General features: G+C 32.7%; 8 protein-coding genes across 10 annotated transcripts; 4 read left to right on the top strand and 4 right to left on the bottom strand.

The window, feature by feature from the left end:
* Positions 1-3,632: 3,632 nt before the first annotated feature.
* Positions 3,633-5,889, bottom strand: LOC132728967 (uncharacterized). Of its 2 annotated transcripts, XM_060714696.1 has the most exons (4): positions 5,801-5,889; positions 5,485-5,655; positions 4,958-5,076; positions 3,633-4,442 (listed from the first exon to the last, which is right to left on the bottom strand). In XM_060714696.1, the coding sequence occupies exons 3-4, from the start codon at positions 5,040-5,042 to the stop codon at positions 3,841-3,843; spliced, it is 687 nt and encodes a 228-aa protein (XP_060570679.1). In that variant the 5' UTR covers positions 5,043-5,076; positions 5,485-5,655; positions 5,801-5,889; the 3' UTR covers positions 3,633-3,840. The 2 variants fall into 2 exon arrangements, with proteins under 2 accessions (XP_060570679.1, XP_060570678.1); XM_060714695.1 differs by lacking the exon at positions 5,801-5,889 and having other exon boundaries at positions 5,485-5,778.
* A 14,346-nt stretch (positions 5,890-20,235) lies between these two features.
* Positions 20,236-23,973, bottom strand: LOC132728966 (uncharacterized). Of its 2 annotated transcripts, none has more exons than XM_060714693.1 (4): positions 23,602-23,973; positions 22,335-22,505; positions 21,794-21,913; positions 20,236-21,088 (listed from the first exon to the last, which is right to left on the bottom strand). In XM_060714693.1, exons 1-4 carry the CDS (start codon positions 23,663-23,665, stop codon positions 20,487-20,489), a joined length of 957 nt encoding a protein of 318 aa, XP_060570676.1. In that variant the 5' UTR covers positions 23,666-23,973; the 3' UTR covers positions 20,236-20,486. The 2 variants fall into 2 exon arrangements, with proteins under 2 accessions (XP_060570676.1, XP_060570677.1); XM_060714694.1 differs by lacking the exon at positions 23,602-23,973 and adding an exon at positions 22,633-22,723.
* A 4,450-nt stretch (positions 23,974-28,423) lies between these two features.
* LOC132728970 (heat shock 70 kDa protein 12B-like) lies at positions 28,424-32,841 on the top strand. Its single transcript, XM_060714698.1, has 5 exons — positions 28,424-28,569; positions 28,756-29,087; positions 29,550-29,768; positions 30,507-30,639; positions 31,698-32,841. Exons 2-5 carry the CDS (start codon positions 28,758-28,760, stop codon positions 32,747-32,749), a joined length of 1,734 nt encoding a protein of 577 aa, XP_060570681.1. The 5' UTR covers positions 28,424-28,569; positions 28,756-28,757; the 3' UTR covers positions 32,750-32,841.
* A 2,098-nt stretch (positions 32,842-34,939) lies between these two features.
* LOC132728968 (uncharacterized) lies at positions 34,940-38,355 on the top strand. The gene is made up of 4 exons (XM_060714697.1): positions 34,940-35,099; positions 37,024-37,140; positions 37,562-37,663; positions 38,182-38,355. Exons 1-4 carry the CDS (start codon positions 35,049-35,051, stop codon positions 38,305-38,307), a joined length of 396 nt encoding a protein of 131 aa, XP_060570680.1. The 5' UTR covers positions 34,940-35,048; the 3' UTR covers positions 38,308-38,355.
* Positions 38,356-40,523: 2,168 nt separating this feature from the next.
* Positions 40,524-42,595, top strand: LOC132728975 (uncharacterized). Its single transcript, XM_060714705.1, has 4 exons — positions 40,524-40,681; positions 41,222-41,323; positions 41,580-41,693; positions 42,437-42,595. The coding sequence occupies exons 1-4, from the start codon at positions 40,634-40,636 to the stop codon at positions 42,551-42,553; spliced, it is 381 nt and encodes a 126-aa protein (XP_060570688.1). The 5' UTR covers positions 40,524-40,633; the 3' UTR covers positions 42,554-42,595.
* A 1,581-nt stretch (positions 42,596-44,176) lies between these two features.
* LOC132728976 (microcephalin-like) lies at positions 44,177-78,916 on the bottom strand. Its single transcript, XM_060714706.1, has 14 exons — positions 78,763-78,916; positions 77,790-78,208; positions 65,874-65,967; positions 64,386-64,590; positions 63,357-63,450; positions 62,886-63,059; positions 56,998-57,097; positions 50,919-51,017; positions 48,474-49,827; positions 47,885-48,047; positions 47,256-47,333; positions 46,267-46,410; positions 45,240-45,327; positions 44,177-44,789 (listed from the first exon to the last, which is right to left on the bottom strand). Exons 1-14 carry the CDS (start codon positions 78,914-78,916, stop codon positions 44,707-44,709), a joined length of 3,249 nt encoding a protein of 1,082 aa, XP_060570689.1. The 3' UTR covers positions 44,177-44,706.
* A 311-nt stretch (positions 78,917-79,227) lies between these two features.
* Positions 79,228-81,283, bottom strand: LOC132728965 (uncharacterized). The gene is made up of 2 exons (XM_060714692.1): positions 79,920-81,283; positions 79,228-79,518 (listed from the first exon to the last, which is right to left on the bottom strand). The coding sequence occupies exons 1-2, from the start codon at positions 79,932-79,934 to the stop codon at positions 79,228-79,230; spliced, it is 306 nt and encodes a 101-aa protein (XP_060570675.1). The 5' UTR covers positions 79,935-81,283.
* Positions 81,284-83,305: 2,022 nt separating this feature from the next.
* LOC132728973 (ribosome biogenesis protein NOP53-like) lies at positions 83,306-104,080 on the top strand. The gene is made up of 14 exons (XM_060714703.1): positions 83,306-83,490; positions 90,213-90,283; positions 90,655-90,742; positions 92,189-92,352; positions 93,274-93,344; positions 94,688-94,783; positions 95,638-95,748; positions 96,484-96,648; positions 98,516-98,571; positions 100,244-100,363; positions 101,167-101,233; positions 101,942-102,024; positions 102,912-102,983; positions 104,011-104,080. Exons 1-13 carry the CDS (start codon positions 83,360-83,362, stop codon positions 102,976-102,978), a joined length of 1,290 nt encoding a protein of 429 aa, XP_060570686.1. The 5' UTR covers positions 83,306-83,359; the 3' UTR covers positions 102,979-102,983; positions 104,011-104,080.
* The last annotated feature ends 2,062 nt before the right edge of the window (positions 104,081-106,142 follow it).

The raw sequence follows: 106,142 nt of genomic DNA, 5'->3' as shown, positions 1-106,142 counted from the left end.
GATTTTCTGCTTTAATAACTGAGTTTATCGTCATAATTGATACAAACATTATTTCCCCGTGCTGCTTGTGTTCAACTTTGCTCATGCATGGTTGATTGTAATACGAAATAATGGTGACATAAATATTTTACCCGGAACAATATGTGAACATTTCAGGCAAACTAAGACTTTCAAAAAGTAACCAATTAACATGTAGTTAATTGTACACATACGATATGCATTTTACTAATATAAACGTACCATACGGACTCAAAATAATTACCGTCATACATTAATTTGATTTAAGCAACATCATTAAATTGGGTAATTCTGGAAAAACATTTTAATATATAAATTTTAGTATAAATGTTATTCATTGTTTTCAGTGTGGTATCAGACAGTGTCATTGCTCTCGAATTGTTCCCTATTTTACTATTTACCGTTTTCTCTACATTGCAAGGACATATTTGTTTCACGTTTGCACACTTAAAAAAGAATCTTACTAACATCATACTTGCCACCATCACCCAATCCTCTCAACAAAGAGAAATATAATAACTTATAACAGTTTCAACCGTGCCCACCAACATATTGATAGTTTATAATAATTTCTAACATGATGTAATGGGCGGATGTCTCTGTAGTAATTTAATGGTTAAATCTTTGATTAATGTCATGAGAGAAAAGACCACGTGCTTAATAAACGAAATATGGAAACAATTTCAAGCAAATTTAACAAAAGATACATTTCATGTTTCTACAATTTATCTAAAATGGTCGTGCACAGTTCGATTCATTTTTAAAACTATTTATAAATTAACACATCTGCAAGTGAGTTAAACATGACACTACACTTCAAAAATCACGAAACTGGTAAGTCTGTAAGTCTGTTTTCTCAATAACGCACATGATAAAAATAATAGCGTTAAAAATGAGCGAGAGGTTACCTGTGACATAAACATTCAAACGGAGGGAGGTAGCCCGTACCGCTGCAAAACCGAAAGTAGGGTGTTTTTATGTATTTTACATTCATTTTTGACTAATTACTGCAGTTTGTCAAAAGATGATAAATAAATGAACACATGTAACATGCATGGTGTGTATATAATCAAATAACTCGTTCATTTCAGCCCGAAAAATATGTCGAGGCGTTAGGCATGACATGTCGATTTTATGAAGCTTATTTTGAAGTTGCAGTAATTGAAAAATTGGCACATGACAAAACAACACATAAATAAAACATTCGAGTGTTCCGTGGTACACTACTATACCACATGACATACTTCTTTTTATCAGTAGAAGGAAAATAAGTTGTATAAGTATCCATCGCTGGTTTGTTTTCAGCAAAGAATGGCATGGGCATGTGCGAAGAGGGTACCGTTTCAGTAGATTTCTCAAAGAGGGTACCGATATATATATACACCGTGTAACTGGAGTGCAGGTATTAGTTACCCGTACTCCAGAGCATGCGGATGTACCTTTTGATTTTAGCAGTTGTGTGTATGAGAATAAGTTTTATTTCATTGATTATCTTTGTTCGTAACCGATGCCCCATTGGAGCCTCTGTGAAAAAAATACTCAACCGATATATTGCAGGTGCGAAAAAAAACTCAACTGTAATATGTCAATTGATTTTTTTCTTAATAAAAAAACTGCACTGCTATATATCAATACAGTTTTCAAATGCTCATTGAAGTGAACCGAGTATAATGGGTGAGTAAGAACAAGGAAAAAATTCGAAACCATGCAAAAATGATTGATAATGCAATTGATTGTTAACTCTAATGTTCTAATAATTTGTTTCCTGAACCACTTACTATGTTGGCTGATTTGAAACGCTTTTGTGCGTCGTGTTGTCGCTAGCGACATCACGACAAAGCACCAAACGGCTTGTCGTCCTGTCGATAACGATGCAAGCCCATTCAAACGTCTTGTCGTCCTGTCGCTAACGATGCAAGCCCATACGGCGCGTTGTCGTGCGGCGTGTTGTCGCGATGTCACATTGTCGCTCGGCTCAAATCGAAGGATTCGCGACATCGCGCCGCACTACAAGGCGCCGTTTGCCGTGCTTCGCTAGCGACAGAACAACAGTGCGACAACGGGCCGTTTTGCGCGTTTCGTCAGCAACAAGACGACAAGATGAAAAGGCGATATCAATATAGGTTGAGTTGTCGCTATCGACAACACAACGCGCAATGTGTACCAAATCAGCCACCATAACTTACTTGATGTATACTTGATCTCCTTTCTGTATCATGTTTCTGGTATTTGTTATTTTTTTCGAAAATGGGATACGCTATTTTCACGGGGGGGGGGGGGCTGTTACAAAAGGGATGGAGTTCTGATAACAGTCACGGGTTATTTTCATTATTAAAAAGTGCATTTAAGGTGCTAAATAAAATTTTAATGATTAAGCTTACGTTACATCTTGTATTATATGTCACTAATTCATAGACATTTTTCATCGCCTCTTGCATGAGTAAACTTCCAATTCTTTTTGCCAATTCGCAGGTATTGAGCTGTTTATTTCTTGCCTTCATCCTTGCCATACATAATTACTGAATTATAATGCAAAAATGCAAATATAAAGACCCGGTTGACAAATTTAAACCGGATTTTTCAAATGTCCTGGAGTTCTTTGATAACTCTGAAGATGTCCTAGAGTTCTTATGATAACTTGTTACTGCCAGTGTGTTTCTTGCGCTACATCATGGCACATTTAAGGGTTTTTATTATTCAATAAGGTTGTAAATCATTATGAAATGTAGTACGCTCATAAAGATCGCACAAATTGTATGTAAGTGAACAATTTGTGCCCGTGGGGCGGATATCAAAAGTCTCCAAAGATGGTTATATTTTTATCCTTGAAGATCGTTCAGCACGACATTATTGTTTTTGGTACTTTAAGTTTTTTTCAATTGGGCGTTTTTTCCTAGTCGGGTGGTTCCAGTATTCCTCACTTGAATACTGTTGAATCACCCTTGTGATATGTTGCCTGCTTTTTAACGTTGTCTTTTGACAGCTTATGTGTGATATGCAAGCTTCATAACATCTGATCCCCTGAGAAATACCATTTTATTCTTGGTATAAGCATTTTTAACTTGGGGACCACATGCCACTTTTCATGGAATGGCACTAACGTGTCACATTGATGGTTCCACGATAACCGCAATATGAACACATCTGCGAATATTTCAAAATTCAAAATTTTAACACTTCATGTTAAGTGTTGAATTCTGCTTAAGCCGGTGTTAGGGGCTTGGACAGTAACTTGAAATTTCCAGTACCGCCCAGGCTCAATCAAACCGATGCTGCAACATTTTTAATTTAGCCGTGTTAGACTTTCTTTAGGGATTCTGTTTTTCTATTTTTTTTAGGGAGGGGGGAGATTATTCAACCGTGTCCATGTGTGTAAATGGTATTGGGGGAAAACGCACGAATGTGCTTGTGTTCATTAGACCTAGCCTTTCCCTTGAATATTTAAAATAATCGTATGCATTTCGATTCATATGTCTTATCATAATTAATGTTTTTTTTTGCAATCCGCAAAACCACCAGAAAATATGACAGTTTAATTATCAATGGATCATTATCAAAAAAAGTCTTGATTCATGAGAAAATATACACTAAATAATTGAAAAGTTCTCAATGCATTCTCTTTGGCTCAAACTAGCTATACTATTGAACACATTTAGATGCAAATAAATGTAATGATATAATAGATATGAAAAATATTTTGTCCATTCAAGATTATATATAAAATTTTATCGTTACATTTGCAACTGTGTCTATCACCTTAAATGTTTAACAACCATGGTTATATGAAGGTAAAAGTCAATCGGAAAGCTATTGATGTATTATTTAGTTTTCCAGCTCTCGTAACGAGTTTATGCACGAATCTATCATTTCATCAATGTCCTGTTCATTGGGACATCTATTCTGTAGCTTGGCAACAGATTCTCGTATTTTCTTTGATTCGCCATGAGCTTCGTTTTTGTGAAGCTCTATCGAATTCGAAACTAGGAAACCTATGTCAATGGGAAGAAAGACGGCACTTACGACCCCACCAGCAATATGAAGCCCCTTAGCTGTGTTTCCAAGTGTACGGAATACGGGAACAACAGTTGATGTTACATCAGATGCAATGTCGACGGCTCTGCCAAGTCTAATTGCGTTCAAAACAGTATTCGCAACCATTTGCCAGCCAAATCCTGAAAGGGTTTGTGTTGCGCCCAGCAATAGATTGCCCCAAAATGAGCACCAGAGCGGAAAGTTAATGTCAATATTCCCGGCTCTTTCTAGCTGGGCTGATACCATATTGCATTTCATAAGTATTTTGTTAAAAGCTGTATCGCACTTATCAAGTTCAGCTTTTGCCATTTTTCTAGTTCTGCTTGATTTTACAGCGTCAGCTATAGAAGCACCACCGGTAACTATCCCACCTGCGCCTCCAATAATTCCACCTGAAAAAGTAAAGAATTATTCAAACAAAAACACTTGTAGTAATCGATAACTGAATTTCAGCTAACTCGAGTCAGTTACATAAAGATTTGATGATAATGTATCCTAAAGACAAAACATTTTGCTACACGCAGAGAAGATATGCTACACTCTATGGGTAAACAGGGTATGAATATATTAGACATATTCAGTGACAATATTTCATAGATTTTAATAGATTGCTTGTATTTTATCTAAAGATGAGCATATTTAATCTTAAAAGAATAAATGAAAAATTGTTTAACACTGAAAATGATATGCATTCGATAACATGAAATTTATTATTAATTTCTGGTGAAAACAAATGAAAATATATTTCGTTAAGGCTATTACACAGACACCAAGAGGCGCTCCGGAAGTAACATTATTTCCTTTTTACAGCATTTAAATTTTGTTCGGATCTACTGTTTTTGTTGCGTTGTTGTTTTTGTATTTTGCAATAAGACGTGTGTATCTAAGTTTTACTGAAACTGATAACCTGCTATACATAGGCCAAGAGACGCTCCAAATGTAACAAAGGAAAGTCCAAAGCCTACAACAGCTAACACTCCCCTACCACACATCCTGACTGTCCAGATACTTTAGAAATCTTTATATCTGGAAATATATCGTAGGTGACATTATATGCACTTTGTTATTTTGTAAATATGTGAGTTGTAAACAATTATTTCACATATTTTTAAAACTAAACTAAGATCACCTTAGATAAAAAATAGTCTAGTAAAATAAAGATACTAAGCGACAAATGATAATACCATTAACAAGGAGAACATTAATTGAAGAGAATTGAAAATGCAACGTTTCTTATATCCCTGGGAACAGCCTACTGTGTCTTCAACACTAAAAGTCATGATCCCGAAGAAACAGAAACATTTTTTTCAATTCTTTGTCTTTAATATCTTTTTGATGATCAATAAAGTTCTATATCAGTATCGAGGATATTATGCTTACCACTGTACTACAGAAGCCATTTAAATTATACAGAAATAAATTGAAGATATTTACCTCTGTATGCAGCATCTAGTTCGTCAGCATATCCCAAAAGAGGTGTTGTAAACCGTAACATGGTAGTATGAAAAAACTCTTTCAGTTCAACACGCAATTCCTCCAGATCTCGAATACAATTTCTATTTGCTGCCATAGCTGTAAATTCTCTTATCAGTGACGTTGGATCAGCTTATATAAAAAAAATAAATCTAACATCATTTTAATACCATACAATATTTATTTTCAAATCACATTTTTATGTTTTAAATATTTATATAGATTAGTTCTTAACTGTTTATGTATCAAAAATAACAAACACCCCGATATAACTTACAGACAGGCGTCTTGATGAGAAATAAATGGAATTTGAAACTTAATTGCATTTATATAGTATATTTTCTACATAAAATTTCCATGGTAACTATTTTTAGATTGGTTTTCCATAATTACATCATCTGCACAGTTGTGCTTCAGTGCATGTCGCGACAAATACATTTTCTAACCCGTTTATTTTGGTTATTCATTGATGTTTATGCATTCATTTCTTTAAATTTGAGCGGTAGACTAAATGAATTTGATACATACACTAGGTTAATATTTACGATGTTTAAAATTTAAATGCTTACGAGAAAATTTTCATATAGTGCATTAGTGCAACTCCTTGAGTGTAACTCAAAATTGATTAGCGCACAACCGTCCGTTTAGTTATAGATAGAGTATTTTATTGTAAATTGCGCGACCCGGATTCGATTCCCCGACCGTGTAGATTCCGTTGTGATTGATCCGGCAATCCTTTCTCATTAGATCTGTACCTCACGTCTGGCATGTACAGAAATTTTCAACTCCTTGCCAAGTTACGGCATTAAGTACTGGTAAACCGTTTAACAGTCTTTCCAGGAACGATCCGGTGGCTAAATTGTGCTCTTTGTGGCTTACTTCCGTGATCCTGGGGCTAAACTACCAGCACCACCACTACTATTTGTTACATTGTCAACTGGTTTTTAAAAAGTAAAATACTTTCAGTATCGAGCTTAACGCTGATGTAATTGTATTAGATATCATTGAAATCAAATGAAATTTCCCATGGATATATTAGGAAAAAATACTTAAATATCACATGTAATCTTTTGTTAGATTTCACATAATTATCAAAACATGTACATTGTAGTTGGTGATTATAGAAATTGAAAAGGTTTGAGTTTTGTTCTGATTAGTTTAATTGTTTCAATACACGATATCGTGCAGTCAAGCGCAACATGAACTAATACATTGACCTGAGACTCATTAAATTTCGGAAGCCTTTTCGTTAGCTTCCGTAATTTATCACGATTAACTAATAGATTTTTAATGATAGGAAAGTTCTCGATACTTTATCTGATACTTACGCCCCGATGGCTTTGTGGTAGCAATCACAAAGTTACAAGTTCTATTCCTCTCCAAACTTTTGTTTTCAAACTTCTTAAATTATTTTTTGAATTACATCAGGGGCGTACCTCGGCTTATTACGCCAAGTGCGGGTTTTTGGCCGAAGGATCGCCAGAGACTTATATATCAAATAAAGCTATGTGGTATAACTTAGGATTTACGGGATATTTAAGCTAATTGTACTACTATTGTCTTTATCTATAGTTATGAAAATAACATCAAGTGTAAGAGAGATAGCACGAAGTCTAACAAATAGTTCAAAAGTTATTTGCTTTTAGAAAAACAAAACATAGCAAGGTGTCTCTCTTGTAAAAAAGATGGGTTTTATTTCCTTTTGTAACAAGTTTAGTTTTTTCTTTGTTATTTTTCTTTTGTTTCACTATAACTGAACGTGAGATATTATCAAGGAAAATATGCTTTGAATGATCTGTATGACTTTAATACAAACACAACAGCTTAAATGTTTAGTGTAACGAAAAGTTATCGTATTCACAGGTAAAATGTAGTATCGCACGATCATTTAGCTTCCTTAAAATATTTTTAATGCGTATTATGTTAATGTTGTAGACTTTAACATTTTTGTTCTCAACTCTAGTCTTTCAATTTCCATTCGAAATATTAAAGTTATTTCATTACGAAGTTTAATGCCTCACGCACATAAAGCATGTTGGTATAAACCGACACGCCAATTTGTTATCTAAAGTTAAAATTAAAGAATTAAGACATGATGTGTCTTACATGGTTATACATTGTTCTCAATGTATATTTGTCTATTATGGAAGCCCTGGAGGGACATTTTAAATTAAAACTTAATATTTAAAATTTAATTCTTAATATTCAAAATTTAATTTTTAATATTTGATACTTAAATCTTATCATTAAAAATGAACGCGGGAAACCATTCCGTTGAAAGATTGACGCCACAAGTAGCGGCAGCGAGAATACGAGTAGCGAAGGAAGTAAAGTAAGTTGGACTTTAATTACACGAAAAACTGTTTTGAATCACACTAGGACACGCATACGCACTTAATTTCATGGTGAGGACTTGCTTGGGCGCGTTTATTTATTTATTATTTATTTATTGTAAAAGACAATCCGACCCAGATTGTAGGGGTTAAAGGTCAGAATTTTGCTGAGGGGAATATAAAATAACTTGGTACAATTGTTCACCGCCATGACAAAGTGTGTCACACGTATACATAAGACCCATGCTCAAAGGTCAAGGTCACATTAAGCTGTTTTTTTATCCATTTTTGATGCAGTTCACAGTGTCTGCCTGCTATAAAATAAGCATTACAATCAAGCAGGCTGGACATGCTGCCCTTAGAGATTTAGGTACTGTAAATCTTAAATGAAAAGCCTTGATTTTAAGATGAGTGTTTTAGGGCCACCATCATCCTACTGGTATGATCTTTGATTTGCATTGGAAATTTACATTACCAGTCTTAATGGTTGTAGTAGTTTGCTTTTACATGCCTGCAGTTTGCAAAAACCTTGCCACAGGTATGGTAAACAAAACTTTAGATGTAGATAAAGGGGCACTCCTTACATCTAGCTGATTATAGTTTAGATACATAAAGTTTGTGCTCAATGAAAGTAAAATGATAAATAAATAAAAACTACGTCAAAGACGAATCTATGCTGAAAGAAATCTCATTTTACCACAATTTATCAATTTAGAGGCGTTCTGAAATCAAGTGCATCAACCCATTAATTGTACAGCAACAACTGTACATAGATTACTGACTGGTTTACAGTACTGCGACATATTTTAACAGCTGTTTCATATCGATAATGATTGGGAATGATTTGCTGAAACTTTTAATTTAAGTTATAATATTTTCAAAGATTCTGTTATTTATGTTTTGGAGGTTATTTAGTTTGACATCAGTTATAGGGTATGTCCCTCTGCCAAAATTGTATGAAATTGGTTGTTAATAAAAGCTCTACTTTATTGTAGGCAACAGCTGTGAAGAAAGGCATAGGACAAAGCAGTGCATATAAAATAAAAATGGGATGGCAGAACTACCGAGATGGAAAATACAGAATTGATACTGAAGCAAAAGGTGGATAAGCAAGAGTGATGTATTACACATTTGGGGAAAGTCTGGCAGTAGAAAGACTAAGAAATCAAGCGCTTATTTCCTGGACGGAGATAGTAGCCTGGACAGTGTGGAGGACTACGACTTCTCATTGGCTTAAGCATCAGGAAAAGTGATTGACAGTTATACTGATGTATACCAAAATCCATTCAGTTTCACAGAGTATTTAAGAGCTAACAGTTTGTTTGCGTCACAGTGCCATATATACCTGAGATAAATAAGAAGGAGAACTGAAGTTACATGATAAATGGATTTCCTGTAGAAAAGGGCGACAGAACTATTTACATAAAGCACTGCAAAATTAAGCACTCATTATATTCTGAAGAACAATCTGAAGTATTTGCCTGTAATTAAAGAGTAAAAGTTGTTACACTGGCTTTGCTGCCTTATTTTTAAAGTGGACTGTAATTATACTTTTTAACAAACAACTATAGCCTATCTATACGCAATCAGTAAGGGAAACAATAGTATCATCTACACATTTCTTACTGTCATTTGTCTTAAAGTAGTAGTGCGTAACTGAATGGTTTGTCTGCTGACTGCACTGTAAAATCAGTGAAAATGCTTAATGCTCAGGGGAAATTAATGGATGGAAACAGTCAATTTGCGTTACTTTGGCAACAGTAGCATAAGGGATGATACCAATTTGAAAGATGTCAAAGTACAGTACTCCCATTTTCTATTTCTATCACGGAACCTGTGACCAGATATCAATTTCTTGTAAAAAAATGTCGAAAATGATGGGGTTTCTTGTCATTGTTAATTTCAGCCATTTTAGCTCACAGGAGTTAAGATAATTTACAATAAATGCAAAATAAACAAAATATATATGGTCTTAAAGCTTGTCACATACTTAATAAGTGGATCAAACAGTAGTTATACAAAAGTTTGTTTGCCAGTTCATTTTCAAACAACATTTTAGGTGCATAACTATTTGCATTGAAAACTGTTCAGAAATGAATAGAGCTCTGTGTTTAATTCAGTAAAGACAAAATCTGATATATCTTGATTCCTTTTTAGCTCAGCTCAAAGGTGAGCTGCTGTTGCCCGCTGTTTGTCGTCTGTCGGTGTGTTTCTCAACATTTCCCTTGTGAACACAATACAGGTCTTCATCAAAATTGTTCATTGATGTTCTAGGTCAATTTTTAATCTCGGTTAACTGGGGTCATAAACTAGGTCACTAGTTCAAATCAAAGAAAAACATAGAGAACACTTTGGATGCTGTATTTTTAACTTGAACAACTTAAAAGTTTATGAGATAATCTTTAGGTCGAGTTTGAATCTGGGTCAAATGGGGTAAAAATATGTCAAATCAAAGAAAAACATTTCGAACACCACAGATCTTTTTTCAGTTGGAACAACTTGTAACTTTATCATAGGTCATATATGTAGATCAAAGTTGAAACTTGGGCATTTGCGGTTAAAAAGTCCTAAAATTTGACCCATTCTGGAGAACATTTGGCAATTTCTTAGTACTGCCTACAAAGAGCTCATTAGGTTTATCTACTAATTTCCTACATACGGTTTACTAAGATTTCTAGTAATGTTTACTCTAAGTCAGATTTGTCATGCAATCATCAATGTAGAATCAGAATGTTTGAAGAGAGGTCTCGTGTTTAAGTTCTTTTATGATATAGAAATAGTATCCGTCCGTCCTTCCGTCCGTCCGCCCGTCCTTCCGTCCGACATTTTTCTTCCGGAGCATATCTCAAAAAGTATTTGAGGTATTAACTTGAAACTTCATAAGTGGATAGACCTCATTGAGGAGGAGTGCAGTGCACAAGAATGATAACTCTACCCTGCATAATTTTTTAGTTATTGCCCTTTGTTATTTTTCAAAATTAATTTTTGTCCAGAGCATAACTCAAAAGCCTTTGAGATACCAAGATGAAACTTCATAGGTGCATAGATCTCACTCAGGAGGTTTGAAGTGCACAAGAATAATATCTCTACCTTTCATAATTTTTCAGTTATTGCCCTTTGTAATTTTTCATACTTAATTTTTCACCTGAGTGGAGCATAACTCAAAAGCGTTTGAGATGTCAACATGAAATGTCATAGGTGGACAGATCTTATAGAGGAGGAATGCTGTGGGCAAGAATGATAATTCTTCCCTATATAATCTTTGAGTAACTGCCCTTTGTTCTTTTTCATACTATTTTGTCCGGAGCTTATCTCAAAAAGTATTTGAGGTATCAACTTGAAACTTCATAGGTGGATAGACCTCATTGAGGAGAAGTGCAGTGCACAAGAATGATAACTCTACCCTGCATAAATTTTTAGTTATTGCCCTTTGTTATTTTTCAAAATTAATGTTTGTCCAGAGCATAACTCAAAAGCCTTTGAGATATCAAGATGAAACTTCATAGGTACATAGATCTCACTCAGGAGGTTTGAAGTGCACAAGAATAATAACTCTACCTTTCATAATTTTTCAGTTATTGCCCTTTGTAATTTTTCATACTTAATTTTTCACCTGAGTGGAGCATAACTCAAAAGCGTTTGAGATGTCAACATGAAATGTCATAGGTGGACAGATCTTATTGAGAAGGAATGCTGTGGGCAAGAATGATAATTCTTCCCTATATAATCTTTGAGTAACTGCCCTTTGTTCTTTTTCATACTATTTTGTCCGGAGCTTATCTCAAAAAGTATTTGAGGTATCAACTTGAAACTTCATAGGTGGATGGATCTCATTGAGGAGGAGTGAAGTGCAAAAAAATGATAACCTACCCTGTATTATTTTTCAGTTATTGCCCTTTGTTATTTTCAGCCATCAGTATTCACATAGGTTTCATATCTGTAATCACTTCAGCCATTAGTTTTCATTACCAAAAGACCTCTTAAAATTGAATTATTCTGCTCTACTACATACTTCCAATGAGCAAACCCATTCGGCGGGGGATGGCCATGTTGACATGGCTCTTGTTTCCGTTTGATTTATGATCGACCTGCTCTTACAATAAGTAACGCGTACTCGAGATCCACCTAGGAATTTTAGCTAGCAGTTAAACATAAAAAGCACATACTTCGGAAAACCATGAACATCAATGTTTATTCATTAAAAAGTGTATGTATTATTGTCTAATGTTCAATCATCTGGATTTGTTTCATATTCAATATCCTACAAATCAACATTAACACCATAATCAGTAGAACCTGATAGTACTAGTACATTAAACAATGTTTTATTTCTGGTCTTCCAGTACAAGTGTCTACATGTTTCTGTGGTCACACATTGTGTAAATTCCAGTGAATACAATGCGATAATGTCCCACTTGAAGAACACCCGTTACATAAAATCGCAAGCATTCTTCATGAATAGGGTTTGACGTATCAATTCGTCCACGAGCTCTCAAATCCTTCAACGTATTCATCCACCTTGGTACTATAAGCCGTCTCCGCTAAACTGCAATTCTTTTTCTACTGTACTTGTGCGATTTCTTGTTGAGTATACATGACACGGTGACGCCCTTAATTAATTGATTATTACAACGAAGTATCCTCTTTAACGGTCGAAGACCAAGACGTATGTTGTGCCGACAAAGGAGAAGTAAAACAATTTCTGCCTACTTGAAGTCAGCATGAAAGTACTGCGAAATCACTTCTAACCTGGTGCTTCCGTTTCCAGATGGCGAGAGGGATGACACAACTGTTGACATCGGAGTCATTTTCAATAAAATGATAAGGCAAGCATCAACGGGGTCTCTATGTTTACGACCTTAAATCAAATAGAAATAAATTAAATATAGCGTTATAAAAACAAAGGACTGGGACTGTAAGCATGTAATTGTGTTATCCAGCACCAACAACAAAACATTATCGTTAGACAAACCTAACCCCCTGACTAGCAGGCATATTTCTGACAGTTTTAACGCGTCAACCAGAACAAAATGTAATGATAAACTTTCTCAACCGCTGCTTTTGAACCATGTAATCAATAAAATGTAAAGCGGTACCGTATCTGGCGTCTTTGACAAAACTAACATATCTTAATCGTTTCAACTGTTAGCATGAAAAATATATCAATCGAGATATAATAGTTCACGGAATGTTTAAAGTATATATAAAAAATGGCAATTACCTGTAAGCAGCTACATTGAATTTGCCAATTTTTCTTCGTGTAACAACCTTTTGCAAGAGACCGTTGAATTCAAATACCCGCGTCTTATGTATTCTGTTCTTAGTTTTTTTAAGTATTAAGAAATAATTTTTAAATATTAAGAATTAAATTTTAAATATTAAGAATTAAATAATAAGTTTCAATATTAATTTCAAATGTCCCTCCAGTGCTTCCGTACATTTGTAAAGATGATATGAAAACTGCATTGATATAAAACATTGTAGTTTTTTAATATATAGAAAATGAGATTTTAGACATTGAAAATAAAAGTGCATTTTTTAAAAGTTTTTTTTATTTGCTGATTTGTGTTTATTATGATGACCTTTTAACTTATAAATGACATAGCCCTTTGATTGATTGTTATACTGATCTTCCATATCCTGTAAATTTATTTTTTTTGTATTGGGGATATCCCATCTGATCCATGTTCTATTACACACGTGACACAAGCTCTAATGTAACTTATATATATTATAGAACCATATTTAAATCTAGATTGAAACTATCTATTTTAAGAATAAAATTTCCGATACTATTCTCATAAAATGGGATTCCAAACGTTACAGATTCAGATGTATGTGTTTAGTAGCCTTGAAATAGTCACGCAATCAACAAATAGACTCGTCCGACTTGAGGGGGTGCACTATCAGTATGTTATTACAGAAAACGAAAAAATAATTCATACGCGCAAAATGACATTTATTTTATAGCTCAGATACAATGTGTGATGAGTAATGATATATTTGCCATTGTTTTCTAAACTTTGCTTTCTTTATACCCTCGCAGTTGTAAGGGGGGTTGTGTATACTGGAATCAGCTTGTCCGTCCGGCCGTCTGACCGTCCGTCGGTTTTTCCTTGTCCACCCAATAACTTAATAATCTTTCGGCGCACAGTCTTCATATTTGGTATTCAGATTGGCCATGACTAGTAGATGAGCCCTATTGAGTTTTAGGTCAATAGGTCAAATGTCTAGATCATAGGGGATTTTACTACAATAAGCTAGTCTGCTCAAATGCTTAAGAATGCCTGTCCATTTTGAAATTTCCACATTTGAAGCATATAATTATGTTCTCATATATTCACCATAAAACACCCCAGGCAAAGCTGCATTAATGGGGGTATTCAAGTCATGCAGTGGCAGTTTCAGTTTTGAGGTCAGTAGGTCAAGGTAAAGGTCACTTTGATATTTGACACTTGAAACATGTAGAATACACAACTTAAGCCTACGTCACATTATACTCCGATTAGGTTTACGATGGGGTACCGATGTCTGAAGGGGCTGAAATTGCCAATTTTTGTAAGGTCTCCGGCCGGTGATCCTCCGGTGTCAAGTGACCGGTGGGACACTGTACAGGTAATCGGAGAATTTTAGTGCAGAGTTATTTTCTTCCGGCATCCGGTACATCGCCAGCTCACCGTAGCAGACACGGTAAAATACCCTCCGATACCCGGCCGAACACCTTTTGTTATCGGTTACATACCGGTTAAAATGTTCACCTCCTGGGCGCCAAATATTCCTTCAGTTTCCGAGCGGTATATGAGCGGTCACCGAAGGCGTCTCGACAGGTTACTGACCTGGGCCCGGATGGACGCAGTACGTTGCATGTATGGTCCTAAGGTTTCCGTAAGGATAGCGTTAGGGTTATTAAACAGACCTTACGGCAGGTAAAGCCTTGGACAGTGAATTAGGCGACCCATGTTCAATTCTTGGACAACGGTGAAGGTCACTTTCGTTGTACAGAAGTTATCAATACCATGCCAAAGTGAAAGAGATTATTACTGTTTAACTACTTTACAGACTGTTCTGGAACGATACGGTGGATGAACTGTGCTCTGGTATGTATATTAAAGTTTGCTTACTGCCATGTCATCGGGGTAATTCATAAATACCACCATCATTCCCTCATAAGCCAGTGTACAGAGCTGTATCGGTTAAATCGGGATGACCAACTGAAATTACTAGGAATCTTTCGGACGAGACTTTAAATGTTGAATTCTGCTTAAGCCGGTGCTAGGGGGCGTGGACGGTAGTTTGCACTGTACCGTCTATGAACAGACTCAATCAAACCGAGCCTGCAACATTTTCAATTTTGCCGTGTTGGGCTTTCTTTAGAGATTTTGTTTTTCTCTATTTTAAAGCTTAATCACTTGGATAGGTAAAGAAGAAGGAGAAGATTGTTTGGTGTACTGCTTCGATCCTTGACGGTGGTCATCCTGTGTTGATGGACAGTGTCGTGGTTGCGTTCATTGAACGCCTGTATCTTGCGCTGTCCTCCAAAATCTTAAATCACTAATACTCTTCCGGAGGACTCGCCTATACGGGCAACCGATGGCGAGTATTAAGAAACTCAATTACACACACATATTCTCTCAGTTTTCATACACGTCCGAGGTTTAGTTTCATTTACAATCTTTTATAAAAACTTTGATTTCAAAGTGTAATATACCACCAAAAAACAGAAAGCCAAGAAGGGATGGTTGAGAAATCAGAGAGAAAGAAGGCAATGAAAAATGCCAACAAAAGTGGGGGTGTGAATAACAGCCGGAACATGGGATAGCATGCCATACGAATACCGTCCGACAGCCGACCGGATATCGCACGTATACTTCATCGTCACCGTACGATTGTTGAAAACAGGCCAGATAGCGGAAGGCAATTGGACATTTATCGTACGGTAGTCTGCCGGTTACCTTTAGAATATCGACCGGTGTCCAGAAAGAAGATGCCAAGGGTTTTCACAGGGTGACCGGGCGAGTACCCTTCGGAAACCGTGCGAATACCTAATGGACCACAGAGGGAGAATGACCGCCCACTTCTTCCCAGACATGATTGAAATGCTTCTCTCCGATCTCGATTTATCAACGGTGTCCCATCGATCCCTCTATACCGGCCGGTCCCCGCTTGTAATGTGACGTAGGCATTATCAATGTACTGGCTTATTACCCACAGATTTGGCAAGGAGGTTGTCCTTAAGCTCTAAATGACCTCTGTTGTTTCTGACAAAGCGGTATGCCGGGGGTATTCATGCTATGGCACTGACAGTTCTAGTTTATTCAATGACCACAATTATACTTTTTTGTCGTCTGCTGTTTGCAAAAGTATCCTGATATCAAAATGGCACTGTCTATAGAACAAAATGGTGAGCTCCATATAATTCTGAATGCTTTGGATTTCACGATGAAGTTTAATATCGTCACGTTTCAGTGAGTTTCAACAAACATAGTTCTTTCGTTGTATGAAAAGGAAGAATTTTAAGATGTACAAACATGCGAAATAATTATGTACAGTGTTATTAAATTAGTGTTTGAAAATGTATTTCTTCTAATCCGCTATTTAATGAGCTCCCTTGGCTAATCATAATTATGTAAAATATGCTGTACAGTTAACTACTTAATTAACTTCATGCATGTGTAGAAAGGCGTGTCTTTTCAAGTTTTCTTGTTAAATTCTGCTTGACCCGGTGCTTGGGTGCGTAGACAGTAGCTTGCACGTTCCTCTAATGTCCATGAACAGGCTCAATCAAACTTTCAATTTAGCACTTTTGGTGTTCTTTAGTGATTCCGTTTTTCTTTATGTTTTTTATATTTATTTTGAAATGGTAATAAATATCCTTGATACATTTTATCCGCTAAAGTGTTCAAAAATAAATAAAATTTTCACAAAGCTTCAAATATTTCAGTTAAACATATTGTCATATGTTTGTTTTTCTTTTAGCATGTTGAAACGAAATTAGCTTTTAAAATATGTGTTACAATGAGACGATTACAAGCCTTTTTTAGTTCATACAAGATTCGGATGCCTGATAAATGTTAAAGTAAGTTAAGTACCCATTAATGTGTTCATGCATGTTTTAAATGAATACTCATGTCATGTACGTGTTGTATTCAATGTTATCATTCGACTTATACCATGCGTTATATAACTTTATTATCAATTATATTGAACAGTACTTTTTATGTATATAATTAATAGGACAATTATACAAATATAACAGGAAAATGTGTAATTATTACAAAAAAGTTTCACAGTATATTCAGTATATTTTGAATTTTGATGAAAAGATTGTATTATTAATAAATGGAAATTTCGTCAGATATACACTGTATATTCCCTCGAAGGTAATTTTAAATTGCCCTTCTCCGCTCACTGCGGATGATCACGTGACCAAAATCGTACAATGGGCTCATAAAATGGCGGCTTAAACGCTCGGTAAAAGCAGTGAAATTGAGGTAAGCATATAGTTAACGTTAAATTTTTATGTAAAACTTGGCCGCACAAAAACCACGTACTGTTCTGCTATTGGTTACTTTGTAGCTCTCTCTGTTTAGGCCTGAAAGTCGAAAAAAGTTGTTTTGGGTGATGAATACAATGGCCGAACAGGTACTAAAATGCGTTGTTTTCAGTAAAAGATACACATTTTGAGCACAATTAGCAATGACATCTTGTGCAGAATTGCAAGTTTGCCCGTCATGAACAATTTCCATCCTTTGTAAAGTTGCGTAATGAAGTTTTGCATCTTTTTAAAAAACGAGTACAATGGTCGAACCAAATTTATGAGTACAATGGCCGAACGAGTTTATTGCCTGTCCTATTTTGTCATTTTTTTCATTGAATTATGCTTGCTTCTCGCTTCCAGTCTTTGAAATCATACAAATATGATATTTGAAAGTAAAAAGTAGAAAGAATTTTTAAATTTAATTAATTCAGTTTGCTTGCTATACATTCTCATCTTAATAGTATTCTGCTTTGATAACACACGTGTACATCAGCGTAAAAGTATTTACAATACAAAAATAAAATACAAACATGTACATTATATATCATTTATTTCACCAGCAAGATATATGTTTCAATTACATACATAAAATGTCATACTATTTTGACAATTATTTTGGAAATAAAGGCAGTTGTTTTTTGTTTGTTTTTTGTTTTTTGTATTACAGACGCAGTTGAAATGAAAAGCATGTTTACGTATATCTATGGAATATATACATGTTTTGTATATTTTAAAATTTTAATATTGTGCTTGCATTATCGTTAAATACTTCATCGCCATATTAAGTAATTCAATATCTTTATAGGAATCGGAAATTCTGATGTGTTTATTTGCCGGCATTAAGCAGATAATTGAACGATTTGTTCCACAACTGCCATTGAAGGTAAAAAAGCGAGAAGCATTATGATTAAAATATTTAAAACTGTATTGTTCCCCGACCTAGAATTCGCAAGAGCATTAAATTGTTGAGCAAACATTGTGTATGGGTGACTTTTTTTAATTAAAATGTCCCATTGTTTTGCATTAAATGTATGCAATAAATTAATCGCACTATATGGAAGCTATTTTTACAAAACATGCCAAACATAAAATAACACGAACCAACAACAATCATTTGTATGGTCTCGTACTTATTTAACTCATGTGCATTTTAGAAATATATATTTTTATCAAAAGAACATCTGTTTTGCGAATTAGTTCTGAATAACACTTTGATATTTAAACATGGACACAGAAAGTCAACTCTGGGGAATTCCCAACAGAAAATCACTTGCTACTATTTTAAAAATAAAAATTTCCGGTTTGACATGTATGTTTTGAAAATTGGAATATGAATAACAAAATGGAATTCCAAGAGCCAACAGTTTGATACTCTATGATACAGAATAAAATTATCTCTGTGAAGTCTTAACTCAAAATTCTGCTTTTCTCAGAGAAAACGCACAATGCTGGTAACAAAAGTGCATTAAATTATATATAAATGATATAGTAAGTAATAATGAAAATGTCTGCACTGGACATTATTGTGTTATTTACCTCTTTAATAATTCATCAAACCCCGCTATGTCCATTTTTTAAAAACATGTGCTCCTTCGAAAAAAAATAAAATTTAGGCACTAACGCGAGCACATGTTTTTGAGTATGGACCTTCACCCGATTGTTTCTGCCAAAATGCTATGTATTCCGGAAAAGTTATTCAAGGTAGGGAAAAGAGACAATATCACGTAATAAACGGCACACATCAAGTACGTAGTATTTTTCCATGACTCGTTGTACAAAAGTAACTTCCTGCACTAACGTGCTCTACCGCGCGCGTTTATTACACACACCACAAAATGACGTTTTGATAAAGCTTAAAAATACTTTAGAAAATGTCACTGTAAGGATATAGAATTTCTCAATCTAGAGTGTTTGGCGACTTAACTAAAGATCTTCCAATAGCATCAAAGACAAATGGAACAGTAAACATATCAAAAGCAATCATCAGTTGTTTTATATACATGTGTACATGTGTATATATAAAATGAAAGTTGTGTACTAGTATTTTATTTCGATCCATGCATTTATTGATTATACAAATTCTTTACTCTAATGTTTAATGAACCTCTGTGTCCTGAACCACTTAATATTGAAGTATACTTGATCTTTGAATATATATTTTTCACAGATCTATATTCTGTATTCTAAGCCTCTGATATTTTATATGTATTTCGAAAACAAGATACGTTTTAACTTTTGAATAAGTAGTATACATGTATGTGTTTATACATGTAAATGGTTTGTAGATCTAGTTTCGTTTTCAGTTCCAGCGTATACAGTATTAAATGCAATGGTAAACAAATAGGATGTTATAACAATAATGGGTTCAAGAAAAGGGAAAATTAAAAAAGTAAGTCCATTATAGAAGTGGTAAGTTTAAAATCTAAACTGAAATTCTTAAAAACATAGTGTAAACTGTTAATTAATCTCACTACTTGATTTAGTGAACATTTTGATTTTTATAAAACATTTACATATAAAAACTCGTCACTGTAACTGATGCATTAAATAGTGTCCATGTCCTATATTTGGAAAGTCGTAAAATGGTACTGGGGGCAAAAGAGTAAGAATGTGCTTGCTTCATTAGACCTAACCTCGGACAATTTTAAAGATTATCGTATGCATTTCGATTCATATGAATTTCACAGACTTCACATAACGATAATGAACATTTCTTTGCTTCCCTGTAATGCGAAGAACCACCAGACAATATATCAATTTCATTATAAATGGGTCATTATCACAGACGTTTTGGTTCATGAGAAAATGTACATTAAATAATTAAAAAGTCTTCCACGCATCTTATATTTTTTCAAAACTGCAACTTTTATTGAACACATTTAAGATAAAAATAAATGTAAGATACAATTAATATGTAAAATAAATTGTTCATCTAAGGTTATAAAATTCTATCGTTACATTTTACAAATGCGCCTTTAACTTTAAATATTTATCAAACATGGTTATATCAAGGCAAAGGTCACTATATCAAATATTAAGGTAAAAATCACTATATCAAAACAAAAGCCACTTGGAAGTTTTTGTAATACAATTTAGTTTTCCAGCTGTCGTAATGAGTTTATACACGAATCTATCATTTCATCAATGTCCTGTTCACTAGGACATCTATTCTGTAGCTTGGCAACAGCTTCTCGTATTTTCTTTGACTCGTCATGAGATTCGTCTTTGTGAAGCTCTATCGAATTGTAAACTAGAAAACCTATATCAATGGGAAGAAAGACGGCACTTACGACTCCACCAGCAATATGAAGCCCCTTAGCTGCGTTTCCAAGTGTACGGAATACAGGAACGACAGCTGATGTTACATCAGATGCAATGTCGACGGCTCTGCCAAGTCTAATTGCGTTCAAAACAGTACTCGCAACCATTTGCCAGCCAAATCCTGAAAGGGTTCGTCCTGTGCCCAGCATTAAATTGCCCCAAAATGAGCACCAGACCGGAAAGTTTATGTCAATATTTCCAACATTCTCGAGCTGGGTTGATACCCTATTGCATTTCATCAGTATTTCGTTAAAAGCTGTATTGCACTTATCAAGTTCAGCTTTTGCCTTTGTTCTAGCTTTGCTTGATTTTACAGCGTCAGCTATAGAAGCACCACCGGTTACTATCCCACCTGCGCCTCCAATAATTCCACCTGAAAAAGAAAAAAAATCTTCAAACAAAAAAAATCACTTGTAGTAATCGATAACTGAATTTCAGCTAACTCGAGTCAGTTATATCAAAATATGACATGAACATATGATATAATGTATCATAAAGACAAATCGTGTTAAGATGTTTATCTATTTGAAGAAGACAGATTTATCAATTTGAAATGTATCTAAAGCGCACAGCGGTTGAAAAAAGCCTGATAGTACCTTTACTCATAAAACAAACACTTAAGGCATTATGTGTTTATTTGTTTAAAGGTTAACCCGTTCATATTTAAAGATATATTTTAATTAACTTTGATATTTGAAAATACTGATGAATGCCAAACTGTCACTCAATGTGAAATAATCATCGTTTTGCTCCACACAGACACTATAGGTAAACAGGGTATGAATATATTAGACATATTCAGTGCGACATGCATTCGATAACATGAAATTTACTATTAATTTCTGGTGAAAACAAAATACATTTCGTTAAAACTTTTACACAGACACCAAGAGGCGCTCCTAAAGTAACATTATTTCCTTTTTACAGCATTGAAATATAGTTCAGTTACACTGTGTTTGTTGCGTTGTTTTTTATTTATTTTATTTTTTTTGTTGTGTGTGTGTGTTTTTTTTTTTTTTTTTTTTTTTTTTTTTTTGCAATAAGACGTGAGTATCTAAGTGTTACTAAAACTGATTACCTGCTATACAGAGGCCAAGAGACGCTCCAAATGTGACAAAAGAAAGTCCAAAGCCTACAACAAATAACACTCCCCCTACCACACATCCTGACTGTCCAGATACTTTAGAAATCTTTATATCTGGAAATATATCGTAGGTGACATTATATGCACTTTGTTATTTTGTAAATAAGTGAGTTGTAAACAATTATTTCACATATTTTTAAAACTAAACTAAGATCTCACCTATTATATTACCTAAAATATTCTAGTAAAATAAAGGTACTAAGCGACAGATGATAATACCATTTACAAGGTGCACATTAATTGAGGAGAATTGAAAATACAACGTTTCTTATATCCATGGGAACAGCCTACTTAGGTTTGAATCTTCAACACTAAAAGTCATGATCCCGAAGAAACAGAAACATTTTTCTCAATTCTTTGTCTTTAATATCTTTTTGATGATCAAAAAGTTCTATATCAGTATCGAGGATATCATGCTTACCGCTGTACTACAGAAGCCATTCAAATTATACAGAAATAAATTGAAGATATTTACCTCTGTATGCAGCATCTAGTTCGTCAGCATATCCCAAAAGTGGTGTTGTAAACAGTAACATGGTAGTAAGAAAAAAATGCTTCAGTTCAACACGCATTTCCTCCAGATCTCGAATACAATTCCTATTTGCTGCCATAGCTGTAAACTCCCGTATCAGTGACGTTGGCTCAGCTTAAATAAAAAAAGAAATGTAACATCATTTTAATACTAAACAATATTAACTTTTAAATCACATTTTTATTTTTTAAATATTTATATAGATTAATTCTAAACTGTTTATTATAAAAAAATAACAAACCCCCAGAAATAACTTATAGACAGGCGTCGTGGTGAGTAATAAATGGAATTAGAATCTTTATAGCATTTTATATAACTTAATTTTTTTTGCATAAAATTTCCATAGTAACTATTTTTAGATTGGTTTTCCAGATTCACTGCACAGCTGTGACCTCAATGCATGAAAATAACACGCGATATAAGTGGGAATTTCTAACAGATATGTAAGTGATGTTTATATACATCAACGCGATTGACCTTTTTACTTAATTTAATATATTTTATATACATTTGGATAATATTTACGTTGCGCAAATTATTTTGAGCAAATTTGCATAAATTATAACTCTTTGAGTATAAAGAGAAAATGATAAGCCATTTTTGTGCTTAACCGTCAGGTTTGAACCGAGCTGCTAGGGTCCGATTCCCGAACGGTGCAAGTTACTTCATTTTGACTTATCATGAAATCTTTCTACGGTCATTCGAACTGTACATCTGCTCTGGCATGTATACAAAATGTTATCAGGTCGTCTTGTAACGGACATCGTCTAGTGGACCTCTATCAATTTTGTCCGAATTTGGCCTCTCGTATCAAAATTGTCCCAACCCCAGGGTTATAGGTTTCACTAATATGCATATAGTAAAAACTTTAAAATCTTCTCCTCTGAAATTACAAAGGTTAGAGGTGAGATATTTCGCATGAAACATTGTGTTCTTGACTTCTACCAAGTTTGTTCAAATTATGGCACTGCGGTCAAAATTGGCCACGTCCCGGGGGCATAGATTTTCATTACAAACATTATTATAGTAAAAGTGCGGGGCTGAAAGTTGTTATGAAATTACCTAAATATTGGCCTACTGACCTACCTTCTTGTTCTTAATGTACAGCTATGACATTTAGACCATGTATATAGTATAATTAAAAATATATATTTGGATGAAGTATGGTCTAGTGACCATCATCGTTCAAATCTTCATAACAAACACTAACTTTCAATACTTTTACACAAATAACAGACTGTCCTCAGGTGAGCGCCTTGGGACCAATTCTTCATCACATTTAACTCGTTTAATAAGTACTTATCCGCTATTTATAAGATCCCTTGGCTCTTCATTATTCTGTAAAATGTGTTTTGCACAACTACTTTACGTATGTTTTGAGAGGCGTGTCTTTTTTATGTTTTCATGTTGAATTCTGCTGGGGGCGTTGATGGAAGCTTGAAATTTCCATCACTGTCCACGAACAGGTTCAACAGATTCTATTTTGCCTTTTTTGCCGGTTTTTACAAATTCTGTTTTTCTTTATTTTTGGTATATTTATTACACTTAATCGGCACACACACACATACGTAGAAAAATATATATTACCAGGTAAGGTAGTGAAAAGGCACAATCAATAAGAAAAATGAAGTATGGGGACTTCCCGTACAGTATCATTTCCTACTATTTTAAGAGCAAAATTTCCGTTACTAATTTTAGAAAACGGAATTTCCAAATGGATTTCCAAGCAGGTAAAATGAAAGCAGCAGGTGTTACCAATCTAATTACTAATCAATATGTACATGAATACATTTTGCAATTTTGATATCGCCTTATATTGTGAAGATTCTCTCCGAAAGTAAACATCTACTCAGTCTCAGGTAATTATGGTGGCTGATTTCTTCCATTACGTGTCTTCGCCCCTTAAAAGTCGAATGCAAAGACACAATAATATGTAAAAGAAAGAGCATCGAAACACGAGGCTATCTGATTTGTACGAGGGGGCGTAGCCCCCGAGTATTAATCAGATTGCCGAGTGTTTTGATGTTCTTTCTCTTTTGTATCATAGTCAAACATAAAAACACGTTCCCTGTTGTCACAATATGAAACCCAAGAAAAAAGTAACCAATGAACGAGCATCTGAATATGATATTTCTATCGCTTTCCCTTTCTCTGCCGTCACAATAAGTAAACCCCAGCAAAAATGAGCCAATCAATGGGCATGCTCTGGAGTGCGGGTAACTAATACCTGCACTCCAGTTAACGCACTGTGCATGTATATAAGTAATAGAAAGAGCACCGAAACACGAGGCTATCTAAATTGTACGAGGGGGCGTAGCCCCCGAGTATAAATCAGATTGCCGAGTGTTTTGGTGTTCTTTCTCTTTTGTATCATAGTCAAACATAAAACACGTTCCTTGTTGTCACATTATGAAACCACAGAAAAACGTAACCAATGAACGAGCATCTGAATATCATATTTCTGTCGCGTTTCCTTTCTCTGCCGTCACAATAAGTAAACCCCAGCAAAAATGAACCAATCAATGGGCGTGCTCAGGAGTGCGGGAAACTAATACCTGCACTGTGCATGTATATGTATACGATTTAACTCTGACACATTTTCAACAGAAAGGTCCCCAAACTATGATACAAGTATACTTATACGATTTAACTCTGACACATTTTCAACAGAAAGGTCCCCAAACTGTGATACAAGCTCACTTATCGTGTTTTCGCCTTCGACTTTTGTGGGCGCCGAGACAAAGAAACGATATATTTTAGGCGGAATAACGATTTTTTTTTTCTTCTGCCGGCGGGTAGAAATCTTCGCATTGGCGCCCTATAGTTGTCATGTCGTTGCGTCTTCGCCTCAAAATGCGAAAGGCGAAGACAAAAAATTTGGAAATTTATCGTGTCTTCGCTTTCGACTTTTGAGGGTCGAAACCACAAAGACACGAAATGGCAGAAATCAGCCATCATAGGTAATAAAATGATTATGTAAAGAGTGGGCTGGTATGTACACGATGGAGGTGGAAGCGTATAAAACGAAATAATAAAAAAGCTGCAAGTCACAGATCTGTGCAACAGTTCTTATTTTTTATTCAGACATTTATAATAAATGTACCCCATTTGTACTAGCTGCTGATTAGGATCAACTGTAGCCCGACATCTTAACTTTCCATGTTCTTATAATGGCAACATATCTTTTGATAACTTGTCATACAAGACAATGTTACAAAACTTTTGAAATATGCTACAAAGTAACGGCTACATATAGGGATCAATTCTCCTTCGTGAGTCCGTCCGTCACAAAACTTGTCTGGACTACTCTTCCTAAACTATTGATTCAATTCCATCCAAATTTTACAAGAATTATTGGTACCAAGTTTAATAGTGCATATCATTTATAATTTATGTCAGAGTTACGACCCTTTAATGAATTTTATTTTTTAAGTTTGTCTGGAGTACTTCCTAAATACCAGTGATTCAAATTGAATGAAACTTTACAGAAATGATCGGTAGCTCAAGTACTTGTGCCTATTACACAGGTTTTCCGGTTGAATGAAGAAAAATGTGTTTTGGCCTGTCAGTGACTTTTTAGACTTCTGCTCCAATCAACAAAGAAACCGCAACAATTGACCAAACTGGTCAATCACAACTCAATATTAATAAATTATCAAGCTATGAGCTACAAAATTTTCTGTATTTGAATGTGCATGCTTTTAACAGTCGTATATATATCACTATGTTTGATAACGATGCCTGCAATGTACATGTATATGTAACTCAACACCCTGCATTACCCTTAAATGTAATCTTTATTTTTACTTCTGACATTCCATCGATTCAATACACGTATATCAACATATGTGTACGAAACAAAATGCATGTTTGTGTATTTATTGAATTTAAGCCCGATAGGCATTCTGTACATCGGTATAAGTAATTTAAAATTGAAATTTGATCACACATTTGAAAATGACGATCAAGCTCCCAAGAAAAAAAACAAGCAGCAAATTGAAAAAAAATGCAGAAAGGGACCAAGGTTATACTACCCAACGAACTAGAAAAAGGAAGACAAAGATATGAACAAATTCACAGAGTTTGCACAAAAAATTGTCAACTATCGACGGCACCTCATCTTAGCAAAGTACGGTAAGTTGTCCATTGACCATAATTGATGATAATGAGGCGCCTTCCTATTAAATGAATACCGAACAATTTCGTAAGTCATTTGTCTATTCTGTATCTTGTATTTGAAATGGCCTTCATTTTAAAACCTTATACTTGAATTGCTATGTTATCATGCACCGGTTAGGATCTCCATATAACAAATTGAAAGCATTATCTTTAAATTCTCAAGTATGTTAAAACTATGCATTTCAATAGTTTGAATATGTTAAATTTATATTGTTCTCTGTTGAAGGCCTCGTGGAAGATCGATGATATTTTTTCAAATGATTTCCCTTGTTAAATAAAGTCTTTATTATTATTATTATTATCATTATTATTTATTATTATTATTATTATTATTATTATTATTATTATTAATTTCAAGACACCGGACCTTGTAATTTCACTAAGGTAGATTGTGTAAATGTCCTTATATATGTCTCTGAAAATTAAAATTAACTTGGACGAAACCGGAATGTACTCAAGGAAAAGTTTCTGAAATAATACAGAGACGTTACAAGTCCAGTAATTGCATGATTTTTCTTAATTGGCGCACTGAAAAATGAATTTCATAGTTTACATGTAAAATCTGAGAGACGTTGAGAGAAAATCTGTGTTTGAAATATTTAATATTTTACAACCACTGTTGCCTTTCAACGAAGCTTTATATGGCTATATGGGGTATGTCATCGATTTGATATGGCCTTTTTTATTTTATTTATTTTAAATATATATATAGTTTGATAAAAAAGAAACCAATAATTATTTCTTTTGGACCATCTCTTTGTAACACAGCAAACATAGACAAATGCTGAAAATGCATTGGTTATAGAAATTATAATAGCCATAGACAAATGCTGAAAGTGTATTGGTTATAGAATAATAAAAGCCATAGACAATTGCTGAAAATGCATTGGTTATAGAAATTATAATAGCCATAGACAAATGCTGAAAGTGTATTGGTTATAGAATAATAAAAGCCATAGACAATTGCTGAAAATGCATTGGTTATAGAAATTATAATAGCCATAAACAAATGCTGAAAGTGTATTGGTTATAGAATAATAAAAGCCATAGACAATTGCTGAAAATGCATTGGTTATAGAAATAATAATAGCCATAGACAAATGCTGAAAATGTATTGGTTATAGAATAATAATAGCTTTTTTAGTAACATGTCTTGTATTTCGATACAAGATAATATGTAAAGTACTACAATGTAGATACATCTTACATATTTATTAAAGTGACGTTATTATCAGTTTTCTGCTGTCATATTGAGCCGAACAAGCTATATGTTTTAAAAGAGTGGCTATTATATTGGTGATTGACCAATATTTGATGATAAAAAAGTTTAGCATTAAATAAAAAAACTTCCTAGAAATATAATACTATCCCACTGTTTTCATCAATACATCCCATAGGATTTTTATACGGATTTTTCATGAGCCACGTGGATAAGTTGGTAATAGGTTCTAAATTTTAAGTAAAATTAAAAAAAGTTAAGATTGATTTAACTTTTACCTGTACACTCGCCATTTACACTTGGATGGGCATAATGTCACAATTTTTACTTTTTCTACAACAAATTTTCCTTGCTTAAAGTTATAAATACGACAATTATATTTCTTTATGTGTACACGAATGTTAATTGTTCATTATAGTTATTATTATTATTATTTCATAATGGTTAAAACTTTTAAAATTGATATAATAAATATATACACTTGTAAATTAACTTTTTTCATTTTTTTGAATATGAAAAATGTTTAAACTATTGAATTGACCGTGGAAATAATTTTTAGTACTTTGAAACTTTAGAATATATAGTTTCGTTTTCGATTCTTGCGTTTTATACTTCCTGTTTCTAAATCGGAAATTGAAACATTATCGTTATTAGAATAGTGTATATTTATTAGAAAACACTTAAAGAAGCTCCGGTTGTGCAGAATAAAATTGTTGTTAAAGTAAAGATTTCAAGAAATGGATTGATGGAAGGATTTGTTCCAAGTCTATTATGGAAAAAGTAAGTAAAATTGATAAAATCTTCTTTAAAATAAATCTGATACTGGTTAATGAATTAATTAATGTTTGATATGTTGGTTAGGCCATTTAAAGATTTTTTTCCATTTTATTTTAATTGAAATACCCGACATGAACATCAGCTTGCTTTGTTTATGAAACTCCACTGATATTATTGTCTTCTCTTCAGATATGACAGAAAATAAACCAATACACAAAACGGTAACAAAAAGCAATACATTAGTCGTTGTTGCTATTGATTTTGGGACAACTTATAGTGGATATGCATTTTCGTTCCTGGATAAACCGGATAAAATTGAAACAAATGAAGCCTGGATAGCCGGATCGGCACAGCTAATGTCACTCAAATGTCCAACAGCAGTGTTGCTAACACCAGAGAAGGAGTTTCATTCATTTGGCTTTGAAGCTGAGGACAAATTTGCTGATTTGGCAGAAGATGACGAACACCATGACTGGTATCTTTTTAGACGGTTCAAAATGAGTCTCTATTCTACAGGAAAGGTAATGAAATATATGTAGAAAATGATGGATTTACTACAACGAATAAGAACAAATTTTTCCTTCCTTTAGATTTTATTTTCATTTGTTGAGCAAATAATATTCATTTGAGTTTTACAATTAGCTACTAATTTAAAGTTGAAATCGCTGACAACGAGTCATTTGCCCTGCACCAATAGATAGTGGATTGGAGGCCATCCAGCTTTTGAAAGGAGCCTTTCGGCAGGTCGATGGTTATGTTAAAATGACAAATTGTGTCTATAATTTAGGACAGGGTTAACTTAGATCATCCAAGAAAATTGTCAAGATAATGGTCATGTGTCGGCGTTACTATACTAAGTCTAAAGTACTTTATATAAATAAGGTGTTTTGTGAAGACTATCTCATTATAAGAGAAGTATTATATAAATATTGATCATTGTTTTAAGTTTAAATTAAATAAAATACATTTTACTCGTTTTATAGGATTTACAAATAAACACAACGATAGAAGATATAGCAGGAAAAAGTGCTCCAGCGATAGACATTATTTCACATTCAATTCGCTTTTTGAAAAAGCACGCTTTAGAAACGTTAAATCTGAGAACAATTGGAATAAGGGAGAGTGAAATACAATATGTAATGACAGTACCAGCAATATGGAATGAACGTGCGAAACAGTTCATGAGAAGAGCCGCAAATAAGGTTTAGTTTAGTTTATACATAATTTATTTTAGTTCGATTGTGTAGAAAGCTGTAAGCTTATAGACACACTTTCGAATCCATTCCTGGAACCAACCAGTACTGAGCAATGATTGTAAAGTTTCTTACTCAAGGGAACTACGGTTTGCCCCTGACGGGTTTGAACTTACACAGCTAGCGATCGTTAGGTTACTAGCCTTAGTTGATAAACACTTGGCCCTGCCGCCACTATAAACAAGGTTTATAGTTATCAAACCGAGTCTGCAATTCTTATGTAATTTTGTTGTGATTAATACTTCCGAGGGATCACTTTGTTTCCAGAATTTTGTTTAGAAGGCGGTGCTTAAATATTAATATATTTGGCATTTATGTGATTTATACTGGCTAAATACTATACTGATGCAACATTAATAAAGTCCAATACAAATACAATACCCTTTTGCATATTTTGACAACGATTTAATTTCGTAATAGCGTCAATATGTTGGGATATATAAATCAAATACTTACGTATTCATTGGGATATATCTTGCACATAGATATTTGCATATCTTTAACTGTAATTACGATTTCATTCAATATATAATATAAATTCCAAATTCAATATTCTATAATAAGTTTGGTATTTGTGTACATGTATGTTAATTTGCAATTACATTTGAATGTACTTTGAATGAGATTGTTATACGCTATATAACTTGTATTGCAATTTTTGTGATATTTACATTATCTTACAAACAGGCTGGCATTCCAAACAACTTCCTTACACTCGCTTTAGAACCTGAGGCAGCGTCTATATGGTGTCAAGTTGTAACTGAAGACACGCCCGCTGATGCTGAACTGTCTGCGAACTATATGGTTGTTGATTTAGGAGGTATAGTTCTTTCATGTATATCATCAGCATCATTACGAATAATCCTTATAATTATCTAATATGTATAAATCATGTTGGCATAATTTGAATGAAACATTTATCCGATAAATTACTTTATAAATGTACAGTTGTATATATACTGTGATAAAATACTTAACTACCATAATGGCTGCATTAAGATATATGGTGGCATATTTCTGCCATCAGATAACCATATAACTAACTAGTTAATTAAGGGATTAACTAGTTACGTAACTAGTTAACCTCTTATCTAACTAGTTAATTAAGAGGTTAACTAGATACGTAACTAGTTAACCTCTTAATATTAAGCTGGTAAAATAGTAAAGGGATGGCAGTTGTAGGCACTAACATGCATTTATTTCCCGTAATGATATTTTATTCATTGAAAAAAATAACTAGTTACGTCACTAGTTATCCACATAACTAATTAGTTAATTAAGAGGTTTACTAGTTACGTAACTTCTTTATTAACTAGTTAGTTATATGATTATCTGGTGGCAGAAATATGCCACCATAAAGATATGATTATGAAAGTTTTAATTCTATATTCTTATAATATATTAACGTATTGCTTTGACAAGTAATAGAAAGAGCATCGAAACACGAGGCTATCTGATTTGTACGAGGGGGGCGTAGCCCCCGAGTATAAATCAGATTGCCGAGTGTTTTGATGTTCTTTCTCTTTTGTATCATAGTCAAACATAAGAACACGTTCCCTGTTGTCACAATATGAAACCCGAGAAAAAGTAACCAATGAACGAGCATCAGATTATGATATTCCTGTCGCTTTCCCTTTCTCTTCCGTCACAATAAGTAAACCCCAGCAAAAATGAGCCAATCAATGGGCATGATCTGGAATGCGGGTAACAAATACCTACACTCCAGTTAACGCGCTGTGCATGTATATGTATACGATTTAACTCTGACACATTTTCAACAGAAAGGTCCCCAAACTATGATACAAAGTTAACTTAGTGTGTGCTTTTTTCATACGGTCCTTGCGGATATTACTATTCTGTGTTAATTTTTATTTAAAGGAGGAACAGCTGACATAACTGTTCATCAAAAGATGGATGACGGAAGTTTGAAAGAACTTCATAAGGCAAGTGGCGGAGCATGGGGTGGTAATGAAGTAGACAAAGCCTTTATAGAAATATTTAAAGAGATTATTGGCGAAAAGGCCATGGAAAAGTTCATACAAGAAGAAATGCCGAACTACTTTGATCTTCTAAGAGAATTTGAAACAAAAAAGCGCACAATAACAACGGATACTGCTGGGAAAATTGCGTTTAAAATCCCTGCTTGTCTAAGAGAATTTGCGGAGTCTGACGGTGAAAGTGTGAAACAAAAAATTGCCAATTCAAGATTTAAGAATATTGTCACGTGGACAGGGGATAAATTGAGGATTGAAAAGGCTACTGTTAAAAAGCTATTCGATGTTTCGATTAACAAATTGATTAACCATGTGAAAGAGTTATTTACTGAACCGAAGCTAGAAGATGTTGTCACAGTGATTCTAGTGGGCGGATTCGGAGAATGCGCCCTGGTGAAAGCAGCATTTAAAGAGTCTTTTCCTGATAAAAGGCTGATGATTCCACCTAGGGCCGGTTTAGCTGTTCTGAAAGGAGCTGTTAGATTTGGCCATTTTCCAAGAATGGTGTCAAGAAGAATATCACAATTTACAATCGGAAGGGAAGGCTGGCCAGTCTTTCAAACACATCATGATCCTGACAAACAAGTTGAAGTGGACGGAATTTTGAGATGCAAAAATGTGTTTCATAAAATGGTAAGCATTGATCAAGAAATCCCAATATTACATTCACACGTTGAAGAAACGGAACCTATTGGTGCAGAAGGAATGATATATTTATTTAGCTCAACGAAACAAGAAGTCAAGTACACAACGGACCCGGATTGCGAGGCGTTAGGGAGTCTTTTTTTCAAAGTCCCAGAATCTCCAAATAAAGAAGACAGAAAAGTTGCAATCTCGTACATGTTTGGTGAAACGGAAATACATGTACATGTGAGAAGTTTAAAATCGAATGAGGAATTTGAAGCTTGGTTTACCAGTTTTCCTGAAAGCGAGTAAATGGTAGGACAGAGTATCAGCTTTCTGCCCGCTTTAACAAGTCTTTATGTTGATAGACGTATAATAGACTACTACAGAGTTGCTTCCCTTATTTGTTTACAAAGTCCATTCTTGGGTCTTTGAATTCCAATAAAAATGTGTTTGCAAATAACATTTAAGTTTTAATTAAAATATCAAACGACCCGTGCTAGAAACCTACTTTATTTTATAGTATTAACTGTTTTGATCATCTAAAATCTGACGTCATTGAACATTACAGTGCACATGATTATGAAATTTTATAATCGATCACGTGGCACTCAAAATCTGACAAAATCCAATCGCAACTACTCGACTTTTTCCGTCAGTCTTCGGATAAGGATTATTATTATTAAGGTTATTATAGATAATAGCCGAGGCAGTTCCGAATGGTTAAAATCATAACGTGGGAGTAGGGCCGGAAGAGTTAAGCAGCCCGCTATATAAATGTTGGCTTTTCTGCTGGAGCTTATATAAAAAGTGCAGGATGTCAAATACAAACGGTCATATAGAGCAATTTGAAAGAGAAACATCATTATAATAAATGCTTCTAAAAGAAAGGTGAAACAAAAGTATATTTCAATAATATTCTCAAAAGATGCACATCTTTTGAAATCTCCTTAAATTGAATTCGTCACCTTAATTAGTGCAATAACTGATTAACTCCTTATAAATTCAGAAGGACTTATTCTGTTACTGCACTAAGGTGACGTGATGTGGTTTGAATCTTGGTATTGCTGTTTTTAATGAAAAATATATAAATATTCATTATGTGACATCTTTAAAACAAAATGTTTTCCTTATGATTGTGGATCAGTCTATCGTCTCTACTGAAGAAAATTAGTCTTCTTTTAGAGGTCATTAGACCTCTTCACAGTGTTGAAAATGATTGCTTTCGGCAGCCATATTGAAGTCAATAAGTGAGCCGCGTCATGACAAAACCAACATAATGGGTTTGCGACCAGCATGGATCAAGACCAGCCTGCGCATCCGCGCAGTCTGCTGTTCGCTATCAGTTTCTGTACTTGTAATAGGATTTGTAAGCGAACAGCATGGATCCTGATCAGACTGCGCGGATGCGCAGGCTGGTCTGGATCCATGCTGGTCGCAAACGCACTATGTTGATTTTGTCGTGACGCGGCTCAAATATCATTGAAAGCCTAAAGTCATTAGAACCAGTCTACAAAAATGGTAATGTGCATTCTCCTCTTAAAATTAAAATACGACTTAAACGAAAACTTCACATCGAGGTAAGCAAATCGGTTAAAGGAAAAATCAGAAAATATCATTTACGTAGCATTTAACTCTACGAACAGTGGTTCATTCAATTAAAACTATAAATTAATTAATGATTTCAGAATAGTTTTTTCCTATTAAACGTTTCGAAAACAGTAACAGTTAGCACTATAGTTACACTATCACCAAACACTATTATAATTATGACCGAGTGAACCGTGTACCGAAATATTGCTGCTCCCTCATTTAACTAAGGAACATCTCGCCTATTACTTGGAGACTGATATGTTGTTATAGCTCGCAGATGCAATTCAATCAATCAGAAATTCTTACTTTCCCGCCATTTGAACAATTAAACAAATCTTCCTCAGCTGCAAGAAGACCTCTTGCATTTTTCTTTTCAAAGAAGCAAACTTATATGCCTCAGATGTAAATAAGGCCCACGGCGTGTGCCCAAAGCCCAACTCCAACCCGCAAAAAAGAAGAAAATGAGACCCACATGTGCCCCTACCCTCAACCCGACACAACGAAGAAAAATGAGAACTAATAAAATGGGATAGTTTTATTTCTTTAAGGGTGTACTTTTGACTTAGAATTGATACTGAGATATTTGTACACATGTATTTAATTCTCCAGAATAAATCCCATTCCAACAATTGGCATATATGTTTAGAAAAAAAAACATTGCTGTAAGAACGTCGTTTCATAACGTAGATCGTTAATTCGATCCCAAACAGTTGGAGAATTTCGCATGAAATCGAATGTTAGTGTAACGTAAATAAAAATGATTCAAATATCCTGCGAAATAGATATTTGGTCAACGAAGACAAAGATGTTTCTATCAGAAAACTAGATGGCCTTTACATAATGCTATATGCTACATATCTGATAAAAATTCTTATATACGACATATTTAAATTTGGTTGATGTTACATGTCCGTAACCTAATCGTGACCATTTAAGATGATAAGAATTTGAGTTCATTTACTAATGTAATATCATTGAGTTTAGTGTTAGTAGAAACTCTTGAGGATAACAGTAAACCATGATCAAAGAGGCAATTATCGTAACCGCATTTTGTGCTGTCAGTGTTTGGGTAGGTATTGTCACTTTTTTAAATTCAATGATACCTATTTATTTTCTATTTTCTAAACAATTACATGAATCGTCAAAGCAAAAACAAAGACAACTACAACAAAGAAATAAACTGCAATCTTTAATGCAGCCTTTCTGTGATTGACATGCACGTTTCACATAGAAAATTCCAAGACAACTGCTGTATGAACACATCTGCGGATGCTTCTTAATTCAAATTCCGCCGTTCTCAATTCTAAATGTTTAATTTTGCACGTTTAAGCCGGTGCTAGAGGGCGTGGCCAGTAACTTGCAATTACCACTACCGTCCATGAACGGGCTCAATTAAAACCGACCCTGCAACATTTTCAATTTCGCCGTTTGTGCGTTCTTTGAGGATTCTGTTCTTTCTCTGTAATATTTTGATTTCCTTTTTCCAAAGCTAATAGTTTTGAGTTAGACAAAATATATTAACTAAATGATACACTGTCTACGACGAAAGCGCGATTTAGTTTTCAAAGTTTGAAATAAAAAGATTTGTAATGCTGATACAAAGACTTACTCATTTACAAACACGTATCAATTTGTATCACAATATACAAATGTACATGAATTGGATGACAAGCAAAATACTTCATTTCCGTGATAATTCCATTATATTGCATGTTTTAATTTCAGTATTGATATTACAAAATTCCGTACATTCTGTAAAATATGATATAAACTTTGTTGTGACTTCTTTTTTATATGAAAAGTGAATAAAAATACATAAACAGTTGTGTCAAACGTCAGCCAATGTAATAAAATTTGGACACATGCTTTGTCATACCCTATATGTATTCTTTCGAAAAGAGCACCAATGGGGCGAACTGGTTTTTACCGTAGGGAACTAAATCTACGTATTACTCCCGAACAATCAGCTCTGACCATAACTGGCAGGCACGTTGTCAGAAAACCAGTTAAAATAGTTATGTACGGAGTAAACAGATAGAAGTCCACAGATAAATGCGTGCAAGGTTATGAAAGAAACATACAGAGGGGTGGGGGTCTAGGGAGGAGCTGACGCTAGCCTAATCTTAACAATATCTAGGCTTGTACTGGTTTTTATCTGGTATGGGAGGTTTTTACAATACCTTGGAAATAATTAAGATAATACTGGGTACGGGACTGGGGGATTTAGATGGTCAATATTTTGAATAGGTACGAGGTAGTAGTTATCAACATAGACAGTCGTATTATGTTTTGTAAAGGAATATAAGAGAAGATTAGAGTTGACAAAGCTCTTTACCGCAAAGTTAATTCGGAGCAACTATATATAAAAATGTGACGGTTGTTCCGGTTAATTCTGAGATGCTATTAGTCTTTTGAGAACATTTTGTTTGTTTGTTTGTTTGCTTGATTGTTTTTGTTTGTTTTCTCCTTTACTGCTAGTCTATTGTTTGAGATTACAGTATACATGTGTGTTCTTGAAACTTTTACTGAAATCATGGTTCTAAACTAGCAGATAACACCTGTTATTTTGTAGAATCATTTAGTCAATTTACTAGTAATTTACAGTAATAAATTGATTATATCCCAAAATTAATAAGCCAATTGTAAAATTGAAAGACCTACCGGTATTCGAGATCTACCGAAGAACCAACAAACAAAGGTTAAACATCATACAAAGAGCAAACTCCTTTATATTTGCTTATGTTTTTCTTTCGTAATCGTTACCTGTAACATCATTTTTACCACAAAAAGATCTATTCGGGGTTGCGCATTCCTTCTGTCTTAAAGAGCAGACAATTCAATCCATGTATTTCACCTTTACCCCATTTGAAGGGATCCGTATATGGTGTGACAATGCAACTCTATTAGAAATTAAGAATAAAAACACTTAAGAACTATTGATATTTATATCTTGACATACTTTTGCCATATCTTCTCTTAATTTATTCGTTCAGTCGGCGACTGCACCCTCACCGGCGACGACAAAAGCGACACATCATCATCACCATTCGAGGGCAACGTTAGAACCAGCAGCGCACGAGTCGTTTAAATTCGTCTACGAACCGCACATGGTAACCTGTTAAATAAACAATATATTAATACATACACTCATATTACAATCAATTTTCTGGAAAATGTGCAAATTCAAATTACTGTAATGTAAATGTTTACTATACGCCAAGATTTAAACATGTTCTGCATATTAAAAATAACAATCGAAATTACCAACATGACAGATTAGCTAACATAAGGCCATTTAGCAAAGACATTGTGGAAAATGATCAGCCCGTCGTCATTTTAAAGCAAATAATACAAACTGCCGTTAATTGTCATATATGGCAATCACAATCTCATTTGATCCAGAGTTTAACTAAATCATAGTAAATACCAAATAGAAATACCAAAAAGCGGTCTAGTGACTAGTAGCATACATATTTTGTATTTTAGTCCTATACCGATGAAGGCTTTATAAATGTCTGATTGTAATTTCAGCATAAGATGGTGGTAGTTACCGGACATGAATGTTACGTCTTCTCTCTCTCAGACGCCGAACGAGCAGACGTACATACAGACGCTGGTATGAAAGCACTAGAGGTATGGTCACGTGTTTCAACTTTATCCATCTTATTTTTCTTTAATGGCGTGTCCAGATTTGAGTTGTCCGCTGTCAACTTTATATACATTGTACATGTATTGTACATTTTCTCAAATTGAGCAGACAAAAGTACACTTTTGACATACAGTAATAATAGTCGTATTATATTTAGTGCGCTTATACTGCTTGCATATTGCCAGGTTTGTGCAGTTACAAGTTAACTCCTATTCGATTTTTATAAAGAGTTACTGTTACTGCCCTAAGGTGACGATATGTGGACGTCATGTTACACATTATGTTACAGCTGAAATGTATTTTTCATTACAAAATATTAATACTTTCATCCATTATTTCTCTTTTAAATGCGCATTTCTCCTTGTCTTTGTCTTAATGTCATATGAACGTCAAGCTTAATAGAAAAGAAATATTTATTAATTCAGTTTAAACTTATATCAAACGTCCGTAATAAAGGATATCAATGTGGATATACCTATTAACAAGTATTTTCATTTTGCAGTTGAAGTTGTTGACAGCCCTCAGTACAAACGCGGTTGTTACAACAACGAAAGAAGATTTGGATGCTAAAGCCGCCCATATTTGTGGTCGTCATATTACAACATTCTACAAGGAAGCAACTCCCTGATTATTGTACTGTCTAGATATGACAAATTAAAAGATTGAAAAGTTATAACTGAGTTCCTGATTTATTTTGTGCTCAAAATAGTAAAAAATATGATAAACAAGATCAACAAGGCAGGCGTCGTTCAATGAAATTCGTTTAATTCTTTCGCTATCAAAGAGTATAAGTATGTTTGTTTGTTTTTGTCTTTTTTTTCTTTTTTTTATTACACAGTATGTTATTATTGTGAAATAAATATTTCATGACACCGGCGAAATAGATATTGGTTCCATTAAAAAGGTACAGCAGAATTGAACAATTTAAAGATATGATAAAACTAAATGAAAATACAAATGATGTTAAATATAAAATTGTATACACAATGTACAGTGTTAAAATATTCTGTTTAAGTCCTGTAATATATTCATGCAAAATTGTATAAATGAAATGACAATATCTCTAGCGACAATTCAAAGCTGTGATTAGCTAAGATTTGAAAGATTTCTACAATATGTTTTCTTTTACTTTCTTTCAAATGGTCTCATAAAATTAAGTGTCGATTCAACAATTAATTAGAAATTAAGATATGTCATGAATATAACAAAAGTTATACAGGCTAATTTTCTTGATTCTTTAACTGGAATGGAGATGACAAAGACTAAAATATTATGATGTGGACGCTACATTATGTTGATACATATATACAAGAAGATAAAGCAACGACTATATACGAAGCCATCCTTCATAGTGACACAGACTTGAATTAAGCGTAATGCCATTCTAGTGCCCTGTGACCATACAATACATGTGTAAAGATAAGCCAGATTTATATTATTTTCAAAAGTGCAAATGTTTATAGCATTTAAAAGTCTAACAATTTATCTTTCCTGACGTATATTTTTTATCAAATTTCCTGCCACAGTATAGCTTACGTCCGCTATTACAGCAATGTCGTATTAGCGTCGTGTGATAAGTGGTCTTTATTGCATGCTTTTCGGTGGTTAATAGAAATATATCAGTGATATAAAACTGATAATTTCACTGTTTAAAACAGTGAAATTATCAATCTGATAATTTCACTGTTTTGAGTGAAATACCAGCGTGCACAGTACTGGAAACCAACCTAATGACGTGACGACGTAAATGACGTCACGTTGTATTTTTATTTGGCGTGCTTTTCATTTAGTATTAGGTTAAATGTCTTTTTAAAACGTTTCTTTACATATAATAAAGTGAAAATTTGTTTAGTTTACTGTAGTGTAAGATCGAATTATATTTCACATTGTGAACACCAAAAGTTCATATTTCACTCGTGACTGCGTCACTCGTGAAATATACCTTTTGGTGTCACTCGGTGAAATATATTCCGATCTTACACTGAACTAAACAAATATCCTCTATATTATTATTCTTTTAGAGCTTATTTAAACACAATATTAGAGTCTAAATTAGATAAAGAAGATGCACCAAATCTCGCCAATTCCAAGTGTTGTAGCCTAGAATTAAAATGGACAACTAGTAAAATTTCTGGGTGTGTGGGTATTTGCAAAGCCAAAAAAAGTCGTTTATCTGAACTGGGAGTATATGACTTAAAATTTCTCGGGTGTAGTTTTTTGATAAGACTTGTTTTTATGCACGTTTATAGATATGGAACGGGTCGTTTGATGACATTGCTATTTATAACTCGTAGCCCAATCAAGTTTCTTGTTTGTAATGATACTTTTGATATGTACGAAGATATGCCAATAGATTATTTTTTAAATCAAAAAAGGTTTATTATAGATTCACGTGTGATTATCGCGTGTTATGAACAGAAACACACTAGACCACTCTATAACCCACAAAAACTATCAACGTTGATATTATATATGATTCGAGAGATTTTGATTTGAATATTTCTAAGCCCTTGCAATGTATGTACTGCTTGTATTTGTGATGGTTGTATGTACTTCTTGTATTTGTGATAATAAATATTCAATTTTGTGGTAACGACCCAAAAGTTTTTTAATTTTTTTTATTTTAAAGTCTCAAGTCCTTTCTTGATAATATAAATAAGCCTATACTCAGAAGTAAAAAGGATAATCCAGAGTTTTCAAATAAAATTTAAGTAAAGAACAAGCAATCCTGTTTATGGCGGAGTTTCTCCGGTCCGGTGAAAATATCTATGATCCTTAAAAAAAAACATTTATATCATTATGGCCATGACATTTCCTAATTTTACCAGTATATATACTGTAAGGCAATCATGTCAATGTTGAAAGATAAGATTATGTTTACATATACATGTACATTATTTTGTATTTCAGTCAAGATATAAAGTCATTTAGCAGTGTGTGTTAGAAATATAAATATGATTCGAGAGATTTTGATATGTTTTATGGGTGTGAATTTTGTCTTGGTGAGTATATACGAGTATAAGCAATTATATAGGTACCAATTTAATTAGCATAATTATAGGTCTGCTCGTTGTATGCCAAATTAAAACACGAAATAACAATTGAAGTTAACCAGAAACTCGGCATTTGTTAGTATTTCCCATCTTATCCCGGGGTACAAATTTAACGTAAAGGTTTAACGGTGCTCCACCGTTCACAATATCAATATATTTAACAAATTGTAACAGCAAAATTTGATTGTACTTCGAGATAAGAGGGGGGTGGGACCTCCGGCCGTGTTCCGTAGTACCTCTATTACAAACATATTTGAGATTACGTCAATTCTTCTATACTTATATGTATAGCCAGTTCTATATGACTTTAGTTGAATTTCTGCTAAAATAGCGTTTGAAATAGTCACAATTATATTACTATTATTATTGTTATCTACAACAGAGCACGAGATTAGGTTTGTGTCTGTACAAACTATACCGTCTGAGATGTGATTTGCTTATTTTCTTAGTACCTAATGAGTTCAAAATTTTGACTTTATTTTCTTCCAGTCCATGTCAACAACTAAGGCTCCAAACCTCAGTACAGCCATACACCAAACACGTGAACCGGCGGAACATGAAACCTTCCTTTTTAAATACGAACCACATTTTGTAAGTTTATTTACTTTACTTTAAAATTGTGAGAGATCTAAACTACTGCCATATTCTTCTCCCGAACAAAATCAAAAAATAATATTCAGTGAATAAAGCTTTACTGACAGACATTGTTGCATTCACCTTAAGCATAAAACTTTAAAAGCTTGAAAGCGCGGAAATTCAGAGTAGTCACTACATGTACATGTTTCCTCTATCTGTTTTGTAAACTATAACTATTTATACTCGTACATGTACCGTTCATTTTTGACAGCATAACATGATAGTGGTGACGTTCATAGACAGCGTGCGCACGTGTTACATCTTTGACTTGTCAGACGATGAGAGAGCAGCTATACATACAGATGCTGGTATCAGGGCTGTTGAGGTAAGTATAGTCCGCGCCGGTCTTCTGCATTGAATATACCTCGACGGTGTGCTTGGTAACTTTCTTTGTTTGTGTTTCGTTAACGTAGTAACTAAGCTTGAAAAAAATATTCTCCTTTTCTCTAATTTGCATTGCAGTTAAATCCGAAGGCCTAATGTCACATAAATAATGCTAGTAAACAACCCCGAGGGCAAGAAGCTGCTAGTGCAATGCACATATTTATTAAATTCGAGGGCTTAAAACATAATAAAGTAAGCAAGCCCTGGAGGCGTTATGCTGTATCTGCAATATGTGAAGTAAGAAAACCTCGAGAGTGTGATAGGTATTTACAATGCATATTGGCATGAAGTCCCGAGTGCGTTATTCTAAAACTGCATGCTAATTGTAAAAAAAAAAAAAAACAAAAAAAAACACGCGAGGACATGGTGCTGCACGCAAATACATAGTTAAATATGTACTTAACTCATTTTATCTGGCATTTTATGATAACTTATACTATACGTGTATATTAATCTTTCTTGGAGGAAGACCTGTATGACACTCCATGCATTATGTCAGGCGCGAGCACGCATCTGAGTAATCAACCACACATAATTCCAAGTTTCCTCCGAGCCAAAAACAAAACAAAACACAAATGCTGATGGGAAATTAAGTATCTAAAAACAAGGCTTTTAGGTTTTTATCACAGTCAATAAAGTTTGGTAACAAGTGTCATTTATTTTATGTATTATGCTATATTTCAGTTGAGATTGTTGAGTACATTGAAATTTGTATCTGTTACCGAGGTAACCAAGGACCAGTTACACAGACCTACATCTCGCGTGTGTGGTACAGTCCAGCATTATTTCAAACAAAATTAGAATCCGTAAATTTGGCGAAATATTAAATGAAATAAAACAAAGCCAAGCCGTTTGAATTTTCATTTCTAAAAATTGACATAATTCTGTACTTTTTATAGTGCAATGGTATTGTACTATTTAAAAAATCCATGCCTCCAAACTTTATCTACAGACAAAATATCGTTAATGTTTAGTTTATACAGAATTTATTTGATTTGTGTAGGAAGCAATAAGCTTTTAAAAAATACTCTTTAAATCGTCCCTTGTATCAACAAGTACTAAGCAATTAGTGTTAACAGCAGCTTATCAATTGACGGGGTTTGAACCCACAAGGGCAGCTATCCTAATGTTACTTGTCCGAGGTCACATAATGTTTACTATCAAACAATGAAAGAGTCATGTTATTACTGTCGGGTAACAAAGTAGAATCTAGACTGGAACCCTGACATAAATAGAACAATATCAAGCAATCATTTAATAATACATTTTCTAACTGAACAAATATTTTAAAATGCTAGCCATACCATGAGGCCATATTTTGTTATTGCAACTCGGACACAGTTCCCGTAATACGGTGGCATTCAGTTTTACTTACTGTAGCTAGCACATGACTAGAACCATAAACCCTCGGTAATACAACATCATTCACATTGGTGTCCTTTATTTCCTGCACATAAAATGAAGTGACTAAAACCACCCAAGATCTTCGAAAACCACATCATTGCCGTACACTTTTTCAGGCACGACTAGCACGTGTCTAGAACCACAAACTTTCAGGAATTCACCATCACGATTGTCCATTATTTCAGGTACAAACAAGCTCCTGATTTAGACTAGAAGCATCAACTTAATAGAACATCATTTATGGCAACGATTAGCTTGTGTATGGGAGTCACCAACGTACAGTGATACCACATTATCTAAGTTAATTATCCCAAGCATGAGTAAGCATGTGTTTATAATCACAAACCTTCAGTAATCATAATATTAAAGCCCATTGTATCAAGTCTGAGCTGGCATGTCTCTAGAATCATAAACCTATAATAGCAACGCATCATTGTTTAAACTCAACATTTAACAGCTGCATATGTACATATATTAAAAACACCATAGGAAATCCAAGTAAAACAAACATCAAAGTCATACTTGTAACCTTTTATTTCAAAGATTTATCTAAGTGATTAACAGTTTGTAATTTTTGATATAAAAAAATTTCATTGACTAAAGCATGCTCACTGTTTAAACATGTGCAGATTATTAACTATTATTCAGTATAAATATACATATATTTTAGCAGTACTTTATTCTAGATAAATACTCAATATTATTACTTTAAAATAGCTCGTCACACTTAAAAATAATAGTCTGCCTAAGTTTAAAGAAACAATCAAAGAATAATAAGTCAAACTGTTCAAAAAGGGTTAGTGGCACATTTATTATGTATAAAACTTTAGCAAATCTCGCCCAAAATGAATTATAAGAGGTAGAATTGGGCTTTGCAAATAGACTAGAACAAAAATTCAACAGCAGGGTCATTGTTGTTCAAGATTCTCATTTGAGATTCACTGATATAAAAGGTCGCAATCTAATGCCTAAGACCACAGCTGCCTGATTTGATACACAAAATAGACATTATGCAGCTAAATCAACTATGAAATAACAATTGGTAGTGACCTACAAAAATGCAGGTATGGCCCAAAAGACATAAGTACATTTTCAAACATTGCATTCAATGGAAACAGCAACAGAACTTGATCACAAAGTCTTTATCTGACTTTCCTAAGTTTACAAGAGTCGTTATAATTCAAGATGTAAGCTATCCAAATGCATGTTATATTATAACTTCGTAACTACATTTATGAGTATATAAAATGACAGTCAGCGCTGGTGATAAGACTCTATATAAATGTGCCTTGCCACATAGAATCCCTAAAACTATGTACAATTTCTTGTTAAAGGAAATGAAGTCCACTGCATTAATTCTACACAATTCACATTTAGGTAATTAATACTGTATTTATAAATCTTCTTTGTTACTGACAGATAAAACTGTTTCAAAATATTCAACATGGATCAATCCACTCCTTTTATAAACTATTAAGTTATAGTAAGACCCAGTCATACAAGAAAGGGCGGGAATAATAACTACACATAAAACAGAGGTTAATCAGAGTTCAATATACAGGACTACTTTCTCTCTTAGGTCTGTCCAGGTAATATGTATCCATAGGTAACAGCTTATGACCCATTATACAATCTAAAAATAGAAGTTACAAAATCATTACTTCATTCTCTTCAATGACGTTGACATAACATAATGATATAAACATTGCTATCAAATTCACACATGACTCTAAAAATACAGATTTCCTATCTTTAAAATACTAACTTCACAATGGGAAATGATATTTAAATTTTTAAGGCAATCATTTAAAACTCAAGTTATAACTCAATTTGCTTGTGAATTTGTCACTTCACACAAAGAAGTAAATAAGTGTAAAAACGTTTTTTTTTTTTTTTTTAATTCAAAAATTTCATCACTTGGGCCAACCGTCTTCATAGACAATTCCAATGTTGTTTTTTGTGAAGTCTTTACACAAGATAACACATCTTTGCTGTATTGGGCTCATGACCTATAAGCATATAATTATCATATTTACATGTACAACAAATATTGACTTATCAAATAAGAAAATGGAATATTTACCTAGAAGCCATTTAGTTTCGACACAGGTCATGCCAGGGTGGTAGTCAGACCCTATGTATACACTTGCTCTTTCCTTCACACCTATCACCTGTAATAGAACCAGTATAAATTGTTACATACAAGCTCACACATGACAGGATTTTTATGATAAATTTGTATTTTGAAATCTTTGTAAGATCATCTGATGGAGGCTTGTTGACAATTTCCACTCCTGGATTTTATATAAAATCCAAAACGTTTTCTGTAAAAACACCTGAGATTTTAAGTAGCTGAAGACTATATGAAAGGGGATGTGTTACATATTACAATCACACACATTTCTCATTTACTATAAAATAACCTCTCACAACTGCATTGGTGAACTGAATTTCTGGCTCAGTGGATTTGAGTGTTGTTTACGAGCATACTTGCTTGAAAGCCACTGGTCAGGTGTTCAAATCCAGGGCAGAGTGTGATTTTTTTTTCTGATGTATTGGCACTATTGTGTTATACTTCTGTCATGTTTATCACCACACAGAATAACCTTTTCAATGTTTTTCATACAACAATTAACAGCCATTTATCTTGTTTTGAATATGAAACAACCTGGTGTCAATATAAGCAATTTAAAAATCCAATTGATAAATAAAGAAGGCTAAAAGTATCAACCTTGGCCAGACTGCAGGAATGTTATAACTGATGTACTCTCTTTACTGTAGACCTTTGCCATTTGTTTTCAAGGTATCAAAAACATAATACATTCATATTGAAGTAACAAAAAAATCATGAAAATATTGATACATTTAGATATTTGATGCTTACTAGTTTTGAGACATAGTAAAAGAAAACATGGATGAAAAGGTGGATGTCTATAGGTGAATCAATATCACACAAATGAGACTGTTGCTTTAAACTAAGAGCAATTATTTTTTAGCAAATTAAGTGTCATTATTATGAGGAATTAACTCCAATCCTGTAAGGTTGTTACAACCTGAATTTTCACAGGGAGTATACATCTTTAATTCCATTTTATAAAGGAAGTATGTACCTGGCCTCCACATAACTTAAGAAGCTGAACAAGATGTTGTCTAGGTGGTTGACATCTGCCAGATATATATACACGTCCTATTCCTTTAAACAATGACTGTCTGCTGTAGGGATCAAGGCTGTTTCCACAGTCCAGTCTTGCTACCTGTAGTATGTAAACAAGAATTTGTCAATGTAAGACCAGGGATCAAGTTAAATAAATTGAGTTTTTTGGTATCAAATATATACATCATGTATTACATACAGAGTCAATTTTGTTTGTGTGTGCAATGTATTTCAGATATGACTCTGGTTATATATTGGTCACTGAGACAGTAAACTTCAATGCAGTCAATATCACATGATAATATAAGTATTTAAATATACAAATGCTGTCAACATCCTTTGACACAGGTTCATTAGTTTATTTCTTTATATTTTCTGTATCTTATCCCAAATTATTAGATAAACATGAATATCTGCAGTTAACTGGAGAAGAAAAGCATGAATAAGACATTACTTTGGCTAAATGTAATGCACTCTTCTTTCAACTTTTAAGGCACATTCATTCTTAGCAACATTAAAATAATAATTCTAAAAAATCTGTAAAAAATGTCAAGTATGTGTCAAGTATGTGTCAAAGGTTTATATCTCTGATGTTTATGAACATGGCTGGGATAAAATAATTTATAATGCAACAGAAGGGTGTATGTAGACATTACTCATTATTGTTTTAAACAAACCATACTCTATATGTATATGCAGTGTTGGAAGCTGACATCAGAAACACTTGATGTTTTACAGACAGACTTTGGAAACTGGCTGACAGGTGAAATATGTAAATACAATAAGTATCATCCAGACATCCAGTCAAAGTACTAATTTGCATTTTACAGAAATTAATTACAAGTCAAGTAATAAATTTATATTTTAAATATATATGATCATTATATATCATTTTTACTTTATATCAATGGTTAAGTCTGCACTGATTTGAAAACAATACTTTACCTTACAAAAAGGAAAAATATCTATACATTCAAACTCTTGTTCTGGAATCCATTTTCCAGCTTCGAGGGAAGATAATACCTGAATAATGCATTATGAATTATCATTATTCAATATCAGATCAGAAGAGGGAAGGTAAAGGGAAGGTAAAATAACAATCAAAAAGAAATGAAAATAATTTTTTAAAGTTACATCATTTATAATAATAACATCATGAAATGCAATGATATACTCCGAGTAATTTACAAGATTAACTGGTGAAGAAAAAAAATCAATTCCCTTATGGCACAAGATGAGCATCTTAAACATTTTCTCATATGAAAGAAATGAATTTTTCAAACATTATTTGAATTTTGAATCTGCAATGTCAAGTGACACATGACTTAAAATCAGCAATTTACATTGATTAGTCTGTCAATTTACTATTCATTGGTAACTTAAAATTTGACAAAATGAAACAAAGTCTTTGCCTCAATGAAGGTACATGAAGATCAGTAAATTCACCCTGTGTTTGATATGGTTTCCACTATCAAACATTTACTTTCATAGTCATAAGCATGCTCTTCTGTTGAAATTGTTTTAAAGAAAAGTTGTTTTGTTTAAACATGCTTCTATTAGAAACAGATATTTACCCATTCTTTGCTGAGTAACCAAATACCTCGTGCATGACCATATAGCACATTAAGTGTTCTGCGTGATTCACCACAGATAACATGTGTAGTTGTCTCATTAACATTGTCTGTTATAACAAACCCACCAAGTTTCTTCACCACAGATATCACAACATCCTGTTCACTGTAAAACAATAATGGACAAATCTTTGAATTGAAGTTTAGTTGGGAGACAAATCAAAAATGTTAAAGCATTAAGCCTCCAGATTCATGCTTAATTTCATGGAAACTTTGAAAATGTATTTAAAAGTAAAGTATTATGAAATGAACATAGGAAGTAATTTATGAATTGCAAAAAGCATGTACAATCCACAAAATTACCCAAAAAGAGGTCAGAAGATGCAAAAATAACTCTTACTGTGTCAAGTCATGCAGTAGAAACATGGCAATAAATTTTTAAATACTGAAAAAATCAGTCATTAATTGCACATAGAATGTAAATCATAAAACATTTCTTTTAATTGCATCTTGTTCTAATGAAACTGTCAGAATATAACTGTGTCTTATTTTAAACAAATAAAAAACTTCTATGTACAACCAGTTTACTTACTATGAATGAAGACTTGTCATAACCAAAGATGGCCGTACTATCTTTCTATGTTGAGACATATTTATATCACCATGTCTTTTACTACTGTTCACACATCTATTAGAATCATTAGATGAAGAGTCACCACAATTCTCTTGTTCACTAATTGAAGTCAAAACAGACCTATCTCTCACTCTACGTTTTTTATTGTTTCTCTGAGAGTCATTAAATTCATCAATACTGCGACGCTGACTTACTAGAAAAGATGGCATATTTGCATCAGTATATGCTGTTGACATTGATAATGACAATGTTGTTTCTCTTATAGAACATACTAAACCATTATCTTTAGTAAGATTTAACTGTGTTGTAACATCCTGCAGTTTTGTCACTGGTGAATGACCTGTATTTTCTTTATCAGTTTTGTCAGTGGCCACATCAATACATGTTTCATCAACAAGTGTTTTCTTTCCTCTCTTTGACTTACCTTGTCCTGTCACTGCAGCAACACTACTTCTCTTTTTTCTACCAACTGTACACTTTCCATCCTTTTCCAATCCTTCACTAGAATTTCTTTTCCTGCTCCTTTTATTAACCACATTATTTTTTGTTCTACTTTCTTCATCATTATCATTACTTTGTTCTTCATTTACAACCTCATTACTTGTATTGGAACTGTCATTGTTACTAGCTGATGCTTTCTCTACACAATCACCTTTCTTTTTTCTGCCCCTTTTCCCTTTAGAGGGCTCTAACTGTGGTCTATCCTCTGTTGAGAATTTTGTTGGTTCTACTAATACAGAATGTTGTTCTGTTAAATCTGTTAATGACAAAAGTTTCTTTTTCATTGTTTTCTTACCAACTTTAGTTTTAGTAACAGTCAGGTTTTCCTCATCTGTAATATCATTCTTTTGTTTTGGATTTGTCTTTTTATCAACACCTGAACTACTAGAACAAGCACCAGTGCTACTAGGTTTTTTAATTATTTCCACACTATTCAATGCACTAGTAGCATCATGAACAGCCTGTTTTAACTTCACAGGTAAATTAATTACAGCCTGAATCTCCTGAGAGCTTAATAGGTTTTCATCCGAGTCTAAACCAAAAACACAAGACCCTGAACCTTTCCTGTCTAACTGACTAGCCAAAGTTGCGTTGATATTCTGAGCAATTTTGATAATGTCGTTATTTACAGAAGATTCACTATCAACACTGGTGTCATGTTTCGATGTTTTGTTCGGTTTGTCCTGGTTTGTAACGATGAAGGGATCCTCCTCTTCAACATTAGTATCATCAGAATCAGACATAAATACTGATGTCGTACCACGAGGACTTTCATCTGTACCAGAACGGTTACCACTTGACACCATTGATTCTGAAGAGAGGAGGAATAGGTTATTCAACATAACTTAGCATTAAATGTCAAGCATACATTATTAAAAAGAAACTAGCTTTTAACGTAAAACTTCATGAAAATAAATACAAGAACCTGTTGAAGCAGGTGATGCTCCCCGAATAGGTTTTGGATACAGGTAAGTATACCTCATGTAGTGTCAGAGTTATGTCACAGACAAAGTTCAAAGCATAAAAATGAACAGAGGGCTATAACTATAACCAAAATCAAGCAAAGCAGAGCTATGCAAGTTTCATGTTGATACCTTTTATGGTTTCAGAGTTATGTCCCAGATAAAGTTCGAAGAAGTGTAAAATGAACAAAGGGCAATAACTCCAAAATTAGGCAAGACAGAGTTATTGTTCTTTTGCACTGCACTTCTACCCAATAAGATGTATCTACCCACAAAGTTTTTAATGTTGATATCTCTCATAGTTTTAGAATTATATCCCGGACAAAGTTCAAAGTGTAAAAATGAACAAAGGGAAATAATTGCAAAATTAGCCAAGACAGACTTATGATTCTTTTGCAATGCACTTCTACTCAATGAGATCTATGTACCTACAAAGTTTCATGTTGATACCTCTTGTTGTTTCAAAGTTATGTCCTTGACAAGAATAGCGGACGGACAGACGAACATCATTACGGACGGACAAAGCAGCGACTATATGCTCACCCTTCGGACAGCATAAAAGACCATTTTATTTAAACAAATTATGAGCTAACATAAATCAGTCTGAAATATAAACTTTGTATATTACTTTTCATAAAACCTAAGTAAAATATTGACAATTCTAAATCCTTGTAAGGTCAAAATAAAGCAAATCATATTCAAATAACAAAAAAGTATCTGCCCCAACCAAAAAATGAGGCTAGTTAGAAATGTTTTCTTTTATTTCCACATATCTTTTATTTATATAATAATATATATACGTTTTATAAGGGAGGTTTGGAAAAGACAAAAGGCAAATACAAAGTCTAGAGTCAACTGTTTAAAAAGGGAAGATTGGAAAACCCCTAAAGGAATCTCTTTTGGCCTGAAAATTAAAAGAGTAAAGTAAAAACCATCTTACTGAAGAGATTTTTCTGTAACTGTTTGAGATGTAGATGTTTTTCATCATCAACATCATCATTATCATCATCATCACCACCAGTAGTTGATTCAGCACCACCTTCAATCACAAAACATGATCAATTCACAAATCATCAACATTATAGTACATAAGTTTTCTATATACACTCAAATATACATGTATGTACTAAGGATAGCATTATAATTAAGGATCACAAATAAAATAATCCAGCACAAACAAAAGGCCATGGTTTAATGTTCAAATTTTAACAATTGAAGTACAAAATATTTTGTCAATAAAATCAGCAATAACAAGTTTTTGTGGGTTTTTTCAACGTGCTGTTCTTAAAATATATGAGCCGCTTCACGACAAAACCAACATAATGGGTTTGCACCAGCATGGATCCAGACAAGCCTGCGCATCCGCGCATTCTTATCAGAATCCATGCTGTTCGCTATCAGTTTATCTACTTTTAATAGGGTTTACCTAAAATTCTGATCCTTGGTGATTATTTAATATGAGAAATTCAATGTTTATTTGTTTATTACTACCATAAATTTTTGTTAACCATCATTTAAAGTTGCATGCTTACAGATAAGTTAAGATATTTCAATAAAATAAAACTTACTTCCTTGTGGTTATTTCACTAAATAATACTTTTACATACATTATCAAAATTTTCATGAAAATTAGCATGAATCTGGAGGCATGGTGCTTTAAACTATACAAAAATAGATTATTTCTTTTTTTTTTTTTTTTTTTTTATTGATCAAATATAAACATTGTATTTACAGCATGGGTATATAAACATATAACTATAAATGAATTCAAAGTAAAAAACAGAACATATCATAAAAGAAAAATAATTCATTTTACATACTACACTCATTCATCTGCACTCTCTCACTGCAGTCTGCGCTTTTGATATTGTTATTGATCATATCTATTCATCTTTTCAGTCATTTACTTATTTCTAAAGCCATTTTAAGCGGGGTAAAAATATAATAGTTTGATGTGTAGTTTTTGTATTGGTCAATACAGCCTAAAAGTTTAAGTCTGCATATATGTAGAGAATAATAATAATAATAATAGTAATAATAATTATAATAAAAGTAATAATAATTATAAGAAGAAGAAAACAAAAATATTGTGTTAATCTGCATAAAGGAAAATTAGATAAGAATTCCACGCAGAATTAAAGGTTTCAACATTGTTATTTATCATTGCAGTCTCTTTTTCAATGTTGTAACAATATGTTATATATTTTTTAGCTCCAAAAACTGTGGGAATACTCTTTTGCATTCTACATTGATAAATATACATCTTAAAGTAAATTAAAATTAGATTTTTTAGTTTTTGATAAAGGACTTTCATCTGTTAAGCCAAAAATCATTTCGTCTGCAGTTAATGACGGAAAAATATTCTTTTTTGTTTTGAAATAGATATCAATGATGTCCTTTACAAAACTACATTGCCAAAACCAAATGTTCGATAGTTTCGTTTTCATTTTTACAAAAGGTACAAAGAGGATTATCATTATATTTAATTTTATGTAAATAATAGTTAGTGCCAATTATTCTATGAATAATCCTAATTTGAAACCACTGTATCCTAGAATCTTTTGTTATTTTAAATGGCATTTCGTAAATTTCTTTCCATTTACTTTCCTCAAAATGAAGATCAAGCTTTTTCATCCAGGTTGCTTTACTTGTTGGTTGTGTGTTATTAGTATTCAATAAATTGTAAGTCTGTTTTGATCCTTTATTGTTAATAATTATGTTTTTTAGATAAGGAGGCAATTTTGGTCCACAAGTTTTTTTAAAGTCATTCATATTAAAATTAAATTTTGTCATCATTTCATTTATCATTTTTTTAATTCCATGAAAGATTAAAAAGTTTGCATTAAGCCTGAATATATTATTAAAATCTTCTAATGAGAGAAAAGCACCGTAAGAATCAAACATATCTCCGATATAATATACACCGGCTTTTAAACCATGAATTAAGAAATATACTTTTATTGCCAATTAGTAATTTATCGTTATAAACAATGGTAGTTCTGCGAAAGATTCGTTATTTATAGGATACTTATCTATATATGTAGAAAAAGCATTAAAAGTGTCCTTCCAAAAAACGTTTGAAATGCTTTTTGCAATTTTATCTATGTAATGTTTTCCACAGTGAAATAATTTTTGCATATCAAATTCATTTATAATAATGTTTTTTCCAACAGGCATCGCTAGTCATTCTTTTGAACCAGCTTATCTTTAAAGCCATTATAACAGCATTTAAGTTTAACATTTTTAAACCTCCCTCTGAATAGTCCTTAACCATAACAGTATTTTTTATTTTAACATTTCCTTGCCATATAAAATCATAAAACATATTGTTAAGTTTATTTATCATGTTCTGAGGTGGTGATGGTATGGCTATAAAAAGATGGTTTAAAATTGAAATTAAAAGCGTTTTGATAACTGCGATTTTCCTATTGGAGTGAGAATTCTCCTTTTCCAATGATTTATTAAATTTTGAATCTTAATTAATTTATCTTCATAGTTTATATGTATCATTTGTTTCAAATTTACATCAAAAATTATGCCCAGCATTTTGAAATTATGTTGGTTCCATGATAATTTCCATCGCGTTTTTATGCTATTTGATGAGTATTTATTTTTTCCTATCCAAATTACTTTTGTTTTATCAAAGTTTACATTTAGTCCAGATATATGAGCAAATTTCGATAACACATCAAGTGCCTGATTTAAGGAATTGCTTGACCCGTCCAATATAAGAGTTGTATCATCCGCAAATTGAGTTAATTTATGTTCTAAATTATTTATCTTTATACCTTTTATTTCTTTACAGTTTCTTATCTTAAGAGAGAGAATTTCAGCACATAAAATAAAGATGTAACAAGAAAGCGGGTCTCCTTGTCCTGCAGCCTCTACCTATTGTTACAAAATTTGACAGAAATCCACATTGACTTACAGCAGACTGTGCGTCTTTATAAAAAATATTAAACCATCGTTTAATAGAAATTCCAAAATTAAAATAAGACAATGTTTTTTGAACAAATGACCAGGACAAAGAATCAAAAGCTTTTTCAAAATCAATTAAAAGAAGAAGACCAGGGATATCTTTCTCTTCAGTATAATGCATAATGTCGTATATAAGTCTTGAATTTTCTCCAATATATCTACCCTTAATAAATCCGGTTTGATCTTTGCTAATTAATTTGTTTAAAGTTTTTTTAATTCTATTTGCAATGACTCCAGAAGCAATTTTATAAACTGTATTTAAAAGAATTATGGGTCTCCAATTTTTTAAAAATTCTTTTGGTTTATTGTCTTTAGGAATACATGTAATTATTCCCTGTGTTTGAGTTATGGAAAGTTTGCCTGATTCATATGCGTTATTAATAGCTCTAACGACAAAAACTCCAATCTTTTTCCAAAAAACTTTGTAAAAATCTGCGCCGAAACCAGAAGATCCTGGACTTTTATTATTTTTCATGTTGTGTAAAACTAAAGTTGCTTCATGATAGTTTAATTGACCTTCTAAAGCATTTGACTCTGTTGGACTTAAAACAGGTGCTTCTATGTTTGAAATAAAATTTTCAAAGGAATCGTCATTTTCATTGTGTATTTTTGCCATAAATAGGTTTTGATAATATTTTTCTAATTCTTCGAGAATTGCTGTTTGTTCTTTAACAATTGTTCCGTCATCCTTTTGAATTTTATAAATAGTTTTAGAAGTGTAATTTTTTTTCTCTAAGCTGCAAAAGTACTGTGAAGGTTTTTCACCTTCAAGAATCCACTTAACTCTAGAACGAATAAGATAGCCATGTAATTGCGAATCATTTAAGTTATGAAGCTCTGTTTGAAGGTCCCGAAGGTGCGTCATTTTATCTTCAGTTAAATCGGCTTCTAAATCATTTATTTCTTTCATGATATTTTCTTTGTTTAAAATTAGTTTTCTTCTTTACATAACTACTATATGATATAGATTTCCCTCGCAGTTCCATTAAAAGAGTTTTTTCTAAAAACAATTGATCATTTATTGTAAATTGAATTTCATTATCTGGAATTTCAGTAATGTTGTTAAAATTATAAACTGGTAATGCATATTGTATTTTTATTTCGTCAATTTTTTCGTTTATAGTATTTAAAATAGTTAATGTCCTTTAATAATGAATTGTTGTGTTTCCACAAGCCTTTGCCATGTTTAAAGTCGTCTAACTTTAAGTTTAATATTACAATGGAATGGTCTGATTGGTAGCTTGTAGTTATGGAAACATTTTCTACAAAGTGGAACAAAGTTGAAGTTATTAAGAAGAAATCTAGTCTTGCTTGCTGAAGAGGCGTGCGTTTACGCCATGTATATCGTCTTAAAGTTGGATTAAAACTCTCTAAACGGGTCAACCATATCTCTTTGACCAATATTAATCAAAACCGTTATCTCAGCTTTACTGTTATTAATATTTTTATAGTTAAAGTAGTCTTTTAATGGGTCTAAAACTAAATTGTAATCACCACATAATATATATGAATCATTCTCTATCCTGTCAATTAAACTGAATATTTCATTAAAAAAATTTCGGGTTTATCAGTATTTGGGCCATATAAATTTACTAGAGTAATCTTCTGCCCTTCAATGGTTAAGTCTAATACTATAAAATTTCCAATTGGGTCAATAAATTTGTTATGGATTTTGTAGTCAATGTTATTATTAAAAAGAATCGCTACCCCTCTGGAGTTACATGTTCCAGGGCTTAAAATACACTCATTATTCCATTCACAGTATATCTTTTTGTACATATCTAACGTAAAATGTGTGTCTTGAAGACAATAAATGTTACACTGTTTTTGTTTTAAAAAATGAAAAACGGATGATCTTTTTTTAGACCCATTCAGGCCTCTACAGTTCAGAGATAAGACATTTATATTACTTTCAACCATATTGAAGTAATGCAGAAAAAATAAAAGAGATAAGTTAAAATATAACCAAACAAGAGCTGTCCGTAAGACAGCGCGCTCGACTTTTTTATTGCTTGCCAATAAAAAAAGTTTTTGCAGTAAAAGGCAATACAAGAATCTCTGTATTTTTAAAGTGAACAATGGCCATGAGCATTAAGATATTAAGTGAAGAATTATTTTACTGAATTGTGTGATACCCTTGAACACTGCAGGTTCAGTGGATAGGAATGAATTTTTTTAGATTTTTTAAGTTTTTTAGTGCTTGCCTATAATACAAACATTGACAGTTAAGGGCCATAATTCAAATAAAATCTTTGACAGAATTACCTTCTCCTGGACATGTTTGGGAATCATGATTGTAAACAAGTATGCCAACTTTCAAATTAATATCTCAAACAGTTCAGTCAAAAAGTGGACTGGTACTAAAAACTTAACCAAGATTCTAAGTCGATAAAAGGCCTTAATTTTTAAAACAAATCCTTGACAGAGTTACCTTCTCTTGCGTACAGATGGGGGTAATGATGTGAAATAGCATTAAAAGTTTCAAAGCAATATCTCAAAGGGTTAAGGCAATAAGTGGATTTTACCCATATTCAATGTATTTTCTAAGTCAAAAAGGGGCATAATTCTGTCAAAAACCTTGACAGAGTTATGTCCTCTTGTCTGTTGATGAAGGTCGTGATGGTAAACAAGTATGGTCAGTTTCAAAGCAATACCTCCAATGGTTTTGAAATAAAGTGAGGTGGTACAAAAAAACTTAACCAAGCTCAATACACTTTCTAAGTCAAAAAAGGGCCATAATTCTGTCAAAAACCTTGACAGAGTTATGTACTCTTGTCTGTAGATGGAGGTTATGATGGTGAACAAGTATGGTAAGTTTCAAAGCCATACTTGTAATACTTCTGAAATAAAGTGGGGTGGTACGAAAAACTTAACCAAGGTGTGACGCCGACGCCGACGCCGGGGCGAGTAGGATAGCTCCCCTTTTCATAGAAAAGTCGAGCTAAAAACATCATTAACATTATGGCAGATTGCGTCTCACATACAATACAAAAAACTAATAGATTATTTCTAGTTCAATCAAATCAGTATTATTTTCAAACCTTCTTTTGCCAGTTTTATTTTCCTCATTCTCTCCCTCATACTAGGTGGGGTATCTGGTATGGTCAGACGTACTGGAGTAAACACAAAACCCTCGTCCTGCTAAAATAACAACAAGAAAATACTGATATAAAATTACTTCAATACCAGACAAAAATGTAACACTAAAGCAACAAACTGCCTATATTAATGCCGGATGTGTGAAAACATTTTTCAAAATCGTCATCATCTGTGATGTCAGTCTAGTATTTGATTTTGCCATAAATAAACAAAAACTATTTATTTTCATATTTTTGATACCCTGACCTTTCCTGGGTATAATCTATATACAAAAATATACATATTTCTGCTTGCATGTATAGTCATATATGGCCAGGTGATATATAAGTTATACAAGTAAGTTATTAGCGTCACAAGCATTCAATAAGACAGTTGAGTATTTTAATAAATTTACACTACATTTATGACTTTTGACAAGTTTAAATTCTTTATACCTTATTAAAGTGTATAGAGCTGTATATCTTCTGCTTGTAGGTTACAAAATTATTATCATTGTAAAAAATTCGAAAATATCTGTATGAAAGAAATATGCTTCATAATGCTTGTATATTTTCTTTAACAGCAGCATAATGTTTTGTTAAAAAATATTTTATTTTGTTTTTGTAAAAGATTCATGTGTAAGTTAAAGATCCTGTATGTTGTAATTAAGGATGTAACAACACTTAGTGAAATTTTATATATGTATCACGCACGTTTAACTCACAACGAGTGAAAAATGTCCATCGGTAAAAATGTTGTGAGCAACTTCCGTTCCTCGTTGTGAGCACCCATCTTTGACGTGTGACACGATAAACAATGTGACTTTTTCATAATTTTTGAAAATTGCAGACATTTATGTAAAAATATCGGAATGCAGTTAGCTAGCGATGTGTTTTCCGAGTATGCACATGTAAAGATATTGTCTGTTGGTGGACAATTTGATGGAAATACCGTGCGACGCAGTCACTAGGGGTAGCTGGAAAACTGGAGACAACTTCATTTGGAACTTATTTAACATTGAAAACGTCGATTCTGGTGACGTTTTGTGCATTTTAACCTAAAACAGATGCCCACAAGTCATCAGCGTAAATTATTATCTGAAAGTCTTCATAGAAACCAAGATATACCCTTTTTGCTTTAATCCTCGTTGTGAGCACCATAACCTCGTTGTGAGCAAGACAAGCGCAGTGCGTGTATGGTTTTAATATGTTATTCAGATGGTGAAAATATTATTTTCAATATACCACAGCAATTAAAACGTTTTTGCACAGCAGCATTTCTTTGCCCTTGACGTTGTGTATACCCCAAAGGAAGGCATATTTGTTTTGAACTGTTCGTCTGTCAGTCCGAGCAAATATATGATATTTATGAGCTTCATTCCGTAGTTAAATAAAGAACAAAAACTCATAAAATTCAAATTAAGAGCTATTTTTTGAGCTAATTTTGCTAATGGACGTTGGTCCAGGTGGTGTTTATGAGCTGATTTGCCTCATAAATATCAAAAGTGGGTACGTCCGTCAATCCGTCCGAAAACTTTTACATTGGCCTTAACTTCCTTATTAGAAAACGGATTTGATTCATATTTGAACACAACATGCCTTAGCACCTTCCTACGGACCTGTTTTTTTTACCTTGACCCCCGAATGGCCTTTACCTTCAAATTGTCCAAAAACATTTAAGATTGGCCATAATGTCCTGGCATAATGTTTAGGCACAACGCATCTTTGGACAAGGCCTTTCAACTATCCTATTTTATTTGAACTTGACCACTGAATGACCTTCACCTTGAAGGTCAAATTTTCCAAATACTTAAAAATTAGTCAAAACTTTCTTATTAGTAAACGGATTCTACTCATATTTTGAAACAACACCCCTTTAGGCAAGATCTTCAAACAGATCTGTATTTTTTTTATCTTGTACCGTGAATGACCTTCTAGAACATCCAAAAACTTTAAGATTGGTCATCACTTCTTTATAAGTAAGTTGATTTAATTCATATTTGGACACAATGCCCCTTTGGACAAGACCTTCCAACTGACCTATATGTATTTCACCTTGACATTGAATTACCTTCACATTAAAGATCTAATTGTCCAAAAACAAATAATCTATCTGGTCCATAAATCAAAGGACAAAGCACCACTTCAGGGGCATTGTCAACTTACCGTGATAGTTCTTGTTTTACATAACTTGGTCAGTCTTCAGCTCAGGATAAACACATGTATGTGTGTATCACACAGACTGTGAAATTGTTGACATATTCATAAACTCACGTAATGTTCACTCGAGCCAAACTAGAGTATACGAAATAAAATACCTGATTTACCTACACTGATTAGTTCTTCTGTTAATCTGATGACTTGTGAATATGAAGAATAATTTTCAAAAAAACTTTTAAAAAGAAAAAGAAGAACTATTGCAAAGAAAAACTTTTGTACAAAAACGTTTTGATTGCTTTTGGTAGATTGAAAATTGTATTCTTGCCATTTGAATTACATATTAAAACCAGACAAGCACTGCGCTTGTCTTGCTCACAACGAGGTTATGGTGCTCACAACGAGGATTAAAGCAAAATAGAGTATATCTTCGTTTCTACGAAGACTTTCAGATAATAATTTACGCTGATGACTTGTGGGCATCTGTTTTAAGTAAGAATGCACAAAACGTCACCAGAATCGACGTTTTCAATGTTAAATTAGGTCCAAAGAGAAGTTGTCTCCAGTTTTCCAGCTACCCCGAGTGACTGCGTCGCACGGTATTTCCATCAAATTGTCCACCAACAGACAATATCTTTACACGTGCATACTCGGAAAACAGATAGCTAGCTAACTGCGTTCCGATATTTTTACATAAATGTCTGTAGTCTTCAAAAATATGAAAAAGTCACCTTGTTTATCGTGTCACACGTCAAAGATGGGTGCTCACAACGAGGAACGGAAGTTGCTCACAACATTTTAACCGATGGACATTTTTCACTTGTTGTGAGTTAAACGGGCGTGATGTATGTTATTATTCTTCTAAAACAATTTCCAAACATCCAAGAATATGTTAAATATGTATTGCAAATGTTTATCACATTATAACTAATCATTAAAATATGTAAATTCATTTCTTATCGAAAAATTTTGCTTAGACTTTATTGAAAATAAATTTCTAATTACCTCCCTTTATTTACATGAAATGTGAATTCGGCAATATCTTTACAAATAATGCTTTTTGGAACTTACAATATTAATAAATCTTTGATCTTAGTTCACAAAGGGCCACAATTCAGTAAAAATCAATCTTAAAGTTATTGGCCTTGGAAAGTGACTAAATATCATTTGTCTAAGACATCTTTTCAAGTTTCAAGCAAACATTTTCAATATTATTGAAGACTGGTAGTTGCATGCAAAATCAGGAATTTTCTTATTTTACAAACAGACATATTACTCTCAAAATCTATGCTATTATGAGCATTGGATTGTGAGCTTTTATTAGGATGTAAAATAAGTGTGTCAAGTTGAACAGCAAATATTTTCAGTGGTTTTAAAAATATGATAATAATGTTGTGAAATAAGCTGCACATAAAACTGTTTGATGTTTGGATTATAAGGATAGCAATACCCATATTCAAATACATGTAGTTGACAATTTTCAAACAAGGGTGCCATAGTCACAAAATACGCCCGTTTACGAAAGCTTTAGATGGAGATGGGGACATTATGGATAAGTGTTATCTAGCAAGCAAGTTTTTATTCTTGGCACTGTGTTGTTAAATGAACCTTAAAACAAATCAGTAGGGAAGATATGCACAGGATGTGTGACATTGACCTTGGTCGCAGGGACCTGAATTTTATGCACGGCACTCAGCCTCACAATGATGAACATTTGTGCCAAATTATATTGAAATACCTCTATGCATGTAGAAGTTTTGCTCCAGACAAGCGTTTTTCTATGAGCTCTAACTGTGACCTTCACCTATGACCTAGAGACTTGGTTCATGTGCAGGGCACTACGTCTCATGGTGGTGAACAATTCTATAAAGTAACATTAAAATTCCTCCATGCATGTAGAAAATATGCTCCGGACAACATCTGGATATTTAATCATCTCCAGTGACCTTGCAAATATTAACCTAAATTAAATGTGTCACACCTGTAGTCATGATAGTTACCATTTCAGATTTGTGCTACAATCCATCAATAAATGATGACTAAATGGTCCCTATACACATCTTCAAATTTTTTTCTGAACTTTGACCTCTATGTGTAACCTTGACTTTGGTCGCAGGGATCTGAATTTTGCGTGCGACACTCAGCCTCACAATGGTGAACATTTGTGCTAAGTTATATTGAAATCCCCCTATGAATGTAGAAGTTTTGCTCCGGATGCGTTTTTCAATAAGCTCTAAGTGTGACCTTGACCTTTGACCTGGATCATGCATGGAGCAATACATATCATGGTGGTGAACATTTCCATAAAGTATTATAAAAATTCTTCCATACATGTAGGAGATATGCTCCAGACAAAATCTGGATATTTCACCATCTTTAGTGACCTTGACCTTGCATATATTGACCTAAAGTACATGTGTCACAGCCGTAGTCTTGATAATGACCATTTGTGTTACAATCCCTCAATAAATGATGATTAAATCGTCCCTATACACATATTCATATTTTTATCTAAACTTTGACCTCTATGTGTGACCTTGACCTTGGCTGCAGGGACCTGAATTTTGTGCGCGACACTCCGCCTCACAATGGTGAACATTTGTGCCAAGTTATATTGAAATCCCTCTATGCATGTGGAAGTTTTGCTCCCGACAAGCGTTTTTCAATGAGCTCTAAGTGTGACCTTGACCTTTGACCTAGAGACCTAGTTCATGTGCGTGACATGGCTTCTTATAATGGTGAACATTTCTATGAAATTTCATTAAAATCCCTCCATGCGTGTAGGAGATATGCTCCGGACAAAATCTGGATATTTCATCATCTTTAGTGACCTTGACCGTGTATATATTGACCTAAATTATATGTATCACAGCCATAGTCTTGATAATGACCATTTGTGTTACAATCCCTCAATAAATGATGACTAAATGGTCCATATACACATCTTCATATTTTTATCTGAACTTTGACCTCTATGTGTGACCTTGACCTTGGCCGCAAGGACCTGAATCTTGCGTGCAACACTCCGCCTCACAATGGTGAACATTTGTGCCAAGTAATATTGAAATCCCTCTATACATGTGGAAGTTTTGCTCCGGACAAGCATTTTTCAATGAGCTCTAAGTGTGACCTTGACCTTTCACCTAGAGACCTGGTTCATGTGCGCGACACTGCTCCTCATAGTGGTGAATATTTCTATGAAGTTTCATTAAAATCCCTCCATACATGTAGGAGATATGCTCCGGACATGATTTTCAATTTCTATTTTTAAATGATCTTTTGCATATCTTTCTGTTTTAAGTGCCCCAGCTAATCTTTGTAAGAAATTAAACTTTTTTTCTGGCTTTTTGACCGCAGTGGAGTGCCTTTTAGGAAATTCTAATGGAGACATAATTCTGGAAATATTGTTGCAACAGTTACCTTTTCACATAAGATGTGGGTGATGACAAGGAACATATATTTGAAGTTTGAAGTAAATCCCTTACGAAGTAAGGTAGATACATAAAAAAAGACTTTACTACACAAATACTTAAACCACTTATCTAAATGGGGATGCCAGAGTGAGTTGGACAGCTTTCCATATACTTTGTATAGTCAAGCTAAAAACAGTTACCATTTATTTAAAGAAAAGTTATTATATAAACTAAGATGAGCTTTCAACTTTTTTTAAGTGACAAATTTTTGTTTATACATACTGGTGACCTAGGTTGTGTATCTTGTACAAGTATTAATCCTCCAGGTGAACTCAAAGGTGTTGTTGTTGTTACAAGTCTATTTATGGCATCAAGTTTTTTCTTTTTCCTCCGCATTCTTTCCCCACTTCTAGCTAACTCCTCCTCAAAATCACGAGGCTGCATAGACTTTGCTTTCTGAAAGTAAAATTTTCCAAAAGCTATCTTAAAATATTATCACCTATCAAATCTAAACCATTTCTAACAGATATCCTATGATAAACCAAATTTAATAATGTTCAGTGTTGTACAATCTTTACTTTACAAAACCAAAATTTAAAGTTCTAAATTCTAAAGGCAAATTGATAATTATTAATATTTGTTCAGCTACTAGAATTGTTATGAATACCACAGTTAAATATGTATCCTAAACAAGTAAAGCCTAAGTTCTTAACAAAATTCATATCAGTTTTAGTTAAAAAAAAATAAACATACCCTAAGTTTTGTCATCAGGAGTGGTTTTCCTTTAAGATTTGGTACAATTGCTGGAAACATCCTCTCTGAAACATGCTCCTGGTTTATTTTACAACTGCAAAAAAGAAACATGTTTATAGCTGCCAGGGTACATAATATCTTTGACCAGTTTGATGTCGACACCTAGGTGAGTATACTATAATAGCTCTCCCTATTCTTTGAATAGCTGTGATAAAAAAGGTTCCATTGGTGTGATATTCATTACCAGAATGTTTGGCTGAATAAATACAACAATATACTAAAACAGGTGCCATAACCTCCCTAATCGCCAATGAAACTGCATCAAATTACCAAGGGGGGCAAATTCACATGATGACAAATATTCTTAGAAAGTTCCATGGCACTAACATAACTACTACTCTAGCATTATATCTTTTAAGTTACACAGGACACATTGACAAATGTTATTTATCGCTTAATCAGCTGGAATAACTCTGCCGATTTCAAATAAATTTGTGTCAAAATACTCAGGTGCTTTAGTTCAAATGCTTATAACTATTCTTAGAAAGTTTTACAGTTTAACGAGTGACAATTATACTTTAAGAGTGACACACAAGTCTGAAAGCGCTTTACTTTGTTATATCAGGATGCATATCTCTGCTGATCTCCAATAGATTTAGGAGAAGAAAAAACAGGTTCACAAGTTAACATGCTGACAACAATTTTTAGAAAGTTTTATGGCTCAACAAGTTTTACTTTTGGAGTAAAACGTGACACAAACTACAAATCTATATTCATCCCAACTTCAATAGGTGGGAGCATTAAATCCTAACCCCAAATAATTCTCAATTAAAAAAATGAAAAAATTTTCAAAAATAAATGCTCAAGCTTTAAAATAACAAATGTATGATTATGTTAATATGCACCAGGACCAGTTTCCTTATTCTTTGAACATTAATTAAAATTTCTAGTAAATATATTTACTTCATGCCCCCACCACTACTCCTGCAGGTCAACCTAGGACCTTACATTTGATCAGGTTGAACTTACTTTTCAACCCAAAGCACAGACACAAGATGTATGCCTTTCTTCTGTGCTTTTGTTCTAGTTCTGTTACTTCCTTCTTTGAACACTACATGTGTTACGTCTGAGGTGAATTTTTTCGTCACAGTTGCACCAAGTTGTTGTAAGACTTTCATCACTGCTCCACTACAGTTGTCATTCTTTGACATCACTTCCACATAAGCCACCACATCTGAATTTAAATAAAGACAATTATTAGTTCCAAACAATTCCTGTATGTTCCATATACAGACTCCTTCACTAAAGAAATAATATATCCCAAACGGTGATTTTATTGATCAATAACATCACTGTTTGGAGTTTGGATGCGAGGAATTATATCACGAGGGCGTAGCCTGAGTGATATAATGATGCAAATCCAAACGACAAACAGTGAATTTATCAAACAATAAAATCACCGATTTGAATATATTATTTTGATTCTGCGCCTGATTTGTTACCGTACTTATTTTTAGCGTGTCGCATTTTTAGTGGTTACATCACATATCTAATGGTTACAGCACAATTGTCTAAATATTGAATGTCAACAGTGATTTTATTGCATAATAACAGACTTTTTTGGTCCTTCTATATTCAATAGGGAAAAATGTGGGTTGTGCTAGAATATAAAATTATAAATGGCATTTTTTTTTTAATTGTTTGAAAATTATGATCCTAGATTCTATTCAAAAATATTGAAATATTTCAAACATAATAAGAGGCAAATTACCCGGTATGCAAAAAGAATTTAAGATTATAAGGCCTAAAATGTGAGCATAGCTTTTTTTTTGACTATTGGAATCTTGTTCAATACACAAAATGTTTTTGTCAGTTAAAGAATGAAAACCTACATCAAAAACACGGCATTGCAATATCATAATATCATTGCCAAGTTCATAAAATAATTCAGTATAGCCCAATATACTCCTAATTATTTAATGTGCTTAGTAATTACATGTACATACATGTAATAACTGAAATGGGCCAAAACTTGATTTTCAGCTAGAAAAAAAGTGTATATCTATCAACTTAATTTTCAACATATTTGGTATAAAGAACCAACATAACATTGAAAATGACAAGTGTTTTTTTTATCTTATTCATGACTTAATTAACAATATTATATTGCCAAAAAAAAAACATATCTATAGCGGTAAGCCATTAAAATCACTTCAAGTCAATACAGAACAGTAATATTTCATTACTTTCACCACTGTTGAGAATTTACTCTGTGATATCAGGTATAAGGATAGGGGTAAAAATGTCAGGATTTCTTTTATCCTGCTGTGATATCACATGTATGTTATTAATCAGGCATTTAAAATTCTTCAGAGTTCTTTCTTATTTTTCTCCAATTTTGATGCACTTCACACAGTTAGAATCTAAATATCACAACCATATAACTGCTGGCATCAATGTTTCTTTACATTTTTTGCTCAAGTTGCAGATTGATATTAATATAGACCCTGTACTTACCTTTTAATACTCTATCTTCAACAATTTGTGTATCACGTAGATCCCCATCAGAGTCCACATTTTCATTCAATATATCTGATTCTGACCCTTCCATCTATCAAAAAAAAAAATCAGACAAATCTTTTATTTATACATTATCAAGTTATTTTAAATACTTTAATAGCATAGAGAGATAATTAATTTATGTTTTAAACATTTAAACACTAGTATTCATCTAAACAAAAATTACTCCTTGTGACTCCTTGTGAATTATGGGAAACTTTTTAGATCTTGAAAGAATATTCTTCCCCCTGGTTCAGTCTTGTTGTGCGCTCAGGTATTGGTTGAATTGTTTCAGTTATTGTCATTAAGTTTGAAACAGCCAGTGTTCAGGCTCCAGATGATTTTTCAGGGCAATGTGTATTTACTCACTGATTTTTTTGTCAATGAGTTAAATTTGATATCTGGAATTTTGGAGGAGTTATATTGAAAGAGCGAAAATATGGGGAAACTCAACATAACATAGTGACAGACACTTTTGCTGTGGAGCTCATTCCAAATAAAATGTATATTTGTCTATCCAAGCACATGTACTTATCATGTTCAACTTCATGTAAGCTGTTTTGAGAAAGAAAAAAATCATATTTCTATATCATACCATATCATAAATCTATATATATATATTAATCATAGATTTTATTGATAATTTAATAATTAAAGTACTGCCAAATTTAGGAAGTGGCTAGCCGTACGGGCCCTTACGGCTAGCCAAAGGTTCTAGCTGTACGGGAGTCACGTACGACTAGCCAGGACTCACTGTATTGTCTAGCCGTACGGCACTTTTCAAAATAATGTGAAGTCGAACATGTGTATTTTGTACCTCATGATTATGATTTGTTGTTTTATTTGTATGAAAGATGAATTTTTGTTAATTAAGCACATGGATCGAATAAATAACGATCGGAATGGAATAAATAAAAAGAACATTGAAAAAAAAAAGGTGAATGTATAATTTTCAAATATACGAGGGATGATCAAAAATTAACCGGACTTTGTAAATGATTCTTAACCTGTTAAATGAATTTACATAACAATACACGGAAAATAAATCGGAATCTATCCCCTAAATGATACAAAAAATACCAACAAGAAATATTAACAAAGAAAAAAGTTATGCTGTTATTGGCATGCACATGTAAAGCAATGCGGCGCACGGTATAACTTTAAAATTGACGTTAACGACGTCACAAGCGTATTGTCCTTAACGGAGCAGATTTTTACTCATTCACGGAGTAGGCCAATATGTGGTACAGTCATGTTATTGATGCGGCGGATCCCCTGCCTATATATATTTCTGTACAAGTGGGTATCATATTGTATTGTAATAGAATGAATGGTGATAAAGAGCTCCTGTAATGACGCAAACTTCCGTTATTTCCTTCTGTAACTTGATTGTTGAAAAAATCGCACATGCAATTAACTATATTATGTATTACAAATAATGTAAAATAATGTTGCTGAATGATAATGTATCATACATACGAAAAAATAACAGAATAATACAACTATGATCAAAATTGTCATTATTTTAAAATAAATAAAACGCATAGCCAATTTGAACAGTGGCTGTTAAATTGTTGACACAATTTCTCCATAAGACTACTGCGTAAAATAAGAAAATAATTGATACAATTGTAAACCAAGAATACAATACATGTAATTAATGCATTAACTATTATCATTTTAAGATCCTCAGAGTTGACTGCACCGTCCCGTAGTTACTGTCGAACATCGTTGACATTGTCCGCAGTCAATCGACTGTCATTTTTCAACGTCTTGGCGACTGACGTCACCAACGTCCTTGAAAATGTATTTTTTCTGTCTCTCTCTTACTTGTTTCTATTTCTCTATTATCCTTTCTTAATCTTTTAAGCTAATCAAAAAATATGCTGTGGCTTTCTGGAACTTTTCCCTTGATAGCCATAATCTTTTTCTACGTTTTAAACAGTTTCTCGTCTTACATTTGACAATTTTTTCCTATTGATCGATTTTCAAGACATTCCGACGACATAGTTTTAACGCGAGTATTTAATTAACATGTGACGTTTGAATTGTGATTGTTAATATAAATATGGTTTAAATGAAGTCACTTTTACTGACAACATCAAAGATATGGTACATGACGTTTTGGCGTATTTTGAAATCTAAATGTGCCATATTGTAAAATACACGCAGCATAAAGCGCCTCATGTCAAGGCGAATTTACGCACTGCGCCGGGTGTGCGTTACCATGGTGTTTGAATTCGCTGTTACGGACAAGCTATTTGCGTTATCTGATTAAATAAAGTATCAGTTTACAGGTATTGTTTTCCGATTAAGTTTGATATATAACAATAAGTGATAGGATGAAAATTCTTCAATTGCCAGTCACAGTCCGGTTTATTTTTGATCATCCCTCGTAGTACAGTAGATAAATATCGAACATAAAAGCACAATCAATTAATTAGCCTTAATTAAAGCTTACTCCGGGACTGACAAAAGAATTTTAGAATGGGTTTCACGACACGTGCAAACTTTTCTTAATGATGGACAAACTTCTATACCATCGGTAATTGACGCAATTATCAGAGCCCAACAACAATTATTTTTGGGTTTTTTTTGTTTCATTTTAAAGGTGTCGAAAACTAAACTTAATGAAACAAAAAAACATACTAAGACAATTGATGTTTCGTGGTTAAGATCCTCGCTTAGACCTAAAAAAAAATTGTTTTGTTCAGGTAACATGTTCTCAGGGAATAGGTAGGGTAGGTTGGATTTTTTTTTTTTTTTTTATTCAAGAATTTCAAGGACCGGGACGTCGATGTAGATATGGAAATTTCTGACATCCCTCCCGGGTGGCACAAATACATCCCTTCTATGTTTTCAAAAGACATTTTAGGTGTAACAATCTTCTGCCGTTTGGTGAAGATCACACACCGTTTTACAAATATTGACGATGTGATCCGCCATTTTGTAATTAAGAAGGGCAATAAAACCTGTACCATACCTCAATAATACGATATTTTCATCGATTTTTTTTTTTTAGACACGAAAAAAACGGTAGGGTCGGCGTATATTATTAGGTAGGGTCGGGTGACCCGAACAAAACAATTTTTTTTTAGGCCTTAATGTCATAAAATAACATATGCATTTTCGACTTCCATACAATTTTGAAAATGCCGTACGACTAGCCAATACAGTGTGTCCTTGTTAGTTGTACGTGACTCACATACGGCTAGAACATGGCACATGCTAAAACGCAGACGCTTATGCAGACAATATAGGATATATAGTAAAACGCAGACAATATAGATATAGAGTGTATTCACAAAACGCAGACAATATAGAAAAAGAAGGGGTAAATTACACCCTTCAAAGCTGTTTAGATTTGTAGTTTTAATATTTTATTTGATTTTTATACTTAGTCCATCTACAAAGTAATCACCAAATAGTTAAAGAAAAAACAATGTTATAAAGCATTTATAATTATTACACAAAAAAACAATGTGATGTAAAAATATAAATATAAATGTAATTAAAAAAAACAATTGTTTATCATATTATATCACTATATATGTTTATCACACACCCGTGCCGATTTTGCGACTCCGTAAATATGGTATTGCACGGCCGTGCATATATTTTGACGTAACGTCATTAGCGTTATACAAACATTATGTGTAAAGACGCGCTAAATGGTGCGTCAATGAAAAATGACTCTTTTTTCACTTTAAACGGTCTTAATTTTGGGTATGTGATAAATAGAATATTAAATTCGTGTAAGTTCATTACTGAATTTATAGCACTCGTTGAATAAAATAATATGCTCGCCAGAGGCTCGCATAATATAATTTTATTCAACTCGTGCAATAAATTCAGTATTGAACATACACTCATTCAATATCCTCTATATCTATATTGTCTGCGTTTCTTTGCAAGTACTATATACTCTATATCGTCTGCATTTTACTATATGTTCTATACTGTTAATAAAAGAAATACATGTCTGCAAAATTCATTTCACTATATATCTATATTGTCTGCGTTATATTTCTTTAATTAACAGTGCAGAACATGTAGTAAAATGCAGACGATATATAGTATATAGTAATTGCAAAGAAACGCAGACAATATAGATATATAGTGAAATGAATTTTGCAGACATGGCCTAATTATGTCATGCTTCATGATTGCATAAAGTTGTTGATGATTGTTTGAAATTGATTAGATTAGTGTCACTTCAGTGACTTCACATGTGCATAATTAATTGCCTATAGCCAAAGGGATTAGAGTTACCCCCACAGTTTGTCCCCTGTTGATAAGGAAAGTGTGACCACATCCTGTGTATTAGTATATTGCCACTTAATTTAAATGTGTGTGTCTCTTTGTTTCTGCAGAGAAACACATAATTTGATACAATTATGTTAAAAAAGTATGATTATTGAAAACTTCCAACCACTTTAAGTACTATATATCCTAATTTACAGTAGCATATGAAAATATAGATATAATAGAGAACATATTTGTTTAAGATTAAATTCATTTTGTAAAATGCAGACACTATAGATGGTGTACGGACATAATCCCCTTCGGACAAAATCCCCTTCATGTATTTTTGCATATCTGGACATAATCCCCTCCATGGGTGGACATAATCCCCTTCATGTGTGAAATTTTGAAGTGGACAAAATCCCCTTCATAAAATTGCTACCTAGGACAAAATCCCTCTCGGAGGAATTTTCGGTTTATAAAGTGGGTATGAGAGCTTAATGTATAAATAAGTAGAAAATATTTCAGCAGAAAAGCACATTCAATTAGCATTTTCTAATCACATTAAAATTGCTTTGTTAAAGCATTAATAACAATCAATTAAGTAGTGCAGTGATCTTGGTTTGATTAAATTATCACTTTTTCATCAATAGAAATTGTAACAATGGATAGTATTTTTTCAATTAGAATTATCAACTTATACATTCAATGAAACAATTATTGGCTAATAAAAATGTTTTTCATACTAATCAATTTAAACTTTTTGAGTTATAGGGCGGACAAGCTTTTTGAAGTCAAGGCCCCTGTGACCTTGACCTTTGACCTGGTGATCTCAAATTCAATAGGGGTCATCTACTAATCATGACTAACCTCCATGCCAAATATGAAGACTGTGGGTCAAAGGAATCTTAAGTTATTTGGCGGACAAGCTTTTTGAAGTCAAGGCCCCTGTGACCTTTGACCTGGTGACCTCAAAATCAATAGGGGTCATCTAGTAATCATGACTAACCTCAATGCCAAATATGAAGACTATGGGTCAAAGGAATCTTAAGTTATATGGCGGACAAGCTTTTTGAAGTCAAGGCCCCTGTGACCTTGACCTTTGACCTGATGACCTCAAAATTAATAGGGGTCATCTACAAATCATGACTAACCTCCATGCCAAATATGAAGACTATGGGTCAAAGGAATCTTAAGTTATTGGGCGGACAAGCTTTCTGAAGTCAAGGCCCCTGTGACCTTGACCTTTGACCTGGTGACCTCAAAATCAATAGGGGTCATCTACTAATCATGACTAACCTCCATGCCAAATATGACGACTGTAGGTCAAAGGAATCTTAAGTTGTTGGGCGGACAAGCTTTTTGAAGTCAAGGCCCCTGTGACCTTGACCTTTGACCTTGTGACCTCAAAATCAATAGGGGTCATCTACTAATCATGACTAACCTTCATGCCAAATATGACGACTGTAGGTCAAAGGAATCTTAAGTTATTGGGTGAACAAGCTTTTTGAAGTCAAGGCCCCTGCAGACAATATGAAACATATAGCAAAACGCAGACAATATAGATATATAGAAAAATGCAGACACTATAGATATATAGCACAACTTTTGATAAATGCAGACAATATGAAACATATAGTAAAACGCAGACAAGATAGATATATAGAAAAATGCAGACACTATAGATATATAGTACAACTTTTGATAAATGCAGACAATATGAAACATATAGTAAAACGCAGACAATATAGATATATAGTAAATGCAGACAACATGAAACAATTTATAGTAAAACGCAGACAATATAGATATATAGTGAAATGCAGACACTATAGATATATAGTAAAACTTTTGATAAATGCAGACAATATGTAGCATATAGTAAAACGCAGACAATATAGATATATAGAAAAATGCAGACACTATAGATATATAGTACAACTTTTGATAAATGCAGACAATATGAAACATATAGTAAAACGCAGACAATATAGATATATAGAAAAATGCAGACACTATAGATATATAGTACAACTTTTGATAAATGCAGACAATATGAAACATATAGTAAAACGCAGACAATATAGATATATAGTAAATGCAGACAACATGAAACATATAGTAAAATGCAGACACTATAGATATAATAGAGAACATATTTGTTTAAGATTTAATTCATTTTGTAAAATGCAGACACTATAGATATATAGTACAACTTTTGATAAATGCAGACAATATGAAACATATAGTAAAACGCATTCAATATGGATATATTGAAAAATGCAGACACTATAGATATATAGTACAACTTTTGATAAATGCAGACAATATGAAACATATAGTAAAACGCAGACAATATAGATATATAGTAAATGCAGACAACATGAAACATATAGTAAAATGCAGACACTATAGATATAATAGAGAACATATTTGTTTAAGATTTAATTCATTTTGTAAAATGCAGACACTATAGATATATAGTACAACTTTTGATAAATGCAGACAATATGAAACAATTTATAGTTAAAACGCAGACAATATAGATATATAGTAAAATGCAGACACTATAGATATATAGTAAAACTTTTGATAAATGCAGACAATATGTAGCATATAGTAAAACGCAGACAATATAGATATATAGTAAATGCAGACAACATGAAATATATAGTAAAATGCAGACACTATAGATATAATAGAGAACATATTTGTTTAAGATTTAATTCCTTTTGTAAAATGCAGACACTATAGATATATAGTACAACTTTTGATAAATGCAGACAATATGAAACAATTTATAGTAAAACGCAGACAATATAGATATATAGTAAAATGCAGACACTATAGATATATAGTAAAACTTTTGGTAAATTCAGACAATATGTAGCATATAGTAAAACGCAGACAATATAGATATATAGTAAATGCAGACAATATGAAACATATAGTAAAACGCAGACAATATAGATATATAGTAAATGCAGACAACATGAAACATATAGTAAAATGCAGACACTATAGATATAATAGAGAACATATTTGTTTAAGATTTAATTCATTTTGTAAAATGCAGACACTATAGATATATAGTACAACTTTTGATAAATGCAGACAATATGAATCATATAGTAAAATGCAGACAATATAGATATATAGAAAAATGCAGACACTATAGATATATAGTACAACTTTTGATAAATGCAGACAATATGTAGCATATAGTAAAACGCAGACAATATAGATATATAGTAAATGCAGACAATATGAAACATATAGTAAAATGCAGACACTATAGATATAATAGAGAACATATTTGTTTAAGATTAAATTCATTTTGTAAAATGCAGACACTATAGATATATAGTACAACTTTTGATAAATGCTGACAATATGAAACATATAGTAAAACGCAGACAATATAGATATATAGTAAATGCAGACAACATGAAACATATAGTAAATGCAGACAATATGAAACATATAGTAAAACGCAGACAATATAGATATATAGTAAAATGCAGACACTATAGATATATAGTACAACTTTTGATAAATGCAGACAATATGTAGCATATAGTAAAACGCAGACAATATAGATATATAGTAAATGCAGACAATATGAAACATATAGCAGTGATTTTTTTTCCAATTTTCAAAACAACCTGTGACTTTCTGAAGGGGAAAATATAGCGCGATAAATCAGAAAAGGGGAAAATCAAAATCCAGCAACTGAGAATGGAATTTACCCACACATTTTATAAAAAAATTAATTTCAATTCAATTTAACATGCATTGCCATTGTACATAACAGAGGCTAAAGGGACAGCTTTCTGTCTTCTAGCTGACATAATAAGTCAGATGCTGTTAAGTAATGGTTCTGGTGAAGAAGTGCACAGGGTATTACAGGGGAAAATATTAGCTTTTTTAGGGGAAAATATACCTATTTTGATCTGGGGGAAACAGCCTTTATTCGGCTGTAAAATACAGGGGGAAAAATCACTGTATAGTTAAATGCAGACACTATAGATATAATAGAGAACATATTTGTTTAAGATTAAATTCATTTTGTAAAATGCAGACACTATAGATATACTGGTTGGGGAGATAACTTCGGCTGGTTGATAAACTCGGCTTTTTGTAATTAAATCGAGTTATCGAAATTTTTAATCTAATCAAGCTCACCATCTCATACTATCGCTGGAGTTCGACAATATCTGGGAATTTTGTCAAGTTTGGTAAGATATTTAAAAAATTACACAGACTTTTACCTGTTTGTTTACAAAACATGCCTATAAAAAGTATGGGAATCCCATTCTTGTGCGCATGTGCAGCAGATGCTCATTTTGAGGCCTGCACAGGGGTACTTTTATATATTGACCGACTACCGGTAAAGCAGACGACGTTTACGCATACATTTTGTAAATGAAATTCAGACTCACTTTTTTCTTGCTAACTCAGAAAAAAGGCTGATTACACAGTGGAATGGATTGAAAGACTGATGTTCCTTTTATATGTTATTGTGTAGGTTGAATACCACTAAATTAATTTCTTCTGCACTCTGTTAAGCTAAGCAAATATAAATTTGAATTAACTACATATTTCGTTATACGTTAATAAATGATAATGCATGTGTTTTTACGTAAAAATGATTTATATGTTACATAGTACGTTGCATATAAATATCGTGTTATCATAGATATTGATTAATTTATACTAATGTAATGCTCAACAATTTTGGTAACAAATATTTTTTATTTGACATAAATGAACAGCAAAGAAATAATAAAATGTCTAAAAATGTTATTTTACGTTTTAACTTACTCATTTAAGAAGAAAAACAAAGAGCCGGAATTATCTACTCGCGCGCGTTAAAAATATCCTTTTTATGTACCTCTTCCAGGGCCTCTCAAAACTACCCGTTATGTTTCTAAATATAACTTTTATGGTGATACTGGAAAATCGAAGACCTGAAGTTTATTATGGTGCAAGATTCATCAGAATAGGTAAACAAATAAATGAAATATGCCCCCAAAACACTGATTTTCAGCCGAGTTTATCTCCCAAACCAGTATAGTACAACTTTTGATAACTGCAGAAACATATAGTAAATCGCAGACAATATAGATATATAGTAAAATGCAGACACTATAGATATATAGTACAGTGTAGTAGGAGACAGCCAAAAAGTATTAGCCATTAATATATTACTTTCTTGTCCACATTTCTTTTATGTTACAAATTATGCAAAGTTAGTATTAAATATTTTATTTCAAATTAATTTAATTAAAATCTAACATAGAATAAAAAAAACCCTTTCTTATATCACTATTTATATATTTATTGTTGATTATTATGATACTAATAAAACATTTAAATAAAAACATTTCTAATCTCTAATTAAAATGTTATTTTTGTATCAAATAATAATTCTTATAAATCTCTTATTTTATAAAGTTAATCTGAAAAAAAAGTGGTGACAAGCTGTTAAGAGTCTAATTCACACCTTCTATTTCTATATCGTCTGCGTTTTGTGAAAACACTCTATATCTATATTGTCTGCGTTTTACTATATATTCTATATTGTCTGCGTTTTACTATATATTCTATATTGTCTGCGTTTTACTATATATTCTATATTGTCTGCATAAGCGTCTGCGTTTTAGACCGGCCCCTTGTTCGGACGAAAGTGAGCGAGAGGAACCAAAAGTGACTTTATAAAGTTATTAAATATATAGGGTTTTAATTAAATTTTATATAATTATGTAAACGTATATTATAAAAAAATGAATAATATTTTATTAAAAATGAAACTTAAAAAACATTATTAAAATAATATATGTTGTGTTGAAATTAAGTTACAAGAGCGTTCAGTTACAGATGGTTTGGTATTAATTTTCAATATACCATCTGCATCCAGGCCACACCACGTGGAGGAACTCTTTCATGGCCCTTTTTTTTCAAATTCGAATAATTTTGATTTTTGTTCAAGTTTATAATTATTTTAATGGTAACAATTTAACAATTTTATCAAAAGAGGATTTTTTTTCACGATGATGCGAATAGTCAAAAAGACAGAGAATGTAGAGAGAAAGATGGATTTTTAATGTTTAATATTAATATACTGTACACTGACTTTGAAGTTTTCTCTTATCTCCATTAAACAATGGGACTTGTAATAATTGTGTCGCTAATAAGTACAGGTGCGAGGAAATTATCTTCTGTCGGTAGCAACATCATACACGTTGGATTAACGCGTGATTACTGTCAATTAAAGTGGGTGCGAAAACGTTATTACAACACGTGTTTGCACTTAACCAAATATACAGTCATTGTTGTTTTTTGTATGTTAATTATTGCTCTGAACAATACTTGTAACATTGATTTTGCCCTGGCGATTAAATCATCATAGTGATTATTTATGAAAAGAAATATAATAAGTTGCTAATAATATACGTCTACAAACAGCAATTTTACTGTAATATTCTATTAAAACGGTACAATTCAAATTTTAAAAGTCACTTTCGCTCACTTTCGCTCACTTTCGTCAAAAATCTCACTTTCGTATTTTAGGCATACCGTATAATAATACCACATAATAGTTCAGTTTGTTGTTTTATACAAATAGAAAGATTCTGTTTATATCATATGTTTAACCTGGGACAAAAAAAAATGTTTTTGAAGTCCCAGATTAAATGTCACTAAATAGAAATGATAATATTTATTACATGTCAGTTATACCATAATTTGTAAAGCCACGGATTTAAATTACAAGGAATGGACACTCCCATTTAACACTTTATAAATGCTTAAATATCTTGTCATGCACCCGATAAAAGTACAGCGATCGATATTTTACTGGCGCTAAGCATAAATGCCCGTTCTCAACGGATACCTACTTTACAAAATACCATATATATATATATATAGCTTTTCTTTTTATTATCGAATTTTGGAATTTTAAAGTTTATTTTGAAAAAAAAAAACTTGTTTAATACAAATATCTATTTAATTTTTTAAAGATACAATTAAAAAAATTAACTTGACGAAATACGTGGTAAATTAACTTTTTTATATAAAAAGCAGGTACATGTACTTGAAATTTATTATTACGGTAACACCGTAACACAAGTTTTCAATTTCAAAATAAAAAAAGAATAATATAAGTTAATAAAAATAATATTACTTTTCATGTTCAAACCATAAATTGTAAAACAAATGTCCATTTCGTATGGGATAAGTTTATGTCGCGAAATGGAATCCATTTCGCATTCTATTACAACCCCTTTATTAGTTGATACTCGTATCCTGAAATATTCGGTTCTCGATAATGTAACAATAAAATGCAAAAACAAGAAATGGAAAAAAAACTCACCTTTATTCTAAATACATCATTGAATCCATAAATATATTCTCTTTAAGTTTTTTAATTGTTAACAATCAATGAAATAACGAATAAAAAATATTTTCAAAAAATATAACAACGGTCAAAAAAAGGATTTCCAAAATGGCGTCTTGAATTCTCGATAACTCGAGATAAATCTCAAAACGAGGCTGTATTAAGTATGGTGGCCCAGTGTTGACATGCTATAAACAACAGTTGCAGTAGAACACTGTATTCTTTCTCACAACACGGACTGGAGAGCAGTATTTAAGGTGAACCCAATGGGAACAAGTAGCATTATCACACTGTGCCCAGTGGGTGAATTCTATTGCACCATGGGAATGCTTGTCTACATAATATTGATGACATTGGCAACACTTATCTTCATCAGGTATTTCTGATTCATTTTCACTATCAGAGAGGTCTGATTTTTCAGAAAGTTCAATGTTTTGTTTGGATGGACCTGGCTTTTGTTTATCATTTATTTGAAGATTGAAGCTGGTGGCTGAATTCTTTTTGTTCTTAGGAGTTTTAGTTTTTTTCTTTTTAGGATCATTTGAACTAATTTTACTGTTACTTTCATCAATGTATTTTTTCATTTTTTCTACAGTTTCACCTTCCAATGCTTTTCCACCAACAATACTATTAATGCTTTTACGTTTTTCTTCATGATTTTTATATGTACATCACCACCTTTCTTATCAAAAAAGTTATTTTCTGCTGTTTCAGATTTTTTGTGATCTCCTGATGCTGTCACTTCATCATCAACTATGTAAAGTTCAGATGGTTTGATTTTTACTTTTTAAAAGTTCAACCATAGAGGACGAGTTCTTGAATGGATAAATGCCTGCCTTATTGAAAGAAGCTTGTAAATTTAAAGGACTTAGAGCAAATGAGTACGCCTTGCAAGCAAGTGAGCAGACATCATAACGAGTGACAACTCTGTGATGTGTTCTAGCAAATTTAGAACATTCTTGAGCATATTTCAGTTGCAGGGGACCAAAACATCCAATGTCCATAGGCTGGAGGATATGAGAGGTGTGTGGTGGCAAGACAAACAGAACAATATTTTGCTGTTTAGCCCATTCAACAAGATCTACTGATATGTGACTACGATGACCATCATACAGTATAAGAATTGTGTCATCTGATCTTCCCTGGCAAAACTTCATAAAATGATTTTGCAATAATCTTTAAAAACAACACTATTTGACCAACCACTTGGTGTCATGATACCATCAGCACCAGGACTTTTTCCTTCCAAGAGACCATCTAACATTCGGACACCAGGGAAAACAAAATATGGAGGGATTTGCATTCCAGCTGCATTACCAGCCCCTATTATAGTGACAGTTTTACCACGCTCAGACATGATAACTTGTGCCTTACAATCTTTTCCACTTACAACACTAGGGGGTTTATATTCAGTATTTATTCCCTTTTCATCAATGTTATAGATAAGGTGCGGTTTGTCAAATAAATCATATTTTCGTAAAATTCTTTCAAGTTCATTAAAGTATTTAGTGACAGATTCTTCACTGGCACATTTAGCACGTTGTTCAGACAGACTTGAAGGACGGACAACATTAAGTTCTGGCCACCTTTTTATGAAGTTATAAAACCAATTAAGTGTGAATGGCTGATCATCTTTCCTCTTGCCTAAAGAAACAGCATAATCAGAGGCTAAATTGATACTTCAGCCCTCGTGTAACCATATCCAACAGAAGCAAGATCTTTTAAGTGTTCACACAATTTAGCTTCTTCATCTAAAGAAAGCACAGGGCAGGGTCCTGATTTGACACAATCAATTGATATTCTATTATCAACCCGGTCTCTCAAAGTAGTAAGAGGAACTCCATTTAGCTTTGCAGCTCTATATACTGGAATTCCTTCATCTTTCACCATTTTATAAGCTGATGTCATAGCAGTTGGTGACCATAGCCGTAGTCTTGACCTATCTGCAGGTTGAGTAAGCTGAAATGAACCAGAATAAACAATCTTTTAATGCATATTTTGGCTTATTTTGAATACCACATATATTAAACATGAATAAATAACAAAATGTGTTCATTTCCTTTATTAGATGGTCTTAACATCAACTTAGATTCAATACAGATTATGTCCAGTCTGTATTTAACTATTGCAATTAATAAGATCTATGGCCCTGATTTGCTTCCGTATTTTATTTTTTTGACAGGTGCTAGTGACGTATCACTTGGTCTATTTTAGAACTAATGTTGATTTGCTTGCGTCATCCATCGGCTGCTGTCAGAGGCTTGCAGATAAATTAAAATGGAGGATTGTATAAAACAGAAAAAAAGCATTAGTGAAAACTGTATAAAATTGATGATTTGTAAATAAAAGAGTAAGTTTACCTTTATCCTGAACATTTTTACCGTGAAAACAGTTTTTATTGAAGCAGCTGAATACACAGTGTTGACTTGGAGGTTTCCTTGTCAAATGACGTCAAACTCGTGAAAAAAACACGCGATTATTTACTCTATCGGGAATTCCATTATATCGAGAACTGAATATCTGAGGATATTGATAATACGCGGAAAGTCCGAGCGGGGCCGAAGGCCCCGCGAGGGCTGTAGCGCTCTTAGATAACATGTATGACGCGTATCAATTCAAAAGAAATCAAATTAAAAGTTAATGAAAAATTCAAAAAAATATATATCCCAAACCTAATGAGCTGCGAAAAAATCCTTAGTTAGCGGGCGCCGCCATTTTGAAATCTATGTTGTACAACGCTTGACAAGCGCCTCTTGTAAAACGCTTTACAAGCGCCTCAATGGCTGAATATTTAGACTGGTTTAAATGTTATGAATAGCGGGCGCTTTTTGATTTTCATTCCGAAAAGCGTGTAAACTACACTGATTTTTTATCATTAAACGGCCCAGTCGTCTGCTTTTTTATCGCTGTCGTCTCAACAGGCTGAACGGTACTATTTTGGCATAATTACATTTTCCTATTTAAAGTCCTAGAATTATATTTACTTTTGCATATTTGGACTACCACAAATTTTACATGTTTCTTTTTGTACATTTAAATATATTTTAACATTTTTAATTAAGTTACTTATGCAAGTTTATGCAATAACTTGAGCTAGTCCTACTGGACTATACTGTATACAACTATACCAGTTCTAAATATGTTTAAGTGAAATTCCAAGCATATTTTCACTTGATTTCAATTGATTTTTCTGAAGAAAAAAAAATCATAAAAATTATATAGACTCTACCAGATCTTATGCATTATTTTCACACTTAATAATTGTCTACATTCAGCAAGCATACTGGTAAATAACTATGTCTATTTTCAACAAGCATAATTATTGGCTGGACAACAATATTGTAGGAAATCAATTCCAAGAACTTCAAACAAAAAAAGTTAAACATTCAAATGAAATATACCAAGAAAACAATTATTGTACAGAAGTAAATAATGATTAACAGGCTTTTACACAGATATATTTACTCTCTCCAAATCAATCTGAGCATTTACATATGCAGAATGATAATTACAATGACCATAATTATTGTCTGAACAACAATGTCAACCACTAACTGATACACTTTCACAAATATAAATATCAGAGAAAATATACTTTCCATTATATCTCCAACAACACATTTCATCACATTCAATTATTTTTCAATTAAACAACTGTTTCTTACACATCTATGGACAAAACTAGATAATTTAAAAGGGACTAATAACAGAAGATTTTTTGGTGGGTGGTATGTCAACCACTAACTGATACACTTTCACAAATATAAATATCACATGAAATAAACTTACAATTGTATATGTACTTTCACCAATACATTCAATTACTAGTATTCATGTATTTTTCTAAATCTACATTAAACATATTTTCATCATTTCGTCTACACCTTTCTCTCAACATTTTTTGTCATAATGATTTTTTAATTGATGACATGTTTATTATTTCTATGTTTCTTTTCAAAATATTCCATGACATTAAATGTCATCATGACATTTCACCACTGATTAAAAGAATCTGTCTAAATTTAGAATTTAACACCATGAATAGCTACAAAACTGTATATCAACTATTTATTTAGACACTAATAAAAAGAATTTAAAGTCCTACCCATATGTTGCTCATTTTGAATATTATCAATGTATTTTTTTCTTACTAGCATGCTTTTATTACTTAATCACGTGTATATATATGTAATTCAAACATTCATGTTATTAATTCATATTGCATATTTCTTTTATGATTATTAAGCTAAATTTTATCATCAATTATTCACATTTGTAATCAATACTTTTAACATTTATTGATCACAGTTCTTGGAATTGGTTAATAGTTTGTCAAATTTTCTTTAAATATTGTCATATAAATACATTTTAATATATTTAAACTATGTAGTTTTTTTTCACATGAAACAGTGAAAAACTTTTTCTGTTTTGTTCTTTTCACAGATGAATCATCTGATATTTGCAACTGACTCAAGAGGGCGTATCATATAAACATTTGTATGATGGTGTTCATGCAGATGAACATCTAAAGAGAAATGGTTCACATTTCTTTGTCATTCTGTAGAAAATGATTTAAGGTCTTGGGACTTTAAACAATAAAAAACATTCCTGTTACACAGTACTTAAATACATAAGGACAATCATCAAAATTTCAATTTAAATTTGCTTTAATTTTGCTTACATAACTGAACGTCTTTTAATGTTAATAAATATTCTGTAGTGTGGGACATGTCAGTCTCTAACCAACAGAAACATTTAATTGAAAAGTATAAATCTATCGTTATTAAATACCAGCTATATATAAATACCAGCTATATTCAATAATTATACGGGGAAGTCAAAGACCGGGCCCGCAAAGCTGTTCCGGGCTTTGGCTTGCCCGGCTATTGACTACACGTGTATATTTAAAAGTAAATCAAATAAAAAACAATTAAAAAATATATAGAATTCTATACCTATCAATGAAATTTTCAGTGTCACTTTAGTCGGGCGCCGCCATTTACAATGTAACTTAATGATAATAGGCGAAGTATTCCGATAACGGAACAAATCTCAACTTTTCGGATAAATGATAATCGTCGAGTATTCCGAGTGAAAACGTAAGCGGTGCATGTAATACCGAATGACACCTTCAAAACGGAAAGAATGAAAGGAATTTTTCATTATTACCATTACATTGTGTTAGATAATGTAAATATTCAAAATATATACATGTATTTGTTTACTATATATACATGTTTTTTTTGTTGTTTTTTTTTTCTTTAATTTTTTAAATGTTGATAAATGTTCTGAAATGTGGGACATGTCAGTCTCTAACCACCAGAAACATTTCTTAAACAAAAAAAGTATAATTCAATTTTCAAGGTTTATTATCTTTAAACACCAGAATATTTAAAAATGAAACAAAAATTTTAAAATCACATAATTTTGATCAGAGGTAGTGTTGAACATTATCAATATAATTCAGTTAGATAATTTCTTTGATACTGCATAATTTACATGAAGATCTACATGACTTTCCGCGCCATAGGTAGCACCTAATTTCATATTACTTTTAGGGTAAAGATAAAACGGTAAATTCAATATCACTACGAGTTGAATACTTAAAAGATTATTTTTCTTCATTTAGGATATTAAAGCATTCTTGTGCCCTATACATAGGTTTAAAAAAATGTGCTCTTGCGTAAAATGACTCGATTAAATCTTAGGTTACTATATATTTATTATTTTAGAATCAAGCACATACTTCTGTTCATGCAGACGTTTGAAAACTGCAAGCGTTTTGTTTATCATCGCGAAAATGAACAACGTGCGAGGAAAGAACACAAGAAGAAAACATCTAAGTAAAAATAAGAAAAAGTCTTGGAGAAAAGTAGACACCAACGATGTGGAAGAATTTTTAGAAGACGAAAGACTTCAAGAAAGAACAGGGTATTGAATTGTCATTGATTGATTTTCTTAATTTGTAGACACAGCCACTTGGAATGACAGACTATTCTCTCCCTTACCAGTTCCTACTGACGGTTCTTTCCCAAACTGTTTCCTCCCCTGACGGTTTTCTCCCAAATTTGAATTATGCAGACAGTTCTCCCCCAATTTTTTATAAGATCATTTTAGTTTTGACTTAATCTAATATGAAAAAGGCAAAGCCTCAGAGCGAGCTCGATTTTCTTTTACCGTAAAATACTTAAATAGTTTAAAATAATCGTTCATTTTTATTTTACATTTTCCGTTTTAAAATTGTCATTCGGTATTTTATACACTGCTTCCGTTTATTCTGGTTCCCCCTTTCTATTATGGTTCCCGTATAAGTTGCGCAGGACACCAGTCTACGCTTCCGTTTTCAATCAGAGTACATCGGCTTTTATTGTTATCTTGTAATTCGAAAAGTTGCGATGTGTCAATTCGGTACTTCGGATGAAAGTTTTCAAAACCATTACTATCTAGCAGCTCGTGTTACAGTAAAGCTCGCTTTGTGAGCAGGCCCTTTGGGCCAGCTCGTCGAACTCGCTAATAATATTTCTTAATGAAGATTAATATGAAATTAGGTGCTACCTATGGCGCGGAAAGTTCTTATGAACTATGGTTTGAGCATAACATGATGTTTATTGTACATGTAAACCAGATCTTTCTTGCAGGTATTTTGTACTGTAAACAAAACAAATAAATTGGTGGTGTTCAACCTATCGTGGGAGCGCTCAGAATATTCCGACAATCTCCGAACGTAAAGGGGGACCACTGCGCACGCGTCGGCGTTTGGAAAATCCTGTCCGCCATTTTTTGTAAATCTCTAATCACAGTTGTTGTTTTAACGTTATTTTTAATGTGCTAATTTATCAAAAAGGATATGTAAAGTAACTTTTTATATTTATAATCGTTACTATAGTTCTTATCAATTAAATGAATGTTTACTTTCTGATTTTGCACATCATTCTCTCACCGGAAGTGTTATTTAGCAGACGCTAGCAATAGTCTAAATTATGTAGACGCTCATTAAAAGGGCTCTAATATCTATATTCAGCTCAAAAGGATTTCAAAATGGCGGCGCCCAGTTAACTAAGGATTTTTTCACAGCTCATTAGGTATAGGATATATTTTTTGAAATTTTCATTTACTTTTAATTTGATTTCATTTGAATTTATACGCGTCATACATGTTATCTAAGAGCGCTACAGCCCTCGCGGGGCCTTCGGCCCCGCTCGGACTTTCCGCGTATTAAAAGAATGTGTTTGATATTAAGTTATGTTTTATATTAAGACATTGTTTTATGTTGATCAGCTGAAAAGTGCCTGTAAATTGAACACATTTTGCAGGTATTTTAATCCTAGCAACACCTTCATTGTGAGAGATTAAGATTATTTGACAGTGATTGATGTACACCTGTAATTATAATTCAGCTATTTTAATCTAATCAACACCTTGATTCTTGAGTAATGAATTAACAAACACCTCAGTTATCTCTGACAGCAAACTTAACACACATGTGTATTGAACTCCTTTCGTGAAAGAAAAATTTGGGTGTAGTATCATCATACATGATGAACTTGAACTGACCCTATCTATAATGCTTGTTTGCGCATGCTCAGTATTTCTAGTAAATTTCTAAGATCACATGTTAAGGGTTTACAGAATAAATTTATATCTGGTGCTGAACACTAGTTGTGTTTTATTTTACTTCATTGTATCAACGCACTTGATTTAATTTCAATTAATTATTGTTCATTAATAAAAGAACATTACAACATTGGGAAAAATTGCAGGACTGAAATTTTGCAGTGATTAAATGGATGCAAATAATTACTGTCTATGACGGTGAAGAAGCGCTTATTTTCAAAGATTTTAGAATTTTTATTCAATATTTTTATTTTGTAACTTTCAATTGGGAATTTTTTCCTGTGGATTGGGAAAATAATATATTATTATCAATGGGGAATATGACCCAATAACGGCTATAAACGGACAAAAGTTTTCAAAACCACCACTATCTAGCAGGTGCTCGTGTTACTTAAAGCTCGCTTGCAAGCAGGCCCTTCAGGCCAGCTCTTGGAGCTCGCTATAAAAATCAAAAAATGTTTATTGTCTTGCCTTTCAAGATTTATTCAAAAGTTTATTCAATTTTCTTTGAATATCATGCTCAATCATTAGTCCTTCATTGAAAGACATGGCATTTTCTTTAATTTTTTTTTATAATCACCCCTATGCGTAGTACACACCAATATGGAGGCTGTTTACACAATTTTTACACCTGCTTGTGTAAAGTTGAATAAGTTGTTTTTGAGAAGAAAAATACATATTTGTGGTAAGATTATGAATACCAAGCACTATTTTTAACATTTTACATGAGGAGTTTGAATGATTGTGCATGTTTATTGTTTTTCATTTTGCTATGGACTTTTAAATAAATATCTTCAGACGTTAAAGCAGATTTGACCAAAGTAAAAAATAGCTTCAAATCTGCCGTTAACATCTAAATATTTGGACTAGCTCAATCATTATTAAAAACTTTCAAACAATGTAGTTATTATTTAAAATAAAATACCAGTGTTTTTTTTTCACTTTTGGGGGAATGGGGTCGGTGCCCTTTGGAGGGGGAAAAATGCAATAGTAGGGGGAATTTCACTTGTTTATGTATTTTATATTGTTTTCTTTCTGGTAGAAAAGGGGAGCAACTCTTGCAACACAAGTTTAAGATACGTTGCTTTTTCTTAATATACGGATCTAAAATATTGACGCATCGCATGTTAAAGTTGTTGGGATGCTGGGAGTAGCTCCCCTTGCCTACCTGAGAACAATTTGTAAACAACAACAGTATGTCTTACAGGCATAAAATAGAACATTTATCGGCAGTAAGATGCTAAAAAAATGTTGTTCATTGCAGGCAAATTCGGGCTACCGTATAGGGGGAAATTGAGGGGGAAAAAAACATACTATTTTGAGGGGGAATGGGGCCGAATTTCGCCAGATATTTTGGTGAAGAAAACCACTGACATGTGTCTTTGTCCCGACATGTCGTCTTGATGTGGTAGACATTTATGCCAAGTTATTTTAAAAAATCCTTCCATGCATGACAAAGTTAAAGCCTGGACACGAATGTGTGAACCTATAAACATTAATTGTGATAAAGTGAACTTCAAAATGGTAGTGTATATTGTTGGGGTTTTGTGATTGGATAAGTTTTTACTTTTTAATGGCCCTTTGTTTTGTCCATAAAATTTAATTATAAGTGTAATATATCCTTTTAATCACAACAAACTTAATTTAGTTATAAAACAGAAACTATCTAGGTTGTTGCATGTCTGCCAGCTCATCTGCCTGCTTTTGGGTCCTGTAGAGTCAAGGTCAAGGTCATTGTTGCTAAAAATAGAAAATCTGTTTCCAGTCAGGAAATAGAAAATAGGTTTCAAGTCAATAACTAGTTTGGAATAAGATATTTTTATGAAATTTGGTGTAAAGCAAGTTTTTATAAAGACCTCACTTGGGATGGATTTTGGCCCCCTAGGGTCAAGGTTACAGTTACTTAAAATAGAAAATTTATTATTCTTGATTTTCATTGCACATAGTTACATTGTTTGTTGCTTGTATTTGTATTTCAACTACAACATATTTGTCTACAATGGTGATAATTGATAACCTGGTTTCGTGGCATTGCCATGTTTCTTGTTATTCCTTTTGTCCAAATTGACCTCTTTCAGACATTTCCCATTTCCCAGTATCTTTCCCATTTCCTATCCCTCCCCCCACCCATGCCTCATTCCTTGATTTACAGAATAACTTGCAAAGAAGAAAAGCTCACCCTTTCTTGTGGGCAAGGTAAATTGGATTCTGGCAAGTTGAACTTCTATGTTGTCTGTCTGAAGGGGCAAGTTCTTGATCAAAAAGATTGTGAAGAACTGGAGTAGCTGTACTTGTTCCCATATTCAAAGCATGAATAACGATATCTAAAGCTCACCAATGCCAAAAATATATTCTTACACTTTTACAGGTGTAACCTTTATCTATTGCAAGATGCATTTCATAGTTGGAGGGAAAAAAAAGCTTGAGAAGTCTTCTACCTTTGTATGGAGTTAGGGGTCAGTTAGGTCAAGGTCATCAATGCTTTTTAGTCCCCTACCGGTTTAACCGGAGGGGACTTTAGGTTTACCCTCCGTCTGTCTATCTGTCTGTCTGTCAGTCCGTCCGTCCACAAAACTGGATCCCGCGATTAAGCCGCAAAAAGTACTTTAAATATTTTTATGAAACTTGATATATGGATAAATGGCAGTATGGAGATTATGCACATCTTTTTCTTTTCAAATTCTGGTTGCTATGGCAACAAATAGACTGAAAATATGGCAAATTTAACACATAAACTGGATCCATTGATAACTCAAAAAGTACTGAAAATGTTCTTATGAAACTTGAAATATGGATAAATGGCAGTCTGGAAATTATGCACATTTTTTCTTTTCTTCCTATGTTGAAAATTCTGGTTGCTATGGCAACAAATAGACTGAATTTCAAGATTCCTGATTTGAATTTTTACGCTTTTTCACTAGAAGTTCTTAATTTCTTAAGGTGTTTACTTCAAACTTTAAATATAAGTTTCTGGTCATCAACCACATCATATGTGACAAGGTTAACAACTCTAGCACAAAATTTATCAGAATTACCTCCCTTGAACTTAGAATTTTTATGAAAAAAATGTTGTCTTTTTTAAATAACTTCGTTATTTCTTAATGTATCTACTTCAAACTTCATATATATGTTTCTTATTATCACTCAACTTTTGTGAGAAGGTTAGATACTCTAGCAAGACTATTTTCAGAATTATGTCCCCCTTGAACTTAGATTTTTTTTGAGATATTGGTATTTTTTACTCCAACTTCTTAATTCCTTGTATAATTTTTACTTTAAAATCCCACATCGTAATACTATGGCAAGGTTTATGAATCTAGAGTCCATATTTCCGGAATTATCTCCTCCTTAAACTTTGAATTTTTCTTGTTCATTCTTTTACTTTCTTATTTCTTCATGGATTTTCTTCAAATTCAAAAATAAACATTTATTATCAACACCTACATTATATATATATATATATATTTTTAAATTTTCATCTTTGTTACTTACTATACATAATAGTTAATGCTATATTTGAAAATTGTTATTTTTTTACTTATCTTCTTTGTGACTATAAATGGTATCTTTAAACTTAAAGTAAAACTCACATCATATATGACAATGTTCATAAATCTAGCATCTTTATTTCAAGATGTTTAAAAAAAATAACTTTAATAAGAGTCTCCTTCAGTCAGTCTTTTCATAAAAACTGTTTCCTGAGATCACTTTTAAAGATTTTTCCCAACAAATTTACTTAAAATAGAGAAAAGTTGAAACATTAGTTATACTTATTCATCCTGAGAAAATTGAACCTTTTGATTATCTGTTGTATAAACATAATTTCCTTACTAGGCAGGGATACTTAACATATTACTATGATATAGACAAACTTAGAACTCAAAAGATTTAAGTTCATTCATGTCATTCATTCACTGGTAAAATTGAATGGTCAATGCCCATCAGAATGTTGCTAGGGTTCTAACCAGTAGGGGACTTATGGATTGCTTTCAATACTATGATAATTGCTTGTTAAAAAATAATTTGTCTTGTCATACTTTAGCCCTTAGAGCCTTCATATTTGGTAGTAAGGTAACTTACATGGTCTTCTTTCTTAGGATTGAGTTAGGGGTCAGTAGGTTAAGGTCAAGGGTGCCAAAAATAGATTTCTACACATTTGCTTATACAGCCTTTATTTATAGACTGATGTGTCTTATATTTGGAAGGAAGATAACTTGCATGGTCTTCTTCCTTTGGATTGGATAGTCAGTGAGTCAAGAGTGCCAGAAATAGATTTCTACACATTTGCTTATACAGCCTGATGTTTTTCATATTTCAAATTTGGAAAGAACATACTTGGATGGTCCAGTGTTGGAAGTCACATGTACAAAGTCATTATTTTTTTACACTTCTTATACAGCCTGTTTTCACTATACAGCCTTTTTTCACTAATATTTCATATTTGAAAGGAACATACATCAGTTTGTCCTGTTTGGGCGGAGTTTGGTGTTACTGGGTTTAAGGTCAAGATCTTGCATTTATATATTTGATAAACTTTTATTGGCAAGTTGAATATTTTTCAACTTCATCAAATAGCAATGACATGCCAACTTACATTTTTCACAAAGGTCATGATTCTGTCAAAGTTATATAACTGAGTTTACAATTTATTTGGCAATTTTTCCATCCATAACTGACTAAATGGGTAAACCTTTTACCAAACACATTCTTGTTAATATTATGCCAGATTTTATGACAATTTTAAGCTGAACCATTAAAAGAATATTTGTTCATCTCCCTTACCATTATTTATATTTTACATACACATCATTGAAACAAACAACTATTATGATATTAAATAAATAAATTGACAATATCATTCTCAAAAGTTTTTCTTATTGTTTTCTTTTCTTTTGATCTATTTTATTGTTTTACATTTGTGATTTTGTGAAAGTAAACAAACTGAAATAATGCTAGATAGATCATTTATTTATCATTCACTTTATGCTTATATTTGTGTAATTATTGTGCATAAACAGGTGAATATTTCTCTATTACAGTGGAAAGGTTTCAGAGAAAAGTGATGCTTCTTTGTTCTTTGTAGACAAAAAAGTTACTAAGGGAAAAGGAGGTATGTATTGATAATGATTTTCCTCCTTATATAACAGTGGCCTCTAAAAGGCCTCTTCCCCAATGAATTTTTCTTTAAATTGGTGCAGTTTTCCCAAAATCTGAACTTACCCCAAGTTAGCAATTTTAGCGACAATTTTCCCAAAATCAAGAGGCAGAGGCCTCTTCCAAATTAAGTGAGAAAACCGCTGATTAATATTTTATAGAATAAAAACCAAACAAATGATAAAGTGTTTCATACAATTGATTTTTAAGTTGTTTGTAGAAACTTATTTTATCATTTTGATTTTCTAACATCATCCTTTCATCTGTGTTCTTGTTTTATCAACTTGACTGATTTCAGTATTCTGTCATCTTTTTTGTTGTTACTAGGTTTAAAAGATAAAGTTAAAAGAAAGAGAAAGGCACAAGAAGAGTTAAAGGTTATAGAAGAAGCATTAAAGCCTCCACCTAAGAAAAAGTGAGTACAATTGTTTTAGCATTAAATTCCAAATGTATATAAGAAATTAAATCAGTCTCAGTGGTGTTTATTGGCTATTTAACACCCATTCAGAGAATTGATGCATATGGATTGTTCACAAAGACCAAAGGCCTAAAAAAGTTAATTTTTTTTGCATCACAACGACAAACAAAGTCATGTAAGAATATTGTATACATTTTCTGACCTTAAATAACTAATATTCTATTAGATGAAAAAATATTTTGACTATAGTTTATTTTTAAGTCCATTTTTTATAAGCTTGTGCTGTAATACTTGACTTGACTGAAATGGTCAAGTGCTACTTGTCAACAAGAAAAAAGTTTCATCACAGTTTGTCCAACCTTGGTGCAAAATACCTCTTTCTCATGTGAAATGAAGAACTGTTTTTGTCTTTATGGCCAATTTGTCCTTTATCAATATTTATTTGTTTAATTGTTTAAATTCATTCTTTGAGATTGTAATACTGAATGTTGGTGGTTTTATTCATGATGGTATCTGCTTGTGACAAGTAAAGATAGCAAGGTCAAAATTTCATTATATCTTTAAAGTGTATACTATAAAGCTATATTTAAGATGCCTGTACTTTATAAAATTTCTGTTTTAATTTTGTAAATGAGTCATTCCACAATACCTGTATAAAGTATAATGTTTGTAAGTTACATGAGAGTGCATTCTCATTACTAAATGTCTAGAACCCAATTTAAAAAATACATGTAGCAGCATAATATTTTGTTCCAGAACATTTAATTCTGTTTCTGCATAGTATTCATGTGTGTTAAATAACAGATATATTGTTTGTTACAACTCATTCAGGAATCAACTGTGATATATTGGAAGTAACATAATTTTATCTTTTATAGACCTAGTTAAAATAGTTTATCAGATATAGCTTTATACTCTTTATATCCAATCCTAATAAAACTAACTAGTACTCGTATGTGTCATGTTTAATATGTTTTTAATGTTTTCATTAAACAAACAACAGGCTTAATTCAAGGAGGAAAGTCCTACAAGTTATCTATGACAGGGTTTTTTTCCAGGATTTTGGGAACATGACCCATACCCATGGAATTGGGAATTCCAGCGATGTTTTGTTAAAAATCGGGAAAAAAAGGCATGACTTAAATTTTGCAGTGATTAAATGAATTGTAAGGAATCACTGTCTAGGATAGCATCTTCAAACACTTAAGAAAATGTTATTGGCATAACAGTCAAGAAGCCCTTATTTTCAAAGATTTTACAACTTGTTATTCAATATTTTTATTTTGTAACTTTCCAATTGGAATTTTTTCCTGTGGATTGGGAAAATAATATACTATTTTCAATTGGGAATATGACCGAATACCGGCTATAAAATGAGCCCAAAAAAATCCCTGTATGATCAAGTATTATGTGTGCCGTAGTATTAGTTCATATATATTTTAGGAAAGATAAAAGAATTTCAGCAGTGATTGAGAGGGAAGCAAGCGGAAAACTAACAGACACCCAGAAACAGGCATTTAAACAAAGACGTAAAGCCAGAAACCAGAAACTACATCAAGTGAGAACCAGGGGAAAAAATGCACCAGTTAATTATGATCTATGGGGAGGTTTGTAGCCAATTAATGTTTATTGATGCTTGATATAAAATATGGAAAATGAACATAAGATTTACAAACTATTGGGTTTGTAACTTTTTATATGCCCGAAAGAATTTTGGGCATATTATGTTATACCCCCTTGCCTCTGTCCGTTCTTCCGTCCGTTAGCAATTTGGTTTCCGGAGCATAACTGAAGTTCCATTTGGCCCACAATCTTCAAACTTCATAAGATGATTGTCCATATTGGGTAGAAGACCTCTATTGATTTTGGGGTCACAAGGTCAAATGTCAAGGTCACTATTACTTTAAAACTGAAAACAGTTTCCGGGGCATAACTTAAGTTCCATTTGGCCCATAATATATAAACTTCATAGGATGATTGTCCATATTAGGTAGAAGACCCCTATTGATTTAAGGGTCACAAGGTCAAAGGTCAAGGTCACTATTAACAGTTTCTGGAGTTTAAGTTCCATTTGGCCCACAATATTCAAACTTCATAGGAGGATTGTTATTTGAAGGAGGTAATACTTTATTTAATTCCCATGTCTTACCAATGCTTCATCTTTGCTAAAAAAAAATCACTTTCGGGCATATAATGCTCCGTATAGTGGCGCTCTTGTTTCTCAATTTTGTTGCAGACAATATATTAGTAGTCTTCTTTTCTTCATTATTGATTAGAGATGAAATTGTACTACAAGTTTCAATCTGTATAATACATTATAACGAGGACTCTATATCATGGAACAGATTATGTAAGGTTTATATATGAATAAGAGTTTGTAAACTTTCTAGCAAGTCAAGAAATAAAATTGTTTGGTACCACATTTAATAAAATTGTTCATTAAATTTGATATGGGAGGGTTTTGTATTTAGTAGTGTAAATATATATTAGGTATATCAGTAACTTACTTTAAATACATGACATTTCAGATACATTAGATTCTGAACTTGTTGGTCAAGATGAACATTTTATCACAGTTACAAAGAAAAAAAGAGTAAAGGTATTTATTTTTTGTCTAAAGTGTATAAAACTGTATCTAATGAAAAATTTTATGAAAATTTTTGACAGTAAAATTATACTGTTTCCATATCTTATGTTTGATTCTTGAAAGCATTTTAACATAGAACGTTGCAATTATTTAAGAAATAATATATCCCAAACTGTGATTTTATTGCTTAATAACATCACTGTTTGGAGTTCAGATGCGGGGAATTATATCACGAGGGCGTAGCCCAAATGATATAATGATGTGCATCCAAACGACAAACAGTGATGATATTTAGCTAAATTATGCCTGATTTGTTTCCATACTTACTGTCAGCACGTCACATTTTTAGTGGTTACGTCACATGTATAATGCTTACCTCACATGTCTAAATATAGAACTTCAAACAGTGATTTTATAGCATAATAACACACACTTTAGGTTCTTCTATGTTCAATAGGGAAAATGTGGGTCGTGTTAGAATTAACAATAACACATAAATATTGTATGGAAAAGAGTAAAATGTTAGAATACAAAATGCTACATTGCTATTTTAAGAAATTAAGCAACGATTTATCGCATACACCATTCGCTTTTAAGGCAATTTACTACCAACTCAAACAATAATCTTTGCAGCAGATATATAGCTTTACACACATTAAAATGATACTAGCCTAAAAAATCACAGCACGTAATAATTTTGTTTGAACAATGACTTTCATATTCCCCCAGTATAGAGCCAACTCAGAGTGTAATACTGTTTAGTCTGACCAGACTTAGTACTGTTTATTTGTTGTCTGAAAACTCTGAAACTAACACTGAACTGTTCTTAATGCATAGCAGGCCAAGTCCATGCTACAAGTTAAAATTTAAAGAAGTTGCTGAGTGGTTAACACTTCAGACTAGTGATTTAAGGATTGCTAGCTGCATGCGTTCAAATCCTGCTAGAGGAAAGCTATTGTTTTGTTGGGCAAGAAAGTTTACACTCATAGCTAAGTACTGGTTGGGTCCAGGAACAGATTCAAGAGTGTTTCAAAAAGCTTATAGCTTCCAACACAATCAAACAAAAAACTAAAAACCTAGTTTCCAACACAAACTAAAAACATTTACATTTTCTTTGCATATACTTGTACTTTTTATAGTCTTGATTTTAATATTTTGAAAGTGTTTATGTAAATAAACCTTATCCTTAATTTTCAATTTAGATAGAATGTATATTAATATAATTCGTCATGAAGTACTTGCATTTCTTATCTACATGTACTTTAAGTTAGATGAACACATTCATTTCTGGTAGAGCTGTGCTGTAGCATTGGCCAGAATTTCTTTAACTTGTTACAAGTTTTGCTGTATTTCAGGCACCTGATCGTTTACAGTTGCCTGTTTCATCTATACCAGCAGTGGAAATACCTCATCCTGGAACTTCCTATAACCCTGCTTATGATGAGTACCAGGTATGTATGTTTAACTTCCCCTATTTATTCTTATCAGTTCAAATTTAACTTGTTGTTTGCCCCTAAACATATTTTTCTTGCATATCAGACTGGTGTTTCCGTTGTTTTACCCATGCCGGAAATTTTGTCTGGCATGGGGTGCACCAGATATAAGGCATGTGCTAAACAATAATGACATTGTAACACATTTTATGAATAAACCACATTAAAATGACATGGTTTAGGTACATTTAAAAATTGAATCTGTGTGCCTAGGATGACGTCATTTTCCTGTTATGAATGACGTTGTAAATTAATACACTATTGTTAGAAAATAGTTACAAATGTTGTGACATTAATTTTCATGAAAAATTGTTTTCTTGAGATAAAGAATTTGAAATATGATAGAATATGCAAGAAAAGATATCTGACTTGTTTGCGGTTCAGATCTGAATTTCTGCCCCTCAGGTATCCTCCTTAAGGATGGATATTCTGCAACATATGACAGATGTTATTAATCTCCTTTAAGTATCTCCTGTAACTATCAAATCAATCAGATTCATAAAAGTGGTCTGATCTTTTTTTGGAGTTGGGAAAAGTTAAACATGGATTATAAATATATCATATACAAATAAATTTACTTCTGATAATAAAGTGTTCTAGAATGATATGTTCATATTATTTGTAACTAATCCTTATGACCATTACAAATTTATCTGTACATCTTAAAATCCAACAAAAAAACACAAAAACCATTGATAATCTAGATATTAAGTAAGTAAATATCTCTATTTTAGTTTAGAAAGATAAAGTAACATAAGTTATAAGCATTGAATTTTGACATTATTTATTGCGTTATTTATTACATATTAAAGGATTTGTTACAAAAAGCACACAGTAAAGAATTGAAAAAAATAAAACAAGAAGAAAGAATTAAAAGAGCTTTAGATGAAAAGTTTCCCTCAGCAAGAGATGCCCCAACAGAGGTAAGAATTATGAACATTTCTTCCCTACTTTCTTTATACTTAAGTATTTTTACAGTACTTATCAGCAAGCTTTGCCTTAGCATAAAGTGACAAACAAGAGAAGTTTTTAATAAGTTACATTTAGAGGATTTTATTCCAGTGCAAAACTGAAATTTTGTCTTAGATGTAAAACCAGTATTTTATTTGTTTCATTTTTTATAATCCTTTATTCCTTTTTCTTTAATATCAGCTGACCTAGATTTTGTTGTTGTGACCTACTTTCATGTCCTTTGATGTACATCTATGAAATTTGGACTATTTGCACAGTTTTAGATGTAAAATTGAATATCAGCTGACTTTGATTTTGACCTAGTGACATACTTTGATTTTTTAAACTTTTTTTCTGTAATTTTTTTAAACCTTTTATTTGTTTGCTTTTGAAAAAAAAATGTATAAGTTGAGTGTTCCTCCCGCCTAGAGGACTACTACTCTTATACCACTAATGCAATTTCAATAAAACTTAATAGGATTCATTAGTAGCTCAAGTTGATATTACCAAGGACCATTAGAAAAGTTAAATGTTTGATGGAAGCATAACCAAAATAGATGTACCATAAAAACTGCTGCTGTAGTCAGTGCTAAAATACATACATATGTATATAATAGTGTTAGTCTGATTATAAAGAGTTCAATTAACCACTTTATGGTTTTTAACCTGTGAGTTTTGAAACAAAACAAATTATATATTTACACCAGGCAAATCATTTACAAGAAATGTCAGCAGGCTTGTTTCACAACTCTGATAATGAAGATGAAGACGAGGAAGGTGACCTTGATAAACTGTCAGTCAATCCTCCAGTTAGACGAGAAAATAAAAAAGATGAAAGGAAAAGAAAAAAGGAGAAGGCAATGAAGGAAAAGGTATTTAATCAACATTCCTGTAAGATGAAGTGATAAATTAGCTCAACAAGTTATAATGATATATCTGCTAGTGTTATGTTCTGTAACATATAATCTCAAATTAGCTTGTCCGAAAAAAAATGACTATTTCATTTGAAATCAGCATTCTTCCATTGTTTACTTTTCTTATCTTCTTAAGTATATGTTGTATGTTCCTGAACTTCAGGAAGTACATTGTATTTAAAGTTGTTTTTTTTATTATCTCCCGCCGAAAACTTTTCGGCGGGGGATATAGAAATAGTCTCCGTCCGTCCGTCCGACCTTCCGTCCGTCCGACATTTTTGTCCGGAGCATATCTCTCAAAGTATTTGAGTTATCAACTTGAAACTTCATAGGTGGATAGACCTCATTGAGGAGGAGTGCAGTGCACAAGAATGATAACTCTACCTTGCATAATTTTTGAGTTATTGCCCTTTGTTATTTTTCAAAATTGATTTTTGTCCAGAGCATAACTCCAAAAGCCTATGAGATATCAACATGAAACTTCATAGGTGCATAGATCTCACTCAGGAGGTGTGCAGTGCACAAGAATGATAACTCTACCTTTCATAATTTTTTAGTTATTGCCCTTTGTTATTTTTCTTACTTAATTTTTCACCTGAGTGAGGCATAACTCAAAAAGTGTTTGAGATATCAACATGAAATGTCATAGGTGGATAGATCTTATTGAGGAGAAATGTTGTGCGCAAGAATGATAACTCTTCCCTATACAATTTTTGAGTTATTGCCCTTTGTTCTTTTTCATGCTATTTTGTCCAGGGCTTATCTCAAAAAGTATTTGAGGTATCAACTGGAAACTTCAAAGGTGGATGGATCTCATTGAGGAGGAGTGCAGTGCACAAGAATGATAACTCTACCCTGCATAATTTTTGAGTTATTGCCCTTTGTTATTTTTCAAAATTAATTTTTGTCCAGAGCATAACTCAAAAGGCCTTTGAGATAACATTATGAAACTTCATAGGTGCATAGATCTAATTCAGGAGGTGTGCAGTGCACAAGAATGATAACTCTACCTTTTATAATTTTTGAGTTATTGCCCTTTGTTATTTTTCATACTTAATTTTTCAATTCAATTTTTTTTTAGCTCACCTGTGACAGGGTGAGCTTTTGTGATCGCTTTTCGTCCGGCGTCCGGCCGGCATCCGTCCGGCGTCCGTCCGTAAACTTTTACTTTAAATGACATCTCCTCATAAACCACTAAGCCAATTTCATCCAAACTTCACAGGAATGTTCCTTTGGTGGTCACCTTTAAAAATTGTTCAAAGAATTTAATTCCATGCAGAACTCATGGCAACCGAAAGAAAAAACTTTAAATATCTTCTTTTAAAAAACCATAAGAGCTAGAGCTTAGATATTTGGCATGAAACATCTTCTAGTGAGTGTCTACCAAGTTTGTTCAAATAAAAGCCCTTGGGTTAAATTGGCCCTGCAACGTTGGGGGGGGGGTTGGGGGGCCTATATACAGGTGAGCGACCTCAGGGCCATCATGGCCCTCTTGTCTCAAAAAGTATTTGAGGTATCAACTTGAAATTTCATAGGAGGATAGATTTTACTGAGGAGGGATGCAGCACACAAGAATGATAACCTACCCTGCATTATTTTTCAGTTATTGCCCTTTGTTATTTTCAGCCATCAGTATTCACATAGGTTTCAAATCTGTAATCACTATAGCCATCAGTTTTCATTATCAAAAGACCTCTTAAAATGGAATTATTCTGCTCTACTACATATACATTTTTCCAATGAGCAAACACATTCGGCGGGGGATGGCCATGTTGACATGGCTCTTGTTAACATTGGTTATTATAGAATATGTTTTCCATTTCAGGCACAATTAGCAGAAAAGGAAAAACAGAAAAGAATAAAAAACAACAACTTTTTTAGGTAAAAGAAAGATTTAGAAAAAAATGAATTTTTGTTGTTTGCACTTTTAGTTTGCTCACAATATTTTAGGATTAGTTTATGGTCATTGAAGTAAAATTACACAATTTCCCAAAACTGCCCCGGCGTCGGCGTCGGCGTCAGCGTCCGCGTCGGCGTCTGCGTTGGTTAAAGTTTTTTGTAAAGTCAAATATCTCAATTACTGCTTGAGATATTCAATTGAAACTTACAATACTTATTTATAGTAACAAGGTACATCAGATTGACAAGTTGGATAACTCTGCCTACAATATTGACAGAATTATGCCCCTTTTTAACTTAGAAATTTTTGTTAAAGTTTTTTGTAAAGTCAAATATCTCAGTTATTGCTTGAGATATTCAATTGAAACTTACAATACTTATTTATAGTAACAAGGTACATCAGATTGACAAGTTGGATAACTCTGCCTACAATATTGACAGAATTATGCCCCTTTTTAACTTAGAAATTTTGGTTAAAGTTTTTGTAAAGTCAAATATCTCAATTATTGCTTGAGATATTCAATTGAAACTTACAATACTTATTTATAGTAACAAGGTACATCAGATTGACAAGTTGGATAACTCTGCCTACAATATTGACAGAATTATACCCCTCTGGAACTTAGAAATTTTGGTTAAAGTTTTTTTTGTAAAGTCAAATATCTTAATTATTGCTTGAGATATTCAATTGAAATTTAAAATACTCTTTTATAGTAACAATGTATATCAGTTTGCAAAATTGCATAACTCTGCCTGCAATATTTGCAGAATTATTTGCCCCTTTGAAACTTAAGAAATTTTGGTTAAAGGTTAAAGGTCTTCAAAGATATTTACTTGAAACTTTACACATGCACTTAGGGTCATAATTGGAGGTCATAATTGTATGTCACTGACCAAGTTCCATAACTCTATCTTGCATTAAGGCTGATTCATATCCCCTTTTCTACATAGTCTCTTGGTTAATGTTAACATGATAGTTTTACATATCTCAATAACTATTAAAGATATTTATTTAAAACTTCACATATGCATTTAGGGTCATAATTGTAGGTCACTGACAATGATCCATAATTCTATCTTGCATTTAGGCTGATTTTTCTCCCCTTTTTCAACTTAAAAATTCATGGTAAAGTTTTGCTTGTAAGCTGTTATCTCAATAACTACTGAAGGGTTTGTACCTTTTTTGGGACAATTTTATGCATTCATAATAATAAAGCAGTGATTAACTTGATAAAACATCTTAATAACAAGCCTTTGTACCTTTTCTGTCAAATTTATGTATTCATAGGTAATTAGTATTATTATACTCAATAAAACACCCTAATGACATTACCTTCCAAATAGTCAAGCAAATACTGTATAATTAGACTCTCTCTAAGGCCTATAACATGAATTTATGAAAAAAATTAGCTCTTTTGTGAACTTAAAAAATTTAACATTATAAAGGCTCTTTTACTATCAAGCACTTAGAAAAGTCGAGCGTGCTGTCCTACCGACAGCTCTTGTTTTTTAAATAAATGATTTTTGTTTCCACAAAGTTTAAATATAAACGACTTTTTAATATCTATTAATATAACTTGTCAATGAAATCAAAAAAACATTTGACAAGGTTTGTTGAATCTCTTATTGATTGTAAATGTGTCTATGTTAACAGATTAAGGTCTATAAAAGCCGAGATAAAAGCAGATGATAAAGTTTTCTCAGAGAGAAGGAAAAAAAAAGAAGAAAAGAAAGCCAGAGACCTCTCGAGAACTAAAACACTTAGTAAAAACAAGTATCCTTTATAATAAAACACTTAGTAAAAACAAGTATCCTTTATAATAAGACACTTAGTAAAAACAAGTATCCTTTATAATAAAACACTTAGTAAAAACAAGTATCCTTTATAAAATCTCACTAGCTGTTAATGTACGATGTTGAATCTGTGAGATTTTTGTATAATTTGAGTGACAAAATACAGCATTTCTAAAAAAAATTTAATTTTAATTTTTTGGCTCCTGGCAGTCTGTTATCAAGTTTTGTCTGTTCTTTATATTTTAAACAGATGGAAGGAAATTGAAACTACTTGGCATAAATGTTAACCATAATAAGATGATGTCCAAAGCGCAAGTTTGACCTTCCTCAGGTCAAGGTCACATTAATCATTATGTAGGAATTTCAAAAATATTTTGTCCGCTCCGTATCTATTGAACTGACAGAAGGACATTAAAACTTTTTAGCAGAAATGTTACTCAAGACAATATGCCAAAGGCAGGTTTCGGCTTTCTCAGACTGAAACCCTTGGGGGGGGGGGTCACTAATTTGTATAGACTTTATATAGGAAAACACATTTGAGCCGCGTCATGACAAAACCAAACTCCTTTATTGTGTGAAACTACAAAGCCCAGAGCTTAGATATTTGGCATGTAGCATTGTGTAATTTACTCTACAAGTTACTTAAATCATGACCCTGTGATAAAAATTTCTTCATTTCTGTTTAAATATACTGGTCATTCAAGATAAACAAAACTTAATTTTTTCAGACACTTAACTATAAATGTTTGTAATATCTAGAACATTCTTTAACCAAATATTAAGATTTGAGGAGCCTGACTTGGAAGTGAAATTAAGTGATGAACTCACTGGCTCTCTGAGAGAGATGAGGGTATGTGTTAACATTTATGTAAATCTTGATCCTACATTAACCCTTTCGCTGCCAGAGGGTTATTGTTTTATTGATCACCTATTTGCCAGAGGGTTTTCTAAGAAATTACTATATTATTAATTAATATAATTATTATTATTATTTGTTATTAGTATTATAATAATTATATATGTTTCCAAATATGCTAGTATAATAATAATTATTGTCGATGGTATAATTTTCTTTATATTTATTATTATTTTTATTATTATTATTAATTTATTATTATTATTATGATTATTATAGAAACGGCTAAAGCCGTCCATATGGCAAATACGCCGAAAATAACAGGGACGGCTTAAGCCGTCCCTATGGCAGTGAAAGGGTTAATACTTCATTTATTTCACATCAAAAAATGATGTAATATGAGATATGAATTTGGATTATTGTTAAACTGGAATTTTATAGTTTTGAAATTCTGGCTTAACTAAGATCAGATTTTCAATTCTAATTACAAATCAAGGACACTTTGTAGATTTTCTTGCTAAGTTGATTTAGGATTTACATCAAAACACAAAAATAGTTGTGTGGAATTTAAAGGCAAAAAAATGTTATATGCAAGTTGTTTTCTGTAGTATAGGTAATATATACAATCCTGCCATTGCTACTGGTATTTACTTAATGCAGTTGTCTATTGTATGCACATGTATACTTGACCTTTATTTACAGCCTGAAGGTCATATATTACTGGACAGATTTAACAGTTTGATGAAGAGGAATATTCTTGAAGTACGAGGTCGACCTATTCCCAAGTAAATATAGACTTTTTTCCTCTGTAAATCAGAAAATCTATTTGTTTTTAAACAATTTACACAATAAGAAATAAATTTCTTCACAAGATGCAAGATTTCTATGCAAGATTACTGTAGTTTAGATGGTAAGACTAGAGGGTTAGTTCACTTTTTATGTGCATTAACATATGCAGAATCACAAGGATGCATTTAAAGCCAGAGCCAGCAGAGTGAAGGTTTTTGTTAAACTTAGGACTTCTATCAATGTAAATGCATCAAAAAAGGTGAATCAGCGCTGTTCTTGCTCAAAAGTACAAGTCCAAATTGGTTTTTCCAAGATTTTTTCTTTGTATTATGTATAAAAAAATTGCTTGTTTCATGTTTTCCCTGTTCAAGTGCAATGTCATTTGACAATCATTGTATTAAGCCCGAGTCGTGCACATTGAAAATGTACAACAATGGTGCATGGTTACAAGAATCTCACTTTTAATACATGTTTTGTCCTCCATTGAGTATACCTGCATGCCCAGTTTTTATGCAAGAATTCAAGAATGAGTTAGCTTACATTATACCATTGATATTTTATGCTAACATACCATTGGTATATTATGCTAACATTGTACCATTGGTATTTTATGCTAAAAATTATACCATTGATATTTTATACTTACATTATACCATTGATGTTTTATGCTAACATTATACCATTGATATTTTAGGCTAACATTATACCATTGATATTTTAGGCTAACATTATACCATTGATAGTTTGTGCTAACATTAAACCATTGATATTTTATGCTAACATTATACCATTGATATTTGATGCTAACATTAAACCAATGATATTTTATGCTCACATTAAACCATTGATATTTTATGCCAACATTAAACCATTGATATTTTAGGAAACAGAAGAAATACAAGCCCAAGGTGTTTGAGAAGAAGACACATAGAGAGATCAAGAGTGTCTGAAATTGGTAAAGATATAACAGTTTTATACTTGATATTTATAGCAAAAATCAGACACAATATCAATAGAATCACCACAGACTGTTTTACCTTTTGCCCTTGTCTAATTTCCTTTAAGAGATCCCCAGATTTGTATCCCATGAAATATTTTGCATTGTTTATTTTATGTAGTATGAATAGCAAATGATTTCTGGTTTGTAGGTGATGGATTATGTGTCATGTTATGAAAACTATGTATTAAAATCCTACTGAAAGCTTGTGAAAATAATTATATTGATGAAAACTTCCACTGGCAGCTTTTAAAGTGACATTATGCCCATCCAAGGGTATAGTGAGTGAACAGATGAAAGTCAAATAAGTTTACATTTTGGCTTGAATGATATATAACTCGTATGATTCTTGAATGTTTCTATAAATATCCATCAGAATTTACTTGTTATGCTCACTTTATAAAGAGTAGGCGGTCCTTTTATATTTTTGGCAGATTTATATTTTATCCTAAACCTTATTTTCCAGTATGAACTTTTTGCCATTAAAACAGTCAATCTTTGGAAATATATAGTCAATTTGACGATACGAAAGAGAGCACACTATCACTTTTATACTATTAAATCTGCTAGAAAACTCGAGGCTGATTTAAGGAATATTATGTCTTGCATTATCTGTAAAAAATGTTCTTTCTTTAAACCTAACAACATGACAAAAAGGGTAATGCACTATTTTTCTCACTGACTGTGTCACCTTTGATTAAAAGAAGTCACCAGCAAATTGAGCCTGCATACTTTAATATGAATAAACTGTTAAGACATTTATGTCAGTGTCAAAATTGGTGTAACTTTAATTGACTATGCTGGTAATGAATTCCAATAAATTTTAAATGCATGTACTAACAATAACTTAATACTTACTAGTGTGCAAGTTATTTTAGGTGATCAATGTTTATTTCATCAGAATATCATGAACAAGTAATTACATCTGATATAACTTGTATATATGTGAAAAGTTATATTTACTAATGTATTTTCTTTTTTTCAGATACTATCAGCAAGTTGAAATATTCAGTGAATATAGTTATTTTTATGCTGCAATAAAGTATTAAAGAAAATCACTGTTGTCAATTATATATTTAAATATTTAATATGATATATAAATATTTTATGTTTGGCTCATCAAAAGCATCAGTGAGACTTTTGTTTTAAAAACTGCTATGATAATGGCTCTAATAAAATAATGTTTATTTGTGATAGATCTCATTAAAAGTAGTATTTGAAGGTCCTATCTTGGTTTCTCCTTTTGGTGGCTACCACACTATTAGACAACCAATTAAGAACTTTTTTTCTCATGAACCATTCACTGAATCAGTCATTTTTTAAACCCACGCACAACAAAGTTGTAAGAGGGGTATACTGGAATCAGCTTGACCGTCGGGCGTCCATCGGTTTTTTCTTGTCCGACTAATAACTTAAGAGTCCTCTGACCCATAGTCTTCATATTTGGCATGGAGGTTAGTCATGATTAGTAGATGACCCTTTTTGATTTTGAGGTCACCAGGTCAAGGTCACAGAGGCCTTGACTTTAAAAATCTTGTCCGCCAAATACCTTGAGAATCCTTTGACCCACAGTCTTCATATTTGGCATGAAGGTTAGTTATGATAAGTAGATGACCCCAAATTATTTTGAGGTCAAAGGTCAAGGTCACAGGGGCCTTGACTTCAAAAAGCTTGTCCACCCAATAACTTAAGATTCCTTTGACCCACAGTCTTTATATTTTGCATGGAGGTTAGTCATGATTAGTAGGTGACCCCTATTGATTTTGAGGTCACATGGTCAAGGTCACAGGGGCCTTGACTGAAAAAAGCTTGACCCACAGTCTTTATATTTGGCATGGAGGTTAGTCATGATTAGTAGATGACCCCTATTGATTTTGAGGTCACCAGGTCACAGGGGCCTTGACTGTGCCCAATAACTTAAGAATCCTTTGTCCCGCAGTCTTCATATTTGGCATAGAGGTTAGTCATTATTAGTAGATGACCCCATTTATTTCGAGGTCCAAGGTCAAGGTCACAGGGGCCTTGACTTCAAAAAGCTTGTCCTCCAAATAACCTCCGAAGCCTTTGACTCACAGTCTTCGTATATGGCATGGAGGTTGGTCATGTCCATTTGGTGACCCATGCCATGACAGTGGCAGTTCTAGTTTCACTAGGTCCTTCGATAATAGAAATAGACTTTGTCTGTCTGTCACATTTTCGTGTTCGGTCCATAACTATGTTGTGTCATCTAAGGAATTTGAAATAATTTGGCACAAATGTTTGTTATAATAATACGATGTGTCATGCACAACAGCCAGACCCCTTCCTCAAAGGACAAGGTCGCACTTGGTGATTAAAAGTCAACATTGTCTATTTGAGGGTATATGTGGTGTCCCGTCCATAACTTTCTTATCCATGAAGGGATTTTGAAAATACTTGGCACAAATGTTCACAATAATAAACAATGTGTCAAGCGCAGCAAACAGTTTCCTACCTCCAAGGTCAAGGTCACAGTTGGAGGTCGAAGATTAACTTTGTCATAGAGTATATTTTTTTCCAGTGCATAAGTTTCTTATCCATCAAGGGATTTTGAAAATACTTGGCACAAATGTTCACAGTAAGATGTGTTGTGCACAAAACCCAAACACCTACCTTCAAGATCAAGGTCACACTTGGTGATAAAAGGTTAACCTTCTGTCCATGGTCAGGGCCACACTTAGAGGTCAAAGCTTAGCATGGTCTTTTATAGGGTATAGTTTGTGAGCAGTCAATAATTTTTTTATTGTTCAAGGGATTTTGAAGTTACTTGGCACAAATGTTCAGAATAATAGGACCATGTGTCATATTCAATATACTCATACCTTCAATGTCAAGTTCACACTCGAGTACAAAAGCTAAACATGGTTTGTTCTAGGGTATATTTTGTGTGTGGTATATAACTTTTTCATCAATCAAGGGATTTTAAAATAACTTGGCACAAATGTTAACAATAATAAGACATGTCATGCGCAACATCTAGGCCCCTACCTCAAAGGTGAAGGTTACACTTGGAGGTCAAAGCCTAAAATAGTTTGTTACAGGGTAGGATGCCAAGTCAGGTCCATGCAAATAAAATGTCATTGGTGAATTGCCCACATA

Source organism: Ruditapes philippinarum, unplaced genomic scaffold (genome assembly GCF_026571515.1).
Source record: "Ruditapes philippinarum isolate M1 unplaced genomic scaffold, ASM2657151v2 ctg3940_1_1_1_1, whole genome shotgun sequence".
In the NCBI taxonomy this organism is placed as follows: domain Eukaryota; kingdom Metazoa; phylum Mollusca; class Bivalvia; order Venerida; family Veneridae; genus Ruditapes; species Ruditapes philippinarum.
Note: the sequence above shows the minus strand (reverse complement) of the source record. Positions and strands in the feature narration are given on the sequence as shown.

Bases quoted from the DNA above. Each gene is read 5' to 3' on its own strand.
- LOC132728967 (XM_060714696.1), bottom strand. From the start codon at position 5,042: ATGTGTGGTAGGGGAGTGTTAGCTGTTGTAGGCTTTGGACTTTCCTTT. The intron at 4,443-4,957 runs GTTATCAGTTTC...TTACTTTTTCAG, and splicing joins TCTTGGCCTATGTATAGCAG to GTGGAATTATTGGAGGCGCA.
- LOC132728966 (XM_060714693.1), bottom strand. From the start codon at position 23,665: ATGAAGAATTGGTCCCAAGGCGCTCACCTGAGGACAGTCTGTTATTTG. The intron at 22,506-23,601 runs GTTAGTGTTTGT...TTTTTATTTAAG, and splicing joins TTTGTGTAAAAGTATTGAAA to CTGAGCCAACGTCACTGATA. The intron at 21,914-22,334 runs GTAAATATCTTC...ATATATTTCCAG, and splicing joins ACTAGATGCTGCATACAGAG to ATATAAAGATTTCTAAAGTA.
- LOC132728970 (XM_060714698.1), top strand. From the start codon at position 28,758: ATGACAGAAAATAAACCAATACACAAAACGGTAACAAAAAGCAATACA. The intron at 29,088-29,549 runs GTAATGAAATAT...CTCGTTTTATAG, and splicing joins GTCTCTATTCTACAGGAAAG to GATTTACAAATAAACACAAC. The intron at 30,640-31,697 runs GTATAGTTCTTT...TTTTATTTAAAG, and splicing joins TATGGTTGTTGATTTAGGAG to GAGGAACAGCTGACATAACT.
- LOC132728968 (XM_060714697.1), top strand. From the start codon at position 35,049: ATGATCAAAGAGGCAATTATCGTAACCGCATTTTGTGCTGTCAGTGTT. The intron at 37,141-37,561 runs GTAACCTGTTAA...TTGTAATTTCAG, and splicing joins TCGTCTACGAACCGCACATG to CATAAGATGGTGGTAGTTAC. The intron at 37,664-38,181 runs GTATGGTCACGT...TTCATTTTGCAG, and splicing joins CTGGTATGAAAGCACTAGAG to TTGAAGTTGTTGACAGCCCT.
- LOC132728975 (XM_060714705.1), top strand. From the start codon at position 40,634: ATGATTCGAGAGATTTTGATATGTTTTATGGGTGTGAATTTTGTCTTG. The intron at 40,682-41,221 runs GTGAGTATATAC...ATTTTCTTCCAG, and splicing joins TGGGTGTGAATTTTGTCTTG to TCCATGTCAACAACTAAGGC. The intron at 41,694-42,436 runs GTAAGTATAGTC...GCTATATTTCAG, and splicing joins CTGGTATCAGGGCTGTTGAG to TTGAGATTGTTGAGTACATT.
- LOC132728976 (XM_060714706.1), bottom strand. From the start codon at position 78,916: ATGTCTGAGCGTGGTAAAACTGTCACTATAATAGGGGCTGGTAATGCA. The intron at 57,098-62,885 runs GTATGTATAAAC...TTGTTATTTTAG, and splicing joins ATACACAACCTAGGTCACCA to CAGGACGAGGGTTTTGTGTT. The intron at 47,334-47,884 runs GTAAATATCTGT...TGCATTATTCAG, and splicing joins GGTTACTCAGCAAAGAATGG to GTATTATCTTCCCTCGAAGC.
- LOC132728973 (XM_060714703.1), top strand. From the start codon at position 83,360: ATGAACAACGTGCGAGGAAAGAACACAAGAAGAAAACATCTAAGTAAA. The intron at 90,284-90,654 runs GTATGTATTGAT...TGTTGTTACTAG, and splicing joins AGTTACTAAGGGAAAAGGAG to GTTTAAAAGATAAAGTTAAA. The intron at 95,749-96,483 runs GTAAGAATTATG...TATTTACACCAG, and splicing joins CAAGAGATGCCCCAACAGAG to GCAAATCATTTACAAGAAAT.